We start from the raw sequence: 121896 nt of genomic DNA, 5'->3' as shown, positions 1-121896 counted from the left end.
ATGACCTGAGCCGAAGGCAGAGGCTTTAACCCACTGAGCCACTCAGGCGCCCTAACACATCTTTCAATAGCGGGTATCAGCAACCAAGATATCCAGACAATGTAATGTTATTCAGCACTAAAAAGAAATGAGCTCTCAAGCCATAAGAAGACATGGAGGGACCTTAAATGCATATTACTAAGTTAAAGAGCAAATGAGAAAAGGCTACATACTGTATGATTCCAGCTATATGATATTCTAGAAAAGGCAAAACTATGGAGACACTCAAAAAGACAAGCAGCTATCAGGGATTTGGGGAGGGAGAGATGAATAGGTAGAGCACAGATGATATTTAGAGGAGTAAATCTACTCTGTATGATACTATGATCATTAATACACATCATTGTATTTGTCCAACCCACAGAAGGTACAATGAGTGAGCCCGAATGTAGACTATAGATTTGGAACGATAATGGTATGTCCACACATCGGTTATAGCAAATGTACTGTTCTAGTGTGGGATGTTGATAGAGGGGGATGTTGGAGGTGGGACAGGAGGTATATGGGAACTCTGTATTTTCTGTTCAGTTTTGCTCTAAATCTAAAACTTGCTATAAAAATATTTTAAAAGTTTTAGGAGGGCAATTCATAATTAGATTTACATTCCTTAGAGATCACTCAGGCTACGGAGACCCATGTGAATGGAGATAGAGAACAAGAATGGGTATAGAAAACAGTTAGCTGCAGTTGTCCAGGTGAAAGATGGTGCTAGCTGAGTCTAGGGTGGTGTGGGAAGAGAAAGAAAATATGTTGGCCCTAGGGAGAGAAATAAGATTCAAGTATGTGTCCCTGGATAAATGAATGGACTGCTTCCCCTTAGTTTCCTCATATATTAAGAGAGAGAAAAGAGGTGTAGGGGTTGACCAGGGGTCTTCATGATTTGGGGAGAACCTAACACTGAACCATATCTAAGGCAAACACAGAATTAACTGAGTGCTTGAGACAAATATCTTTTCATTTGTAATGGCAGCCCTGTATTAGACAAGAGCAACATCAGTTGGATTATGGTTGTTATGAAAGAACTTTTAAAAAAAAAATTTTCCTGGGCACTCTTTAGATACAGTGATCCACTACTTTAGTCATAATTCCAATTACAGTGAATATTCATTGGTAAATATTTTCATATTTATTGGTAAATAACAGATATTTGTAGAAACCAATAAATAGTGTTATTTTGAGTTGGATTTTTCTTTTGTTTATATTTGCAATTTTGAGTCTTATTTAGTAATCTCTATGTAACTTTGACAAAGTGTTATAAACTTTGACAAAGTTTTATAAACTTTGGGTAGATATTACTCATTTATAATGTTCATAATATGCTATACACTATAATGCTCTTAACGTTCATAATACACTAACAATCCTATTCATTGCCACTATCTCACTCCTGTTGCTATTTTTAACTGAGTGAACAGAAATAAAATTTGAGAAAGATTTGAAACACAGAAATAGTGTCTCCTAAGGTCTTGGTTCCCTTATCCCATTTCCTAATCCCCAGACAAGCTCTTCTAAAAATATTAAAGCCTATAAAGATGCATGGCTGAAAAACTGCTTGATAATTAGAGCTAAAAGCTCACTGGTCAGCCAAGCCTTGACAAAAAGCATGTTTGAATTTAATAAAAGTACATTTGCATAATTAATACACTATAATAAGACAATGTGTAAATTTAGGATATTTTGTTACAGATGATTAGTATGTGCCTACTGAGAAAAAACTCATTACTTGAGAAACAATATTTTCCATTACTAAAGAGAAATCTGCTTTCTGTAAATGAGAAAATTATTTGAGGCCAAACATAACTATAATAAACATAAATGTATGTATTATTTTAATACTTTATGTTTTATGAAGAATTAAATATTTAATTATTATAATTTTTTAAAAGGTATTATGGCTAAAAAAATGGGCAAATAACTATGTGAAATACCTCCTGGCTATCCCATGATATACATGCCTAATTCCAATGTTATTTTCATTCTCAATATTTCAGCAAGGCTATATGTAGTTCTCATAAGCCATTAATGTAAATGCTATTAAAGAATAATCAGATCTGCTCAAATTAGGTTGTTATCATTTACCAAGGTGATAGGTTCTGACTTCAGAAAGGTTGCTGACCATATATGACCACTAAGGACTAATGTTTGACTTATAAATTCTAATTTCATCTTTGGCACACTGAGGAAAGAGATTAACAATTTTATCCACATCAAGATGCTTGTTTTGAAGAATTGATTCCATCTCTTTGAATAGGTCTTTCTCCAGTTTCTTCATGTTGTCCAACAAGATTTTGGCTTTTTCCTGAACAATTAAAAATAAAAATAAATAAACACATACACATACACGTACAAGTCTAGCCAAATTCCAGCTCACCTCTACAGACAAGATTTGTTCATCCTGTGTTCTGCTTCTAGTTTGGTTCCCCTCCTCTTATTCTTCAGATATAGAAGGAATGAAATTCTTTGGGAAAAATCATTGTTCTAGATTGAGTTAACGGATTAACCCCAATTTACTAGATATTTTAAATTGAAAATAGATAGAAAAGATAAGAATAGTTGTGTAGGATTAGTCTATAAGCAAGAAACCTAAAAGACAAATAATAGGACAATTGAAATTATGAAATTGTGTATGGAGAAGGTTGCTAAAAATTGAGGCTAAGATTTTTATGAAGTTGGAGCTTCTATATTTAAAATCAATATTATCAGATTAAACAAAGGAAAAAGAGCAGCAATATTCAACGGAAAGAACAACTAAAAGAAAAGACATTTTATTGATGATTCCTCCCTGTGATTTCTCTGTTTCAAGAAGGAGGGTAGGGGAACAGTCATGACTTTTACAGAATAAAGCAATTTTTAAGTTATTGATGAATTATCATAACCAGTTATAGAATAGGTATTGAAAGGAAAAGTATGTAAGAAGAAAGTTATTAGAAAATAAGGATAATTTTAAAAATCTGAACAATTATGGGGCAGAACTCCACAAGACAAAGATTCTTAACCTTAATGTGGACTTTAAAATAAAATTGTATTGACTTTTTCTGAAGAAACACTACATTACATAACAGTGGGAAAAATGTATTTTGTCTACAAATGGCATTGGAATTATTAGTCAGCTCTTGGAAAACAAAGACTAGGATCCCTACTTCATAATATACACAAAAATAAATTTCACCAAATTAAAGAACTAAATATTTTTTTTCAAACACACATATATATACTGGAAGAAAATACAGAAGTTATATTTATTTTGAAGTGAGACTGGCCTTTTCAAGCATAAAATCAAGATGCCTTAAAGGAAAAGACTAACAAATGTAATTGACTAACCATAAAACAATAAACGGAGATGAAAAATTTGCAATATAACAAAGACTCAAAATTCACATATTTTTGCCTCTTTGAGGCAAAAGACAAAAACAACCAAGAAACCATTGAAAAGTAGGCTAAGGAAAAGAAGCAGCATTTAAGTCATTTAAGAGGAAATACTAATGGCCAATAAACATATGAGAAGATTTCTAACCTCATTAATAATCAAGAAATGTAAATTAAGGGGCACCTGGGTAGCTCAGCTGGTTATATGGCTGCCTTCAGCTCAGGTCAAGATCTCACTTAGGGTGCTTCTCCCTCTTTCCTCATCCCTCCCCACCACTCATGCTCATGATCTCACACTCGCTCTCTCTCAAAATCTTTTAAAAAATGTAAATTAAAAGTCAGTAGCATTAACTCTCTCTAAGACATAAAAGTAGATTAGAGCCAGAGAAAGACAAATAACATAAGATTTCACTTAGATGTGGAATCTAAAAACCAAAGCAAATGAATAAACAAACAAAAAGCAAAAATAGACTCATAAATACAGAGCAAACAGATTGATGGTTGCCAGAGGAGAGGGGAGTGAGGGGGAGCAAAATGGGTGAAGAGGAGAGGGAGATACAGATGTCCAGTTATGGAATGAATAAGTCATAATGCATAAAAGGCACATAAGGAATATAGTTAATGGTATTGTAATAACATATGGTGATAGACGGCAGCTACACTTGGGGTGAGCATAGTATAATGTACAAAATTGTCCAATCACTATACTGTACACCTGAAACTAATGTTAACATTGTGTGTCAACTATACTTAAATTAAAAAAAAATAGACTAGAACCCAGCTCTTTGACACTTCTTCCCTTAAATTCTATTCTTTCCACTGCTTTCTGTTGTCAATCTAACATTTAATGCCTATTAAAGCCTAAAATAGTAACAACAGGTTTTAAATTTTAATTTCAGTATTGCTCAGAAAACTGTCAATCAGCAATTTAATGAAATAAAAATTTAATAATAAGTCTACAAAACCAGCCTTCCAGACGCAGTATTAAGGGGGAAAGGAAGCTGACAACTCTTGAGAACTATAGTAAGCAATTAGTGCAGTGTGGAGTCTGCTGAGGGAAGTACAAGGGAAAATCCCCCCAGAGCCGACAGTCTTGAAACACATCACTGAAGAACTTGAGCAAGAAGAGCCAAAGGGCTCATCATTCTTCACAGGGCTGTGCTGAGTCTGGAGGGTAAGCCAAGCCCACACAGTGTATGGCACCATGGCCAGTGGACTGTGCTCTCATCAGCACATGTGATGGGCTTCTAAGACAAACTGCTTGCCTCTCACTCCATGCCACCAGGCTACAAAAAGTGTTTATGCTCTAAGTTTTTGTTTTTCATTTAAAGATTTATTTGAAGGAGGGGAGGGGCAGAGGAAGAAGAAGAAAGACTCTTTAGCAGACCCCTTGCTGAGCATGGGGTCCACACATGGCCGATGCTGGGCTCCATGTCGGGCTCAATCTAATGACCCTGAGATCACGACCTGAGCTGAAACCAAGAGTCAGATGCTGAACTGACTGTGTCACCCAGGCATCCCCAGAGTCAAAGTTTTAAGTGAAAGCAAAGTAGCCCAAAATAAATTAAGAATAGTGTCAAGAATTCACAGCAAATAGCAGGTCTGGACAAAACTCTTTGCTTTTAAGTGTAAGCAAAGCAGGTGGGGGAATGGCAACTGTGCCAACAAACTACAGACAAAAGTAAGTAAATAATTACCTGAAGGACAATTAATTTAATTAATATTACATAGAAAGAATGTATATGTATATACATATATGTATATATAATATATATGTATATATATTGTGTATGTATATACTTTGTATATACATATAGAGTATATGTATATACTTTGATGAATTAAAAGAAATTATAGGCGATAGAAATCAGGAGCTGGTATAAACAGGCAAGAAAAGATAGAAGATGGCCAATCTTTTCCTTCACTGAAGGAAATGACTTGATGGTTCTGTAAAAAAAAAAACAAAACTTTGGGTAGCCCTTCTATTTCCTTCTAGTCTATCTTTTAATCTCTGGGGTAGAGAGGGAAGAGGGCAAGAGGGCTGAAGAAGTATGGATATTATAAAATTGTCAATCTATATGTGTATCTATCTGTCCCCCCAAAAATATATCTGCTTATTTCTAGAGATGAGATTTTAGAGGATATGTTAATCTTCTATAACGTTTACATTTAAAAATCACAAGCATTTATCACTTTTTTAAAACTCCAATTCATTATTTTAAGTCTAAGAGGTGTTAAGCACCTTCCATTAAAATTAATAGAAGTCGCTTAACCAACTGAGCCACCCAGGCACCCACCCCTCTAAGGCTGGGTGCCTGGGTGGCTCAGTTGGTTAAGTGACTGCCTTTGGCTCAGATCATAATCCTGGAGTCCCAGGATCGAGTCTCACATCAGGCAGAGCCTGCTTCTCCCTCTGACACCCCCTCATGCTCGCTCTCTCTCTCTCTCAAATAAATCAATAAAATCTTTTAAAAAATTAATCTAAGGCTCTATATGATTAGGAACATTATGTAAGAGACCGTGTTAACTGCCCTCCAGTAGCTTTGTCATTTTGGTGTGAGATATAAACGAAATAAGCTGCTTAAACTACCTAAGTCTCAGATTCCTTATCAGTAAAATGGATATAATAATAGTAGCTACTCACAAAGAATGTGAAGATTAAATAAAATATTCTGCATAATGGTACCATGATGCTGGTGGATAGTAAGTGCTCAGTAAATGTGAGGTACTGTTACTACATTTAATACATTAACTTTCCCTAAAAGATTCACAGTGCATTCTTTTTTTTTTTTTTTAAAGATTTTATTTATTTATTTGACAGAGAGAGATCACAAGTAGACAGAGAGGCAGGCAGAGAGAGAGGGGAAAGCAGGCTCCCTGCCAAGCAGAGAGCCCGATGCAGGACTCGATCCCAGGACCCTGAGATCATGACCTGAGCCAAAGGCAGCGGCTTAACCCACTGAGCCACCCAGGTGCCCTCACAGTGCATTCTTAACCACTATTTTTAAACTTCGGTTACAGCTCCATAATCTAAACATCTAAACGATTTTTAAACCTATTTTTAGATGAAGGAAGGAAAGAAAGCCAAAATTCTAAAGTTCAAAATGTGGATTGAATCATACTTGAAACTATTCTTAATGACAAAACAGAATATAATTTAATCATACCTCTTTTTTATCTATTACTTCCAATGCCTGTTGATGTTTTTGGTAGAGTGGGTGTCTTCTGTCAGGCTTAAACTGAAAACGTGGCTTCTTTTTAACTGGATCTTCATGTCCAAATGTTGGTGAACTCGTATCCAAGAGTTGTGGAATATTTGGTACAAATATGAAAGGCTTAAAAATGGATCTAGAAGAAAAAGTCTTCATTAAATTGGCTTGTGGGGATATAAAAATATTTAGCATCATTCTAAATCTTTTAAGATTCCCTCTAGTTTCTATTAATTTCTTACATATTAGTTGTTCCTGTCATACTAGTTATACCCATGTCTGTCTGTCTTGGTACACTGGGCTCTTCTTTGGGGGTGGGGAGCACACTTTTTTTAGCCCTGTATTCCCACGAACCTAACAAAGGGGCTGGCACAGAAACAGTCCCAAGTGAAATTATAGTTCATCATTTTCTACTGCAAACTCCACAGCTGAAGGGTAAGAACAATCCTCAGTGTTACAGACTGAGGATTAGGATTTGGAAAGAAAAAGAGCAGCAGTATTAATAAGATATTCATGAGTCTCATCGATCTTGAAAATGTCTTTACTAACACAAAAGACCATAATACCATGAGATAGTGACTATAAGATCATTTCTAAATGTAGTGCACATTAAGTTCTATGAGAGACACTAATGACTAAAGATAGTCTGTACAAATCCTATTTGAGATATAACTTCAACTACTGATGGTTTAAATTTTATATGCATGTATTTTCTAGATATGAGTAGATAAGTAACCACCTAACTCTGGCACAACTACATCATTTAATCTTTTTACTGTTATTAATCATCTAATATTGTAATATTGAATCTGCAAAAGAAAACCATCTACTTTACTTTTCTTGACAATTTTAAATATATGTGGGGGAAGAGAGTAGGGATAACTGCATACAAGAATCCGTTAACATATTATAATATTGTACTATAAAAATGAAAATAGCTATGGCAGTTATGTACATGTGGAAATGGAAGACTACATCCTGAACAGAAAATGCATACAAAAATTATTGTCATATTTGTGTAAGAAAAATTTAGCCTGGCAAAATCACCAAAGACTAGTGACTACCCTACTCCCTGACCCCTTGCTGGTTTATAATATTTTATGACTTTACCTCTCAGGATCAGGAGTCCCTGTAAAGAAGTGAATGCAAGGAAGGCTGGAGTCTTGAGGTAAAATAGAAACCATGCTTGCAGTGGTCAGGAATTCTCCCTCCATATTAATGCCACTTGGTTTATCTCGGAGAATGTCCATCATTGTTTCAAAAGTTATATTTCCTAGGGAAATCATTTATAAAAATCATCAAATACAAATGAATTTGTAGACTGATATACTATAAATATGAACTGCTTTCTCTATTGATAGTATATAACATGAGATAATGATCTAGGTATAAATTAGATATTGACTACAAACAAACCTTGTATCATAACTATTAGATTAGTCTTATTCTGCTGTTGTAAGGAAGATTTTTCAGAAAAATATAAAATACAAAGTCTCAAAACCACTTATCAGGTAAAATCGTAACTTCCTAAGGAGGAATAAAAAATGCAAAATACGCTCAGTCTTGTCCTTGATAAAAAATTTTTAAGGTGTATTTAGTTAGCAATGCAGTATCAGTAACTACTATCTGAGCCTATCCATTCTGTGAACCAAATATTAAGAGAATATTGTGCTTGGTTTCCAAAATTATACAAGATGTTCTTTATAAAATAACCTACTACTTTTCCTTTAATAATTTCTGTACCTGACATTAATAACACGTGAATTGTAACCAGAGTGGGAATGAAGGAGACAAAACATATTATTGGTTAATGGAATCTTTATGAACATAATTCTGCTGGGCTACTTAAAAAACTTAAAGGCCATTGTGTGTAATGAAAATAGATGGTATTATATTTTGTTTTCTGTTTTCATATGTGAAGTTTGATATTTTAAGTTTATTTTAGAAAAATAGAAAGATATCTATTTTATCTCTTCAGCAAACACAACATGACCATTGTTATAGAGAGTCTCAGAATTCCTTATTTGCAAGGCATTTCCACCAAAAAGTTTAAAAATCATGCCTTCAGACAGCTCTGTTCCTTGCTGTACGTTTCTGTAGTCAAAGATGTGGCTCAGGATATAACTACCTCATGACAAGATGAATAATCTTATCCCTACACAATGAGTCCTCCAAAAGTAGCCCAAATACCTTCTTTTAACATGTCATAATTCTCTTCCCAAAAATTTGACTCTCAATTCCTCATGAATCAAATTAAAACTCCTTCAAATCAAAACTTTCCATTAAGCTTAATTGAAATAAGCTTTTTCTTTCCTATAAGCATTCCTGATCTTTTGTATATTTTGGTCCTATCTCTGCCATTAGATTATAAATTCTCTAAAGACAAGAAGGGATTATTTTCTCTTTAGTTCTCATTCATTCAACACATACTAACTGACCATCTACTAAATGCCACACACTGTCCCAGGAAATAGAGACAGAGACAGGCAGATACCTACGTACTTTGGCATAGATATGTAGCTCTATGAATGTAAAGTAGTGAAAGTCCCCTGGTCCAATTTCAGTTAGGGTGACCACAGTTAATTCAAAAAAGGATCTTTCCTGAAGAGTTTCAGAATAGGTTTAAAAGCCTTCCTCTGATAAATACAAGAAATTTTCATTATCAAAAGAAAATGGCACTAGAAAATAGCCTTTTAAAGCAGCACATTTAAAATGAGAATCAAAATTTCTTGGTAAATAGTAGAGGAAAGGACTGATTGGGTCTTTAAAATGAAAATAATATTTCAAAAATAAATTTACATAAGCTTATTGTTAACAAAATTTAGGTTAGAATTTTGATATGCCAATTCTTAAAACAATGAATAAATCCAATATAATTTTTCCAACAAGAGTGGTAAGAGAATGTAACTTTAATGCAACATGATCATAAAAATAATTTTTTACAATTACTTATTTGAGAAAGTGAGAGCATGAGAGGTGGGGCAGTGGGAAAGGGAGAAGCAGACTCCTCACTGAGCAGGAAGTCTGACTCGGGACTTGATCCCAGGACCTTGAAAGCATGAACTGAGACAAAGGCAGATGGTTAACCGAACGAACCACCCCCCTCCCGCCCGCCCAAAACATACTAATTTAAGACGGTGTCTGATGAAGCTAGTTTGTGGATGTCAGTTGGTCACTTTCTACTGTCTGCTTTCTCTTTGTTTTCAGTCACTTAGTCTTATTCCTTGGCATGTCTGACAATTTTTTATTGAATGTTGGACACCATCGATGAAAGTTTGTAGAAACTATTCATGATGTTTTCCTCAACAGAGGATTTAATTTTCTTCTGGCAAATAGAATATAAGTAGATTCTCTATTGATCCAGTTGAGACTGGTCCATTCCCTACTGTAGCTTTTCTGGGGTCTTGACTGAAAGCCTGGGGTGTTCCCCAGGCCTCTTCCTGCTTGGCTGTTAGATCTAAGTTTTGTCCCTAAGGCCGTGTGAGATTCCCAAATCTCTACTTAGCTTTTTAGGCTCTTAGAAACTACTTCTGTCTTGATTCCTCAATGTCTCATCCTACATCCGTGCTGCTGAGAAGTCAAAAATTGCTTTAAGGAGAAATTGTGACATAGAAGGTCTTCTCAAAGTGTAGCTAATCTTTTCTCAATCTCTTGGATCTAGGCTCTCATGTCTTAACAGTTTTGGGTCCTCACCTATACCTTCAAACGGTGGCTTTTATTCCTCCGGCTTTTATAGTTATTTTTGGGGGGAGGTTAGTTGATAACCAGAAGAAGAAATCCAGCTCAGTGGCTTTTAACCACTCCACTACTGAGTCTCCCATCAGTCCCTTTTTACCCTCAAGCAGTATCAGTTTTTCAGTAATAGTAATGAACATGATAGACTGTTGATAGATACTGTAAAATGTACAGTTTAAAAAAACATAAAACATATAGTTCCTGCCATCAGATATTTTCAGGTACTTTATATTGGCAATGTTTGATTATTGCATTAAAATTAATTCTAAAGAAACAACTTTCATTTAACACAGTTGGTTGACCACAGGTATGTTTCCTCTCTCCGAATACCCTACTACAATGAAGTAAAGGAATAAGAAAATGAAATAACTCAAAAAGACAAAGCATAAAAAGCAAAAATTTCCTCCCCCCCATAATTATATATGGGAATAATGAAAAGAAAAAGGCTTACAGCAAGTTTGTACTCAAAATGTGATGCTATGACATTTCAAATTAAAATAAAATTAACTTATAAAATAATCTAATGCTACACCCTCAATCATATATGTTACCAAGTGTTTCATGTTAATAGCAAATTTTCCATTTCTCCTTAGGATAGTTATGACTTCAAATTCAAGAAAGATAATTTATAGATAACTTATTATAAGAACAAATCTTTCATTTTGAGAAAATGCAGGAAGAAAAAAACAGAGTATATCTGAAAACAGCCCTTAACATTAAAACTAAACAATAAAGCAAAAGCCTACCATCCACACCTGTCTATCAGACACATAGCTTCTGCACCTAGTGAGATTTTAAAATGATTCAAATCTAAATTCGTGTAAGTGGCAAGTTTTAATGAAAACAGTGTCAGAACCATAACACTGCAATAATACAGGTATTATGAAAATGTTTTCTGTATTCAAAACCTACAATTCTCAAAATGAAGGGAGGATTTACATGATCACTTGAGAAGGATAGCTGTAAGTAATCCACTAGCAAGCATTGAATAAGTACTGAGACTGCAGTAGCAGGGTTCAGTAAAATGAATGCAAAACACAGGGTGCAATTTCACCGCAATTTAAACTAGTTATTTAAAATACATGAGTGAATATAGATACAATTTGGATATACATGCAGCACAGTTAATAGCTATCAGGTAGCTGGGAAGGAGAAAAAGGTAGGCTCTTCCATCTAGAAAAATCGTAGGAAAAATTAACTATAATGTACTACTAGACAATTTTCTATGAAAGTATTGGAAAGACATTTATTCTTTTGGCAAAGCACAGAAAGCTGGATGAACTGTACTTTATATTTGGGGAGGAAAAAGAAGTTTCATGTCAGATGCAACTCTTGCTATAATCATGTATGCATTTTAAATCTATATATAATCCTGCTATTTTGTAGTTAAACATAACAGAATTAATTTTAATGATGCAGTGGCTAATTAATCTATAATTACCTCTATTTTTTCTTTCTTTTGTCCGATTACCCTGAACCCTAGGATTCTTGATATTTTCCTCTCGACCTTAATTACATGTTGTTATTCTTCATTTTTTAAGGAATACTTCATAATTTATGTCCTGAGCCTCTAAGTTTATTGCCAGAAAAAAGAACACAACAGCAATCTTTGTTAAATTATCTGGAAGTTACAATTTAATTTAATTCAACTAACAATCCTTTGTTAATTAAAAAATACATATTAAACACATGCAAGACACTGAACTAGGTACTGAGAGAAATATAAGCTCAAGTAAGAGAGTCCTTTTTTTTCAGTTTCATAGAGGAGATAAATGAAGAGCACAGTTTCCTCGTTTGTGAAATGAAGATAATACCTACTTCACATAGTTTCTTAGAGAAGATAATGCAATCACTTAGCACAATGTCCAGCCCCTGATAGCTTTTAATAAATGGGAATAGGTACTGGTGCAACTACTACACAGTCTCTACTTTCACAATAAGCCTAAAGTTCCTTAGAATAACACATTTTAGCATTTTCTACATATCCACCCACATGGGGAAAAAAAGGCAGTTTAAATAACCTATTTATAAAATGACTAACATTAAGAAATCTTATTTTAAAAAAAACCTTTCAAATGATAAGACATTCTTCTGGAAAGCAAAATATAAAATACTAAATATTTAGAAAACAATGACATTAAGGCATTCTAAAACCATTGTCACAAACTTTTTTCTGTCATACCAAATAACTAACAGATTGCTAATGTGTTTAATGAATACCTAAGAAGCAAATATCAATCATTGCTTTGTCTTCCAATAGTTTCTTTCTGATTGGTTTACAGAGCCATTACAACTCTCAGGTGAAGGAGCTTAGTCACATATTTTGAAATATTAATGGAATGACCCATTTAGTAGTTAACTGCCACCCAATAATCTAAATAGAAGGTACTTTTCTGGAGCTATCTGGAAGCAAAGGGACAAAGATTCACTAAAAGTTTTTTTAACAGTTAGTAGTAACCAAATATAAAAATGGGAAAAGATATATTAATAAACGGGCAATTTAAAAATTACAACTTTTGGGGACACTTGGGTGGTTCAGTTAAGCATCTGCCTTTGGCTTAGGTCATGATCGCAGGGTCCTGGGATGGAGTCCCACATGGGGCTCCCTGCTCAGTGGGGAGCCTGCTTCTCCCTCTGCCTGGGCTCCCTCTGCTTGCATGCTCACTCTCTCTAATAAATAAGTAAGTAAGTAAATAAATAAATAAAATTTTAAAAAACAAAAATTACAATTTTTCAACAAACATAAGAATATAAGGGTACATAAGAATATGTCTAATCTCACTAATAAGAGATTCTATTTTAAAATAACATGCCATTTCTGCTACAAAATTCTTCTTTTTTTTTTTTAGATTTTATTTATTTATTTGACAGAGATCACAAGTAGGGAGAGAGGCAGGCGGTGGGGGGGTGGGGGGGAGCAGGCTCACCGCTGAGCAGAGAGCCAGATGCAGGGCTCGATCCCAGGACCCTGAGACCATGACCTGAGCCAAAGGCAGAGGCTTTAACCCAATGAGCCACCCAGGCGCCCCTCTGCTACAAAATTTTATCAAGGTTGAACAAAAACAATACCCTATATTGATAAATATATTAAAATGGCACTCAAATATTGCTGATGGCAATTTAAATTGATGCAACTTTTCTGGTGGTCATTTTGGCAGTGTGTTTCAAAAGCCTTAAAACACACGTATATGCTTTGAACCTACATCCTACTTCTAGAAACATATTCTAAGAAAATAGTCAAGGATGGGAACATAAATAAGCTATAAGCATATAATTTTCAATAATGAAAAACTAAAAACCTAAATAATGAGAAATTTGTTAACTAAATTAATTAATCCTTACTATATGATGATTAAAATATAACCACATGGAAATAAGATATCAAAATAATAGAAAACTGTGCAACTGTTAAAAATATGACAAAACTGGGGCACCTGGGTGGCTCAGTGGGTTAAGCTTCTGCCTTTGGCTCAGGTCATGATCTCAGGATCCTGAGATCCAGCCCCATACGGGCTCTCTGCTCAGCAGGGAGCCTGCTTCTCCCCTCTCTCTGCCTGCCTCTCTGCCTACTTGTGATCTCTTTCTCTCTGTCAAATAAATAAATAAAATCTTTTTTTAAAAAATGACAAAATTGGGAATATATCAAAATAGAATTATCTACATTGTGTATTGCTAACTAAAGAAAAGTTGGGGTGCCTGGGTGGCTCAGGGGTTAAGCCTCTGCCTTCAGCTCAGGTCATGATCTCAGGGACCTGGGATCGAGCCCCACATCGGGCTCTCTGCTCAGCAGGGAGCCTGCTTCCCCGCTTTCTCTCTGCCTACTGTGATCTCTCTCTGTCGAATAAATAAATAAAATCTTTAAAAAAAAAAGTTATATGCAGAACAATGTGTATGGCATACTACCATTTCTGTAAAAAAAAGAAAAAATTACATATGCATATTTGTTTCATTAAGCATATATTATGTCTAGAAGAATATATAAGGGATTGCCTATGGAAAAAAGAAATTAGGGAGAGGATCCTATCTAAGAATAAGATATGCATACACCCTGTGTACCTGTGGACTCTGAATCATGTGAATATATTTCTATAAATACAATAATGTCAAAGAATATTAAGGGACATAGGAAGGAGCTCTGCTTTCTAATTAAGCCAAATAAGCTCCTATCAGACCAACCCTCCCTTAAATAACTATAAACTTGGGACAAAATACAGACTACCTGAAGCAGTGAAAAAAAGCAGGAAAATTCTGGAAGAAGACATTTGGAAGATGGGATGAAGCGCAGGATAAATTCACTGTTTTTGTTTTGGCTTTAGCCCAAGGGAAGGCCTCAGTCAATGCTGTGCAATATTGTGCAAGTTTTTACAGAAAACTTGGGCTTTCTGGCCTGAAGAACTAGTAGAAGTCAACCACCTCTACTAGAAAGTGAAGGAGGACTCTCATAAAAGACAGAGTTAGAGAGAAAACCCCCCAAATTCTGTGCAAAAACAAAACAAAACAAAACAAAACCCTGACCAAATTTCCATCTGTTTTGTGAATCAGCATGTGTGGCCGACTGCAAGCAGCACAGGGAAAGATAAAAGAACTGAGCTGAAATTTGAGCTGCCCACCAGAAGAGTTTGCAGGTTGAGTACAAACAGTGAAATTGTCTAAGCAGACAGCTATCAAGAGTTATTCCTTTTTAAGTGAGTTGTGGTGGCTTGTGGCTTTCAAGGAACTAGTTCATTTCCTCAAAGTTTGTGGGATTATCCTCCTAATGCTGGTGGGGTAGATAATGATATTTCTTTACCTGACATATAACTTGTGTTGTCTTCCTCTTTTTCTTTGTCAAACTGTCTAGGGTGTATCAATTTTATTGATCTTTTCGAAGAACCAGGTTTTAGTTTGATCAATTTTCTCCATTGTTTTATTTTCAATGTTATTGATTTCTGCTTTTATCTTCATTATTTCCATCCTTTTCCTTGATTGGGATTTTTGTTTGTTTTTGGATGGCTTGTTTTGTTTTGTTTCGTTTCTGGAGGTGAAAGTTTAGGTTTATAGTGTTGAGACCTTTCTTATTATCAACTATAATCATTAAGTGCTATAAATTTCCCTATAAGCACTACATTTGCTTCATCCCACAAATTTTGGTATATTCATTTTCACTTCATTCCCCTCAAAATATTTTTATTTTCCCCCTCTATATCTTTTCTAATTTCCCTCAAGACTTTTTTGACCCGTGAATTTAAAACGTGTTATGTAGTCAAATAAATAAGTAAAAACAAAACAAAACAAAAACGTGTTATGTAATTTCCAAGTATTTGGGGACTTTCCAGATATCCTTCTATAATTGATTTCAAATTTAATTTCATTATCACCAGAGAGGCCACACTTTGTTATATTTCTTTTAAATTGGGTAAGATTTATGACCCAGGATATGGACAACCTTGGTATATATTTGATGTGCACTTGAAAAGAATGTATATTACACTGTTGTTGGGTGGAATATCCTATAAATAATGCATTAGATCCAGTGGTTGATGGTACTGTTTAGTTTTTTTATATCCTTGCAGATTTCCTGTCCAGTAGTTCTGATAACTGAAAGAGAAGTATTGAAGTCTCCAGTTATAATTGTGAAATTGTCTATTTCTCTTTTCAGTTCTATCAGTTCTGGCTTCATATATTTGGAAGCTTTGTTGTTAGATGCATATATATTTAACAGGGAGACATAATAATCCCATTAATATGATCTATTTTGATTATGTAGTATCCCTCTTTCTCCCTGGTAATTTATCTTGCTCTCAAGTCTAGTTCATCCAATATTTATATAGCCAATCCAGCTGTCTTTTAATGAGTATTTAAAAGATACATCTTCTCCCATCCTTTAACTTTACATTTCAAGTTAGTTACTGATATATAGCAATAGCTGAGTCTAGTTTTGTTTTGTTTTATTTTTATTATATTATTTGTTTTTGTTTATCCTTCAGGTTTTTTGTTCCTCTATTTCCCCTTTCTCACCTTATTTTTGAATATTTTCTTTGTATTCTATTTTATCTGTTAACTTTTTTCTATATCTTATCATGTGGCTTCTTAAAAAGTTGTCCTAGGATTACAATATACATACTTAACTTTTCCAATTACTAGAATTAATATTTTAAAACTTCAAGGAGGATGTAGAAATCTTACCACCATATAGGTCCCTATGTACTCCCCTCTTTATACTGAGGCTATTCTTTGTATTATAGGAAATATATTGTTGTCTTGTAACTGTCAGACATATTTTTAAAGTCTTAAGAGGAGAAACATAGTATTATATTTACCCAGATATTTCTCATTTCTGCAGGTCTTTCTTCATTCTTAAAGTTCCATGTTTCACTGTGATATCATTTCCTTTATATCTGAAAAGCTTCCTTTAAAATTTCTTTTAGAGCAGGCTATTGGCAACAAAGTCTCTTAGTTTTCCTATATATCAGGATATTTTTATTTCTCCTTCATTCCTGAAGAATATTTTGGCTGAATATAAAATTCTGGGTTGACTTTCCTTTTAGAATTTTAAAAAATGTTGTTTCACTGCCTTTAGGCATCCAGGGTTTATAATGATAAACTCCCAGAAATCATTTTTTACCTGTATGTAATTTGTTTTCCTTTAGCTGCTTTCAGATTCTTTTGTCTTTGGTTTTTAGTGCTTTGTGCATTAAGACATGGATGAGTTTATCTTGTTTGAGATTTTCAAATTCTCCTGAATCTTTTTTTTTTTTAAAGATTTTATTTATTTGACAGACAGAAATCATATAGGCAGAGAGGCAAGTATAAGAGAGAAAGAGGGGGAAGCAGGCTCCTCGCTGAGCAGAGCCCATGTGGGGCTCGATCCCAGGACCCTGGGATCATGACCTGAGCCGAAGGCAGAGGCTTTAACCCACTGAGCCACCCAGGCGCCCCAAATTCTCCTGAATCTTTAAGTCTTTTGTCATTTTGACAAGGTTTCAGTCATTATTCAAAAATTTTTCTGCATCATACTATTCTCTCCTTCTGAGACTCTAATGACATGAATTTTAGACATCTGGGTACTATTCCACAGTCCCTAAGACCCTGTTCTTTTTGTTTGCTTGCTTCAAATTCTGTTGTTCAGATTAGATAATTTCTTTTTTTTTTTTTTAAGATTTTATTTATTTATGTCAGAGAGAGTGAGCAGAGACAGACAGAGTGGCAGGCAGAGGCAGAGGGAGAAGCAGGCTCCCTGCCGAGTAAGGAGCCCGATGTGGGACTCGATCCCAGGATGCTGGGATCATGACCTGAGCCGAAGGCAGCTGCTTAACCAACTGAGCCACCCAGGTGTCCCAGATTAGATCATTTCTACTGATCTATCTTCATGTCCACTCTTTCTTCTGTCATCTCCATTCTGCTATTGAGCCTACTGAGTTAATTTTTTACTTTGGTATTGTGTTTTCCAATGATAAAATTTCCATTGAACTATAGATTCTAATTAAAAGGCAGAACTTATTAGAATGTTTTAGACCAAACTATATGGTTTTTGTAAGAAATGCACTGATAGTCTGAATACTGATAGCTTGAAAGCAAATGATAAGTAAGTATATGTCATGTAAATAGTAAGCAGAAGACTGGGCTAAAATTGACTTCAAGAAAATGATCATTACCATGAGAAATAATGTTTCATAAAAGTAAAAGGACCAATTTACCAGGAAGACATAACAATTATAAATGTGTATGTACTTAACAATAGAGCTTCAAAATACAAAGCAAAAACACACACTTCCATAAACATAATTGGAGATTTTCACACTCCTCTCTCATTCATATATACAACAATTTAAAAAAATCAGTAAAGGCAGAATGATCACAATATCCAGAAGGATCACTTCCCTTACAAATGGTACCAAGCTAGCCCTAGAGTAAAAGCTACTCTAGAGCTATCCTGGCAGGCCTAAGAGAGATGACACTGTTCTGCAGGTTACCTAACTAATGTAAGTCCAACACTCTTTAAAGGAATAAAACAAAATCCAGCATGCTACAAATAAAATCTACAATGTCTACTATCCAATCAAAAATACCAGACACACAAACAATCAGGAAAATTTGAGCCCCAAACCAGAAGAAAATCAGAATAACAGAAACAGATCCAGAAATTGCAGAGATAATGGAGTTAGCAGACAATGAGGCTAAAACAGTTATTATAAAACAGGTATGTGCTGAATATGTTCACTGAAGAAAAACATGAAAGTTAATGAATACAGAAGTGGGAAATATACACAAAAGGTACCAAATGGAACATATAGAGATAAAAAACATAATATCTGAAAATGATAGTATCACTAGATGAGATTAACAGATTAGATAATGTAGAAGAAAAGATCAGTGAACTTGAGGACATAACAATAGAAACTATCCATAGTAAATGTAGAAACTACATCCTTTTATCTCAATGTCCACATAACTTAAATGTTTTCAATGGCAATTACATGCAGATTCATTATAGCAGATTTCTCATTTGGATAGGAAATTTGAGTAAAATCTGAGTATCTGTCATATCAAATATTCACACAGTGACTATAGAGACACAGGTATGCTGAGATCCTATGTGATTTACTGGTTCAACCAGGTTTGTTTCTCAGCACAGCACAGGTAGCCCCAGCTGAGCATACCAAATACATTTAACTCTGAGTTCAATCTCTCACCAGAGACTGTGCTGACCCATAGCCTGAGACAACAGACAGCTCAATTTCAGGCTGGGATTCTTGGAATGGAGCAGAATGGCATTTTTCAGATTCATAATCTTGGTAAGTAGTCCAGTTCCTGCTCCCCAAACAGGTCTCCACCTAGACACCTATATTCTCATGGATGTTAGAACTATCCTTTGACACTTATATTTGGTCCAGAACCCTTTCTTTGATACAGATGGAAGGACTGTGTGAGAAAGAGACACCTCAAATCTTGCTAATACTATGGGTTCTCTCTTCATTTTGGGTAGTTTGTAATTTCCTTTTCTTATGTTCAAACCTAACTATATATATCCTTAATGTTTAAGTATTTTATTCAATATCTCTAAAATTGAGGAGAAGAGGTAATTCTTACATCTGCTCATGTTGTCTTCTCAACTAGTTCTAGATATAACTTTTTTAGTAAGAAAATAACCAATAAGAGTATTATCAAAAGACAAATTAAAGAAACCTGTCTCCATGTTCCAATAATTTCTGAGAAGAAAAACAATCCCAATTTTATTTAAGCATATTAGTAAAAACTGAAAAAATGGGTCTGAGGATGTGAATCTAAACTTATCCTTCAAAAAGAATTATTACCCTCTCAGAATTATATAGCACTTCACTCATCTCAAGAAAAAAAGCTTGTATTAGTTTACAAAATTTCAGTTTAATAAAAATATCTTCACTAAGAATAATTCCTTCAAAACCAGATTTTATCATCCCCACATTATACCCAGGCAAAATACAATTTTTCTTTTTTTTTTTTTTTTAAAGATTTTATTTATTTATTTGACACAGAGAGAGAGCACAAGTAGGCAGAGAGGCAGGCAGAGAGAGAGGAGGAAGCAGGCTCCCTGCGGAGCAGAGAGCCCAATGTGGGGCTCGATCCCAGAACCCTGAGATCATGACCCGAGCCGAAGGCAGCGGCTTAATCCACTGAGCCACCCAGGTGCCCCAAAATACAATTTTTCATTCTGATATTATTTCAATGATAAAATTACCTTTGTGTTTATTCAGAAGCTTGTAGCCTTCACAGTATCTGCCTGGTGAAATCATCATCTTGGCTGTGTCAAGATACGAGTATGCTGCAGCAAAATCAAACTCCTTTTTACCATCCCACCAACCTTTCCGCTTAGCATAGTTTCTCATGTCTGGATGCTCCCGATCAATTTTGGTTGTTACAGAAAGCTGATTAGAAATATTACGAATGCCCTCTATTTTCAAAGAAAAAGAGAAGAAGGGAAAAGAAAAATCACGTTTAACATGTTGTATTTATCTGTACATTATGATTCTTAATCACTATTTAAATGTGAATATAGACTTCTAAATTTTGTATCATGTGCATCTCATCTATTACATACTCAAAAAGATAAATAGGGGTGTTTGGGTGGCTTGTCAGGTAAGTGTCTGACTTTTGACTTCAACTCAGGTCATGATATCAGAATCATGAGACTGAGACCTGCATCAGGCTTTGCACTGGGTGTGGAACCTACTTAAAATTTTCTCTCTCCCTCTGTTCCTTCCACCCACCTCTGCCCAACTTGCACTCTTTCTCTCTCTCTCCACCCCCCAAGAAAAGATAAATGGATTCTTTTTTTGTAAGAAGTAATACAGAGCTCCGGTGTACCCATTACACAGTTTCCCCCAATGGTAACATCTTGTATAATAGCACAGCTAAACTACTGGTATCAACATGTCAAGATCAGAACATTTCCCGCTCCACAAAGATCACCCATGTTGCCCTCCTATGACCACACCCCCTTTATGTGCCCCCACTAAACCCTCATTAACCCCATGCAACCACTAGCCCGCTATCCATTTCTATTACTGTCATTTCAAGAATATTATACAAATGAAATCATATAGCATATAACCTTTTCTCTTTTTTCACTTGATATCATTCTCTAAAGATTCACCCAGGTTATTACATATATTAATAGTTCATTCCTTTTTATTGCTGAGATTATTCCATGGTATGTACCGGATTGTTTAACCATTCACAAGTTAAAGGACATTTGAGTTGTTTCTAGCTTTTGGCTGTCATGGAGAAAGCTGCTATAAATATTTGGGTACAGGGGCGCCTGGGTGGCTCAGTGGATTAAGCCGCTGCCTTCGGCTCAGGTCGTGATCTCAGGGTCCTGGGATCGAGCCCCGCATCGGGCTCTCTGCTCCGCAGGGAGCCTGCTTCCTCCTCTCTCTCTGCCTGCCTCTCTGCCTACTTGTGATCTCTCTCTCTCTGTCAAATAAATAAATAAAATCTTTTAAAAAAAAATATTTGGGTACAGGTTTTTGTGTGCATGTAAGTTCCTGGGATAAATGCACAAGATTGCAATTGCTGGGGGACACGGTAGTTTTGTATTTCGTTTTTTAAAAAAGCTGCCAAACTATTTTCCAGAGTAGATATACATTCTTACCAGCAATGATTAAATGATCCTTCTCCACCTTCTCACCAGTGTTGAGTAGTTCATCTAAAAATTTCAACTCTTCTGGTATAAGTACAGAGACACCTCATTGTGGCTTTAGTTTGCATTTCCCTAATAGTTAATGATATTGAACATTTCATATGCTTTTTTGACATCTCTATATTCTCTTAGGTGAAATGTCTCTTCTTGTCTTTTGTCCATTTTGCTAGTTGGATTGTCTTTTTACCATTGAGATTTGAGATTTTTAAATATATTTTAGATATTAGTCTTTTGTAGAAATTACTTTTCAAAAATTAGTCATATATAAGTTTAGAACAGAAATATAAGACTCCCCAAAATATCATGGCAGTAAGTTATAACAAAATTGTCAACTAAAATACAAAGCAGAAGAGAGAATGAAAAACTAGTTCTAAAGAGACCATAGTGAATGAAATAGATCATGAAAAATGAAAATTGATAATGTTTTAAAATCAGTTTAGAATAAAGTCTGCTAAGTAGAAATCAATTAAATTACTCTAACAAAGTCATACTTGGGATAGTCTCACTACAAAAAGCAGAATAACGTCATGAGAGAGTCAGACACGGAAGAAGAGTTTTCCATCTATAGATAATTTGCTAAAATTTAATGTAGTTCTTAGGCTCATATAGTAATTGGAAGAGAAACCAGTTGGCAAAATTAATCTATAACTGGATAATCACACTCAATGCGGGTGTTCATTTTGAATATCTAGGTAGGGCTATCTTTCTCAACAGAATACATTATTCATTTCTCTCTTGCATTTAGCACACTTAATAAAATAAAGAGTGCTAGTGGTACAATCAGGCCAATTAGAAAATAAGAAAATAAATAGTCTAAATTCAATTTTATGTATTAAGCAAAATAAAAACACACACAATATAAAATAAAATGTCATCAAAAGAACTGGCAATGATTGATTTTGAAAAATAACATCTACATCCTCCAAAACTCAAGGCTAACTTCATGAAGACTTTCTGAATTTCTCCAGCCCACAGTGACTTTTCCTTTCTCTAAATGTTCACAGCATCTATGTGCCTGAGTCATTCAGACACCATTTAATATTTCACATGTGCAAATTATCTCCCCTGCAAAACTAGGAGATCCAGGAGGCAAGTCCATAAAAGTACATGATCATGCTTGAGTATAAGGCTGTACTCTAATGAAAGAATATTGAACTGAGAGTCAGGATGATTTAAATTTAAATTTAAAGATTTAAATTCTTTCAATTGCTGCCTCAAGTAAAGCACTTCACATCTCCAGATTTCCTTACTTGAAAAATAAAAGGAATATATGGTCACAAAGAGACCATAAAAAAATGCAAAGCATCCTAAAACAATCAAATTGTGTTATTTCACTCAATGTTTACACTTTACTATTGTATCAACATATTCTTTCCAGCCACTAGCTGACAAACTCCAATCCCCACAAGCACTCCCCTTTCCTCACCTCCATATCCAGATGCAATAAAAATTTTGAGTTCAGGCCAAAGTTAAAAGAGGAAGAAACGGCAAGGGGTTATCAAGAACTGGGAAAGTACTATAACAGTCAAGAGAGGCAGCACAGAAAATATATACAGGTTACATAAAATTATTATCATAATATGAAAAATAGAGAACACCACCTTTTTCTCTTTTTCAGAAAAGCTCTTTGTAGCGCTTTCACTGTTAACATTCTTTCAAATTTTTTCATTTCCCCTGCAGATCCACCCTTCATTGCACTGGATTATAAATCTTGAGAAACAATTAAATACAATGTCTGTAGTTAAGGGGGTTATTTTATTAATTATAAGATTTTTTTTTTTAAATCATGAAAAGTTGTCCATACCTTGTACTTTTTCTGCAGCCCAGTACTTTCCTGCAGTCTCCAGAATCCAGGCTTCCTTCCTATCAGCTATCAGGAAACTATTGTGATAGCTAAATACCATCCTACCCTCTGAACAATTTCCACCCTGGCCGTATTTTTCTAATAGATCAACAATGACATTGAGGGCTTTTTCAGCTGTATCAGCTCTTTCAAGGCCAAGTCTAAAGTAAAAATATAAAAGTTTTCAGATTAAAAGAAATTTCCATCATTTCCCTTAAATAATTTCATGCACATGAGAGTTTTTGTTTATATTCAAAGCAAAAGTTCTTTCAAGTTAATGGATAAACTGAAACCCAACTTCTAAGCCATCCTTCTAAAGTCAGTTTGGAATCATGAAAACAGTGTTTGGAATCATGAAAACAGTCTTTGGAATCAGATCAATGTTCAAATTCCAACTTGGTAATTTATTGGCAAGTTGCTGTATCTCAGTATCTCATCTATAAAATGAGGATAATATTTAGCCCATGAGGTTACTGTGAGAATTAATTAAGGTCTGATAAAATGTTAGGTACTATTTTACATAATTCACATAAAAGAATCATAATTTTCAAGTCCTTCCCTTCTCCCAATTAATGATCTTTGAATCTACAAATTACATGCCTATATAAACATACTTTGGAGATATTGCAGGTTCAGTTTCAGACCACTGGAATTAAATGAGTATTGCAAAAAGTGAGTCGAATGAATTTTTTGATGCTCCAGTGCATATAAAAGTTATGTTTACACTATACTATAGTCTATTAAGTGTGTAACAGCATTATGTCCAAAAGGCAATTACATACCTTAATTCAAAAATAAATTGAAAAAGACTTCATTGCTAAAAAATGCCAACCGTCACCTGAGCTTTCAACAAGTTATAATCACTAATCACAGATCACTATAACAAATAAAATAATAATAAAAGCTTTGAAATATTGTGAGAATTACCAAAATGTGACAGAGACGCAAAATGAGCAAGTGCTGTTAGAAAAATGGTGCCAATAGACTTGCCTAACATAACATTGCCACAAACCTTCAATTTGTAAACACTGCAGTATCTGTGAAGTGTAATAACGCAAAGCATAACAAGATGAGGTAAGTCTGTACTCTGAAGAATTTTAACACAAACTATAAAGTATCAATGTCCAAAATATGGGAAAAAGAGGAAACTAAAATTTGTAAGAGTTTTAGACAAGTTCCGTACTGAAAAAGTGTAATTAAAAAATAACCTGACAAGGTCCATGCCCAGTAGCGCCTCTTCATCACAAACTTCTTCTCTTCCCCATACAGCTTCATTTCCAATGCAAACTCCATGCTCATTGGCTCCCATTTCTGCCCCCCATAACCAAGATGGGCGACTAAGGACAACAGCATATGTTTCAGGAACTTGATCAATTTCTATGTAAGTACACTGTAAAGAAAGTCATAGCAACAAGCATAAAACCAAAAAAGAAAAAGTTATCAAGTTCAGAATCTTAAAAATAAATCAGAAGATATGCCCACTATGAAATAAAGTATAACTAACTTAAAATTTTCAATAATAAAGTTACTACCCTTAAAATATATTCAGAATTGACCCTAAAGCTTTTATTCATTCAAATATTTATTAAGCATCTACTACAAAGTAATCTGCTAAGAGATATATCAGTTATAAAGATGAATCAGGTATAGATCTTGCTTTCGAGAAACTAAGACTTGTACACTAACTAAAATACAACAAAATGTAAAGTATAAGGGCTGTTAAGAAAAGTAAAAATGACACATTAATGTAAGCTCAGAAGAGAGATGGTTTCTAGGTATAAATCTTGAAACATTTTGTAGAGGAAGATATATTCAGTTGAAGCTTAAAGGGATTGGATCTCAATCTCAACGTCCAGTATTTCTTAATTAGTGACATAGGTCCCATATGGTAGCCCTTATATATGAAAGAATTCCTATAGAAGCCTATGTAATATGTAGAAGTCACCCATCTGGTGTGTCCACCATGGTGAAAAGAATAAGAACCACTGGTTTACAGAATATGAGAAATTTAAACATAAAGAGAGAAAGTAGAAATGGATCCAAGATAATAAATAGTTTCAGCAAAAGAAAAAAAAGGTCTGTATACAGAAAACATCTAATATTTAATATATTTTAGTATTCAAAGTATCAATAAAATGAAATCTAAAAAATGCATAACTTAGCAATAAAAGCATAATGAGAAACTTTTAAGTTCCTTGTTGAATGGATTTTTAATAAAAATTTTCAAAGGATCCTTTAATTAATGTGTATACTACCAAATGACTGCATAAAATGCATGTTAGTAATGTTATTGCAGGGCCCATAAGACTGGAATGACTTTCCCTATTCTACACCAATCAGAATACCTTCTGTCCATCAAGCTCCAGCTGAAACCCCAGCACCTGATGATCTGATCTCTATCAAGGATAGAGATCCTTGATCTCTAGTCTGAATGAACTGCTCCTTCTCCACTGTTGTCACAACTTGTTGCTCTTACTTACATTAGTATTTAAATCACCCTACCTTATAATGGGGTTAGTTATATATACATCCCATTCCTCTACTAGACTCTAAGCTCCTGGAAGACAGAACTAGTTTTGACAGAAGGCTTTAAATCCCTGCTCTATTTGACAAGCTTGAGTATGATACACATTCAAATGTTTGATCAAAGAATTAACAACTATTTTTATTGTTATTTAAGCTTCCTCCAAATCATTGAAATAAAAGACCAGAAATCTAGTTCTGACTGAAATTATTTTTCAAATTTAAATCCTTACATTTTTAACTTCCATAGTCCCTGCCAAATACCTAGCTAATGATTTTTTTAAGCTGGTTATGATATTTTTAAAGAAAACAATTGTCAAAAAAACATGTACTTCACCTACCTGAAGATGTTCTCTCAGGTTATCATGAACTGCAGCAGGAAAATAAACCACCTCCTGTACTTCATCGCACAATCTATCTGAATTTTTTCCAAAAATAATCCTGTTACCAACAGTTGCTGGAGGTAATGCCACAAAAGTATCACAGGAACAAGGTTCCATCTTTTTTTAAAAAAACTAAAAAAAAATAGAAGATTCAAAATAAAAGGAGAAAAACATTTTTAGTATATAAAAAGCAAAGAATTTAACTTGATAACCAAGGGATGTTACTGCCATACCTAATACAGGATGTTCATTAAAGTTTTAAACTTAATACTGAACTACAAAAATCAGTAAGAAAACGACATGAGAATGAATCTTGTACTACAAGAATCAGTAAGAAAATAGCAATCACCAGTACTTTCTTCTAGTCTCTAGATCAAATTTATCCTCTAAGATCTTCCTTCAGGAGAGGGGATCTTTCACTATTTCCATATTTGAGAACCCCTGAACTTAACTCTACTGAAGACCATATCTATGTACACATACAAGTTTCCATATTTGTGCACATATGTGTCTCCTTTTGGACAGTAAGATCCTTGAGGGCTAGGAATATGTTTTATTAATCTTTGTATTCTCATCACCTGAACTTATGAAAAGACCCAGTATTTCCTCAGACAAGAAGAATACACAGATTATAACACTGAGAAGACTAGAATTTTAAAATAGTCTCTGAAACAAATACAAAAACATGTCAATAAAATTCCAAATTGTTGATATTTCCAGGAAGAAGTTCATATACATAACTCTGTAAATCCTAATTGTAGAATTTAGTATCAAGATTGTGTCTTCAGGAGTGCCTGGGTGGCTCATTAAAGCCTCTGCTTTTGGCTCAGGTCATGGTCTCAGGGTCCTGGGACCCAGCCCTGTATGGGGCTCTTTGCTCAGCAGGGAGCCTGCTTCCCTCTCTCTCTGCCTGCCTCTCTGCCAACTTGTGATCTCTGTCTGTCAAATAAATAAAATCTTTTTTAAAAAAAAAGATTGTCTTCATTTTTAATTTGGAAAATCTTAAATCTTCAATTTTCGTAGAATGTATTTGTTTCCAGAATGGATAGATTTAGAGTTTCCTGCTTTCCTTTATTTTATAATGCCCAAACTTTAAAATGGCTTTACACAAACAGATGCTTGCAATTTAAAAACAAAATGTAAATCTAACAAATGTTTCATTCAAAAAACAAAATGAGTCAAGTAAGAAACACCTTTAGCCTGAAACTCCTAGGATTTTTCTCTTTTCCTCCGTTATAGATGGTTCCTCAGTTATAGGCTAGCTGCTGTTTTCTGTGTGAATTTCAGCCTTTATATCCTGGATCGCCTTCTCTTTGTGTTCCAAAGCTATTTCTACCACTGTATAACCTCGGCGGGCTATTTACTCTCTATCGAAGCCCTCTGCTTCACCAGTATGTATCTCAGGAGGCTGTTACTAGAATGTAATAAGACAGTGTGTAAAACTTCTTTTGCGTAGTGCCTGAAACATATCAGACACGCAAAAGAAAGTTGTTAGTTATTACTGGACAGAAGAGTAAATTTCTCACAAAAGGTTTATTCTTGCTATCACACCCACTGCCTCCCTGAGGACTGGGTTGGTGGATCCCCTAGAGCCATAGTAGCCACGTCCACTAAAAACCCTGGGGCTTCAAGGGCTGTCAAGCTGCACTAGATGATCGGTGCTAACTGGGTTCAGACGAGAGGCTAAGGAAGCACGCCACCACCTAGCCCATTTAGAAGGGCAAGGTTTGAGAGCCCTTACGAACTCCAAGTACGCGTTCATCATTCAGCAAATGTTCACGAACATCTTTCTGCGCCAGACACCGTACAGCTGGTGACAAAATATAATTCTCGCTCTTGTGGAGCTGGCATTCTATTTTATATGCTTTAGTTCACCAACCGTTTTCCGAAACATCACATCGTTTGATCCCTACGAACGTACTACAGTTTGGGCAAGAAATACTGTTTTCAGAGTAAGTCGGTACGGAAAACTTCATGTAACTAGAGTCAGAGACCACAGAATAAAGGGCTCGAACTTCAAACACCCTTCCCACCCAGCATGCACTCCACACACCAGCTGCGGGCGCTCGGCCCGCGGCCCGCAGCCCGCTCACCTCAGACCCCGGGCCCCTCCCGCAGCCCCACAGTCCGCCCGCGCAGCCCCCAGTCCCGCCCACGCAGCCCCCAGTCCCGCCCACGCAGCCCCCCAGTCCCGCCCACGCAGCCCCCCAGTCCCGCCCACGCAGCCCCTAGCGGTTCCCACTTCCCACCTCCGCTACGCAAGCACCTCCCCACTCATGCCCCTCCCCCGGCCTAGGACCTACCCTCAATGAAAGGGGGAAGGGCGTGCTGCGGTAGGCGGAGGCGCTAGTCGCCGGAAGCTGTCACCTTTGACCGCGGAAGTTCCCGCTGCCCGTGGAGGCGCAGTTCCGGTTAGGCGGCAGTGTTTGTTTACGTTGCTCACGGGTCCGGTAGCTACCTTTTCCCACGTTAAGCTTTAAGATGGGGAAATCTTTCGCCAATTTCATGTGCAAGAAGGACTTTCATCCCGCCTCCAAGTCCAATATCAAAAAAGTAAGTAAGGGAAGCCGGGGAGGGTTCTGGCCCTTGGCGTCTGGGTTCCCAGGGGCTTCTGGAGTTGAAAGAGGTGGCGCCTCTGGGATTCCTAGGATAGTCGCCTTCCCGAGGCCTAAAGCCCTGCTCTTCTCGCACCTTGTTCTCTGCTGAGAAACTGGCTGACAAAGCTGGCTCTCAGTGCCTGTGTTACATCAGCCGGGAGACGGGCAGCCTTCGTCTGTCGGCTTGTCAGCTATAATGTAGATCTGTAAGATACGAAGAAGTCTGATCACAGGATTCCTCGTTACTTTCTGAGCTGATTCTGGTTTTGTCTTTTCGGATCCCAGGGATCGTGGCTTCTGAGCTCTGCCATCCTGTCCAAAGGTGATTCCCTGTTTAAGATAAATCTTTTTTTAAAGACTTTATTTATTTGAGAGAGCGAGCGCGAGAGAGAAGGAGCAGAGGGGGAGAGGCTGAAGGAGAGGGAGAAGCAGACTCCCCGCTGAGCAGGGAGCCCGATGGGGGACTCGATCTCAGGACTCCGGGAGCAGGACCCCAGGGCAGAAGCCTAACGATTGAGCTACCCTGGCGCCCCATATTTAAGATAAATCTTACAAGGGGAATAAAGTCGTTTCTTGCTTCCTCTTTTTATCCCACCCGATAATGTAGCCTCTGTCAGATGACCTCTTTGAAGTTTGGCTCTTTATTTAACTTAATATTTTTTAATTGAAGTATACACAATGTTACATTGGATTCAGATGCACAACGACGTTTGACTTTATGTATATATTTGCTTATGTTTTTTTAAAAGTAATCTCTACACCCATCGTGGGGCTTGAACTCACAACCCCCGAGATTAGGAGTCACATGCTCTGCGACTGAGCTAGCTAGGCGCCCCCGTTTTGGCTTTTTAAATAGTCAGTTACAGGTCAGCTGGGTGCAGTACAGAAAAACCCTGCTGAATAGTATGGCAGTGGAAAGCAAAAGTGGTGAAGTAGGAAAAGTCTGACCTTGGAATCAGACCTGTATTCTAGTTATTTCGGCACGCTTTAGTCCTGAGACCTTACACAGATATTTAATATCCCTTATCCTCAGTCTCCTAACCTGTGAATTTAAAGTGACCAGTAACGGGGAGCCTAGGTGGCTCAGTAGTTAAGCGTCTGCCTTCCTTTTGGGTCATGATCCCAGGGTGATGGAATCGAGCCCTGCCTCGGGCTTCCTGCTTAGGGCGGGTAAGCCTCCTCCTCCTTCTCCTGCTTCCCCTGCTTTCGTTCACTCTCTTGCTTTCTCTCTCCCACTGCAAATAAATAAAATAAAATCTTTAAATAAATAAATAAAATGACCAGTATCAGTTACCTTGACTTGAGAAATTGTTTTGAGGATTAAATAAGATGTATGTAAAGATTTTGAAACAAAGTACCTAGCACTGGGCCCACCTCATTAGAAGGGTTGCTCAATAAAATGTTAATTGTCCCTACACACAAACTTATCTGTAACCTGCTTCTAAAGTACATGTGTTACCCAGAGCTTCATCCTTGGCCTATGCCATACTTAATATGCTTTTCCAGACAATCATATCCAATTTCATGGTTATAACTACTCCCTCTTTACTCCAGACTCAAATCTACATTGTAAATTTTCTCCCCCAAGCTCAAGGTACCTCAAGACAACTATACTAGACAGTGTCATCTTGGTATATTACAGGCATCTCAAACTCAATATATCTGAAATGGATATATCATTTATCCTAAATCTGCTCTTGTTTTTATACTTCCTATTTCATATTAGTAAGAAATAGAGGTAGGAACACAATCCTTCATCCTGACACCAAAGCCAGAAATTCAAGATTCCATATCTAGGTAGCTAATAAGTTGTTTGTCTTACCTTCCAAATATCTGTTGAATTCATTTCTCCTCATTGTCACTACTGCCTGTTTCTTAGCTTAGACCCTCATCATCTTCCGCCTAAACTGTTAAATTTCCTAACGGATTTTTTTTTTTGTTCCAGTCTTGACCCCATTCTCTATGTAGCCATCAGAATAATATTTTTTTTAATTTGACAGTTTTATTGAGCTATAATTCGCATACCATATAATCATCCACTTAAAGTGTACTATCCAGCGGTTTTCAGTATATTCTCAGACTTGTGCAGTCATCACCACAATTTTAGAACATTTTCATCACCTCCCAAAAAACCTGTTATCTGTTAGTAGTCTCTCTCCATTTGTCCTTAACCTCCCCTGCTCCCCCTTTCTAGGTAACCATGAACTCGCTTTCTGTTTCTGTAGGTTTGCCTATTCTAGATGTTTCCTATAAATGGAATCGTGCAATATGTGGATTTTTTTTAAAATTTTTTTTAATTTATTTATTTGACAGACAGAGATCACAAGTAGGCGGAGAGGCAGGCAGAGAGAGAGCAGAGCAGAGAGCCCGATGCGGGGCTGGATCCCAGGACCCTGAGACCATGACCCGAGCCGAAGGCAGAGGCTTTAACCCACTGAGCCACCCAGGCACCCCCAATATGTGGACTTTTATGAATCATTTCTTTTTCTTAGTATAATGTTTTAAAAGCTCATCCATGTTGTAGAATGTATTGGTATTGTATTCCTTTTTATTGCTGGATAATTCCATTGTATGGATATAGCACATTTTATTTATCCATTCATCAGTTGATGAATATTTGGGTTGTTTCCATAGAGTGGTCTTTTTTACTTTTTAAGATTTTATTTATTTATTTATTTATTTGACAAGCAGGGGGAGTGGGAGAGGGAGAAGCAGGTTTCCTGTTGAGCAGGGAACGTGATGTAGGGCTCAGTCCCAGGACCTTGGGATCATGACCTGAACTGCAGGCAGACACTTAACGACTGAGCCACCCAGGCACCCCTGAGTGGTCTTTTTAAAGCACAAATCTTATCTCTTTTGGCTCCTTGTTAAAATACTACAGGATTAAGACTTAGTTTTCTGACTTGAGTTTATTTTTCCTTTTTCATTCCCTATTGCTATCCTTCCTCAGATTTTATACTCCAGCAATACCAAACTACTTAATACCTATTTTACATGTTTGGGATTTTGTCTGAGTTGTTCCCTCTACTGGTAATATCTTACCTGTTTTTTCCTTGGCAGAATTTTGATCCTCTTCAAAACCGTGCTTAACATGTATGAAGTTACTTATATATGGGGTTATTTGTTGAAGCAGAGTTTATAATGGCAGAAGATTGGAAATTACTTAAATGCCCATCAGTACAGCAGGAGACTGGTTAAATAAATGATGGGATAACTCCATAGTAGAATGATATTCAGTGCCTCCTGCCTGCAACACCAGGAAAGCTTTTATTTACTGATCTCGAATAATTTTATTTATATATGCATTAGAACATCTTTGGAAAGATATGTAAAAAATGATAACCTTGGGACACCTGGGTGGCTCAGTCATAAGCATCTGCCTTCGGCTCAGGTCATGACCTGGGATCAAGCCCCGAATTGGGTTCCCTATTCAGCCGGAAACCTGCTTCTCTCTCTCTCACTCCTCCTACTTGTGTTCCCTCTCTTGCTGTGTCTCTCTCTGTCAAATAAATAAAATCTTTAAAAAAAAAAAGAAAGAAAGAAAAATGATAACTTTGGCTACCTGCAAACGTAGTTACTTAATTTAAAAATAAACCTCTAGGGGCGCTTGGATGGCTCAGTGGGTTGGGCTACTGCCTTTGGCTCAGGTCATGGTCTCAGGGTCCTGGGATTGAGCCCCCTGTTGGGCTCTGTGCTCAGCAGGGAGCCTGCTTCCCCCTCTGTCTCTGCCTGCCTCTCTGCCTACTTGTGTTCTCTCTATCAAATAATTTTTAAAAAATTAACCTCTAGGGATGCCTGGGTGGCTTAGTTGGTTGAGTGTCTGACTCTTGGTTTCAGCTCAGGCCATGATTTCAGGGTGGTGAGATGGAACTTCTTGTCAGGCTCCATGCCCAGTGGGGAGTCTGCCTCAGAGTCTCTCATCCCCCACTCTTGTGAGCGTACTCTCTTCCTCTCTAAAATAAATAAGTAAATCTTTAAAAAAAACTTAACTTGTAAAAAACAAGACATGCCATAAAGTATTCCATTATACCAGACTTCCTCCTGTCCTCTAATCACTGTCATGTTCTATTTCTCTTATGCATATTTCTCTTATCCTGATATCAAACTTTATTATTATTTACACAATTTATTCTTCTTATTATGAAATAGCTTGAACATACAGAAAAGCTATATGATTTTTTGTTACCAGATTCTGAGCATTTTGAGAGCAAAAGTGTGTTTTATTTTTATTCCAGTCCATGGTACTCGGTATGTATTGAGACTAGTAAAATAACTTTGTAAAGCCTAGAGCTTTAAATAAATGGTATTCTGCTAGAAATAGTACGTTATTCATTTGAACGTTACTATTTTTTTTTTTAATTTTTATTTATTTGACAGACAGAGATCACAAGCAGGCAGAGAGAGAGGGGGAAGCAGGCTCTCTTCTGAGCAGAGTCCCGATGCGGGGCTCGATCCCAGGACCCTGAGATCATGACCTGAGCTGAAGGCAGAGGCTTTAACCCACTGAGCCACCCAGGTGCCCCTGAACGTTACTATTAATGTGTTACTCTCCTAGGCAGTGACACCCTGCATATCTTTGTTGCAGCTGTTTTCACTTTGAGCTATGGTGAAAATTCCAGATGTGCTTTTTACTGTTTATCCCAAGTGTAGGGGTTTTTTGTACTGTAACATTACGTTGGTAAGTATGAAGTCAGTGGAAGAAACTTTCAGGAAACTTACACCAAAAGAAATTTCTGGTATATGCTGTCCCTGAAGAATTCTTTTTCATTTCTGTTTTTGCTTTTATTTCCATATGAATTCCTTCTTGTCCACATCTCAAACAGTGTCCCCTTAGAACCTTTCTATTTCATCACTACTAAAATACTGGTAACTACCCCTGTTTTGCTTCTAAAATCAAGCAATGGCAGTCTTGTCCCACCCTCCTTGCCACACCTATCTGCCCCCACAGTTAATAATTATAGTTTTATCAGTGTAAGTATTTGTCCTCCAATTTACCTTCTTAAAACTTAGCATATTTGAGAAAAAGTTTTGACTTGCTGTTTACCTTGAATTGTTATGAGATACTGTGTCCTTCTCTTCACTCTAAAAGCAGTGGGAAGGCATTGATACCTTTTTACCCAAGAATTAACCTGATTAAGTATCTTCCCCTAAGTTGTGTGGGCTTTTTACCTCCACCGCTTTTATGATTTTGAGGATTTCACATAGGGACACATTCATCTTGTGTTTTGGTGCCTTTGAGCAACTCCAAGACATTTGATGCATCTCTGTGTTATCTCTGTTTCCTCTTTTGTCTCTTCCCTTTTTTCTACAACTGCCTTTCAATTTCTTTTCTTTTTTTTCTTTTCCTTATCCTCCATTTCTCCTCTGTGTCTGTGTTACCCTTTGGCATTTGTGGGCATTAGTTATTCCTAGTGGTTGTGCCATAGACGTTTTCAAGACTAGACATGTTCCATATAGAGAAATGGTCATTCTCTTTTCTGAGATAAGACTGAGTGCAACAGGTGCTCAAAGTGGTTCTTAAGTTTGATATTTTTGCCTGAAAGTTTAACTATTTTGAATATCTAGATTTAAGGACCTGTATCAAGGCACAAATCAGACTTTTTAGCTGTTATTTTGTGGTGATGTCATTGTGGCCAAAATGGGTTATGTTGTAAGCTATATATGTTAGCATTTTATATTTTATTATAAAGAAAAGCAAACTTTTATTTAACTTAAGTTTTTTACTTCATTAATTTAGGTATGGATGGCAGAACAGAAAATATCATATGATAAGAAGAAACAAGAAGAATTAATGCAACAGTATCTTAAAGAACAAGAATCATATGATAATAGGTGAGAAATTCCACTATGCTAGTGTTTTTTTGTTTTTTTGTTTTTTTGTTTTTAAGATTTTATTTATTTATTTGACAGAGAGAGATCACAAGTAGACAGAGAGGCAGGCAGAGAGAGAGGGAAGCAGGCTCGTTGCTGAGCAGAGAGCCCGATGCGGGACTTGATCCCAGGACCCTGAGATCATGACCTGAGCCGAAGGCAGCGGCCCAACCCACCGAGCCACCCAGGCGCCCCTATGCTAGTGTTTTTATTTTTGTGTGTGTGGTTGGCTTTTTTTTTAATTCAGTTAATTTACATATAATGTATTACTGGTTTCAGAGGTAGAGTTCATTGATTTATCAGTCTTATATAATATCCAGTTATTACATCATGTGTTACACAGTTGCTTGCCTTCCCTCCAGCAACCCTCAGTTTGTTTCCAATGATTAAGAGTTTCTTATGGTTTGTCTCCCTCTCTGATTTCATCTTGTTTTATTTTTTCCTCTCTTCCCAATGATCGTCTGTTTTGTTTATTAAATTCCACATATCAATGAGATCATATGATAATTATTCTCTGATTAACTTATTTTGCTTCTATGCTAGTGTTTTTAGAATAATCAATTGCATGAGAATGATCACTTATTAAATCATATATTAAATTAGCTTTTTTGAATTCAATGCCCCAGTGATAGGATTCTATTTCCTCTGTACCCTCTTTACTCTTATATCTGTACATTGCCACTTTTTCCAACCATATCCATAATTCACATAAAATATATGTTAAGGGGCACCTGGGTGGCTCAGTGGGTTGGACCTCCGCCTTCGGCTCAGGTCGTGGTCTCAGGGTCCTGAGATAGAGCCCCGCATTGGGCTCTCTGCTCAGTGGGGAGCCTGCTTCCCCCTCTCTCTGCCTGCCTCTCTGCCTACTTGTGATCTCTCTCTGTCAAATAAATAAACAAAATCTTTAAAAAAAATACGTTAATGTGATTGCATATACAGTTTATAAGCAAATCCCAACTTAGGTAAGGCTTGGAAGAACAATGAAAGTCTATACTGGAACTACTGAGACTGCTTACAGAGATATTTCTTTAGCATACACTGAAAAGAAGGGATGCACAGAGCACCTTCAAGAAGTAAAATGAAATGTGTCTACTTGACCTACATCTCATTGCTCTGCTAAAGGCAGGATCATCTAGAGTCCTTTATTGGTTTACTCCAGCATAGTACCATATCCAACACATAAAGGGTTGTCATTTTATGGTTGGGTTTTTTTTTTTTTTTAAGATTTTATTTATTTGTTTATTTATTTATTTGACAGAGCAAGTGAGAGAGAGAACACAAGCAGGGGGAGTGGGAGAGGGAGAAACAGGCTTCCTGCCAAGCAGGGAGCCTGCTGTAGAGCTCAATCCCAGGGATACTTGACCCGAGCCAAAGGCAGATACTTAACGACTGAGCCACCCAGGCGCCCCTCATTTTATGTTTATATTACCAAGTCTAACTCACGCTGGTTGCTCTTGGTTAATCAAGCAAGTGAATAGTGCTGCTATAGTTATATAGACCATACTTTCTTCAGCTCATTTCTGTTCTTCATCAAAATATGGAATGTAAGTACTACTAAACTGTTACTGAATATTCTCTTTAAAATATAGCATATCAGGGGGTGCCTGGGTGGCTCAGTGGGTTAAGCATCTGCCTTCGGCTCAGGTCTTGATCTCAGGGTCCTGGGATCGAGCCCTGCATCAGGTTCCCTGCTCCATGGGAAGCCTGTTCTTCCTCTCCCACGCCCCCTGCTTGTGTTCCCTCTCTCACTGTGTCACTCTCTGTCAAATAAATAAAATCTTTAAAATAAATAAAATATATCAAGAGAGAAATTATAGAAATAAAACTTTAAGTTTCAATTAAGTACTTTCCTCACTAGTTCTATGTAATCTGGTTAGCTTAATTATTGAGTACCTACTTTCATGCAAGACAATAAATAGCAGTGGGCCTCTTTGTTATAGGGGCCTATAAAAATGTAATACGTGGTTCATCTCAGTTGTATTGTTTGTTTGTTTTAATTAAGTGGGCTGCATGCCTAACATGAGACTTTTAACTCGAGCCCCCGAGATCAAGAGTCACACGTTCTACCAACCCTGTTTATTCTTTATCTTAAAAAAAAAGAGTTACTTTATTCTCTTTGTAATTTAATATTTGAAGCTATACAAACACCCTGTTTTTCCTTGAACTTTTGTTCACTAATTTAGCATTCACTGGTAGATACTGCCTGCATTAGTTATTCCTGTGGTGTTCGAATCTATTCCTCTCATTCCCTCTACATTTTAAAATTTGAATTCCTAATTATCATATGGTTTCACTTATTTGTGGAGCATAACAAATAACATGGAGGACATGGGGAGATGGAGAGAAGGGAGTTGAGGGAAAGTGGAAGGGGAAGTGAACCATGAGAGACTCTGGACTCTGAAAAACAACCTAAGGGTTTCATAGGGGCAGGGGGGTGGGAGGTTGGGGGAACCAGGTCGTGGGTAATAGGGAGGGCACGTATTGCATGGAGCACTGGGTGTGGTGCAAAGACAATGAATACTGTTACGCTGAAAAGAAATTTAAAAAATTTAATTCCTGTGGAAAGAAGAATTTTCCCTTTCCGTTGTGTAGTTATTTATTTAATTATTTATTTTTATCAGTATGGACTCAGGGATATTTAGTTAATGGGTTATAAACCAATACTATTGTTACTTACTTTGCGCTCAGATTGTTTCAGTTTTGGCCTTTGACTGCTCTGCCAGCTTTGCTCCTATATCCAACCCCTGGTAACCACTATTTTACTTTCTGTCTCTATGGGTTTGCCTGTTATAGGTGCCTCTTATAAGCAGAATAAAAATATTCGTCTTTGCGTCTAACTTATTTCACTTAGCACAGTGTGTTCAAGATTCATCTGTATTATAGCATGTGTCAGATCTTTTTTCTTTTTGTGGCTAAATAGTATTCCATTGTGTATATATATATATACCATATTTTGTTGATGCTTCTGCCTTTGGGCTGTTGTAAGTAATGCTTCTGTCAACATTGGCATGCAAATATCTATCTGTTCAAGTCCGTGTTTTCGGTTCTTTTAGGTATATACTTAGGAATAGATTTGCTGGATCACACAGTAATTCTGTGTTTAGCTTTTAAAGAACCACCAAACTCTTCCATAGTAGCCGCACCGTTTTACATTCCTACCAGTCATGCAGAAGGGTTCCATTTTCTCCATGTTCTGGCCAACATTTATTATTTTCCTTTTTTTTTTCATAATAGCCATCCTAATTAGTGTGAGGTGGTAGCTCATTGTTTTAATTTATATTTCTCTAGTAACTAGTGATATTGAGCTTTTCATGTGCTTGATTTTAACTTCTAAAATGGTGTCAATATATAATCTGTTAAAAGTGTATTTTGGCTCTAAGTATATATATTTACAGAGTTTTGGAGCCATCACCATAATCTAATGTCAGAACATGTTGTACCCGTTAGCTGTTACTTCCCATTCCCACACCCTGTCTTTCTACCTGTCAACCCTAAGCAGCCACTACTTTACTTTCTGTCTCTGTAGATTCAGGTATTCTGAACTTGGCATATAAATGGGATCATACATATAAATGGTCTTTTGTGACTGGCTTCTTTCACTTGGTGTAATGTTTTTGAAGTTCATCTTTTTGTAGCATGTATCAGTAGTTCATTCCTTTTTATTGCAAAATAATATTCCATTGTATGGATTTAGATCCTGTCGTCCATTTCTCTCTCTCTCTTTTTTTTTAACAGTTCTTTATAAATTCCAATGGAAATAAGAGAAGAATGATAATTATGTAATAGACCCTTTGTGATTACCTTTCTCAAATATAAGAGGAGATTCTATTCACTTTTTAGCTTTCATCTTTATAATCAGTACTTACTTGGATCTTATGAAGTAAAACTTTAACTCAGCCATTCAATTTATTGCAGAGCTTTTTTTTTTTCTTTTTTTAAATCACGGCATATCTCTCTAAACAGAACCTAAACTGGGACCTTCAGTGTTAGAACTACAAAGAAGATGATTTCTGAGGTGCAGCAGACATTGATTTCATCACAGTAATTAACCTGTTGTAGAATATCTTAAACTATTCTCTCCTCTTTGGCCTCATCAAAGAATTTGATTCTCCTATTGCTTTGACTCTTATTACAAGTATTAATTGGATTTGACTTTCTGAAGAAATTCCAGAGAGACTCATTTTTCCAAAACTAATCCTTCACAATTAAGAAAAAATGTTGGCACTATTTAACTTAATTCCAAATTTGTGCTGGCATATAGGATTTCAAAGCTGTCATTATTTCCATAGCATTTCAAAGTTTAAGAAAAGCATGTGAGAGGGACCGTGGCATTTTTCCCTTTTTCTGTTGGAAGGGCGAAGATCTCTCAGGTAATGAGAAAGTCTCAGAAATTAAAACCAGTTACTAAAGAGGCAGCACTGTTTGAATTTCCATTCATGTACTTCAGATGTTATCTAATTAGTGAAGTAAAATTTTGGAACTTTATCTCTGACAAAAATAGTTTCTGTTAATTTCCTTAGGGTTTTGAGAGATGGGGAATGTTTATTCTGTAACTTTTTCCTCCTGTGTAAAATTGTTAACTTACTTGTTTCACTTAGGTTGCTTATGGGAGATGAGCGTGTAAAGAATGGCCTTAATTTCATGTATGAGGCCCCACCAGGAGCTAAAAAAGGTACTTTCCTCACTTCCTTTTCCTTAGTCTTTGATGTGTTTACAACTAAAGATTGAGAACTGTTATGACTGACTTTTTAAAAAAATTGTTCTTCATCTTTTCGGGGCTCCTGGATGGCTCAGTTGGTTAAGGGTCCAACTCTTGATTTGGGCTCAGGTCATGATCTCAGGGTCATGAGATTAAGCCCCACTTGGGGCTCTGTGCTTAGCACAGAGTCTGCTTGGGATTCACTTTCCCTCTCCCTGCTTCCATTCTCTCTAAATTGTGTATAAATAATCTTCAAATAAATACATACATACCTAAAAGTTGTTCTTCATCTTTGAAAGTTGCTATTATTCTGTAAATATAATTTTAAAATATTGAAATCAGGGGCTCCTGGGTGACTCAGTGGGTTAAGCCTCTGCCTTCGGCTCAGATCATGATCTCAGGGTCCTGGGATCAAGCCCCATGTTAGGCTCTGTGCTCAGTGGGGAGCCTGCTTCCCCCTCTTCTGCCTGCCTCTCTGCCTACTTGTGATCTCTCTTCTGTCAAATAAATAAAATCTTTAAAGAAATAAAAATAAAATACTGAAATCAGTATAATAGAATAAATATTAGAAATAATTGTCTAATCTAGTAATATTTTGTGACTTGACTTTTTTTTAATGACTTGAACTTTGAGGAGGAAAAACTGTCAGCATCAGTAGAAGTGCACTTATTTTATAAATTTGTGTATACATCTTTAGTCCTGCTTAATATACATATAGATAGCATAATAATCTGTCAATGAAAAATAAAAAAGTTTAAAAACTAGGAATTCGGGACACCTGGATGGCTCAGTCATTGTCTGCCTCTGGCTCAGGTCATGATCCCCAGGTCCTGGGATCAAGCTCCACAATAGGCTCCTTGCTCAGCGGGAAGCCTGCTTCTCCCTTTCCCCCTCCTCCTGCTTGTGTTCCTCTCCTGCTATTTCTCTCTCTGTCAAATAAATTAAAAAAAAAAAAAAAAGCAAACAAAAACCTAGGAATTAGCATGCTTATTACATACTATCTTCTTCAATATTGTATTTATCCTTTTTTTTAAAAAAGATTTTATTTATTTATTTGACAGAGATCTCAAGTAGGCAGAGAGAGAGAGTAGGAAGGAGGCTCCCTGCTGAGCAGAGAGCCCAATGCGGGGCTCAATCCCAAGACCCTTGGCTCACGACTGAGCTGAAGGCAGAGGCTTTAACCCACTGAGCCATCCAGATGCCTCAATATTGTATTTATCCTTTAGAGATTTGAATTTTATCTTGTGAAAGAAGAAAAAAAGTCAAACCAGTAATTTCTTACAAGTTATAATTAAATACCATGACATCATAATATAGTATATGATAGCTGACTTTAGTGTTGAAGTTTTTAACTTGAGCTCCTTTTTTTTTCTCCCATATCTTTGATATGCAATCAAGAAAACAAAGAGGTAAAGTACCATTTTCTGTGTTTGGATTTACTTGGCAATAGATTGTAATTTTATGGAAAAATTGAAAGACTTCTTAATGAATGTTTTTAGAAAGAAGAAACAGAAGGAGAGACCGAATACAAATTTGAATGGCAGAAAGGAGCCCCCCGGGAAAAGTAAGAGCCAGTTTCTTTTAAGATGAAATACATATCACTAACTTTATCTAATATCCCATCTTATATTGTCTTTTCCTTCACTAGTATAGACAACTAATGCTAAAGGTATTTTACATGGTTTTATACAACTAATTTACTTGATTATAGACTTTAATTTTATATAGTTTTCCATTTTTTAAATCACTAATCATTAAACTGGACAATTAAAAAGTAAGTGGTGTTTGGAAATGCTAAATAGATTTCATAGTCTGTGTGTTTATTGAAATTACACATTTTATAATGTATTTAGAACTATAAAACTATTTTCAGAATAACTGCCATTTATTAAATTGTTCTTAATACTATGTACATATTCTCTACTTAATAGATATGCCAAAGATGACATGAACATCAGAGATCAGCCCTTTGGTATTCAGGCAAGTGAGCCATATTTTACTTTGTAAGAATAATTTTTATTTAATAAATACTTCTTTATACTGTTGTCCAAAAGGTATGTAAGCTAAAAAGGGCTCTGTGGTGTTGATTTGTACCAGATAGTAAAAGGACTAGGGGAGAAAACATTAAATGTCGTAGACTGATAAAATGCTTGTGCTTTCTCTCTCTCTCTGTCAAATAAAATCCTTAAAAAAAAAAAGAAGAGAGGGAATTTAAGATTAAGCCATGACATAATTCTTCTTTGGTATTTAACCATTCTTTCTGGATGACATTGTTTTATTGCCACTAAGTAACAGTCAAAACGCAATATGATTCACCTTAGCTTTTAGGCAGAATTTTAAAAGATTTTAGTATTTATGTTAAATTACCAAATATATTGATGGAGTCTTTCACTGGAAATCTTTTAAAAATGACAGTAATTTAACTTAGACTCTACCAAGAAGTAGGGATTTGAACATTTGTTAGATTCTAACTATCTTACTAACTAAAATAACGTTCACTATTTCTCAGGTTCGAAACGTGAGGTGCATTAAATGTCACAAATGGGGTCATGTCAACACAGATCGAGAATGTCCTCTGTTTGGTCTTTCTGGAATCAATGCAAGTTCAGTTCCCACTGATGGCTCAGGTAAGCACTAGACATGAATTATGTTTGTTTTAGAATTTGTATCAAGGACAAACAAGGAAAGATAACATTTTTCTTAATCTCTCTGGGTATTATTTTCCTTTGTTGGTTTTTTTTTTTTTTTTGGACTAAGTCATGTACCCAAAATATGATAAGTGGGAAACTCTGATAATATATTTTGAACTTGAAATGTTGTCTGTTAGAATTTAATTTTTCTAGCCCAGGGCCCTATAAACTTGATTTTAAAGGTAAGAGATATACTAAGCATAGTTCATTAAGTTAGTAACCTAAAAATAGAAGGAAGAAATGGTTATTTCTCATATTCATGTCCTCCAGAATTGTAAATGTAGGCTGACTAGAAGACTCAGCAATTACGTCATTTTAGTTCAGAGATAAAATCAAAACTGAGTTTAAAAAGATGTTAAATACTTTAAAATTGAGTTTTTCTTGATAGTTATTTACCTTCTTGCATATTATTGACAACTTAAAAAATTGGTCTAATCTGGTTTGGCTCGTTTGAGTTCTCAGATATTGAAGCTGAGAAGTTTTAAATTTATCAGTGCCTTATTAGTATATTATTGAAACAATCACACCAATCCAACTTTAAGTCATAATTTAAAATAACCTGCTTAACTCTGTAATCTGAAATTATTTCACTTTTATGAGCTTCAACTCATCTTAAAATAAGGATGATAGTATAACTCAAGAGGTTTTTCAGCGTTATTTAAGAAGCTGTAGAACCTTTCCTAAAACGCCATCTTACATGAAACCCCAGTATACAGACCAGGTATTAAGGCAGAGCTGCTCTACTGAAGTACATGCTCTGGGCGTGAAGGCCTGTCCCCTCACTTCACCAGCCCTCTGATGCACTTTTTTGGACTCCAGTCTTTCACTACCACCTCTGAGCACAAGGTTCACTGTCAATCAGCATAAGACCTTCAGCTTCTATTCTCTTACAAGAGATCCTGCTCCCTTCCAGCAAGCCAGGGGCAGGCTTTAAGATTCAGGATACCAGTGCCTGTATTAAAAGTTTAGGAATTTGATCCATTGTCAAGTTTGACAGTGGGGTTTTTTTTTCATTTTTGTGTTTTTATTATTTTTTTTTTTAAGTAGTCTCCACGCCCATTGTGGAGCCCAGTGCAGGGCTTGAGTTCACAACCCTGAGATCAAGATCTGAGCTGAGACCAAGAGTTGGAGACTCAACTGATTGATCCACTGAGGAGCCGCTTGACACTGTTTCTTTTATGGTGTTATGCATATTAGAACGGGTAGAGAAGTACACAGAATATTACAATAGATTTTTTTTAAATCCTTACTGCTCTAAAGAAGGTTTAGAAATCACATTTTACCTAGAGGGAAACTATTTGCTCAGTGGTGAGAGAATGTTGGTCTGTACCTGGCAATCTCTGGCAAAAGAAAATCGTACTGATTCCATAGTGCAGGTACTCTTAAAACCCAGATACTGCTGTTCCCTCCTCCCCTACCCCCACTCAGCTGGTGAAAGAAGAGAGAGAGGTCCCAAAAGAAGTAAAGCCCCAAAGAACATGGGGGTAAACTAGGTCATACGTGAAGAACCTGTTGGCTCAAATATTTCTGACCACTAATTTTAGTAGTCATAGGAATCTGATGTTGTCTCTGAAAGGTATATATGTTTTCTGGAAGGGGTTGCATCTTTCTCATTTTTCCTTCACTACAGCCTTATGGTGCCCTTACAACTCTGTGGCTCCTGTATTGGCTAGGGGCAGACACAGTGGCAATGGCTGTCTTTGTCCCCAGCTTCATCTCACTTTGATCCGACTTCTGAGAGAATGAGTAGGATAGGCTCCAGACTAGTAATCAATAGACCTGCTTTGTCTTGATTCTGTATTAGAAGTCTGTAACAGCAACCAGAAGATCTTGTGCTGTTAACCTATTTTTAAGAGTATTGGAAATGGTGAGGGGCGCCTGGGTGGCTTAATCAGTTAAGTGTCGGCTTTCTGCTCAGGTCATGATCCTGGGCGCCTGGGATTGAGCCCCACATCTGGCTCTGCCTGCTCACTGGGGAGCCTGCTTCTCCCTCTCCATCTGTCCCTCCCCCTGCTTATGCTCTCTCTCTGTCTCTCTCACATACAAAATCTTCAAAAAAAAAAAAAAAGTATTAGAAATGGTGACTTCAGGTCACCATAATAAACAGCAAAACTGTTTATTAGCTCTTTCCACTGTCCATTTACATTCATAAACTTTAATCATTTTATACAAAGTTTTTGGAGCCTACTTACATTGGGGTTATACTGTAGTACTGTTCTTTAGTCAAATAAACTTGTTCAAAATAAAGTGAACCAAATAGAAAAAAGCTGTATTTTTTGGCTTCTAGTAAGTCTTAATGTATTTGTAACCAAGCTTGAGATGTCTACAAATTGGTGACTATTTCTCTGTATCTAAATGAATTGAGCAGTGGGGTGGTAAAGGATAAAATAAATATTAACTTTATTGAAATACTATAGTCGATATCACTAATATATAAAATGTTTTTTCTAGTCAACATGAAAAAGGCGAACCTATAAACGCAAAAAAGCAAGACATAAATGTAGGTAGCTCAGAAAAGGAGAGCTCCAAATGGCCATTAAACCTATGAGGACATTTTCAGCAGCATTAATAACCAAAGAAATAGGGGTGCCTGGGTAGCTTAGTTGGTTAAGCATCTGCCTTCAGCTCAGGTCATGATCTCAAGGGTCCTGGAATTGACTCCCATGTCAGCCTTCCTGCTTCTCCTTCTCCTTCTGCTGCTCCTCCTGCTTGTGCTCTCTCTTTCTCTGTCAAATAACCAAAGAAATGAAAACAGACAATACACTATCTTCTCTCCTACCAAATTTGGCAGAGATTTAAATGAAGATACATCCAGTGTTGAAGCAAGTGTGGTAAAATTAACATTTTAATCCACTGTTGATAAATTGGAATAGCCTTTTTAAAGAGTCATTTGATGATATGTATCAAAAGCCTTAAAAACGCTCATATCCTGCAGTGCCTGTTGGGTCAGTCGTTAAGCATCTGCCTTCGGCTCAGGTCATGATCCCAGGGTTCTGGGATCGAGTACTGCATTGGGCTCCCTGCTTCTCCCTCTCCCACCACCCTGCTTGTGTTCCCTCGCTTGCTGTCTCTCTCTCTCTCTCTCTCTCTTGCTCTCATGGTCTCTCTGTCAAATAAATAAAATCTTTTAAAAAAATTCATATCAAGCAGAGAGAGTCAAGTATCATATGGTTTCACTTATTTGTGGAGCATAACAAAGAACATGGAGGACATGGGGTGATGGAGAAGAGAAGGGAGTTGAGGGAAATTGGAAGGGGAGATGAACCATGAGAGACTATGGACTCTGAAAAACAACCTGAGGGTTTTGAAGGGGTGGGGGTGGGAGGTTGGGGAACCAGGTGGTGGGTAATAGGGAGGGCATGTATTGCATGGAGCACTGGGTGTGGTGCAAAAACAATGAAAATACTGTTACACTGAACAGAAATTTTTTAAAAAGTGAAAAAAAAATTCATATCCTTTTACCTAGAAATACAGCTTCCAGGAATTTATAAGAAAGTGATAAAGGGGAGCTCCTGGGTTGCTCAGTTCATTAAGAATTCGAGTTGTGATTTTGGCTCAGGTCATGATCTCAGGATTGTGAGGTTGAGCCTTGCCAGCACTGGGCTCTACGCTCAGCAGGGAGTCTGCTCTCTCTCTTCGCCCCACCCCCGCCCCTTCCCCATTCCTGGCTTGCATGCGCATGCTCTCTTTTAAAATTTTTTTTTTCTTTTTTTTTTTTTGTTAAATACTGTTTCCCAAGCTCTTATTGAATCATAGTCCTGAGAGGAGTCTGAGACTCTCACCCCTGAAAGATGATCATGATCTGAAAATTTGGGAAAACAGGTTTAGGCAAAAATGATGTCATAGAATATCCTGTGTGGTATGGTATGTGTTGTTTTTGGAAATGGGATAGTACAGTGGAGAAGAAAAGATGGTAATGTGATGAAAATCCTTATTTTGATTTTAAGGGAAATGTTCATTTCAGCATCATTTCTAAGTTTTCACTCTTATAAACTAAATATCCAGCACTAGGGGAATGCAAAATAAACTGTCGATATATTCAGCGAATTAAGGAATACTAATTAAATCTACATTATGAGTTTGATAATATAAAACTATATGCGTATACATTAGGACTAGAAGGAAACATTGAAGAATGAAAATAATGATTTGGTGAAATTACAAGTGACTTACTTTTATGTTAAAATGTGTGATTAAAATTGGGAAGAAACTTAAAATTAAGGCTTTACAGACATTGAATATTTTATGATATCCTTCAGAAGGCTCATGTTTTCCTTTATACTCCTATATTAAATTTATTTCCAGAATAGTTGGAGCAGCTAAATAAAGCAAAGAGATACTGGTGTTTTGTAAATGATATATTCATGATGAGAAGTAACTAGTAGTCTGAGTTAATTCTTTGCCTTACTCTTTATAGAAGAAGGCATTAGGAAAATTTCCATTTCCGTTTTCCCTTTAAAACTGACAAATGTGTGAGAACAAATACTGGTAAAGACACAGGATATTTTTTAATTTCTAAAATCCTTTATCTTACTCATCTGAGACTATTTCAAAGCACTGAACTCTATGATAAAATTATGGTAAAAATAGATCAATAACTTTCACCATCTGTGATACTGCAGAGGATGATGAAAGTTACTGATCTATTTCTGATGCACTGTCAAGGTTGAGAACCATCATCTTCAGCTATATGTAAGAACAATTGATATGATAGGAAGATTTCCTAATGATATGGATGTTACTGAAAACATTTGGTCAGGTAAAAAGATCATCATAAAACAAAGTAGCTACATGGATTCTATTCGTGTTTCTCTTACTATCTTTAGGTAGACATATAGACACATACTTGTAGAAAAATGACAGGAAATAGACCGATATATGAACATTGGTTGTACATTTGTAATTTTTAAGTGAATATCATTTTAGAAAAATTAAAAGTTGTATATATAGAAGTAAGTCATTTAAAATTTTATTGCTCAGTTAATATGTTTGAAGTTTGACCTGAATTTACCAGAGCCACTTAACTAACATTAGGAGAAACTCTTAAAGGTTTCTCAAAAACAAAATGAAAAACTCTACTGTATCAAATAGGAAAGCAAGTAATAATGATGTTGTATTCTGAATTGAATGCAATGAGAAATAAACTGGCCAATTTCCTAATCCACTTGCTGATTCAAGCTAAAAAATCTTTTCATTTTAAAAAATCACCTATTGAATAATGTCTCACCAGTGAATAGAGATTATTTTTGCAATAATGCAATTTCAGTGGATGTGGTTATCATGGGATAATCACACCCCTGGGGTACAGCCTTGTGCCTGTAATCTCCCAGGAGTGTAATTATTTCATGATAACCGCACCCCCTGGTGTTGCATTATTTCTATTATGAAATTCTTAGTTTAGTATATGAAGTAACTTACTTTGATCACTGGAAACTGCAAGGTGCTGTTAGAATGTTCCAGCTGTGAGGTTTACAGAGACCAGCTATAAGATTTACTTCTCCTTTACAAAGTTAAATTAGGCAATCAAAATGCTTCTTTTGGCTAAGCTGGTTTAGAATATCTTTCTACCGATAAGATCATCTTAACTTTATAAGTTTTCATGTATTCTAAATACATCAGAATTACCCATAAAACTTTAAAGCTTCTTTTTTTTTTTTTTTTTTTTATTTATTTATTTGACAGAGAGAGAGATCACAAGTAGGCAGAGAGGCAGGCAGAGAGAGAGGAGGAAGCAGGCTCCCTGTGGAGCAGAGAGCCCGATGTGGGGCTCGATCCCAGGACCCTGAGATCATGACCCGAGCCGAAGGCAGTGGCTTAATCCACTGAGCCACCCAGGCACCCCTGAATTTTTATAAAATATTTTTATATTACAGTACAATTAAATGGCCTGCCCACCTCTTAACCATACTCTTTGGCCCTTATTCTTATCATTAACTCGTGCCGTCTGTCTCACATTTATAGTGTAAACTGAAATTAAGCATTTTTTTAAAATCCACAGTGGGGGATTTTAAGGTAAGGGTATTTTAAGATTTATTTTATTTATTTGAGACAGAGAGAGTATGAGAGGGGAGAGGTCAGAGGGAGAAGCAGGTTCCCCATGGAGCAGGAAGCCAGATGTGGGACTCGATCCCAGGACTCCAGGATCATGACCTGAGCCAAAGGTCAGTTGCTTAACCAACTGAGCCACCCAGGCACCCTGTTTTTTGCTTTCTTAATAGATTTAATAGTTACATGTGTGCCTCCTGTTTAATCTTTTTGTTTTGTTTTTTGTGCTTTCTTTTAATAGACATTGTTCTTATAAAGTTGTTTTAGGCTTGGAGCAAAATGGAGAGGAAAGTACAGAAATTTCCCATAGCACCCTGCCCCCACAAATGTATGGCCTCTCCTGTTATCACCATCCTCTACAAGAGTGGTATATACCCAACATGGGGCTCGAGTTTAGAACCCAGTGATCAAGACTTGGCGTGCTCCTCTGCACTGAGTCAGCCAGGCGCCCCACATTTATTAGGACTGATAGCCTACACTGACACATTATTATCTCCCAGAATCCATAGTTTGCATTAGGACTTGCTCAGCATTGTGCATTCTGTAGGTTTGAACAAAGGTATAATGTCATGTTTCCACCATTATGGTATCATACAGAGTAGTGTCACTGTCCTAGAAATTGCACTCTGCCTCTTCATCCCTCATTTCCTTCAAGTCTCTGACATCCCTCATTTCCACTAACTTTATACTGTCTCCGTAGTTTTAACCTTTTCCTAAAGATCATGTAGTTGGAACCTTAAAGTATGTAGCCTTTTCAGATTGGCTTCTTTCACTTAGTAATATGTACTGAAGTTCCTCCTCATGACTTCACAGCTCATTTCTTTTTAGTGCTAAATAATACTTCATTATCTGGATGTACCACAGTTTATTGATCTAATAGACATCTTGGTTGCTTCTGAGTTTTGGCAGTTATGAATAAGGCTGCTATAAACATCCATGTGCAGGTTTTTGTGTGGTCATAAGTTTTCAGCTCGTTTGGGTAAACAACAAGGAGCATGATTGCTGGATAGTGTGGTAAGAGTATGTTGAGACAGGAACACAGGCAGGGGGAGTGGGAGAAGGAGAAGCAGACTCCTCAACAAGGAGCCCGATGCAGAGCTCGATCTCAGGACTCCAGGATCATGACCTGAGCCAAAGGCAGAGGCTTAACAACTGAGCCACTCAGGCACCCAAAAGTATGTTTAGTTCTATAAGAAACCACCAAACTGTCATCTAAAGTAGCCACACCATTTTCCATCAGCAATGAATGAAAGTTGTTGTTACCTACATCCTCACCAGCATTTAACATTGTCAATGTTAGGAATTTTGGCCATTTTAATAGGTGTGCAGTAGTATCTTGTTTCACTTTGCATTTCCCTGATGACATATGATGCATCACATTTTTTTCATATGCTTATTTGCCATCTATGTATCTCCTTGGTGAGGTGTTTGTTAAGGCCTTTGGCCCATTTTTAAAATTAGGTTGTTTTTAGTGCTGAGTTTTAAGAGTTCTTTGTATTTTAGGTAATAGTCTTTTTCCAGATGTGTCTCCTGCACATTTTTCCTAGTCTATTGCCTGTCTTCATTTTCTTGATCAGCTGTTTTTTTAGCAGCTTTTTGGGGTTAAAATTTACATACCGTATAATTCATATCTTAAAATATACAATTCAGTGGTCTGAATTCATGTACTTACAAGAGTTGTACATCCATCACCATAATTTAGAATATTTTCATTACCCCATAGGGAAACCTCTCAGCCCTTCACCTTCTAGCTTTTCTTCTCCCCAAGCCCTGGGCAGACACTAATCTACTTTCTACTTTTTTTTTTTTTTTTGTAAATTGCCTATTCTAGACATTTCATATAAATGAAATCATACAATATGTAGTAAAGAAGGTAGATTTAGTATCATTTTCTTTGCCTTTAAATTTCACACTTACACAATTAAAATTGCCTTTCTTCTATCTACCATCCCAAACCCTTAACCAACTGAGCCACCCAGGTGTCCCATCCCAAACCCTTAATGTCCAGTGTCCTTTTCCCGTGGAGTCTAGGCATGTCACCTTCCTTGCACATCAGTTTTGCACAGAGTATTGTTAACTAGGGAAGGTCAACTAAGCCAGAGTTTTTATTAGGGCTTATTTACATAGTCTGGATTAACTTATTGGTTATATAGCTGAACTCCTCTCTAGTTTCTCTCCCTTCTCCAGATGTCAGGCTAATGTCATGCGGCTCAAAGCCCTGACGTTCTACATGGTTGGTCTTTCTGGTGTGGCCAGCCATGTCCTAACTCATCTCCTTAACATAACCTATTTAGGCATTTACCATGAGTCACCTCATTAATATAAGCTATAAGGTCCCATCATGAATAACAGACACTCCAGTCAGTCAAGAAATTTCAAAGTTCTATAAGATACCTCAGAAATAATCTTACCAAAGAGGTAAAAGATCTGTACTCTGAAAGCTATAGAACACTTATGAAAGAAATTGAAGGTGACACAAAGAAATGGAAAGACATTCCATGCTCATGGATTAAAAGAACAAATATGTTAATATGTCTGTACTACCCAAAGCAGTCTACACATTTAATGTAATCCCTATGAAAATACCACCAGCATTTTTCACAGAGCTAGAGCAAACAATCCTAAAATTTGTATGGATCCAGAAAAGACCCCAAATAGCCATATCAGTCTTGAAAAAGAAAAGCAAAGCTGGAGGCATCACAATTCCGTACTTCAAACTATATTACAAAGCTGTAGTGGTCAAGACAGTATGGTACTGGCACAAAAACAGACCCATAGATTAGTGGAACACAGCAGAAAACCCAGAAATGGACCCACAACTATATCAACTAATCTTTGACAAAGCAGGAAAGAATATCTAGTGGAAAAAAAGACAGTCTCTTCAACACATGGCTTTGGGAAAACTGGACAGCTACATACAAAAGAATTGAACTGGACCACTTTCTTACATCATACACAAAAATAAATTCGAAATGGATGAAGACCTAAACGTGGAGAGGAAAACATGCAAATCCTAGAGGAGAACACAGGCAGCAACCTTTTTGACCTGGCCATAGCAACATCTTACTAGACATATCTCTGGAGGCATGGGAAACAAAAGCATACATGAAATTTTGGGACTTCATTGAGGTAAAAACTTCTGCACAGTGAAGGAAACAATCAATAAAATTAAAATGCAACCTGGGGCACCCGGGTGGCTCAGTCAGTGAAGTGTCCGACTCTTGGTTTCAGCTCAGGTCATGATCTCAGGGTCATGATACTGAGCCCGATGTCAGGCTCTGTGCTCAGCGTGGAGTTTGCTTGTCCTTCTCCTTCCCCTTCTGCCACCCCCTTACTTGCATTTGTGCACACACGCAGGCACACACCCTCAAAAAAAAAAAAAAAAAAGTCAAGGATTTAGAGCCTCCCATCCAGTAGCTGGGGACAAAGTCCAGCCAAGGTTTTTTATTACTTAGCAGTTGTATTTTCATTTAGTTCACAATATTTTAAAGTTTCTCTTGAGGGGCGCCTGGGTGGCTCAGTCATTAAGTGTCTGCCTTCAGCTCAGGTCATGATCCCGGGGTCCTGGGATCAAGCCCCACATTGGACTCCCTGCTCAGCCGGAAGCCTGCTTCTCCCTCTCCCACTCCCCTGCTTATATTCCCTCTCTCGCGGTCTCTGTCTCTGTGTCAAATAAATAAATAAAATATTTTAAAAAGTAAAATAGAATTTCCCCTGAGACTTCCTTAAGCCATATGTTGTTTGATCTCCAAATACATTGGGGTTTTCTGACTTTCTGTTATTGATTTCTAGTTTAATTCTAAGAGGTCTAAGAGGATTGTTTGTATGACTTCTATTCTTTTACATTTGTTAAGTTATGTTATATAGCCCAGAATGAGGTCTGTCTTGTTTAATGTTCCCTGTGAGCTTGAGAAGAATGTGTATTCTGCTGTTGTTGGGTAAGGTATTCTACAGATGTCAACTGGATCCATTTGAAGGATAGGTGCTGTTCAATTCAGCTATATCCTGATTTTTTTGTCCACTGGATCTGTCCACTTCTGATAGAGGGGCATTGAAATCTCCAACTATAATAGTGGATTTGTCTATTTCTAAAAACGTTTCATACACATACATACACACATACATTTTAAAGATTTTATTTTTTATGTATTTGACAGAAAGTGAGCAAGCAGAAGCAGGGAGAGTGGCACAGGGAGAGGGAGAAGAAGGCTCTCTGCTGAGCAGGGAGCCTGATTCAGGGCTCAGTCCCAGAGTCCGGGATCATGACCAGAGCTGAAGGCAGACGGTCAACTGACTGAGCCACCCAGGCTCCCCTGTGTCTTTATATTTAAAGTAGGTTTGTTGGGATGCCTGACTGGCTCAGTCAGTAGAGCGTGTGACTCTTTCTCAGGACTGTCAGTTCAAACACCACACTGAGCATAGAAAACTATTTTTTTTTCTTTTTTAAGATTTTATTTATTTAACAGACAGAGATCACAAGTAGGCAGAGAGAGGGGGGAAGCAGGCTCCCCTCCGAGCAGAGAGCCTGATGCAGGGTCTCAATTCCAGGACCCTGGGATTATGACCTGAGCTGAACGCAGAGGCTTCAACCCACTGAGCCACCCAGGTGCCCTTAGAAAACTACTTTAAAAAATACACACCCACACACACACACACAGAAACATGGGTGTGTTGTAGACAACATATAGTTGGGTCTTACATATATAATATTATATTTCTCACTGACATAATTGGATTAAGATCTATTTTATTTATAATTATTTTCTATTTGTTGCCTTTGTTCCTTCTTTTATTTTTTTGTTCTGCTCTTTTTTTTTTAAGATTTTATTTATTTACCTGAGAGAGAGAGAGAGACAGCATGAAAGGGGAGAGGGTTAGAGGGAGAAGCAGACTCCCCGCTGAGCAGGGAGTCCGGCACGGGTCTCATTCCTAGGACTCCAGGATCATGACCTGAGCCGAAGGCAGTCACTTGACCAACTGAGCCACCCAGGCACCCTGTTTTGCTCTTTTTCTGCTTTCTTTGGCTTGATAATTCTATATGATTCTGTTTTCTTTCCTTTCAACATATCAGTTGTGCTTTTTTTTTTTTTAAATTTTATTTATTTATTTATTTATTTGAGAAAAGGAGAGAGAGAGAGCAGGAGCAGGGGGAGAAGGAGAAGCAGGCTCCCCACCGAGCCAGGATCCCAGTGCAGTGTTTGATCCAGGACCTGAGCTGAAGGCAGGCACTTAACTGACTGAACTACCCAGGAGCCCTTGTACTTATTTTATTTTAGCGGTTGCTCTAGAATTTGCAGTATGCATTTACAACTAATTTAAGTTGACTTTCAGATAGCGCTGTACCACTTTGCAGGTGGTACCAGTACTTCGTAACAGAGTAAACCAGCTCCTGTTATATAATACAATTCCTTTTTTCTGTCCCTTTTAACATTGCTGTCATACGTTAATTTATAAGCTATAATCTCCTAATATATTATTGCTATTATCATTTCAAACAACGTATTATATCAGTTAAAAATAAGAAAAAATAGGGGTACCTGGGTGGCTCAGTCATTAAACATCTGTCTTTACCTCGGGTCATGATTCCAGGGTCCTGGAATCAAGCCCCGCATCAGGCTCCCTGCTTGGCGGGAAGCCTGCTTCTTCCTCTCCCGCTTTCCCTGCTTGTGTTCCCTCTCTCACTGTGTCTTTCTCTGTCAAATGAATAAATAAAATGTTTTTTAAAAAAAATAAGAAAAATATATTTTATCTTTTATTTTCAAATGCTCTTTCTTTATGTAGATCCTGATTTCTGATCTGTGTCCTTTTCCTTCTCTCTGAAGAACAGCTTTAATCTTTCTTGCAAGGCAGGTCTGCTGGTGACAAATTCCTCAATTTTTGTTTGGTTAAGAAACTTTATTTCTCCTTCACTTTTGAAGGACAGTTGCACTGGTTACAGAATTCAGTGTTGGTAGGTATATCTTTCAACACTAAATACTTCACTCTCCTGTTCCTTGCATGATTTTTTTAAGAGAAGCATGATGTAATTTTTTATCTTTGTTCCTTTCTAGGTAAGTTTTCCCCCTCTGGCATCTTTCAAGACTTTGTCTTTGATTTTCTACAGTTTGAGTATGCTATAGGTGTAGATTTTTTCGTATTCATTATGCTTGGTGATCTCTGAGCTTCCTGAATCTGTGGTTTGTTGTCTGTCTTAGTCTCTTAGTCTTGGGAACTCTCATCCAGGTCAGGTATTTCTTCTTTTATCTCTCTTTTCTCTCTTCTCCTTCTGGTATTCCTGTTGTGTATATGTTTTATATTTTGTAATTGTCCCACAGTTTTTGAGCATTCTGGTTTTCTTTTCTTTTTTTTCCTTTTTTTCCCTTTGCTTTCAGTTTGAGAAGTTCCTATTGACATATCTTAAAGCTCACTGATTCTTTCCTCAGGCATGTCCAGTCTGCTGATGAACTCATCAGGGGCATTGTTCATTTCTGTTAATGTTTTTTATTTCTAGCATTTCCTTTAGATTATTTCTTAGGAGTTTCTATCTCTGCTTATTATATTACCCATCTATTTTTCCATGTTGTCTATTAGAGCCTTTAGCATATTAGTCTTATTTTAAATTCCCAATTGGATAAGTCCAGAATTTCCATCATAGCTAAGTCTGATTCTGATGCTTGCCTCGTCTTTTAGCATACTTGTAACTTTTTTGTTGAAAGCTGGACATGATGTAGTATCACGTAGATGAAACTGAGGTAAATAGGTCTTTAGTGTGAGGTCTTATGTTTATCTGGCTAGAAGCTAGGTTGTATTTACAATTTGTTGTAGATGTAGATGTCAGGGTCTTAAATTTCCTCTGGTGTCTTTGTTTTTGTTTCCCCCGTTATCTTTTGGTTTCCCTACAGACTGCTTCTATATAAGAGCCTGAGCCTTGCTTCAGTTGTAATCTCCTCTACAGGTATCCTTTACAGGAGCACTATTGATATGGTGATAATGTATAGGGGGAGGGGAATCATTCTATAACCCTATGACTAAGCCTCATTCTTTGCCTTTTTAAGGTTTATTTTTATTTATTTATTTAAGTAATTGCTACACCCACCATGGGGCTCAAACTCATGACCCAAGATCGAGGTCTCCTCCGAGGCAGCCACGCACTCCTGAGTTTCACTCTTTTTTTTTTTTTTTTAGATTTTATTTGTTTATTTGATAGACAGAGATCACAAGTAGGCAGAGAGGCAGGCAGAGAGAGTGGGGGAAGCAGGCTCCCTGCCTAGCAGAGAGCCCGATGCGGGGCTCAATCCCAGGACCCTGAGACCATGACCTGAGCTGAAGGCAGAGGCTTTAACCCACCTGAGCCACCCAGGTGCCCCCTGAGTCTTACTCTTTTAGTGAGCCTATGCTCCTGGGCTATAACCTTCACAGGTGCTTCTCAGGCTTTTTTCCCTACTTCACAGCTTCTTTTTTTTCCATGTAGGTTAGGCTTTGGTAAAATAGTCTCCCTTGAGAATAAGCATATGTTCAGGATAACAAAATACTCTGGACATATTTCAAAATGGTTACTTTTCCGTTCATACCATTGGAAGGTAAGTACAAGGGGACTATATTCACAGTGAGAACCTGGTGAGGCTCCTGGAATTAAAACTCATTAAAGTGTTTTTAGTTCTCAGGCTAGTCCATGCTCAGTCCAACAATAGTATATTATTCTTTTAAGGATTCTAGTAGTTGCAGACTCCACTGGTGGTTTCTGATCCTGTTGAACTGTGATTCTCTGTATTGCCTGTCTCTCCTGTTTTGGAAGCAGTGTTTTACCCTGTGGCCTCAATTCTCTAATACCTCTAAGAAGATTTGTTGATTTTCAGTTTTTTTCAGCTCTTTGTTGTTGTAAGGATGGGAGGACTTTCAAGCTCTTCATATATTATACCAAAGTCTAAACGTTGTTAAAGCAGCATAATAGTGAATAAACATTGAGCCCAGATTTGTTAACATTAGTTTCATATTGTACTAATTATTTGACTTTTGTTTTTTTAGGCTTCAGTTGCTATATATTTAAAGTTCTGCCATTGTTTTTAACTTAGTTATAATTTTAAAAATATTTAGAACTGCATATAATATGGCAAATTTCACATTCTTAATGAAAGTAAATTTCAAATTCAAAAGAGTGCCACTGAATGGTTTGACAAATACAAAATTTCTTTTTCTATATAATTTCCAAGTCTCAGAACCATTCATACCGCAAATGGCTAAAATGATGTTAGGTAGGTATGTTTCACAGGTCTCTCTGAGTTCTGTCTACTCCATGGTTTTTAGTGTGTTTCATTCAATATGAAAATGAATAAATAGCTTAAATTGAGGAACATATTATTATATGTAACATATTACACTTATTACAGAAATTTGCCTATGAATGCTCTGTTCCTTACCTAATTTTCCCTAACTCTTGATTTAATTTCCTTGAAGAATGTTACACTAAACCATAGCACTAATAGAAGTTTTCTGCAACAGAGCTTCCATATGCTGCTCTTCGTCTTTTCATCAGCCTTTTTAAAAAAAGATTGGTTGATTGATTTTTTAAAGATTTTATTTATTTATTTGACAGAGAGGGAGAGAGACAGCAAGAGAGGGAATTCAAGCAGGGGGAGTGGAAGAGAGAGAAGCAGGCTTCCCGCTGAGCAGGGAGCCCATTGCAGGGCTTGATCCCAGGACCCTGGGATCATGACCTGAGCAGAAAGCAGACGCTTAACGACTGAGCCACCCAGGTGCCCCTTATTCATTTATTTGAGAGAGAGCGAGAGAGAGAGAGAGAGAGCATGAGCATGCACACAGGAAAGAGCAGGTAGGAGGGGCAGAGGTTAAGAGAGTAACCCAGGCCAACTCCACATTGAGCCCAATGTGGGGCTCAGTCCAATGACCCTGAGATCACCACCTGAGCCAAAACCAAGAGTTAGACATCCAGCTGACTGCACCACCCAGGTGCCCCTTCATCAACTTCTTATGTTGAAAACATCTTGCCACCTGAGAATGTGTTTGGGAAATTTCACAAAATAATTGATCATAAGCTTTGTCAGAAAGATACCTAGGAGGCATGCTAGAGGGACTTTCTGTAGAAAGAAAGATGATAAACTCAGTTGCCCATCTAGCAGATCTCCCTGAATCTGTTACAGAGTTACCTTATGCAACTCCTTGAAGAAGTTGAGTCCTACCAGCATAGCTACTAAGATAGACCTACATCTTCTGCCTTCTGCTTGTTTAATTCTCCAACCTAATTCTACTGCAGAAAAAATGTTTGTGTTACCAGAATCTTATTAAAGCTAAGCTTCTGGGAATACCTGGCTGGCTCAGTTAGTAGAACATGGCAATTCTCAGGGTCATGAGTTCAAGCCCACACTGGGTATGGAGCCTACTTAAAAAAAAAAAAAAGAGCTAAACTCCTAAAGTAGGCAGATATTAAAAACTAATAAATAAAGGATTGACATCAAAATAAAGAAGTGAAGTTAGGCACCATTTCTCTCCTTTATGTAGTTGATCAGTCAGGAACCAATTTTTTTTTTTTTTTTTAATGCAGGTGGAACCTAATTAGCTGAAAAGAAATACTGACTTATTGAAGAGATAATTCAGTAAAACTTTTAAGTCATGGTGCTTCAAAAGTCAAAAGGGTGCTTTTTTTTTTTTTTTTTTTTTTTAAAGATTTTATTTGACAGAGCAAGAGAAAGTAGTAGAGGGAGAAAGAGAAGTAGGCTCCCCACTGAGCAGGGAGGGAGCCCAATGTGGGACTCCATCCCAGGACCCTGATATCATGACCTGAGCCAAAGGCAGATGCTTAACCATCTGAGCCATGCAGGTGCCCAGTGCTCTTGACTAATACTTTAAATTTTGGCTATTTTAAGTGATTACCAATGGTTAAGCATTTCTTACTACTTATAAGTACTAATTGTAATTCAGTGCTTAAATTTGTTGTTACTGTGACTAGGTCTTGAAAGTCCATTGACATTAACAAATTAATTGTAATCCTGTTCTATCAGTAAATGACTGCTGTGTAAAGGCATATGTGGGGCAGTGGGGGCTGTGCTTTCCATAATCTCCAAAGTGTATTAAGATTCTCAGATCAAAGTCATAACTCTCTTTTACATGATTCTTCCTATTAACATCATTCTATCTACTCAAGGTCTGCCATCTTCAAGTAAAGGAAGTTAACTAGTGATTACCTGGAAAAGGAAAATGAATGAAATGTAGTCCACCTAGTAAATGTTAATTCTGCTACGCAAATCAAACTTAATGAAGTTAACAACCTTCATCATGTTCCACTCACTTAGAATGTCCTACTTTTTACCTTTTCCTAATTCGTATGAGAGTTTGAAAACCAAACTCAGTTTCTTGTTCTTTCCTGTAAAGTCTAAGCTTTTCTGAATTAGGGACTGTATCTTGCTTACCTTTGTATCCCAGTGCCTTGTACAGTTTACATAATTGTTTATCATCTTTTCTGAATGTAACTCATAACACAGATTTACAATATTTTACCTGTTATTTGATATGAACTGGTGTTCCCCAAAAGATTATAAGCTTGAAGGCAAAAACTGAGTTCTCCATTCTCTATTGCTAAGAGGCCTATTGAAATAAAATAATCTCTCATTAATACATACTGATTTTTAAAATCACTTTCTGGAGCAGCTGGATGGCTGGGTCATTAAGCATCTGCCTTCGGCTCAGGTCATGATCCCAGGGCTCCGGGATCAAGCCCCACGTTGGGCTCCCTGCTCAGCGGGAAGCCTGCTTTCCCTCTCCCACTCCCCCTGCTTGTGTTCCTGCTCTCGGTGTCTCTGTCTCTGTCAAATAAATAAAATCTTTACAAAAAAAAATAATAAATCACTTTCTGTATTATATAGTAGGGATGCATTAGTTGAAATTTCCTGTGGCAGGCTCTCTCTATAGTTAGAGATGTAATATAGAAATGTAGTGAGAGTCTATAATAACATGGTCATTGAGTATTTACTCTTGACTGGTTTAAAATACCATGTATAACTTTTTTTTAAATATTTTATTTATTTATTTGAGAGAGAGACAGTGAGAGAGAGCATGAGAGGGGAAAAGGTCAGAGGGAGCAGACTCCACATGGAGCAGGTAGCCTGATGCGGGACTAGATCCCAGGACTCTGGGATCATGACCTGAGCTGAAGGCAGTGGCTTAACCAACTGAGCCACCCAGGCGCCCCTCTTGTATAACTTTCTTTAAAATGCACTGCTTCTTGGGGCGCCAGGGTGGCTCAGTCATTAAGCATCTGCCTTCAGCTCAGGTCATGATCCCAGAGTCCTGGGATCAAGCCCCGCTTCGGGCTCCCTGCTCAGCAGGGAGCCTGCTTCTCCCTATCCCACTCCCTGTGCTTGTAGTCCTTCTCTCGCTGTGTTTCTCTCTGTCAAATAAATAAATAAAATCTTATAAGAATAAATAAATAATAAAATGCTCTGCTTCTTAAGTGTAGAGTTTGAGTCTGACAGTTCTATGTAACAAATGTCTCTGACAAGAGCACAGTATTGCCAAAGCCTAGAAAATACCCTTCTGTCCCTTGCCAGTCAGCCTCCTCCACCCACAACTGCTCTTCTAATTTTTAATCTCATATGTTACTTTCACCTGTTCATGAACTTCATATAAATGGAATCAGATGTATTTTTTGTGTCTAATTTCTTTGACTCAACATAATGTTTTTGAGGTTCATGGATAAATAATTCTCAAGAGCTCTCATTCTTAGGAACATTCATAGTCTTAAAATTTAATTAAAACATGGTGATAACTTCTTTTTTTTTTTTTTTAAGATTTTTATTTATTTATTTGACAGAGAGAGATCACAAGTAGGCAGAGAGGCAGGCAGAGAGAGAGAGAGAGGAGGAAGCAGGCTCCCCGCTGAGCAGAGAGCCCGATGTGGGACTCGATCCCAGGACCCTGAGATCATGACCTGAGCTGAAGGCAGAGGCTTAACCCACTGAGCCACCCAGGCGCCCATGGTGCTAACTTCTAATACTTCATGTTCATCATAGCACAAATTAGTTTTCTTAGTCTTCTATGGACTATGAATTCACTTTATTATCACTGGAGGTATCATCACTAAAATATTTTCATGTAACTTAAGTTGAAGATATAATCAAATGTAAGTCATATTTTTAACTATTCTGTTAAGGAAAGATTTTTTTTTAATAAATAGTGTTCTTTACTGGCATATAATAAGAGAGGTTTTATTTTTCCTTGTTTTTGTGTATTTTCTAGACACACAGACTAAAATGAAATGTTTAATTTTTCTTTTACATTGTATGTTTTAATATAGATCAAATTAGCTATCTTCAGTATGAACTTGGGATAAGGGCAATAAGAAACCCTATTGTTTCCAGCCTCCACTAAGCTGAACTGGCAGTGTGTCAGGAAAATTCCCAGTATGGAGCAGTTTTACTGCAATTCAGTACAATTGGTTCTTGCATAACCTTTAGAAAATCATACATAAAACATTCTCATCTATATAAATAAAAATCACCCACACACTTTATTAATAGCTTTGTTCACTTTTTCCCTGGGACTTGTGCTGCATGTTCCTACTGTGTCCCCTTTTTCAGCCTTTTTTTAAGATAACTTTCTATAAGCTTTCTTAAAAGCCAAAGGGTTAGGTAATACTAGAAATCATATATAAAATTCTTGATAATTCCCACTAGCCCAGATCTCCCTCTCAATCGTGTACTATAACTAGTGTCTCTGTTTGTCCTTTGTACATTTAGTAACAGGGAGTGGCTTTTTTACTAGACAGTTTAATTTTAGGAAAGAAAGAAGGTTGTAATTTCATGGAAATAAGAATCATAATATATTTTATTCGTGATAATGTTTGGGATTTATTTTAAAACACATATTTTTAAGGTTTACCACTGTCACTATGACTACGTGATAACAGCAAACATAGTGGGTTGAAGTCTCAGACTTTTTCCTTAGTCTAGTTCATTAGCCGGAAATATGTTTGTTTCAAGTGTCATTTTTCTAAATCTAAATTTAAGAAGATTTTCTGTGTATTCCTCCAAAGTATATGGTATAAAGTGCCAGAATAATTTAATAAGCATCTAGATCTTACTACCAGCTTATGGAAATACAGTGACTAGAAGAAAATTAAATGACTTCACTGTCCAGAATATGGGAAATTTATAGGACAAATGACCCCATTCTCTCAGCAAATGAAAGCAGGTAGGGGGTGGGGGTGGCTTTCTATTATATTAAATTTCTATTAGATTAAAACAGACTTAAGGTATATGTCACTTCACACCTCATTTTCGTATATGTGCTGCCGAAGCGAGCACTGTGTCACTTACACCTCAGTTTAAAAAGAGAGAGATTTCAGAGATACATGAACTAGATGCTGTGTGTGGACCTTGTTTGGATCCTAATCTGGACAGACCCAACTGTGAAAATACTCCTGAGACAACCTGAATGTTAACTGGGTATCAGATGATATTTTCAAAATGTCAGTATGGACAGGTGTAGCAAAGGTGTTGTTAGGGTTTTGTTTTTAAGAAATACTCCCTGTTTATTAGTGATTAAATACCAAAGTGATACCTAAGATTTTATCTCTATGAAATAAAATCTAGGTTTATCAAATCTCTGTCAGTAACTCTGTCAAAAAAGAAAGAAAGGATGGGCACCTGGGTGACTGAAGCCTCTGCCTTCAGCTCAGGTCATGATCCTGGGGTCCTGGGATCAAGTCCCGCATTGGGCTCCCTGCTCACCAGAGAATCTGTTTTTCCCTTTCTCTCTCCCTCGCCTCTCCCCCTGCTATGCTTGCTTCTCTCTCTCAAATAAATAAATAAAATCTTAAAAAAAAAAGGTGTTAGAAGTGATAAGAATGACAAAACACTGATAATTGTTGAAGCTCTGTAAGGAGTACATAGGATTTATTACATTATTCTCGCTAGGTTTGAAGATTTTCACTGTATAAAGTTAAAATCCACAATGAGAAGGAAAATATTAATCATTACTTTATTTTTTTAAGATTTTATTTATAAATTTTAGAGAATGAAGTGAGCAGGGGGGAGTGCAGAGGGGGAGGAAGGGAGAGGGAGAGAGAACCTGGAGCAGACTCCATGCTCAGCACAGAGCCTGACACAGGGCTCTATCTCACAACCCCGAGATCAAGACCTGAGCCGAAATCAACAGACACTTATTCCTGACTGAGCCACCTTGGCACCCCACCACTTCATTTATTTATTTATTTTTAATATTTACTGTAGAGAGAGCACCAGCATGAGGCACAGAGGGAGAGGAAATCCCAAGCTGACTCTGCGCTGAGCCTGAGTCCAACACAGGAAGTTGACTGCACTGAGGTCACCACCCAGGTGGAAGCCAAGAGTCCGGAGCTCAACTGACTGTGCCACCCAGGTCCCCATCACCACATTAATAGCAAACAAAACTATATTCACTTTAGGAATAGCAGACACTTTCAGCAAACAGTAACATCCCATAAATTAATGTGTTAAATTTAGGGGAAGGAGTAAAAGGCATTTGTAATACTACCTTACCTAACGCACAGTTCAGGGCCCTCCCTTCTCCCGCCGAATACCATGAAACTGTAGAATGTTTCGTTTGAAAGGAAGATGCATCTGTCCTTGGGAAGAGTAGACGGATCTAGTGCTAGCAGTGAAACCCAAAGCATTTAGCTCTCTCCTGTGCCGTTTATGGGAGTCACTTGGGACTGATGTCTAATTGTGAAGTCAGTGATGTGGCCTTTCTCATAGCCAGAACTTTTGACTGTCTATATTATTCTCTGATAAAACATCTGTTTTTCTATGGAATATTTTTTACCTTCCATTACTTTTGCTTAGTTCTATAAAAAGGAATGCTCTAAATGAATAGATTAGGCCTTTTATAAACATGATTTTCTATAACAATTCACCTTCTGGGATTTTTTTACCTGAGACACTGACTTCAAGGTATTTTTCTAGTAGAAAATAGTCTAGGTCTAATTGGGACATGGATCTGAATACCAAAGTCACAATCAGTATCACAGCAGGTTTGCAGAATCAGTGAATGTTGAAACAGTTTCGTCAGTGGATCTGCTTTTCTAAGTTCCCGCATTGGTTTTCATGCTCTAGAGGTTTAACCTAGCCTGACTGAAGTACTGTAGAAAAGAGCCTTCACAAATTGACATTTTAAAACAAAAGCCCTTTTCCTGAATTCTCAAGAATTCTTCAACCATAGCAAATCTAAGAGCAAACCAAACATTCCTGAGTCCCAAATCCAGTTGTAATTTAAATTATTAAGGCACTATACATGAAAGTAGTCATTTTGCATATTGAGTATATTTGTAAAATCTGTTTTTTCAACATATCTATGTAATCTGTTATATCAACTAAATTTTGAGTTCTCAGAGAGCTGGAGTCATTTCTGTCAGTTTAACTCTTCATAGCCACTGTCACAACAGGAAAGGATAAAGGTATCTTGCTAAATATATCTTATTTAAACCTGACTTGTCACATCTTTTAAACCTGGAACTTTTGATGGTAGAAGGTTTAAGTATAAGAATATATGAAAGGGGGGGTGAGGGTATGGGTAACTGGGTGAGGGACATTAAGGAAGGCACTTGATGTAATGAGTACAGGGTATTATATAAAACTGATGAATTACTGACCTCTACCTCTGAAACTAATAATACATTATATGTTAATTAATTGAATTTAAATAAAAATATTTAAAAATAAATAAAATAAAATATGTCAGCTAAAGAAAAAACAAAATATGTTGCCAGCATTAAGGAAAAGGCTGTATTGGGAAATAGTTTAAATATAAGAGCGTATAAGCTATCTACTCCTCTAGATTAATGTTTCCCACAGTGATTTCTCCTTCTAGTTTGCTCCATTGAACATAGTTAGACAAAAAAAAAAAATCATATTGTATTATTGAAAAATATATATGAGGGGCACCTGGGTGGCTCACTCATTAAGCAGTTGCCTTCGGCTCAGGTCATGATCCCCAGGTCCTGGAATCAAGCCCGCATCCGCCTCCCTGCTCAGTGGGAAGCCTGCTTCTCTTCCCTGCTTGTGTTCCCTTTCTTGCTGTGTCTCTCTCTGTCAAATAAATAAAATCTTGGGGCGCCTGGGTGGCTCAGTTAAGTTTTTTAAAAACTTCTTGTTAAGGGGCACCTGGGTGACTCAGTGGGTTAAAGCCTCTGCCTTCGGCTCAGGTCATGATCCCAGGGTCCTGGGATTGAGTCCCATGTCAGGCTCCCTGTTCAGCGGGGAGCCTGCTTCCCCTCCCCTCTCTGCCTGCCTCTCTGCCTACTTGTGATCTCTGTCTGTCTGTTTTAAAGATTTAAAAAAAAAAACAAAAAAAACTTCTTGTTAAAATTACACATCTTTTGATAAGTTAGTAACCTCTCATCATAATGGCCAAGCTCTTTGGCCCTTTACTGGAGTAGTTTTTAACCTAAGTTTTAGCATGATTGCTTGCTGAATTCATTTGACATCAAAAAAAAGTTGTTAACCAGGAAATGTAGCTTTGACAGTTCAGAAAGCACATTTTCTACTTTATAAAATTATGTTCCTACTTTCAGTTGTTCTTGATAATATGAATAGAATGAATGGTAAAGCCTATAGATCCTAATAAAAGATACTAACATACACCTGATCTTTTCCAGCCAAATTTTTTAGCCAGAGATGCTACTGACAAGTGAACAGATTTGAATTTTATTGTCTTTTGTTTTCCATGGTAACATGTAGGTGAACGTGCAAATAACTAGTAAAAAACCAATAAAGCAGTGAAAAGAAAAATAGATAAGTATTTACTAAAAAACTAGAGAATCGGGGTGCCTGGGTGGCTCAGTCATTAAGCATCTGCCTTCGGCTCAAGTCTTGATCCCAGGTGGGATCAAGCAGGCAGCCTGCTTCCCTTCCTCTCTCTCTGCCTGCTTCTCTGCCTACTTGTGATCTGTGTCTGTCAAATAAATAAAATCTTAAAAAAACAACAACAACTAGAGAATCTGTGGGGCACCTGGGTGGCTCAGTGGGTTGAGCCTCTGCCTTCGGCTCAGGTCATAGTCTCAGGGTCCTGGGATCAAGCCTGTCATGAGGCTCCCTACTTATCAGGGAGCCTGCTTCACCCTCTCTCTCTACTTACTTGTGATCTCTTTCTCTGTCAGATGGATAAATAAAATCTTAAAAAAAAAAAAAAACAACTAGAGAATCTGGTTTTTGAAGTTTTTCTATCCCCCACCCCCCCTTATGAATTCCTTGTTGGCAGGAACCGCCTTATTCTTCCTTATATTCCGGATAGATTACCCAGGGTATCTCATTTAAGACAGTATAAATAATTTAGGCTAGAAACTTTACATAGCTTCGTGAAATGTTGTCCTTAATGTGCTACCAGCAGGGAAAACAAAATGAAATTGAAATAATTTGAAAGAAAGAGGAGAGGGTCTCTCCTTCCATATGGTAAACATAGTGTTTGTGGGGAAATCACAGACATTTTTAAAACCATTTTTTAATTGTATCTATCTTTGGTCCATATTATTTATCTTTAGTATATATATGTGATCAAAAAGAAGTTTGTTTTCCAATTTGGGATTTTGTGAAAATGGAAACAGCAGTTTGTGAAAAATATAACACATACAGACACACACCTGTAGCCAGCCTAAAATTGTTTGTCACCAATCCCAAACTGATAACTAGACATTTCATACTCTGAGTGTATATATGGGAGATTAACAAAAGTGCTTAATAGTGACCTATAGTGTGCATGTTGTGTGCATGCATGCATACGTGTTTGGTTGTGTGTGTGTTCTGTGGATAATTAGCAGCCACATGGCAATGTGTTCAGTGTTGGTGTTTGATAAATAAGGAATTTTGAATTGGAAACTAGAATAATAAATTGCTCAGGTATCTTTAAAAGTATCTTTTTAAAATTGAATTCTTGCTGCGAGAATAACTATTAAAGTTTAATTGCATTTTTTTATCATTTTTCTTTGATTTTATAGTAAAAACTGCCAAGCAGATAACATCTAAATGTAGCTTTTTCAATGTGACAAAGTTACATAAGAAGAGAATCCCCTAGCACGTAAAGAAAAATGCAATTATTTTCTATTCTGAATCTTCAGACTGCTGTTTTAGAAAATCATATCTGATTATTTGCTCAGCAGAAGATTATTGAGTTGATTTAGCTGTGATTTTACTTAACAAAGCTTCAACTGCATTCCTACTGTGGAGTCCAAAAAAGGTAGAGAGATCTAAATGATACATTCAAACTGCGATTTTTGTGAACAGGGCCATCGATGCACCCCTCAGAGCTAATAGCGGAGATGAGAAACAGTGGGTTTGCACTGAAACGAAATGTACTGGGGAGAAACTTGACCGCAAATGATCCATCACAGGTAATGATCTTTTTATCGGTAAGCTGAAAATGTCTATAAATCTAAATGTGATTGCTTGTGAATTGCTACTTAATGTTTTCCAATATGCATATATCCATAGGAAAGCAAGATAGAGCAAAGAAAATGCCTAAAATGTATTTTGATTTTGATTCTTTATTATTTTAACCTAAATGAGAAATTGTTTTTAAACCTATATTTTAATAAATGAAACTGCTCCAGGTTTATGTGGATAAAATCTCTACGAACTGGTGATGAGGTGTTGTGTGTGTTTTTTTTTTTTTACCCTCTCTGCTAACTTAAATTAAATAGAACCAATGAGAAGTTGTGTGTGGAAGAAAACTCCTAAAAATTATAGAAAATATTTTAAATTTATTAAACTGTACGTAGATCCAGAAAAATGGTTGCTAGGTTGTAGATATCCTAACCGCAAATTATTTTATTTAATGAAGAAACTGGAGCCCAGAGAAGTGATTGCCTTTGTGGCTCATGTGGTTGTTTAGAGACAGAACTGACACTAAAACTCAGACTCCCATTGGCATAAACTTGTGGTACTCTGAAAAGAGGCACATTACTTTCCAAACACTGCTAGGGACTACTCATATAACCTATATAATCATGTATCTGTACTGTTGATACATTGGTATATACTTGATAATGTACTGTTGAATTTATAAAGGCTAAAATTGTGGATGTTTTGACTTTCTTATAAAGTTCATGATCAGGAACGCCTGGGAGGCTTAGTCAGTTAAGAGTCTCCCTCAAGGGGCGCCTGGGTGGCTCAGTGGATTAAGCCGCTGCCTTCGGCTCAGGTCATGATCTCAGGGTCCTGGGATCGAGCCCCGCATCGGGCTCTCTGCTCCGTGGGGAGCCTGCTTCCTCCTCTCTCTCTGCCTGCCTCTCTGCCTACTTGGGATCTCTCTCTGTCAAATAAATAAATAAAATCTTTAAAAAAAAAAAAAAAAGAGTCTCCCTCAACTTAGGTCATGAACTCAGGGTCTTGGAATCCAGCACCCATCAGGCTCCCTGCTCAGTGGGGAACCTGCTTCTCCCTCTCCCTCTGCCACTCGCCTTGCTTGTGCTCGCCCTCTCTCTGTCAAATAAATAAATAAAATCTTTAAAAATAATAATAAATAAATAGTAAATAAAGTTCATGATCTTCTTGGTTTTAACATTTCACTAAGTTAAAAATAAAGTATTTAAATGCTTAAGTGTTTAAATTCAAACTCAAGAGATGGAGAGTAGGAGCAATGCTATAAATCTGTGTTTTACCTGTTTTCTCTCTTCCTCTTCCTGATAAAGTTTGTTAATGCTGACAAAGCAGTTATCTTCACCTCTTAGTGTACTATGATCCTCCTTGGCAGGCAGACTACAAAAAATTTTTAGTCCCCCACCACCTACTTCCCAATCCAGGATGTCATACTCATCTATAGTATGTCCCTGACACAAAATTTTTATTTATAAATGTTTTCTTTCCCATCTGATAACGAATTTGTTTTGCAGTCTAGCAATTTATTGATGTCTTTGTTGATTCAGGAATATGTTGCAAGTGAAGGTGAAGAAGATCCAGAAGTCGAATTTTTAAAGTCACTGACAACCAAACAAAAACAGAAACTTCTCAGGTAATTAAAAAGTGTATATTTAATGGATTCAACTATTTTTTCCTGTATTTATCTTAGTATCATATTTAACTTTGATCCTAAGAGCTTACGAAGCTACTTTAAACCATGCATCACATCTACTGATTTGCTCTTCAGCTATAGTAATACAATTTTGTCTTTCTTTCAATAATATGAAAATGAGTATAAAATTATATACTCAGATTATGGCACAAAATCATTGTACTTTCTAGAACATTTAGTTTGGAAATAGCTGTATTTGTAGGTGTTACTTTTCATAATAGATTTTTTATATATCTTTGCACACAGTTTGTTCCCATAAAACACTGTGAGCCATATGTTATTCTTTTTGTAAGATTTTATGAGGAATGCTGAAAAATGTAAATTTAACGTAAATATGAAATTAAACAGACTACCTCTGGATTAAAGAATCCAAGAAATGTTTGCTGAGTCCAATAGAGGGAGCTCATGATGTTTCAGCTTGGGGATTTTGAGAATGGCTGGACAGAACCTTCAGTGAAGACGTTTTTATTTCAGAGTAACTCAAACACATAAACAAGTTACTCTTCTCGGAATGTGAAATACTCTTTAGAAATTCAGAATGCCTTAATAAAATTGTCTTAATTTTTTTTTTAAGATTTTATTTATTTATTTGACAGAGACACAGCGAGAGAGGGAACACAGACAGGGGGAATGGGAGAGGGAAAAGCAGGCTTCCCGCTGAGCCCAGAGCCCAATGTAGGGCTCAATCCCAGGACCCTAGGATCATGACCTGAGCTGAAGGCAGACGCTTAACAACTGAGCTACCCAGGTGCCCCTAAAATTGTCTTAATTTAATTAATTTTTAAATCTAAACAGTTGTTGAAAACTAGTATGTGATTATATAACAAAAGAATACAAAAAACTTGAAAGTGTATTCTTTTTTAGAATTTCTGGAGAATATGGCCTTCAATTTTGATAATATAATATTGATTAGTATTTCCCTACTTTAAAATAGCACATATCATGGGGCGCCTGAGTGGCTCAGTAGTTAAGTGTCTGCCTTCGTCTCAGGTCATGATCTCAGAGTCCCGGGATCTAGCCCTACGTCGGGCTCCCTGCTCTATGGGAAACCTGCTTTTCCCTCTTGCTCTCCCACTGCTTGTGTTCCCTCTCTCGCTGTCTCTCTGCCAAATAAATAAATAAAACCTTAAAAAAAAAGATGAAAGAATTCATCATCAGTGTTCTCCAAATCTTTTAGTCTCTCTCTGTCAAAATAAATAAAATCTTAAAAAATAATATTTCACTAAGCATGATACGCTCTAGTTCCATCCACGTCGTCGCAAATGGCAAGATTTCATTTCTTTTGATGGCTGCATAGTATTCCATTGTGTATATATACCACATCTTCTTTATCCATTCATCTGTTGATGGACATCTAGGTTCTTTCCATAGTCTGGCTATTGTAGACATTGCTGCTATAAACATTCGGGTACACGTGCCCCTTCGGATCACTATGTTTGTATCCTTAGGGTAAATACCCAGTAGTGCAATTGCTGGGTCATAGGGTAGTTCTATTTTCAACATTTTGAGGAACCTCCATGTTGTTTTCCAGAGTGGTTGCACCAACCATAAATGACTCTTAATCTCACAAAACAAACTGGGGGTTCCTGGGGGGAGGTGGGATTGGGAGAGGGGGAGTGGGCTATGGACATTGGGGAGGGGAGGCGAACCATAAGAGACTATGGACTCTGAAAAACAACCTGAGGGTTTTGAAGGGTCAGGGGTGGGAGGTTGGGGCAACCTGAGGGTTTTGAAGGGTCAAGGGTGGGAGGTTGGGGGAACAGGTGGTGGGTAATGGGGAGGGCACGTTTTGCATGGAGCACTGGGTGTTGTGCAAAAAGAATGAATACTGTTACGCTGAAAAAATAAATAAAATGGAAAAAAAAAAGTCTATTTAAAAATCCATATAAACGGAATCATATAATGTAAAAAATAATAATAATAATAATAATATTAATAATAAATACGGATCATTAATTTTCATTTGATTATAGCTACATATTTGAGTTTACATTAGCATGTAACTAATGTTATAAAGCTTCCTTGAGGTCAGGATGACTTTGTTTAGAGTGCTATATAATTTCAAATTCTGATTCAGTAAGAATTTTTTTTAATAGTCATTACTATTGGAGAAAGTATAGTGAAAGAATTGGCTTAATGTATTTAATTTTATGTGTGACTTGAATAATTTAAAAGAAAATTGTCATTTAATAAAGAATCCATTTATATTTGAATACCATTTTCAGTAGTGTCAAGGAAAATATATTGCCTATTTAAAACTTTATTTTTGTCAACAAAGGACTATTTTTACATAGTATGTTACTATTTTTCCAATAACAGGAAATTGGACCGGCTTGAGAAGAAAAAAAAGAAAAAGAAAAAAGATAGAAAAAAGAAAAAGCTTCAGAAGAGCAGAAGTAAACACAAAAAACATAAAAATAGGTCCCCCTCCTCCTCTTCGTCCTCCTCCTCCCCCTCCTCTTCCTCCTCCAGTGAGACTTCAGAAAGCAGCAGTGAGAGTGACAACAAAGAAAAGAAAATACAAAAGAAGAAAAGAAAGAAAAATAAGTGTTCAGGGAATAACAACAGTGATTGTGAAGAGAAGGACAAGTCTAAGAAGAGAAAACTTCATGAAGAACTTTCTAGCAGTCACCATAACAAAGAAAAGGCCAAGGAAAAGCCTAGGTTTTTAAAACAAGAAAGTTCTAGGGAGCATAGCAAATGGAGCCATTCTGATTCTGACAAAAAGTCCAGAAGCCATAACCGGAGCCCAGAGAGGAGAGGATCTGAAAGAAATGAGAGGAGCAGCAGGAGCCAGAGCAGGGATGAGAGGGGTAGGAGAAGCAGAAGCAGAAGTCACGGTAGTTACAAGCAAAGAGAAATAAGAAAACGGTCACAGCGAAGTCCCAGTGAAGAGCGGAATGGAAGGGACACCAGGAGCCATGGCACAGATGTATACAGAGGAGAAAGAGCACACAGAGAGAGCCCAGGAGATAAGCATACTAGGGTGACACAAAGAGAACGAAGCAGAAGTAGAGAGAATAAAGAGAGACTGTATGTGACAATTACCTGGGAATAAAAATGATCTCCACTCCCTTACTGAATACCTGTGGCAAGGGCTAAATTATATACTGTTGTCTTTCTAATAAAAAAGCTCTGTTGTAATTTTCCATTCCAGAAAACTGTCATATCAGATACAAAAACGACGTGAGTCCTATAAGAATGAACTTTGCAAAATATATGTAAGTAATCTCTTTTGGGGCTGTAAAAATATTTTCTGTTGATAAATGTTTCTTGTGCCCTAGGTTAAAAACCCCATATAAATAACTCTGTGACATTTTGTTTTGAACATCATTAAAAGAATGAATGATAGTACACTGAATGGGTATAATTTAATTTTTGTTGTTTTTTTCTGTTCAAATGTATTACTTTTAAAATTCTAATTTACTTGAAGCAAAGCTTAATCATTGTTGAAATTCTCTAGTATGAATTCAGTAGTAGATTTGATCACTGTTTCCTTAAGACGTTTAAATTCCCTTCAGGTGTTTTGTTCCATTTATGTTTGGAGGGCGTATTAGTTTTCTGTGCTGCCAATTACTTCAGACTTCAAACAACACAGATGTACAGTTCTGGAGATCAGAAATCTGAAATGGATCTCACTGGGTTAAAATCAAAATGTCAGCAGGTTTGGTTCCTCCTGGAAGCTCTGGGAAAAAATCCATTTGCTTGCTTATTTCTAGCTTCTGGAGTCTGCCTGCATTCCTTGGCTCCTGGACCCTTCTTCCATCTTCAGAACTTGTTAGGGTAAAGTTAAGTCCTCACATCTTATCACTCTGACATTTTGATATTCTGCATCTCTCTTGCACTAATTTTGAGGACCCTTGTGATTAGATTGGGCCACCAGAGAAACTCCCTATGTTAAACTGATTGGCAATCCTAATTCTATTTACAACCTTAATTCCCCTTTGCCACGTAACCTAACATATTCACAGTTCCAAGGATGAGGACGTGTACTTCTTTTGAGGGACATTATTCTGCCTACCACCGGTGGCCTTTCTGCTACTAGCATACAGCTATTAAGGATTTTACTTCTAAAGATTAAGCATTTATATAATGTCATGAATGAACTATTATAAGCTATTAAATATATTTCATGAGTATAGGTATATAAGACATATTTAAACTTAGCTGCAAGTTTTTCTTTGTGCTTCAAAGAATATGGTAAAGGAAAGTTACAGAAAAAAGATTTCTTGGTACAAATTATAAGTAACATGCAATTCTAAAAAAAAATCTAAAACATCATGGACTAAGTATTTCTATTATTAAGGTTCCACATTTGAAAAAAACATCTGTTATTTAGTACAATGCAAATATTGGTTAGTTTGGATAATTGTGAGGGTTGTCAGTCATAATTTCATAAATTCATAATTTCATAAAATGTAAAATGTATGTTTGAAAGTTAAATCGCTTTATGTAGTCTGATATATATGTCTTTGTCATGTAAATATATACACACAAATGTCTGGTTTAGAAGAAACGAAAGGCATAAGCAACCCTTTGATTATTTAGATTTGTAAGAGAGTTTGAAGTAGGGGGGGAACTTGAATTCCATCTACAGTATTCTGTAATAACTCACCGTGCACCTCAAAGATCCCTTTCCTTCATTTAAAAAAAAAGCATGCATTTGAAATGGATAAAGACTGCTAATTTACACCTTGAGTTCATTAGTGTTGCACTGATTATTTTCTATCTTACGCCTTTTTAGACTTTATAATTTTTATAATGTCAAAACCTATGAAATACTTAACTGTCTCAAAGGGTTTCTAAACCAATACAGTGTTCATGAAGAGAAATGTTGAAATACATCCTGTAATTAAAAGTGAATTAAAGAAATACATTGTCATTTCTTACACTTTTTTCATTTGACTTTCACAAAAGTGTGATCCACTTTAACTTTCTAAGTGGCCATAAAAAATGGCCATGAGAATTTTTTTTTTATAAATCTCTGGTTTAATTATCCTTCATTGTTAAGACTGAGAAACTATCAAGTACGCCCAATAACCCTAATACTCTTACCCATCTAACGGTGAGAAAAATTCCTGTATCGTTATGGAAGATATTGATTTGCTGTTTGGCTTTCAGCTTGGGTCACCGAAGGGTGCTGGACAGCCCCCCAGGGGCTAGCATTCCAATTTTGCAAACATAAGGAATTGAAAGTGGTTTTAAAAAAAAAGGTTATACATCTGATTCTACTTTTGCTTTTGAAACACAAGGTAAAAACCAGAGATAAACACCATAATAAAAAGGACACCTTGTTGTATGTATGGAGACTCCCCTAAGTACTGAAAGTCAAAGCATCTTCCAAGTTTAATGAATCTATGATTGAAGAACCCAACAAGTCTGCAACAGTGACATATATTCGAAAACCACAAGCAAAGTCTGGTTATATTTGTCATTCTTCTTAGCCTTACTAGAGGAATTCTTATAAAGAAATCTGGGTATGCCTTTTTTATTTGTCCATGGGCCTGAGACTGCACTGGCCCACCCAGGAGCAGGTTCTGGGGCACTCTCCTCTCCTTTCCCTGGCCTAACATTTAACATAATTTAACACTAGCAAATTAATTCCTGTAGGAGGTGCTGTCGATTTACAAATGCCCAGGAAAGATCAAGTTACTAGGTTAGGACTTGTTTATTTATCTGAATGTCTATGGGGTTGGTTAGTCTCAATTTCACTTAATAAATGTGCCCAAATAGGCAGAGGGGGCCGCAGCATAGTGGCAGGTCTGCTTACCTTGAATGGTGAAGTGGGAATCTTGTCTGGAGTTACACGGTTTTAAGCTGAAGAAAGCTTTTTATCTGAAAGGCTTGGAGAGACTTTTCTTGCTGTTCTTCCATGAGACTGCTTGCGGATAGTGAATCACATCAGGCCATGCTGCTGGGAGCCGGCATTTCCCAGTTTTAACTACCGAACATTTCATGTGCTTCACATTGAAGCTCGAAGATTTCCGAATCCACCTGCGCCATCTCACTCTCCTCCCTACCTAAGGCCCATCGGGCCAGGTCAATGGGCAAAGCCGCTGGGGGTGCAGTTCCTCGAGGCCGCATCCTCCACCGCCTGTGCTTAATACCAGGAAGAAAGATGCATTGTAGCTTCAGTAGCTCAAGGATCTTCAGGAATTTTTTTTCAGGTTTTCTTTCAGAAAACCTTGGTAGTTACCACTTCTTAAAAAGAAAGGCAGGCAATCGCTGCAGGCCTTGGGAAACATTTCTGGGACCAGAAAGAAGATACGCTCTTTAAAACAAACAAACTTGTGGGAAACAAGACCTAGGGAACCCTAAGATCTGGGAAGTGCAATGGCAACTGCGAGTTCTGCCCAGGCTCCTAAAAACCGGTTCCTGCTGATAGAAAAGGAAGCAGATACTCCCCATCACCTCCCGCCTTTCTCCTCCCTTCACGCGGCACTTGGCATCCCTAAGACAGCAGTAATAACGAACAGCGAGGTGCGGGATGAAAGTCAAGAACCTCTTGTAAGGGAAAGAAACCCACGCTCCGGCCCAACGTGCCCGTAAGCCACCTGCCCCCCAACTCTCAGACCCGGAGAACCTCGGCCCGTTCCTTAGGCTCCAAGGCCTTCCCGAGGGGATGGAGAAATGGAGGTCTGGGGCCTCGGGTGCTGACCAGAGGGGGCTTCCAAGGACCTCTCCCTAAAGCTAAAGGAAGCAGGAAGGGGTTTGGAGTAGGGTGACGGAGTGAGTCCAGGGCTGGGGTTGCCCCTGCCCAGCCCCAGAGGCGACGTCACCCAGCAAACTGCGGCGTTCTCCTTCTAGACCTGTGTCTGGCCACCTTCTGATCGCACCTCAAACCCAAATGGAAAAGCTGAGAATTAGGGGGCGCGTCCCCTTCCTGGAAGATGCGCCTCCCGTGCCGAGAGGCCGCGGGACTCCCCACCCACCAAGAGTAACGGGAAGGGGTCCGGGTTAGCAAGCAGCACCGGTCCCCGCCCCCCGCCGCACGCCGGCCGCCCGGGAGGAATTCCCGGGTCACTGCGTCAGGCTGCGGGCCAAGCGGGCTGCGCCCTGGGGGCCTGCCGCCCGGGCAGCCGCGCGCCCTCGCCCGCCGGCTCCCGCCTAACCTCGCCCAGCCTCGGGCGCGTTTCTCCTGCGAAGGTCGGAGGGTGCACTCGCCTTCGGTGGTTAGGGAGGCGAGCGAATTTCTCTCGTTGCTCGGCTCCACAGGTGAAGAGGGCGCTTTAGGACGCTGCTGCTAATCTCTCGCTTGGGGCAAAATGGGAATGTCAACTCCAGCCTGCAGTCTGCCAGCAGAAAACGGACTGGGGGAGACAACCTATCACTTTGCTTCTCTTTTACACACTAACCACCCAGAAATGGTTAGGTTTTCGTAAAACAATGCAAAATTCCTGATAGGAATTTCCAAAGGAAGACAGTGCAGGGATCTTAGAAAATCTAAAAACTTAGGGTTTTTCTTCCCCTGGTCTCAGAGAACAGGCCCTGGAGGACTGTGTCCCCATGGACATTCTGAAATCTTCCCCTTAACTAGAGTTGCAAACACACTGTATGTATTTATATCAATAACATATAGGGTAGGCATGTCTGTATGTATTTACCTCATACATATTTCTATAAACTCCAGCGTCTAGAAAGGGTGGGGGGTAAATAACACGGAACGGTTAAAATTATGGAGAAGGGATAATAACTGATTACTAATTTGAAAGTAAATAAACAGGTGACTTTTTCAGATCAAATTCCTCCTTGGATCGTTACAATAAATATCTCTGAAGGAAGCTCTCTATTTATGTTGTCATTGATTAATTCTTCACTACCTCATTTGATTTCGATTTAGAACGATTTGATTCTAATTTAATTAGCATGTAATTTGGATGTACATAATTACTGTAATTATGACATTCAGGTAAGGCAGCTTTAGGCTGAAAGGCAATTTCAAATTTTCTAGCAACCTACTTTGTACTGGGAAATGGACAAGGACTTTGCGCCCTGCTATCCAAGTAGTAATTAGCACATCTTTGAAATAGGCAGTGCGGCGGGGTTTGTATTAAAACAGCAAATACAAACCCAGCCGAGCTACTCGCTGCAAAGGTGGCTGCGAATTCCCGGAAACGCACCGCTTCTCCCCCGCTGGAGATCGGGGAGCCCGGCGCCGTGGCGTCTCAGCCGACTCTCGCTGTTGCGGGCGACCGCGCTTTTGCCGCCCTGGGCGCGGGATTTGGAGGTGTAGCTTTTAAGATCAAAATACAATAAAGGCGCGGGGGGGGGGGGCTAGAAAGGAGGGGGAAAGCCACCGCACGACGTCTGAAGATGAGGGGTGGGGTAGTGGACTGGGAAGAGGAGGGAAAGGGGCGGCGGGGGGAGGGCGATGCACAGCCTGGAGAGAAAATTGGTCAACGCCTCCAACTGTTATCCGATTTTAGATTTGGGTTTTAAAGGGGGAGGGGAGAAGGCGGGGACACAAGGGGTCAGTTTCCGCCAGTGGGGAGTGCGGACCCTTCAGGAGGGCCTGGGACGAGTGGTTTCGGGGTTTCTGGCCGCCTTCGGGGACCCTGCGCGCCCCTGCAGGTCCCGGCCTGCTCGGCAGCCCCCAGCTAACCGACTCGGTTGGGACGGCTGCCTGGAGGGCGGCGGCAAGGCAAAGGAGACCTCGGCCATCCGCGGTCCGGCTGGTGAAAGCTGCGGGGTCCCTCGCTAACCTCCACTTCAAAGGGGAGTCTAGGGACGTGGGACGGTCTCGTGGCCTGCTTTAATCAGCTTGGATCCGGTCGGTCTCTCCCAGTTCGCGCGGGCGATCGGGAGCCCTCAGATCCCGAGTCCTTGGGCGAAGAGCGCGGGGGCCTGTGCCCACGGCGGCGCCCCCGTCCTGGAGTCCAGGTCGCGGCCGACAGAGCCCAGCGTGCTCAACTCCGAGTTGGAAGACCCTGAAGTTACCTTGAAAGGTGTGTTAAATGAGACGATTCTAAGAGTTGGGCCGAGAGAGGAGTTATTTTTTGTTTGGATTTTCAGTTAGCACGCTCCCAAAACGACCTCCTTCCTGGAAACAGTAATACCGGCCATTGCTAAGTAGGGCCCCCTCAATGGCGGGGCTCGGCCCCCTCGCCTGGTACACAAACACTCGCTTTTCTCCGCTCGCTTCGCTGGGCTGGGCTGCTCGGCGTTCCGCCGGTCTCCCGGCGCTAATAGCGACAAGCCCGGCGGACGGCGCGGCCTTCCCGGCCAGGAGCTCTAGATGGCGCCAGCGAGCCGCACTCGCCGAGCTCCTCTTAAGGGAATCAAGAGCGACTGTCAAACATAAAAGCAAATCAGAGTTTTCAGTTTTTTTAATGTGTTAAGAATGTTATTCCTTAAGAAAATTTGTAGCTAAATTATTCTCACTTAAAATAAACACTTAGTATACCAATTACACAAATGGGCGGGATTTATGTGAGATTTACTTCATCTGCATTTTTGTAGTGGGAGAGAGCCTTGGTGAATACAGATAATAGATGCAAATAAGATTAGAGTTAAAATAAATAAAGTTTCCATCTGAATAACAAGAAATTCAATTTTACACGACTTAGAACTATTTGACGGAATGTCCAGACACGCGGTTCAGGTGCACAATCTAATCTCGTCAAAATAACGTTGCTGTCTCTCCTTGAGGAAAGAAAAATCTTTCTCTATTTTTCCTCTTTCTCTCTTTCTTCATCAGGTAGGCTCCAGTTCATTCCACCGGGAGAGGGGGTAGACCCCAAAAGGTAACCGCGCGGGGAGGGTGTGCTTGGGGGCTGGGTGGGCGCAGGTCTGAGGAAAAGCTCTTCGCGCCTCTACTGCGCAGGAAGCCGTAGAACAGGAAATGCTGGGAGAAACCGGCTGAAACGAAATCGCGTTTCCCCTCAGACGGGCCGCGCGGAACTCGGAGACCCGGGCCGTGCCCCCAACACCCAGGCCACGGTTCCCGCCCCACCCCGGCCTGCAGGCCGCGCCGGGGGTCTGCGCCCGGACCCCTGCCTCGGCCGCCCGCTCCTCCCGGGCCCCGGAACCCGATCATCCCAGGCGACCGGAGCCCCGAGGTGGCCCTGGGGAGACGCGGCCCCACCTCCGGTGCAGACCGCGCAGATCTCGCGGCTCGCGGGCCCTCCCCCTCCCAAGCACGCTGTGTCCAATTTGCTCGGCCTCCGCCGGTCGCCACAGCTCAGGTCAAGGCTTCCCCGCGCCCCCAGGGGCCCCTGGCGCGGAGGGTGGGAAGGAGGGGGGGCTGGAATCTGTTTTCGCCTGCCGGTTTGGGCCCGGGGGCAGGAGCCCCGCTTCCTTCGGGTGCAGACTCCTCGAGCTCCGGTCTCCCGGCTGGATGCTCGGGCCGGGCCGCCGCCCGCGGTTCCCGGGAGCCGCGGTGATGGACGTCCGCTGACCCGCGGGGCAGAGGCAGCGCGCAGAGGCCTTGATCACTGGGCTGCGGAGGGAGCCGCGCGGCGAGAGGGACCTGCACAGCCAGGCCCTTTGATCTGCCTTTATTATCCACGAGAAACAAAGCTGCCTGGGACAGACGCCCAGGCGCCCTCATGCCTCAGGAAACCTCAGCACACTCTCACCTCCGTGCCGCCGACCCGCGGCCCCCAAATGCGCCGGACACCCTCTCTCGGCCTCCAGCGCCACGGCCCAAAGCCCCAGAGCGAAAGCACCCCGGCCGGCTTCTCCAGGAGACCCGGCCCGACCCGGGCGGCGCGTGGGGGGCTAGGGTGGGAGGTCCTGGATATGAACTGTTGGAGCGGGGAGAGGAAATGGTCAAAGAGAAGAAAAACTCGAGGAAGAAGAGCGGGGTAATCGAGGCTATTGGGGACCGCGAGAACGAGGAGAGGGAAGAAGACACCGAACCTCACGCTGCAAATGCCCCTCTGGGGACCTTAGCTCCGTGTTTTATCGCTACTTTGCTACTTGGCTTTTCAGAGCAGAGTTTTCGAGAAAATATTTTGTTGGTAGCTAATAACAATAATTTATTTTTTCATCCCTAAAAATCAAACCTCCATTCAAGTCCCCAAGATGTACAGTAATTAAAAAAAAAATTCCACTGGGGCTGACTTTGCTTGTGTTTCCTATTGTGTGGGGAGCCTTTCAGAAATATTTTTATTCTGTAAATATGTACTTTATTTTCTAAATTAACATTTTCGAATTGCGAAATTATCTCATTTACCAATTTTCTTTTTCGTCTCTCCCTCACGTCTCCCTCTCTTTTAAACTGGGGCTGTTAAGTTGGTGGTCAGAAGACAAAGAGAGTGAAAATAATTTTCATTTCAATAATTGCCTTCTGGTCAATTTAACTGTGCCTTATTTTGAAAGAGACTGTCTAAATGAGATTCCTGTCCCAAATGTGTTCCCAGGCCTGATCCCAGCCTTTAATTATTCCTGAGTTTTTTTTCTTCAGAATAAGACGCCGCACTGAGTAATCACAAAGAAGTCAGAGAGCATCCTTGAACCTTTTCAGAAGCAGCGCCACTGATATTCAAATAACCTGCGAGGGCCATTTGACGGCGCGGGGACCTAGGCATTTCCAATTCACTATTTGCATAGATCAGCCGTCTTTGAAAAGGAAAGGAGCAGTTGTCTTCCATAACATTAAAAAGCCTAGTTATCAAATCAAGTGCTTAGTTTGGGGGCTTTTAAAACGTTTACATTTTATCTCAGGTTGCCCTTTACCGTTTGACATGCAAATTTGGTGCAGTTAATTTAGACAATTAAAAAGATCTTCAAGGGAGCTTTGTCACGGAGAATATTTGGAGTTTTCCCCGTGGACCAGCTGAGATAAAGTTGGCCAGAACAAATGATGTCTAGGAGATTAATTAGATATTTGATAAGACATGAATCCCTAATAAGGGAATACAAGGCACAGGGGGCTGCTGTGTGCTCTAAGTCAAAATTAATAACATTTAACAAGATTTTCATTTAGGCATGAAATGTCTTTTCCGGGGTATTGACTCTAGCGATTTATTCCCCTGAGTCGCCTCCCAACGTAGAGGGCCTTGGGAGCTAAAAGACTTCTTTTAAAAAGCTTTTTTCCTTTCACAGATTGTTTTTAAATCGCTTTTTAAAAACAAACAAACCCACTGGAGTTTTGTCCAACCCCTCCGGGAGGTGTAGGCACCTCCCCAGTTAAAGCTGCCAAGGATCTTTGCTTTATTTTAGGGGCTCCAGAGTTTTAAAATGTCAACTTTTGAGAGCTCTCATTAAGTAATACAACTACACGTTCTTATAACCCAATTTAATTTATGCTATTGATATACAAATAAATAATTTTGACTTCTCAAAAACGTATATGTATTATGGCTTTTATAACTCACATAAACCTTACATTACCTAAAACTAACATTAAAGGAATTGTTTCCCAAAAAAAGTCGACCCACGTAAAGGTTATTGACAGGGGAACAGGATTAAAAAAAAAAAAAAAAGGAAGTGTATTGTTCAGAGTCCTTTAATAATACCAAAATGAAAATATGTCAAGATTTTCTTCATACAGATAAACGCATTTAATTTCTTTAGATGACCTTAACTTACGTGTTTGAGTGAAATGATAACTCAACATATTAAATATCTTTTACATATATACTGACTTTCACAAAGTGCATCAGAAAATTAAAAAAAAAAACCTCCCTGAATTTCAGGAATTCACCAAAAAAAACCCTCTATTCGAATGAACATTTACAAGAAAATAAAAAAGAACACAATTTTTTGAACCCTATTTATACAGATGTTATGAAATACAGAGAAACTGTCACTAGACTTCCAGTTTAATTTCTCACCTTAAGCCTTTTTTGATGCTTCCTTTTTAGGAAAAAAAAAAGTCTCATTGTAAGTAGATATCAAGCAGGACTTGGAGCATTTTATATATAATATAATCCACACAAAGGGTCTGTTTTTATAGGTCCCGTTTGTTTTCAAATGTTCTGACAGTCCTTTGCAGAGTGGCTTGTTTTTTGAGAAAAGGAAAGAGAAGGGTTAGTGGAGGGGGGTGGGCGGTGGGGGAGGAGGGAGCGTTTCTGTGTATTGCTCTTCGCTCGAGAAGTTTGTGCGAGAGTTGTGTGTGTGTACGCGCACAAGCGCGCGCTAATGTGAGTACTTCTGGTTGTAGGTCTGCGGTGTGTGTGTCTGTGTATGTGTGCAGTTTTTTAAAGTGTTGTTTGTGTCGGAGGAAGGTTTGCTTTTGTTCCTGGATCACGCGTTCGATTCTCGTCTGGGCCGGCCGGGACAGCAGAGGGTAGCTCCTGGCGTGGCCGGCGAGCAGCGGCCGAGGAGCCGGGTGCAGCTACGCTTCGTGGTGGCCCGGGGGGGCGTCCTTAGAGCCCCCGCCCGTCCGTGCCCCGCTCGCTGGCCCTCCGAACCTCTCGCTCGCTCTCGGTGTCTCTACTCGCTCTCTCGCACTTCTCGCCTGGCCTCTAAGAGTCGTTGGGGCCCGACGCGGCTTCCTTGCCTCCCGCCGAGGCCGCCGCCGCCGCCGCCGCCGCCGCCGCCGCCGCCGCCGCCGCCCGGGCGGCACTGACGCCGGAGTCGTGTAGGATGAGGTCGGGGGACTCGGAGCGGGGCGTCTCCAGGTTGCTGGCGTCCGTGTCACTGTCGCTGCCCTTTTTGCCCCCGCCACCCCCGTTGTGCGTCTTAATGTGTTTGCTCAGGTGGTCGCTGCGCATGAAGCGCTTGTTGCACACCGGACAGGCGAAGCGCTTCTCGCCGGTGTGAGTCCGCAGGTGCCGCTGCAGCTCGTCCGAGCGCGTGAAGCGCTTGCCACAGAAGAGCCAGTTGCACACGAAGGGCCGCTCGCCCGTGTGCCAGCGCAGGTGCGCCTTCAGGTGCGACGTCTTGCCGTACACCTTGCCGCAGCCCGGGATGTGGCAGCTGTGCAGGCCCTTGCGCCTCAGGCTCGCTCCGGCCGGGCCCAGCCGCTCCGCCTCCTGGCAGTTGGGGCAGTCGCAGGTGGCGCGGCCAGAATAGCGGCGGGCGGAGCGCGCCGAGCTCCCCCCGGCGGCGGCGGCCGCGGCGCCGGAGATCATGGCGCTGGCCGCCGCGGCCGCCACGGCGGCGCTGGAGTCCGAGTAGGAGGGCAGCACCGGCTTGAAGCCGTCCTGAGCCAGCAGGTGCTGGCTGGTGGAGAGCAAGTGCGAGGCGGCGGCGGCCGAGGAGCCGAGGCCCGTGGAGCTGAAGGCCGAGTGCGTGAGCGAGCTGAAGTCGGGGTTGTAGGTGCCGAGCTGCGAGTGCAGCGAGGCCTGGGGGGCGCCCGAGTGCAGCGAGCTCTGGAGCCCCCCAGCGGGGTTCTGCACCTCCAGCCACGAGCCCGGGCTGCTGTGCACGTCCCACCACGACGACGCCGCGCCGTTGGTCACCTCGCCCGCCGCCAGCGTCGAGTGGAAGCCCGACTTGTACCACGACTCGTACGGGTGCGCCATGCCCACGCGCGGGTACAGGCCGTCGGCCGCCGTCGTGTGCACCTTGGAGATGAAGGCTGACTGGCCACCCGCCTCCTGCGGGGACACTCCGGCCGCCGCCGCCGCGGCAGCCGCCGAGTTGGAGAAGAGGCCGCCGTAGTCGCTGCTGAAAGCGGACGACGTGGGGGACGTGGAGGCCAGGCAGAAGGCGCTGTTGGCTGCGCCCGAGCCGCCCGCCAGGCCGCCAGAGCCGCGGCCACCGGTGGCCACGGCGAAGCCCGAGAGGCTGGAGCCGAGGTTGCAGCTGGACGAGGAGCGCTTCCAGGGGTGGAAGCCGCCCTTGGCGAAGGCGCTCGACTCCGGCAGCGTCGTCAGCGGGCTCGTGTTGCCGATCTTGTTGCAGGTCGCCGCCAGCATGGCCAACGGGGTCGTTCCAAAGCGCGGCTCTTCCTAGAGTGGGTGGGGTGAGGGAGCAAGGAGAAGGAGGGCAGGAAGAAGTGGGAGGAAGACACAAAGTGCACCCGTGAGCAGCCTCGTTTCCCCCGCGGCTGGTCCCGGGGGGTCGTGGCTCCCAGGCTCGCGCCTCCTCCCCGCGCGCTCGCCAAGGATGCGCCGCGCCCCGCGCGGGGCTCAGGCGATCCCAAGGGCGAGGGCCCTGGCGCTGGAAAGTTGTTCCTCGGTGGGGCTAGAAATCAAAGATGTCTCAGTCCTCCCTGTCTCCGCCGCTGCAACCCCTACCCAGGGCCGGACTTGGGTAGCTCGCCTCCCGCTCGCTCCTCTCACTGAGGCCCCCAAATCGCCCTTCGGAGTAAAGCACGAAAGTAAACACGACAACAAACATCGGGTGAGGGCGGAGGCTGCCGAAACAGCGGCTCGGGGCGGGGGAAACTTGGGACACTGCTTCCAAGGGTGGCTACGACTTGACTCTTTTTTTTTTTAATAGAAAACGTTGTTTTTAATGTTTACAGCCCCCCCCCCCCAAATCCTCGATTATGAAAACAAGAATCCGAGAAGGGACCCAGCTATGGATTTCAAGTCACAAGCGAACTGGGGAGCCACAGAAGTGTAAATGTTTGTTAACGTGACTACATGGACTGCAAAACGATTAAGGCTGTTTTCTGGAAACACCACTGTCGCGTAATTGCAACAATCCCCGGAGCAAGGGGGGATGGGGTATAAATCACCAGGGGAAGAAAAGAAACCTCTAGGTTTTCTTTAAAGCCACCTTAAAAAAAGCCTTATTAACAAATCATTTTCTTACAAAGAAATCTCCTAGGTTTCAATAACTTGGAAAGAATCAGCCCCAGAAATGTGGAAAGTGCTAAAAGGCGCTGAAGCTGCTGTCCGGCAGCAACAGTTTCTCCGGAGCCGCGGACGCGGAGAAGCCATAACGAAAATTTACTGCAGTTAAAACAAGCAAATGTCTTGCCGCACTTCCGACTTACCCCGAGTATAGACGTGGCCATAGCAGGTCCCTGGGCTGCGCGGCGGGGCCGGGAGCGGGGCTGAGCCTGACGGCTGCTCGGGAAAGCTGCTCGGATCCCGTGCAGCTCCCGCGTCCCCGCGCTCGCGCCGAGCGGACTCCGGGCTCCCGCCGGCTAAACTCAGCCTAAGTGCGAGGAGCACCCGCTTTGAAGTGCCGCTGGCTGCGCCTCTCGCCCAATGAGGGCGCAGGCGGAGCAGACGGGAGCTGCCCCGCAGCCAATCAGACGCGCCGAGGGGCCCAAGCCAGGGCTCCCGGCGCGTGCCAGTCAAGGCGGCTAGCGAGGTGTTGGGGGGGTGGGGGTAGGGGAGGCGCGGGCTAGAGACTGAAGAAATTACAGTGCAATTAAAAATTTACACACACGCACAGAGCCAGGTTTAAGTAGCGCTGAGACCAAGCCACAAGCCCCCGGAACCACCCCGAGATGATGCAAGTTAGAATTGACAGTCCTAGTCCACTCCCCACTTGTGGGAAAGAAGGCAAGGGGGTTGGGGGGAGCGCCGAGGCGGAGACCGCACTAGCAAGGCCTAAGTAAAGACGGAAATGTCAACGCTCACTTTGTGTGTCTAGGCTCTCGCCTGCGGAGCACAACTTCAGCTGGGATCCGTCATTCTCGCTCGCAATTTTATCATTGTCGTTTGTCTTTTACCCAGTTCCTTCTCCCACTGGATTCGGTTTTACCCACTCCAGGGTCACATTGAGGAGAGGGCGCGAAAGGACAGCTCCTCTGAGAGGAGAGAGATAGGCCTCTCCGTCCAGGTCTACACCCACAGACAGACTTGTTGGGAAGGCCTGGAGCCTGCGCATCGCGCCATTTCCCCCAGAGGTCTAAGTGACTTCCTAATTGTCGCTCTGGCCTCTGACCCGGGGGGTTATACAAGTGCCACTCACACCAGAAGCTTCTAGTGGTAATTGAGGGCACCCTTTGTACCGTTTCGCCAGCGCCTAGATACCAGGTTAACCCAGTTGTCAAATACGACTAAACAGTGGGAAGTGCTGATTATCTGCTGGGTTTCGCAGGGGGCTGGCGTGGGGGTGGGAGGCATCAACCCATACAGCACGCTGCACGAAGCCGCTTATTTTCACATTGTAACAACTTTGGAAACACAGACCGGCGCGAGCTGCGTCCGCCCCCACCGCCACCCCCGCTGAAACTGCAGCTCTCTCTGCTGTTTGTTTAACCCGGCGAAGATTTGCACGTCACGTTTCAGCCTGGAGTCGAGTTTTCTTGCCCCAGCTTCAACCCACTCCCACTCCAGACCTCCTGGGCCTCGGGGCTCTTCTGCACCGCAAAGGCACCGTGTTGAGAGGTGGGCTTTCCCCTTTGCAGCCCTTTAAAACAGCTCACGCTGGCACCTTTCGTGGACGTGCTCCAGGAGCCTCTCTTGGGGACCTCCATTCGCGAGTGAGAGGGACAAGGCCACACGTGGGCGCCTCCACATTTTGCAGGCTGAAAGCATCCTGAAGTCCTCTCCGGAGCTTGTCGGTGTAAAAAGAGGAGTCCTCAGGCAGAGGACTGCGCGTGCTGGAGTCCCTTAGCAATCGCTAAGCTGTTTGCTTTTCTTTCTGGGTCTTGCTTTCTCTTTCCTCTTCAGGGCAGTTGGAGCTGCTTTTGAAAGAGGAATATCAGCGTCCTCGGACAGACCTGGGTACTGGTTTTAATGTACCACATTCCCCTCCAAACCCACATCCTGCTTTTTAAAAGACATTGTAACCACGAACCCCAAAGGCTTGGGTGCAAAACAGGAGCTATTGCCGAGAGGAGCAAGTAAGAAGGAGTGAACTGTGTGCTCCCAGTGTTTTCTCTCCTCTTTGCAATACCTCTTGGTCACTTTGGCTCCTCTCTCGGCCCTAAGATGGAGCCGACGTGCATCCTGGTGCACTCGGTGGGTGGGAGGGCTGTATGGATTGCTTTCTTTGCTTTTCGTTATAATACCTTTGCTCCGAATGCCCCCCCCCCCCACACTTTGGTTTAAGGTGGCGAAAGCACCGAGGAAATCGTGAGAGAGAAAGAAGAGAGTGAGAAGACCCGCGGCTATCCTGAAGCTCTGTGCCCTGGGGGACTGGTGGAAATCAGGGGGTGGGGTGGAGAAGGTGTCAAAAGCTTCGGGGCACTTGGGGTGGAGGTTAAGGGGGAATCCAGGCAGCCTGGAAGAGCCAGAAAGCCCGGCAGGGGGACGCGGGAGCCGTTCCCAACAGGTGACTTCTGCCCTGGAAGGGGAGACTGGTGTTCGGCTTCCCGTAGAGTCTCCGCGTCGATTTACTAATAGAGGGATTGTTAAGTGGCAGCGAGGCGTTTCCGACTCACCCACTGCAGCCCCGGCAGGAGAAGCGCGGAGGTTTCCCCTTACCACCTCCTCCCCCACCTCCAACACACCCCCTCCTTAAGGAAACCTGACAACGTAATAAATAAGACAATCCGAAAAGCCACTTAGCACTAGTGACATTTTCAAGTCAACCATTTAAAACAGCTCACGCTGGCACCTCGGGCTCGGGGAGCCCTGGTTGTCTTCCTCTTCTCCTTCTCCTCCTTTGCTCCCCTCCCCCCTCCTGCCGTTTTCAATGTGGTTCCAGCTGTCTGACTCTTTACGTGGGCACTCGGATATTCCTTTAGATACACGCGTCGGGATCACAATAAAAGTTAAGGAAATCTTCCAAACGAACATAGGCCGACACCCCGGCCACTTCAACTCTAAGGTGGGGCCCCAAGGAAATCTTCCCAAAGAAGTCCAGTTTTTTTTTTTTTTTTTCGTGTGACAGATTTTTTTTTTTCATCCTCTAAAAAATCTAGTTTTTAAACAAAGATCAATGTGTTATGCTAAAGTGTTGAGCTGACTGTTAAAACATTTGGGGAAATAATGACAATGTAACAAAGGCCTGGTTTGGAGTGAATCATCACCCTTTTAAAAGTTAAAGCAATTTTCGGGAGAATAGCTTTCAGCAAACGCTTTACATTATTCAAAACGGCCAAATAATGCTCTATTATAGCGCCTGAATGCTGCCAGTCAGCCCCTAAGTGCAATTTGTGCAAAGGCCCCGGTGCCTTATCTCCACTTCTTTATAAAGAGGTGAATATAAAACAATTTCTTCCAAACCCAGACAGAGAGCACGAAAATTGCTTCCCTTTCTGCAATCAGGGCAATTTAACTGGAGTGCAATTAGCACTATTAAATGTCGATTCTGCATAAACAAATCTGACTGAGCAGCGAAAGTGGGGTGAGAACCTCATATACACTGAAACTGATTTTTTAAAATTATGTATCCGGGTCCTTTACAATTGATCCGTGACGTTTTCATCTTGGAATATATTTACATCGCAAATACACTATGGTTAAATCAACATAATTTTTTTTTTTTGCAAAAAAAATTCAATAGGAATCCTAATAAAGAAGAATAGGGTAATTAAAAGGAAGAGTTCACTTCCTTTGAACAAATATTGTTTCTCCCATCTTGCCTCTCCGGAGAGCTTTGATCTGAGCAACTGCTCAAGTTGCTGCGTTTAGAAGGCGAAGCCGGGGAAACAATTCCGTCATTAGCGCTGATCCGAAGGACTGGAGCTTCTACACCACAGGAAAAAAAAATGCTTCTCCCCGATGCACAGGAAGCAGGGTGGGGACGGGGAGAACCATCTATCTTCTGAATAATTCGAAATATTAGGTGGCTGCCCAGTCTCCCCGGGGCTTCAGCCACTCTCAGAGTTAGCAACGGATACACAGCACTAGGGTGGGGTGAGGTCGACTTGGGGAGACTTGAGGATGTGGGCGGGAGGGGAGGCGTTGGGGGAGGAGGAACGAAGAAGCTTCTCGCATGGGCCCTCCTGGTTGCTGCCTAAGCCACGACCACCAGGACCGGGATGCCCGGGGGCGGGAACCGGGGAGAGGGAAGCGTGAGGAGCCCGTAAAAAGCATTTATCTGACCTGTCCTCCTCCCACCTGCCTTTATTTACTTATTTGGTAAGCCACAGCTCTCCCCTTTTGAATCATTTGCTCAGTTAATTATGCTTTTCATTTGCATGATCTACACAAGAACAGTGATTATCAGGTCCGCCCGGTGTGGGGATTGGGGAGATACATTAATAACTTGGGTTAAAAAAAAAAAAAAAGCTGCCCCTGTGTACCATAGTCGCCTGCCATGAACAAGGGCGAAGGAAGCGGGGACAGACGCCAGCGCCTGTTGAGTGCTATGAATCCTTTCCACAGTTGGAGCTTGCCAGTTGTGGGTGCAAATGAAATGCAGCTTTTGATTAGAAGGGAATCTTTTATAGTTAACACATATTTATATTTTAAAAAGCTCCAGCCTTCACATCAAATGAATGGAGAAAATTAATTGAAAATTGAGGAACTCTCCCACAATTTCTGCTGAGCTTTCATTTAATACTTGTTCTATAACGCCCTAATTCCAGCCCAACCCTTGCATATAAAAGAGCCTGGAAGGATCTTTTCTTTACCTCAGAAGTGAGGCTGCTATTTAGAGGTGGCAGAAGATGCAAATCCTTCTTGCCTGGAAGGTCTACTGGAGATAGTGAAAACCCTGGTCTCTTAAGTACACTCCTAACATTTGCTTCACAACCAGTTTTCTGCTATTAGCTGTATCTGGGCCTTATATTTTAAGTGTGCCTTGATCTGTTTATCTGAGCCAAAAATGCATTAACAATTAAAGGAAAGACTCTGGTGTGTCAAAGGAAGGAAGGTGACTGTAGACTGTGTGATGATTTTAATGACTGCAATTATTGGAAGATTATTCAACAAGCATCATAGATTTGTTTACTGCATTACTCGGAAACTATGGGGGGCCTATTGGGCCTGGAGTTTCACCTTCCTCCCTCCATCACCAACTACCATAAAGGGGTCTTAGACCTAAGCAAATGTGTCATTCTGTGTTGGCTTTCTTCTTTTTTAGAGCATTTTTACCAAAATAAGACACAATTGTTGTCTCAGCCAACTTAAAGGGAACCATCTCTGGAACATTAAAGTATCTTTTGAGTTAATATATTTTAAAAAGAAGAAGAAGAAGAAGAAGAAGAAGAAGAAGAAGAAGAAGAAGAAGAAGCCGCCACCAAAGGCCAGAGGATTCTGGTCATCGTTCAGCTCCTCCCAGCTAGGGTCCTAGTTTCCTCAGTTTGACTCTTTCATGAGGAGCTTTTGAGGATACTTCCAACACAACCTCCTCCATTCAGGGCTTGGAGGAGACACTACCACCACAAGATGTTAAGCCAGAGTTTAGGCATATCTCCAGGACTCCATATTGGAAAAAGTTTGGCTTCTTCTTCCTGCCTTTCAACTTGCCCCCCCCCCCCATATTATTTGCTATCACCACCCCTGGTGTTACCATGTTAGAAAGAAGCAAATCAAAAGAAAAGGGATGACTAAGAGATACCTATTTGCCGCTAAAGAAGTTTTTACTATACAGATATAAAGGATGAAAATAAGGAAGGTTTCGTGTCTGATATAAACAATAAACAAGGGCGCCTGGGTGCCTCAGTTGGTTAAGCAACTGCCTACGGCTCAGGTCATGATCCTGGAATCCTGGGATTGAGTCTCACATCTGGCTCTCGGCTCAGCAGTGAGTCTGCTTCTCCCTCTGACCTCTCCCCTCTCCCATGCTGTCTCTCAAATAAATACATAAAATCTTTTTTAAAAAACCCAATAAACAATACATCATTGCCTTGGCTTTGCTCATTAAAGAATTAGTAATTTGTTAAAGGGAAAAAGAGAGAGAGAGAGAGAGAATTACCAATTTGGAAGTGGGCTTTGAAAAGAAAAGGGGGGAAAAAAGAACAGTAAATATCTCCAGTAAGCCCCCCTCCTCCCTCCCCTGAAGCGTGGAGACTCTAGTGGTCTGGCCACTGTGGTCCTCCTCCTGGGTCTGTAATCATCCAGTCTCAAGATGAAGGTGGACTTTGGCTGGAATGGAAACCTTCCCTGTTCAAACAGGAACCTGCAGAACTCTGCAAGTGGCAATTAGGAGCCTATTACAAGCCATTAGATTGATCAATGTACCTTAAACAATGTGAATGATTTATATGGCTGATTTACAGGAGGGAAGAAAAGGGAAAGGCTGGGACTGCAGCTTCTTTACATAGGTTGCACTGTTCTGGAGAAGACCCGGGTTCAGCCTCTGTTCATCGCTGCTTGGAACCACCAGAGCGATTTATTTAGAAAACTTTTCAAGCACAGACACAGGCTCGCCTGGCTTGTCCGGTGGGTGGCGAGATGCACATTCTTTGCCCCTTTCTCTACTTTCTAAGGAACGGCTTAGAAAGACCTAGGCCAGGAGGAGCAGCCAAGGGTCACAGCGAAGCCACTCCCCCTAACGGAGGACAACCGCCCGGAGCTGTCCCAGCTGCCTTCCTTCCCCGGGTCTGTCCCCGGAGAGGGGGAGGATGACTTACATACTTGTTTAACGCAGTGTTGGAGAGCTGTTTGGCCTCCTAATTATGGCAGGAACACAGAACCATTAGCCCTTGAAGTTTCAGGCGCGACTCGGGGAGGAGCGGCGACCCAGCTCCCCGCGTGCGCGTGACGCGGGGGTGGAGGGGTGTGGTAGGAGGGGACTCCGCGGAACAGCACTCCTAGCTAGGGCTGACTATTTTGGCTAATGTGAAGACAAAATTACAACAGAGTTGAAGCGATCAAAGCTGGCCCCCGCCACCCCTCCTTCCGCCCTCCTTCCCGGCCCTAAGTCTGTTTGTAGTTGTCTCTGCTGCAGACGCTCGTCGGTCTTCTCACGACAAGGAAATTCCTGCCAGTTTTTCCAGAGCCTGCAAGGAGAGGACAGAAGCACTTCGCACTTCCCAGAGGAGAATTCCCTTTGTCTTATCTTCCCCTCCCCCAGTCCGCTTGGGCTCCGCGGTGACGGAGACAGCGCTCGGAAAGACCCCGGGCGCCTAGTGAGGCGGGGGGTGGGGGTGCGTTTGTAACCGAACCCCAAGCCCAACTCTACCCTTGCTGCTCCTTCCACTTCCTCCTTCCTCTTTTTTCTCTTTCGCAACCTTCTCTCCTCCTTTCCCTTCCCTCCTTCTAGTCTAGATCCTCTTACCGTTCAAGTCTTCTCCCGGGTTCCCGCTCCCAGAGTTTGGGCCGGCACTGTATATTCTGTGTATTTCCCAGCCTTAGTGGTTTGGCGGGAAAGGGCTTCGTCCTGGCTTGTTCACGGATGTCTGGAACAAATCCTTGTGTGCGTACCTAAATGTGGGATGGGAAGCATAATGGGTTGATAATGGGGGCACAGAGGGAAGAGGGAAAAAACTGAGAAACCACTTGATTTGGGAGGGTTGCCGCCTGTGTCTTTTGCAGCCGGTATGGGATGGGAACCCAGGCTTGGGAAACTCTTCTAGATGGATCACGATTTCACATACTCACACGTACCACTATCAACTGTTCTCACCTTCCCTTTATTACTCTCTATCTTGCTCTCCAGAGTTCTGCTCTGAGTTAGTTCCTTTCAATCCCCTGCTTCCTAGGATTTCTCAGGGCCCTCCCGCACAGTGAGTGGCGCAGGAAGAAGCTGGTTCTAAGATTCCCACCAAGAACCCCGGAATCCCTGTACTGTGATATCCCGGCGATCAGGCCCGTCCCGGGTCCACAAGTCCATGGTTTCTGGTGTCCTGCCACTCTAGAGTCCAACCCTGAGCGGCTGGCCTCTCCTATCACACCCCGGATGGATGTCACACCCACCCCCAAGGCAAGACCAGACTGTCACCTCCACCCTGACTCGCTTCTATGAGTACACATAGGGGAAGAGGGAGGCTCCGCACACATTAGACACGTGCGCCTCCCCCTGCCCTTCCTCCCGCTGCCGCCCGCAGAATGCACACTGATGACACAGACACACTTACTCGGGCACGCGCCAGCGGCGTCCATCGTCCTTCCCAGCAAGGCAGCAGCCGGCGAGACGGCCTTGAGGCAGGTGACACCGCCGCGGGGAGGCGGGCTCCGCGCTCCAGATGCCTACCTGGGCGCGGAGACGTTCAGGTCCCCCAAAGCCCGCTGCGGGCCTCCAGGGCCTGGTGGCCAGCGGCCTGGAGGCGGCTGGGCCTCACCTCAGCCTCCTGCGGAGCTCCGCGTGCAGGCTTCAGCTCTGCGCGGAGCTCCGCACCTCCGCCTCCGCAGGCCCCTGGAGCGCCCCTCTTCCAGAAGCCTGCTACCTCCCATAGGCTCGGCTACATCTGGGATGCATTGCCCCCTAATTGTCAACCCCATTATTGTGATCAAGTGAACATCGCTAATCTCTACATTTATTGTTTAGGTAAATAGAGGCTGCGTTTAATCAATACGCAGGGCCCCAGCCCTCGCAGCGCCAAGTAACTTAAGTCAACGGTGAAGATTTCAGTGTGTGCGTAATTACAGAGCACGCGGAATAGTCACTCCAGCCTAGTCCCACAGCTCCCCTCGGACCCCGGGAAGCTGGAGGAGGGAACGTGAGGAATCTCCACCCTCTAAGGGAGCGAGGGACGGCTCCCTCCGGGGAGGAAAGGGATTTTGTGGCAGTGACGCAGCGCTCCCAGCCCGAGGGGCCTGCAGCTGGACTGGGGACCGCTCTCACTTCCGAGCCGCCAAATCCCGCGCTCGGCGCCCTCTCCCTGCGGGCTTTTGGATCCCTGCACTGGAGATCTGCCGCAGTGAAGGGGGTGGTTCCCCATCCCTCCGGTCCCCACTGGGCGGGAAGGCTGAGGGCGGTGCCCAGGAGGCGGGTCGCCGGGTGCTCCAGTCGCCGCGGCCTCCACCCGCAGTCTTGCTTCCACCCCCACCCTCCCATCCCCACTACTCCCTTCCCAGCCGGAACTCCAATCCCAAGCCTGGGCGCGCAGGAGCGGGTTATTTGTGTTTCTTCTTAAATAGCTATTGTTTCTTAATTAAGAGAACAAGTAGCCCAGCGCATTCGAGAGGATCTGGGATTCCTAACAGGGCATGGTCAGGCCTGGGGAGGTTGGCCCTGCAGAGGGGTGGTGTCCGCCCCTTCCAGCAGCTTGCCTGCGGGAGTGGCCTTACAGTGAGGGCCTCAGGGCCACGGCGGGGAGAGGGTTAGTTGGAACTCTTCCTGGTGCCTGCTGAAAGAGCCAAGCCCTCCTGACGCTCTGGATTGGGACCCAGGAGGTTAACCCTACTGCAGTCTGAGGCACTAGCACTTTTTCCGTGGGTGTTTGGTCGCTGGCCTTTTCTGTTTCTCCTGGTGCCTCTTTCTGCCGCTCCATTCCCGGGAATGTTGGTTGTAAACAACCGGTAACTCCGGTTGTAATCAGATACCCGTCTTTCGTGGAGCGGGCCCGCTTTATTTAAATAAACTGGATTCCAAAGTCAACTCATCATTTGCAAGTTTAGGGTGTCTGCGCAACTACTGAGCTAAATTACAGCTGGAGCTTCAATGAAGGCCGACAGTATTGGATGGCAGCTGGCTGGTTTTAATTTTTGGAATTGAACAGTTCTCTTATAAGGTATCTCTCTGTTTTCTCTTTCCCTTAAAAGTTAAATAGCATTTAGAACAAGAGGAAAATTAAACACAAATGTCAGTGCAATCCTGAAATCCCTTTTCTTTCTGTTACTTCTTCCTGAGCCTCCCCTCTCAGGGCCCCAAGCTTCCACCCAAGCCTGTGACTCTCCTCATCAACCATTCAGGTCTTTCCCTGCCCTGCTGCACATCAGCATTGCCAGTTAGTCCAGAGGACAGATAACTATGATTTCAGACTCTTTTTTTTTTAAATATTTTATTTATTTGACAGAGAGAAATCACAACTAGGCAGAGAAGCAGACAGAGAGAGAGGAGGAAGCAGGCTCCCTGAGGAGCAGAGAGCCCGATGTGGGGCTCGATCCCAGGACCCTGAGATCATGACCTGAGCCGAAGGCAGAGGCTTTAACCCACTGAGCCACCCAGGCGCCCCGATTTCAGACTCTTGATTGAGAATATCAACTTAACTTCTTCTGGGCTGTTGTTGTTTTTAAGCTAGGACAGAGAGAGGAGAAGCAAGGAGGCTGCTAGCCAGGACTGCCGGGCCCTTTGGGACTTTCAGGAGCTCCATGTAAGCCCATCTCTAAAGGCTGTGTTCTTGGGCAGACCAGAAGAGGACCCTTCTCTGTTTCCTCCTCTGTAAACTGAAACTAAGAATTAAGACTTGGAAGGATTGCTACAAAAGTTAAATAAAACCCTATAGGACGATCCTGGCAATAGGCTCAAAACTTAAGAGTTGAGCTTTAAAAAAGTTCTTGCCTCCTGTTTTCCACTGAAATCACAGTCCCACCTAAAGCTTAACTGTGGAACTAAAGCCAAAGCCAATAGCTACCATTCGACAGAATTTTCGCTTCTGTGTGGAAAGCACAGGGCCTAGTAGAGAATCAGGTTGGGTAAAGATGAACGTAGGAACAGCTAGCAGTTGCCTGTTTGGGAAAATGTAAGGTTAGCTGCTCCAGTCCACAGCCCATTCCATGGGCCTGGCTTCCACAGGTCTGCACCTGGGAAAGAGGAGGGCTTGTTTCTTCTGGAGATGGCTAACATTTATTGAGCACTTACTATATGCCAGGCACTCTGCCAAATGCTTTTTGTTTAATCTGCATGATAAATCTTATCAGGTGAGTATTATTGCTATCTCTCTTTTTAAACTTTTATTATGGAAAAATCTCAAATATGTATTTAAAGGTAGAGAGAATATGAGCCCTTCTATGTTCATCAGCCAGCATCATAACTGGCAGCTCCTAGATAAGCTTGTTTAATCTCTACCCCTTCCATTTCTTCCTCTTTCATTTTAATGCAGATCTCAGACATATCATTTGTTTGTAAATATCCCGGTATGTTTTAGAATTTCAAAAGACTCAAAAAAAAAAAAAACCCCTAAACAACCAAAACCCCAAACCATAATACCTTATTATAATCATACCTAAACACATTTGAAATAATTCCTTAATATTATCAAACACCCAATCAGTGTTCTGAGTCTCCCTAGTTGTCTCATAAATGAGTTTTTACAATTGCTCTTTTTCCTTTCAAATATGATCTAAGCACTAGCCACACATTTAGTCTCTCAAGTCTCTTCTAATCTATAGGTCCTTCTCCCTCTATTTCTTTCCTTGAAGTTTATTTATTGAAGTAACACGATGTTTTTCCTGATATCCTTTTTATAAACGAAGACACAGGATCAGAGAGGTTAAAGGAATTTAGTAAAAGGTAAAAGGAATTCAGTCCTAGTTATGTCTGACTCCAGAGTCCAAGCCCTTAATGGCTTTATTATATTCCCTTTAAATCAAGTGATGAAAAGTAAGACACAGGAAAACACAATCACCCATAAAAGATTTCAGAACATGCATGACTCTCCTAAGTAACCAGTTCCTTTACCAAGTGCCCACAGAAAACCATTCACTTAAAACCCAGGCAGGGTTTGAAATGTGGGAAAAGAAACTGAAAACAGGATAACTCAATATTCTCCTCATGTTTTGAATCTAACTAAATAATTCTTGTATGCAAATATATCTATAACAGGGTGAAAGGACTTTTATTTCCAACAATATTTAGCAAAGCAAAAACATTTCTTGAATCTACCAGTTTCCTTTTCCTCTATTCTTCTCCCTTAGTTTCCTTGTATTTCCCCCTTTTTTTTGGCCCTCGATAGCTAGGTAAGGCGAAAATATCTCTTTTAAGTAGTTATTTTAAAATACTAGTCAAATTAACAATTTGGTAGTTTGATATGTGATATCTGGCTTTTGTTACAGTAGTTTTGAAACCACAGTTACCCTAGCAACTGAATACATTTTTTTCTTTTAAAAAATTTTAGCTGTCGAGGAGGGAAAAAAAAAAAAGAAAACTTCTTGCCAGAATTTTCCCATAATAGCTTCCATTAACTGCAGTGACTTCTATTGGAGAGGCCAGCACTGCTGTCTCCTGCTGTCACCAGTCATTCACTGATCTAGCAGATGTTCTGTGTGATAAGGCCAATTTGAGCTTTATAAAACATTTATTTTTTCACCTCCAAGGAGCAAATACCAGTAAGGATGGGATTCAGCGTGTATCACTGGATACCATACAAGGGCCTCAACCTGCCAGTGGAGTTTCTAGGTAAGAAGAAATACTAAAACAAACCTAAAGACTTCATTTATTATTTTTTTTTAAAGAGGGGGGATGGTTAAATGCATTAGATCAGTCCCTAGAGACTTGGCAAGAGGAAAAGAGCAAGCGGAAGAGCCAATAGCCAATGGAATCTTTCTGGAAAACACCTGGTGGATGTGTGCCCAAAGAGGGCAATGATGCTAGTTAGTGAGGTGAGGGAATAAGAGAGGGAGTGATGCACATTGCCTTGAGTTTTATAGATTCAACAAACTGTGTGTTAGCATTTCAAGGAGGTGACGTAAAGAAGAATCAGCAAGGGGGAAACGTGTGTATTAGGGCTTTTGGAGCAAGTAGACTTTGAGCATTTGTGAGAATCTTCACTTGCTTCTGAGTAAAATTCCTCTCACAGTCATGTTCCTAATATACATAGCCTTAGATTACTCTTTTTTTTCCCAACAGAACAAAACCAACAACTGATTTTATAGAATTACAAATATTCAAAATCCTTTCTCTTGAGTAGCAGGAAGTTTGGTTTCAAGACCTAGGGCTGGGTGTGAGTAAATCAAAGGAAGTGAGAAGTGCTGGGTAGTTCTGTTCTTGTTGGTAAGATGTCTCCTTTCCAGACTCTCCTGTGGGATTGTTTACTTTGTGATTCTGCAGATGACCAAAAAAAAAAAAAAAAAGAAGAAGAAGAAGAAGAAGAAGAAAGAATTCAGGTTCAGTCAGGAAGTCCTCTCTGCAATAGAAGGGCTCAACAAAATGAAGTTTCCATCTTCAAGTTTACTTTAGATAGCCCTACCAAGATAAAATATTTTGACTTGAGGAATTACATTTTTAGCCAGGATGAGAACTAAAAAGAGAGAGGAAGAGAATGTCAATTCCATTTGCGGAAAATGTAATTTCTCTACAGTAAACTCATCCTGAACAACAACAACAACATTTTTGCAAATATATGCATATTCCTCTCTAAGTCAAAATAGAAGGGGGAAAAAAAAAGAGCAGAACCAGCAATGTCCCAGTTAGGGCTTTTTCTCAACTGCTTGAACAATTTAAGAAATGTACGGCTTTTTTTTCCCCAGCTTTTTTTGAGATATAATTGACATAGAACATGGTGTAAGTTGAAGATGTACAACATGTTGGTTTGATGCACATATATATGGGGAAGTGATTACCACAGTGAAGTAAGTTAACACATCTGTCACCTCACACGATGGCCATTTTTGTTGTGGAGGTGGTGAGAACGTTTAAGATCTACTTTTTTAGCAACTTCCAAATACACAACACAGTATTGTTCACTGTCGTCACCGTAGTGGACATCCTCAGATCCCTGGAACTTACTCATGTCATGACCGGAAGTCTGTACCTTTCCACCAACATCTCCCTGTGTCACCCCCAGCCAGCCAGTCAGTACAGTGGGGATGGATGACTTGTCTCTGTTCCACCCTATTTGAAGCCTTAGCTGAAAAGACTCAAGACTGAACTGGTATCTCCAGGGTGAGTCTTCATTCACAGGTCTGGCACTTGATGCTGGCCCTCAGCCAGGATATCCACATGGGGTCCCTTCTGGTGGTTTCTTTGCATGGGCTAGTTTGGACTTCCTCACGACATGCACGTGAATTCCTGGAGTGAGTGTCCCAGGGGAGGAAGACTAAATGCATGGCTTTTTTTTTTTTTTTTTTTTTTTTTTTTTGGTGATCATTCTGCAGTGCTCTGTGGGTTGGGGCAGTCACAAATGTTGGCCCAGTTTTGAGGGGAAAGGACATAAACTCTACATCTCCAAGGGAGAAATGTTTAGGTCACGATGTAGAGAGAGCACTTAGGATCCCAGCGATACCGTTTCAGCCCCTTTTGGAAAATACTGTCTGCAACAGTATATGTATATCCATATAAAGGGAGCTTCCTAACAGAGTGCAGAGAATTAACATCTGAATGCTACTTTTTACTGCCTGTGGCAGTTGAAAATTAAAGTTTTTTCCTCAAAAGACTGAGATATAAAGCAGGATTTTACTTACTCCCTATGATTTCTTTATTAGGAGTTATTTTTCACTAGTTTCTTGGAAGTGTACAATTTGCAGTGTGTTAGCATTTTGCTCTCACATGCACAGTTACTAAACACACTACAATTCTTTAAACTTCTCATTGGCAGATAAACGACATCATGCCCAGAAATTTCTGTACCTATGGGAGTTTCCACTTTGGCTCAAAACACTACCCTGAGGATATTGATCCAATAACTCCATTACTCTCATCCCTTTAAAATAAAACTTGACAGACTGTTTTAATAGAGGACTATAGATAACAGAAAAAATAATGCTCAGTCTCTCGGTTGTGCCTTCTTTTTTATTAGCTTCTATTTGATTATGCAATGCAGAGGTTTAGACTCTTAGAAATCAGCCTACATTTTTTAAAGAATCTTTAAAATTTTTCTTTGTTACTGCAGGTCTTTTTTTGTTTTTTAATATGAAAAGAGACAGAGGAGATGTCCTAATGTTTGGTTAACAAATTAAAAACCTATGTTTAAATGCTTTAATATCCTGGTCCTATTTCACTGTGTCATCAGGGGTTGATTTACCAGCTGTAAAATTACATAAGAAATCTTTTAAATGTAGAACTGTTGACAATATTTGAACTTCTGTACATATACTGTGATCTTCTGATAATGACTACATCAATTGTGACAGCTCACTGTAGCTCACCCAGACTAGCTCTGAAATCAGGGATGTATTTACAGAGATCTGAGACGGGTCAGGAGGCTGGGCTGACAATCTGTCATTTTAAAAAATCAAGTTGAGGGGTGCCTGGGTTGCTCAGTGGATTAAGCCTCTGCTTTTGGCTCAGGTTGTGATCCCAGTGTCCTGGGATTGAGTCCCTCATTGGGCTCCCTGCTCAGCAGGGAACCTGCTTCCCCCCCACTCTCTCTCTGCCTGCCTCTCTGCCTACTTGTAATTTGTGTCTTTCAAATAAATAAATAAAATCTTTAAAAAAAAAATTAGGTTGAGGGGCGCCTGGGTGGCTCAGTTGGTTGAAGCCTCTGCCTTCGGCTCGGGTCATGATCCCAGGGTCCTGGGATTGAGCCCCGCATCGGGCTCTCTGCTTGGCGGGGGGCCTGCTTCCTCCTCTCTCTCTGCCTGCTTCTCTGCCTACTTGTGATCTCTCTCTCTCAAATAAATAAATAAAATCTTAAAAAAAAAATTAGGTTGAATGTAACACACTTCAATTAATAGTTATATTAGGGCACCTGGGTGGCTCAGTTGTTAAGTGTCTGCCTTCGACTCAGGTCATGATCCCAGGGTCCTGGGATCGAGCCCTGCATCAGGCTCCCTGCTCGGCAGGATGCCTGTTTCTCCCCCTCGCACTCCCCCTGCTTGTGTTCCCTCTTTCACTTGTCTCTCTCTGTCAAACAAATAAATGAAATCTTTTTTAAAAAGTAGTTATATTAGATGAAGAGGCATTAGCTCAGAGCTAACTCATTTTTCTAGGCACCTAACTCCACCATAATGGAGAAATAGAGAAAGAAGTACACAGGAATGTGAATAAGTTAGGATTCATTTGACTACTTGTGTCAAAACAATGAGAAGCCAAGATAAATGTATCGGCTTGAAGTTGAGAAAATAGAAGTTTACTTCTAAACTGATATGGTGACTCCATGATCATTAGGGATCTGTTCCTCTCTTGATGTCTCAACTACTTGACTTAGTACACAGCCTTATAGATCAAGAGGCTTAAGTTCCAGCTACTGATTCTACATTTTAGTCAGCAAAAAATGAGGAAGGGCAAAGAAAACATATTCCGTCCCTTCAAGAACACTTCCTGGGAGCGAAACTCAATGCTTCAGTTAACATCTCCTATAGTAGAATTTATTCACATAGCCACATCCAGGCACAAGGAAGGCTGAGAAACAGTTTTTATTCCTCATGGCCATATTCTAGGAAAAGGGAGAAATGAGACACGGAGGGCAAGTAGTATCCCCTTCCACAAAATTAGTGCTTTGGGAGGGAGAGATGATCTGGAAACCAAGAACCTGCTTTGCTAAGTTTGCTAAGTTTGCTAAGTTTATACACATTTGTATACACTATCTAAGTGAACAATCAAGAATTATATCTAAATGAGACAAAGTATTATGTGAAAGTGAAAATGGCATTGTGGTTATGTTAAAAAATAATGCTCTTTTTAAAGATTTATATTAAGTAAGAAGAGATGAAATAACATGCTCTCTGGGATTTGTTTAACTTTTTTTGGTTTATTTATTTTTTTAGTAATCTCTACACCCAACGTGGGGCTCAAACTTGCAACCCCGAGATCAGGAGTCCTGTGCTCCTCCAACTGACCCAGCCAGGTGCCCCTCTCTGGGGTTTGCTTAGAACAGTTCTGCAAAGGAAAAAATTGGCGGGGTGGGAGAAGATGATGGTAACATGGTCAAAATATCAGTAAATTTAAATTTGGGGTTACAGGTATTTGGGATTTTTCATCCCATTGTGTTTTAGTACGTTTGAAACATTTCACAGTAGAAAATTTTTTGTAGGGGTTCCTGGGTGGCTCAGTGGGTTAAAGCCTCTGCCTTTGGCTCAGGTCTTGATCTCAGGGTCCTGGAATCGAGCCCCGCATCGGGCTCTCTGCTCAGCAGGGAGCCTGCTTTCCCCTCTTTCTCTGCTTGCCTCTGCCTACTTGTGATTTCTGTGTCTGTCAAATAAATAAATAAAATCTTAAAAAAAATTTTTTTGTAAATACCCAGGATCGAAATTTCTAGATTCTAAATGACAATGAGTTCCTCATAGCCTTGGCCAAATTGCTGAATGGTTCTGAGTCTCAGCTTCTTCATATGTAAAATGCAGATAATAATACTTGTCCTAACCCGTTAACAGCCAGCACTGAAGGTCAAATGTAAAAATGCCTGTAAAAGTGTTTCAGAACCTATAATGAATATGGTATCAGTTATTGTTAATGATATGCTTGCTGTCATTTTTGTTATCATTATTAATGTGAGGGCAGAGGCCATGTCTCATTATTCACTGATGTATCTCCAGTGACTAGTAAAATGCCTGACACATAATAGATAGGAAATAAATGTTGGATGAGTAGGAACAAAAGTTAAGAAAAAAAATATGTATCTGAAATTGACAGGAATAGGAGACTGGAGAAATAATCCAATAATCTCATATGACAGATGAGGAAACAGAGGCCCAGAACAATGAAATGACTGGCTTTTTTTTTTTTTAATTTTAAGATTTTATTTATTTATTTGGCAGACAGAGATCAGAAGTAGGCAGAGAGGCAGGCAGAGAGAGGAGGAAGCAGTCTCCCCGCCGAGCAGGGAGCCTGATGCGGGGCCCGATCCCAGGACCCCAGGATCATGACCTGAGCCAAAAGGCAGAGACATTAACCCACTGAGCCACCCAGGTACCCCGAAATGACTGGCTTAAAGTGACACAGGGTAGCAGAGTTTTAGTACAGTGGAAGAGGCAAAGGCATAGTCTGCCTTAGAATCACAAGACCCTGAGAGGATTTTATTCCCTTTTTAGCTACCTTGAGAAAGAGTGCCATAATATAATCGTATTATTTCTTGTCATAGTCCCAAGGAACAGAAGGAACAGTGCATTCTCTAGCAGTACTCAGATTTTGTTATATTAACTACTGTTTCTGAACAGGAGGCTAAATAGTGGGAACTCAAAAATCCTTTTGTAATGCAGACCTCTTAGTTTTTTTTTTTTTTAGAGAATTTTTTAAAAAAAGATTTTTACCTATTTATTTGACAGAGAGTGAAAGAGAGCACAAGCAGGGGGAGAAGCAGAAGGAGAGGAAGAAGCAGTCTCCCTATGCGGGATTCCATGTGGGGCTCCATGTGGGGCTCGATCACAGGACTCTGGGATCACAACCTGAGCCGAAGGCACACTCTTAGCCATCTGGGCCACCAGGTGCCCCAAATGTGTTGGTTCTAATAATGGCCCCATTATAAGAATTGGTCTTGTAGATGGAACAACTATTTACAATCTTTTCTTTAAAAGTTCTCATAATACTATTACATAATCTTTGTGGTCAAGGGCTAGGAATTCGGTCCAGATCTTCCCCGGGAAATTCTCCACTTGAGTATGCATCTGAACTGATCATTTCACCAATGTCCTGACACAGCAGGGCTGCGGTAGGACCACATTTCAGATGAACGCTCTATTTTAATGTGTTGGATATGGATGCTCAACACTCCCCAAGAGAATAACAGCAGACAGCAATCATCAAGTACCCAGATTCCAATAATAGAAATGATCAGACGTTTGCTTATTTTGGCACATAATAAATATGTATTTTTGCGCATGAGTGTATGGCTTGGTTAGGTAGTTCTGCTGATGTGAGCTGGGCTTTGTGAATCTCGTCTGGGTTCCCTTGAATCTGTGATCAGCTGGCAGGTCGGCCAGGAGCTGATTAGACTGGGATGGCCGTGGGTGAGACGACTTGCCCCCTGCACTCCTGTCCTCTGGCAGGCTAACCCAGGCTGGCTATCACGTGGAGGCAGGGTTTCAAACAAGCAAACAGAAGCATGGAAGGCTACCTGAGTTCTCATCTCAGAAATGACACATTCGCTTCTGCTGAATTGTACTGGTTAGGCAAGCAACAAGGCCAGTAGAGATTAGAAGTAGGGAAAATCGATTCCACCTCGAGATGGGAGAAGCTGCAAAGTCACATCATCAAGAGGCATGGATACTGGAAAGAGAAGAATTGAGGCCATTTTTGGTATCAGTCTACCCCAATAAGGATGGGATTGTGCTAGGGATACCTTAGTGAGGTTTTTCCTTGGAGTGCTCCCAACTAACCAGACGCACAGCTTTCAAAGTGCTTTGCCTCATGAGTTAGGGATGGAGAAAACTTGATGGGAATAGTGGAGAAAATCTTGAAGTCGGGCAGTCTGGAAACAGGTATAAGACTTTTTTTTAATTAATTTATTTATTTAAAGATTTTATTTATTTATTTGACAGAGATCACAAGCAGGCAGAGAGGCAGGCAGGGAGAGAGAGGGAAGCAGGCTCCCTGCTGAGCAGAGAGCCCTATGTGGGGCTCTATCCCAGGACCCTGGGATCATGACCTGAGCCGAAGGCAGAGGCTTAACTCACTGAGCCACCCAGGCACCCCCAGGTATAAGACTTTAGAAGGTTACAAGGGTGATTGGGTGGCTCAGTCGGTTAAGTGTCTGCCTTCAGCTCAGGTCATGATCCCAGAAGCTTGGGACTGAGCCCTGCATCAGGCTCCCTGCTCAGCAGGAAACCTGCTTCTCCCTCTCCCTCTGCTGCTCCCCCTGCTTGTGCTCACTCTCTCTTTCCTTGTCAAGAGATGAATAAAATCTCTTTAAAAAAAAAGACTTTAGAAAGTTACAAAATAAGTCTAGATGCTACTTTTCTATGCTTTCCAAAGCTTGTCTATGGCTAATGACAACATGGATTTCTATGTTCTAGGCATTACGCTCTTCACATATAGCAGCTCATTTAATCCTTTCAGCCACCATATGAGGTATCATCATTCCTTCTTTCTTTATTTTTATTTTTATTTATTTACTTTTAAAATATTTTATTTATTTATTTGACAGAGAGAGATCACAAGTAGGCAGAGAGGCAGGCAGAGAGAGGAAGGGAAGCAGGCTCCCTGCTGAGCAGAGAGCCCTATGTGGGGCTCAATCCCAGGATCCTGAGATCATGACCTGAGCTGAAGGCAGAGGCTTAACCCACTAAACCACCCAGGTGCTCCTATTTTTATTTTTTTAAATTTAATTTTATTTTTCCAGTATTCCAAGATTCATTATTTATGCACCACACCCAGTGCTATATGCAATACGTGCCCTCCTTAATACCCATCACCAGGATTACCCATCGCCCCATCCTCCTCCCCTCCAAAACCCTCAGTTTGTTTCTCAGAGTCCACAGTCTCTCATGGTTCATCTCCTCCTCTGATTTTCCCCAATTCACTAATTCACTTTTCTTTTACTTTTCCTAATGTCCTCCATGCTATTCCTTATGCTCCACAAGTAAGTGAAACCATATGATAATTGACTTTCCCTGCTTGATTTTATTTCACTCACCATAAGCTCCTCCAGTTCCATTCATATTGATCCAGAAGGTGTGTATTCATCCTTTCTGATGGCTGAGTAATATTCCATTGTATATATAGACCATATCTTCTTTATGCATTCATCGTTGAAGGGCATCCTGGCTTTTTCCACAGTTTGGCCATTGTTGCCATTGCTGCTATTTACATTAGGGTACAGATGGCCCTTCTTTTCACTACATCTGTATTTTGGGGGTAAATACCCAGTAGTGCCATTGCTGGGTCATAGGGTAGCTCTATTTTTAATTTCCTAAGGAATCTCCACACTGTTTTCCATAGTGGCTGCACCAACTTGCATTCCCACCAACACTGTAAGAAGGTTCCCCTTTCTCCACATCCTCTCTGACACTTGTTCCTTGTCTTGTTATTTTTGGCCATTCTAACTGCTGTAAGGTGGTATCTCAATGTTTTGTTTTTTTTTAAGATTTTATTTATTTGACAGACAGAGATCACAAGTAGGCAGAGAGGCAGGCAGAGAGAGGAAGGGAAGCAGGCTCCCTGCTGAGCAGAGAGCCCGATGTGGGGCTTGATCCCAGGACCTCAAGGACCATGATGAGAGCTAAAGGCAGAGGCTTTAACCCACTGAGCCACCCAGGTGCCCCTCTCAATGTGGTTTTGATTTGAATTTCCCTGATGACTAATGATGATGAACATTTTTTCACGTGTCTGTTAGCCATTTCTATATTTTTTTTTTGGAGAAGTGTCTGTTCATGTCTTCTGCCCATTTTTTGATGTGATTATCTGTTTTTGGGGTGTTGAGTTTGAGGAGTTCTTTATAGATCTTGTATATCAGCCCTTTGTCTGTAGTGTCAGTTGCGGGTATCTTCTCCCATTCTGTGGATTGCCTCTTTGTTTTTTTGACTGTTTCCTTTGCTGTGCAGAAGCTTTTTATCTTGATGAAGTCCCAAAAGTTCGTTTTCACTTTTGCTTCCTTTGCCTTTGGAGACATCTCTTGAAAGAAGTTGCTGTGGCTGATGTCAAAGAGGTTACTGCCTATGTTCTCCTCTAGGATTTTGATAGATTCCTGCCTCACGTTGAGGTCTTTTATCCTTTTTGAGTTTATCTTTGTGTATGGTGAAAAAGAAAAACAAAGCTGGGGGCATCACGTTGCCTGGCTTCAAGCTTTACTACAAAGCTGTGATCATCAAGACAGCATGGTACTGGCACAAAAACAGACACATAGACCAGTGGAACATAGTAGAGAGCCCAGGTAGGGACCCTCAACTCTATGGTCAAATAATGTTCAACAAAGCAGGAAAAAATATCCAGTGGAAAAAAGACAGTCTATTCAATAAATGGTGCTGGGAAAATTGGACAGCTATGTATAGAAGAATGAACTCAACTCTTCACTTATAACATTTCTTCTTTATGGATAAGGTGATGGAGGCTTGGGGAGGTTAGAGAGTGAGCAGCCTGACCGAGGTCTCTCAGCCCTAAGTGAGGGAGTGTGGTTTCAAACCCTGTCCACTCTGACTTCAAGGCCAGTGGGAGATAGTAAACACTTTGCTGCTATTTAGTCTCCTAAATGGCAGGTGCTCTCTCTACCCTGCAAACAGCCTTGCACATCCATTTGGAGGTACAGAAAAAAACCTGTCAATCTCAACTTAAATAAGTAATAGAATTTTCAGAATTGCAGTTATTATGGTAAAGCAGGTTGGTGTCAAATCAGAAAGCAGGAGTCAACAAACTTGTTCTATCAAGGTCCAGAGAGTAAATGTTTTAGGCTTGTGGGTCATATGGTCCCTGTTAGAATTCTCAAGTCTGCTTTTGTAGCACAAAAGCAGCCAGAGACAATGTGTAAATGAATGAGTGGCTGTGTGCCAACAAAATTTTATTTACAAAAATAGGTGGCTAGCCAGATTTGTCATACAGAATTTGAAACCAAGCCAGGACTTAGCAAAAACGTACTTTGTTCCAAAGGACAGTTTGACATGTTCTCCAAATCCTCTCAAACATAATAATAATAATCATGCACATTAAAATAATTCATATATGCTACTAATAACAGATATTTTTACAAATAAGGCAAAATCATGACTGTCACACAAATATTAAAAAGTACATGTCAAAGCTTTTATTTAATTCATTAATTAATGAGGGAAACAGTAAGAGGTTAAAACCCTTTCAAAAAAGAATCCAAAGAACCCACACATAGGACAGCATTCAGGAATGCTAAAATTAATTTACTAGTAGATGAAAAACTGATCAATATTTACAAGGACTAAAAAATAATGTTTGGAATCATGTCTCCTACAGGGTCATGGCCAATTGTGTCTTCACCAGACACAATTTACTTATAGGAATATAAGAATATTTATAGGAATATAAGAATATCCATCACCCAAGAAAGTAGAATTTATAATGTAAATAATAATAAGTAATATTATATAATAATAAATATATAATATAATAATTAAAAAACTATACAACATGTGAAAAATCAGGAGAATTATAAGGAGAAAACCAATCAATAGAAATGGGACAAAACTGACACAGATGATAGAATTTGGGAGGCTAAGATACTGAAATAGTTATCACAACTGTATTACGCATGTTCCAAAATCTAGTAGTAGCTTTCAGTAGAGGAGTGCTTCTCCCCAGGCAACCCTGGGCAATGTCTGGAGATAGTTTGGTTGTCACAATTTGGCAGCAGTGGTGACCCTGGCATTTAGTGGGCAGCAGTCAAGGCTGCTCCTCACCATTGTACAGTGCCCAGGACAGCCCCCACAATGAAGAATACCCAGCCCCAAATGTCAGTAGTGCTGAGGTTGAGAGACCCTGAACTAGAGGAAAGATTGAATATATTAAGTAGAGACATGGGAGATCTGAGGAATATACAAGTTGAATTTGTAAGGATGAAAACAATGACAGAGATGAAGAACACACTGGATAGGATTAATAATAGATTGGATATTGCGGAAAAAAATAAGAGTGAACTTGAAGACATGACAGTATAAACTATCCACAGTGAGCTCGGACAAAAACAAGTCTGGGGGAACAAAAGGAACAGGGGATCAGTGAGCTGTGGGACTACTTCAAGTGGCCTAATATATGTATCATTGGAGTCCTGACAGAAAGAGAGGTGGGAGTGACAGAAAAAAAAAATCCTTGAAATAACAAGAACCCCAAATTTTTCCAAATTTGTTAAAAACTTGATCTAAGAAGTTCAACAAACCCCAAGGTCAAGAAATATGAAGAAACACCTAGGCAAAACCATGATCTAATTGGTTAAAATAGGTTATAAAGAGAAAATACTGAAAGCAGCAACTGAAGAGGAAAAAAAAAAAGACATGACATGTCCAGAGGAACAAAGATAATGATGACAGAATATTTCTCGACAGAAACAACATAAACAATAAAAAGAAAAGCAATATCTTTAAAGTACTGAAACAAAAATACTGTCATAGATATCCTACACTGGAATACCTTTTAAAAATGAAGGAAAAATGAAGACTTTTCAGACATTGAAAAGATGAAAGTGGGGCGCGTGGGTGGCTCAGTCGTTAGGCGTCTGCCTTGGGCTCGGGTCATGATCCCAGGGTCCTGGGATGGAGCCCTGCATCAGGCTCCCTGCTCAGCGGGAAGCCTGCTTCTCCTTCTCCCACTCCCCCTGCTTGTGTTCCCTCTCTCACTGTCTCTCTGCCAAAAAAATAAATAAAACCTTAAAAAAAAAAAGATGAAAGAATTTATCACCAGTGTTCTCCAAATCTTTTAGGCAGAAATATGAAAGTACCAAAGAAAATCAAGAGCATTGGAAATGGTAACAATGTAGGTAAATGTGTTGGATTCTCTATTATTTCAATCTTTTAAAAAGATAATTGACTGTTTAAACAACCACAAAATAATGTAATGTGGGGTTTGCAACCTATGTTGAAGTGAAATGCATGACGGTGATAGGACACAGTGCTGTTTTACTTGGAAGGGAGATGAAGGCGGGGTTGTCTAAGAATTCTTTTCTGTGACTGAGTGAATGGTTTGTTAAACTTAGTGGAAGTGTTGGAAAACTTGTCTGGCCTGGAGGCTGAGTCAAGCTCCCCCATTTGATACGTATAGTATTTCTTTCCTAAAGAAAAGAAGGGGGAAGCCTGGTAGAGACTGTTTTGTGCAGGCTACCAATATGGATTTCTTCAGCAGTCATGTAGGTCACTGTTTGACTCTCCTTTTGAACATCTTATCTCCTGGGCCCACAGGCCATCAGTACAGTAGGCTTAGTAGGTCAGCCTGTCCTAGAGTAGATTGAGAATGGGGAACAGGCATTCAGGAAGGTTCTTCTTTGGGTTACAAGTCAAGGAACAGACCAGCAAGCTGCCCTTCTTAAAACCAGGAGGACGTGACTACTAGGATACTCAGACGGTGAAGCCCAACCTGGCTTAGTGGTGCTGCAGCCCTAAGTGAAGCTAATGGGCAGATCGCCCCCCGCTATACAAGGCCTGGGTGTATTTCCCAAAGTCTTTTTATTTGTTCCTAGTATGAGAACCCACAAGTAAGTGGTAAATCTCTTTATAATCACAGGGAGGCAAAAGTATTTGTAAGTATAAGACCAAGGCCAGAAATGAGGAATGTGACCTCATTTACCAGTCCTTGGGATTCACTTTATGCCAACATTGTATGAAGCAACTGATTTACCTAATGTTTTCATAGATCTGACCAATGATCAAGACATTGTGTAGATATAGAACTTGAAAGTATTTCTGTCTTCAAAAGTGAGGCTGCAGCACTTGGTCTTAAAGACGTCAAGCCTAGAAATTGTAAAAATTGGATTTTTAGGATAAAATATAACTGAAAGACAAACTAATTATGGTGTGGAGCTTCATGAGCTATAAAATCCCACAGAAAGCTCTCTGGTTCCTAGTGCTTCTGTGCTGTGTTCTAATACATGATTTTGCTTCTAATGCTGTTGGGAATGTTAGAAATCAACTGAATTGTTTATACAAACTCACAAATGCAAATTGATTTCTCACTCTATACAATCCTCTGGGAATTAGTAATGTTTTGACCAAAAATGATGATCCCCTTAAAAGTAAACCCATAGTTTTTATTTGAAGAGACAAGCTGATAACAGTCTTAATTCGAGCACAGCGAAAATCTTTTTAATGAACATGGGGGAGCTGGATATATTATGTCAACAACCTGTTTGTTATCAACCTTCCAAATAAGTGAGAAAGTCCTAGGTAGTAAATTAAGATTAACATCAATTACATGTCTTTTGTGCGGCATGTTTTTATCTAAGATATTTGGGCTCCAGCACTTCATCTGGATTTTACGGAGATTGCATAGTTGACAGATACGGTTAATGGATAACTACTGTGCTAATCTGCATGGTTATTGTATGAATGAGCTTTTTGCTAGTTTGTGTTGCAATAAGAAACATGCAAATATCTTAATGGCTTACAACAACAAAGGTTTGTTTCTTACTCACGGCAAGGGTTAGGTGCGGCTCTCTCCGCTCAATGTGTGCTCATTTCAGGACGCAGGTTGAACAGGATGAAGGAGCAACAGCTATTGCGGACACTCGTGATTATGGCAGAGTATAAAGAGTATGATGGCTGGACCATGCAATGGCTCTCAAGCTTCTGTTTAGATGCTACCTGTCAACTGTGTCTCGTATGTCATCACCTGAAACAAGTCACATGGGTAAGCCTAATGTTAATAAGTGAGGAAATATGTGCCTCCACTAGGAAGGGACTGCAAGTCACATGGAAATGTGTAGGATAGATCATTCTCTTTCAGGAAGTGTGACAAATAATTAAAAAGAACCATGCAGGAGCACTGGGTGTGGTGCAAAAACAATGAACACTGTTATGCTGAAAAGAAATAAAAAAAAAAATAGTTACTGGGAAAAAAAAAAAAAGAACCATGCAGGGGCGCCTGGGTGGCTCAGTGGGTTAAAGCCTCTGCCTTCGGCCCAGGTCATGATCCCAGAGTCCTGGGATCAAGCCCCGCATCAGGCTCTCTGCTCAGAGGGAAGCCTGCTTCCTCTTCTCTCTCTCTCTCTGCCTGCCTCTCTGCCTACTTGTCATCTCTGTCTGTAAAATAAATAAATAAATAAATAAACTTAAAAAAAAAAGAACCATGCAATCTTCCAGTTATTAAATGGGGTGCATCTGATGAAGAAATAATTCGACAGATGGTGCTGTTCTGATCCTTCAAATAAGACCAACCTGATTATTTATGTAGTATCCTTGTAAATTTAATCACTACACTTCCAATTTAAGAATCATGAAAACTTCTAGTGAAATATGAACTATTGCTACTCAGTGCATTTGTGCTTTGGGTAGAACGATGGAACAGAAATCTTTCCTTAACAGGACCTATCACTAACTAGTTATGCCCAAGATCATGGCAACTCTGTTAGTAGTAGTGCTCCAAAGAATTTCTTCCCAAATACATTCTTTTGAAAATGTATAGCAGACAACGCCATTCACAGTTCCTATCACTGTTTATACCTGCCCTTTAAACTTTGTCCCCTACTCAAAATCTTTTCTTTTCTTTTTCTTTTGAAGATTTTATTTATTTCACAGACAGAGATCACAAGGCAGGGAATGATCTTTGAAGAGCTCTGCTACCATACAGATTTTGTTAAGTTTTCATTGTGACTCAAGGCTTTTGATATGATGTTTGATTTTATTTACTTATTATTATGTTTTTATTTATATTTTTCTGAAAGAGATTGAGCTTCACCACAATTCAATGATCTTTGTTTTTGTCTGTTGCTGGATTCTACCTTGTTTTTCAGTTTCCATTATGATATGGTGGTCTTCCTGATATTACTGTTACATTTTATTGGTGCATGTGAGAATTGACCGCCTCTCCATCCCACCGCCCTCCCACTGCCAGTAGAGAAAAAATTATCTGTCATTATTATTGGACCAGATGGGTCATTAAGGAAATGCTGGGTAATGAGCAGACCTGATAGAGAAGGTAAAGGTGAGTTATTCTTTGAGAGTTGAACTTGCCTGTCATATTTGCCAGGCACATGAACGGAGACTTCGAGGTTTCCAAAGGATAAAAACCAGCAACTGCGTGGATGATCCAACATAGGTATAAACTTTGAAGTTGAAGATCAGAAATTCTGCTCACCCCTGGCAGGATGCTGGTATAAGATGGAACACATGCTATGGGGACTCAGATAAATGGAATTTGTTAAAGAAGCAATTGCTCCCTAAAAGCTTTCACAATTTACCCACAAAGGGTTTCAGCACTCCCAAAAGGGATTGAGAAGAAGGTTCTTGGGTAAAGCCCCATCTTTATCACGTGAAAGAGTTGACTAGCTGGTCAAATTATAAACCAGAGAGGGAACTCTCTCCCTTCTGTGTCTAGGGGATTAGGAAAGGTCAGACAAGGTGGCTGATGGCACTGACTAGGGCACTGGGCTCACATCCTGCAACAAGAACCAGCAGGTGGTTTGGGGAAGAGATGGAGAATTCCATCAGTTCTGATCATGGTGCCTGCCCAGATATGCTCAGGCCAGCAATATGAGCAGTTTCATCAAGTATCTAACTCAGAATGGGCAGGGGTACAGCATGGATATGGGGACTGTGTTGGTCAAAGCCAATCTGGGATTGAAAGCTAGTTGCTTAGATAAGAAATTTGTGCTCTGTACAGTATAAAAAGGGAGAGGAAATTTCATGCCCCTCTCTCCAGGGAGGAAGAGTTGACACTCTAGTTAGACTTCAAGAAACTTGTTAGTTTACAATCACCTATAGGCAGGGTCACCGTGATTAAAAACATGCCTTCTCCTGTCCTCCTTCTTTTAATATGGTGAGCTGATATGGACCCCTACTCAAAACACCCAGATATTTTGTTACTTTCTCCTGACTCATGTAGTAGAAGGAATGAAATGAACTGAGGTCTGCCTCCTTGGGGAAGCCTGGGTTATCTCTCTGTGTCCTTTTCCATAGATGTTTTAGTTCCTGGATTAAGTCTTGCATGGTCCAGGTGAGACTAACTATATTCGTAAGCAGTTTAAAAAGTCTCTCTTGTACCTTGGAAATTTCTAAAAACACGATACATCAACCTGAACCTGTTCCTAACTTGGCATCATTCTAATGGTTGGAGAGAATTCACCCTCCCAGGGGCAACATCAAAGAAAAAAGAAACAGGATTTTCAGGGCTATGAAAGGTGCTCAGTGGTGCGCAGATTCCAGGTATACAAATGGTAGGCTTTCATTTGTTTTAAATGTTTGTTTGGGATCATGATGGGATAAGTAATATACCGGGCAGAGGACTTACCATAAACACATTAGAAAAATTCATGCTTTACAGGTGTTTTACATATAGGACTTTTTTTTTAGACTGGGGTAAAAATGGATTTTTTTTCTTTTTTAAAGATTTTATTTATTTATTTGACAGAGATCACAAGCAGGCAGAGAGGCAGGCAGAGAGAGAGAGAGAGAGGAGGAAGCAGGCTTTCTGTTGAGCAGAGAGCCTGATGCAGGCTCGATCCCAGGACCCCGAGATCATGACCTGAACCAAAGGCAGAGGCTTTAACCCACTGAGCCACCCAAGCACCCCGAAAATGGATGTTGCATAGCCCTTTTTATCCTAGCAGGCCTTCTATTTTGGAGAATAATGAAAATATATTCTTCCCTATTTCTGCTATCCTGAAAGATTGTATCCAGGAGGCATGTGACTCCAGAAGGTTCGTTTGATGATGGGTGAATACTGCAGATTAATTTGGCTAAATTTCTGGTAGCTGTACCCAACTATCTAGTCCCATTTGAAGTGATGAATAGTATAGTAGTTTGATGCGGGCCTTCTGCTGTCTATTTTGTGACAGACGTGTAAATCATGATAATGTTCACAGACTTCCCATACATCGCTCCCACAAAGACCAGGTCTGTGTTGGCCAGATGATGATTCATAAGTTGTAATGGAAACAAAAAGGATAGGAAAGTTAACAGTACAACATGGAACTCACTTTCAATCACTGTCAGTGGTGGGATGCGGTAAGGACAGGGCAAGTGTCATGATGGGGAGTGATCCATGATAGGGATGAAGTGATCCACAATAGCGATGATGGATCCATGCTAGGGGATCACTGGATGTACTTCCATCAGGAATCTCTCACCTTGTGCCAAGATCCATGAGCCAAGATGGGGTAACCTGAGAATTCAGCTGTTTACTAGAAACTGTTCTGGTCATTTGATGGTCTGCTGGGAACAGGAAGAGAGAAAGGTAACACTGAATTGAGAACATTCCTGGTATGTCAAAGGAAGACCATGAACTAGCATTTGCCACTTTTGGATTCCTTATGTCTGATTTATGACACAATTTAGATCCAAAAATTCTCAAAAAATAAGTTATGAGTACGCTTACTTCAGGTGAACATCTTTGTTCATATTTGATCAGAACTTAATGAATCATTTTTAGTTTAAGTATAAATATAAATATATTTAAATACATATATAAACTATATAGTTTAAATATAAATATGAATATATTTAAACATTCAGTATTATTGTAGCATCATTACACTCAAGGTTCAGAAGTGAAAATTTCTTTTCCTGGGTTTTCTTGCCTTGAGGGATGGTTGGAGCGCAATATTATGTAGATGAGCCAATGACTGACTCTATCAACACTTACAACTCCACAAAATTACAAATATATAGTACTTGGAAAGTAGGCACAAATGTGAACAAAATAATGACTCCTGTTGGAAAAGAGATTAAGGTCTACATACCGAAATATCCTGATGAAATGTTGGAAATGCTGGAAAAGAGATTAAGGTCTACATACCAAAATATCCTGACGAAATGTCAAAAATATAACGCTCAACACTGAGACGTTTGCAAGTTAAATTTTTTTCCGTACTGTCATCATCATGAACAATATAAAGGTAGCTTTCAAATATTGGTTTGCCCTCAGCCTAATTCCATTAATTTTTTTTGAGTTTTAACAGTTACTTCCATTCACCATTTTAAAATCCATGTTATTAATATTAAAGAGTGTTTCAATTCTCATAATACTCTCCTTCATAAAGACACTTGCCATACATTTTTATTCTTTTTAAAAAGAAAATTCATAAAGCATTCGAAAAGGAAAATCAAAGAAAAAATCATAAAGTTCATTCTTCTGAAGTGTACAATTCGATGGTTTTTAGTATATTCATAAGATTGTTCAGTGGTCACCACTATACAATTACAGAACATTTTTATCATTCCAAAAAAGAAACCCTGAACCCATGTGCAGTAACCCCCATTCTCCCATGCCTCCAGTCCATGGCAACCGCTGATCTACTTTCTGTCTGTATGGATTTGCCTCTTGTGGACATTTCATATAAATTGAACCATACGGTATGTAGCCTTTTACATCTGACTTCTTTCACATCGTATGATGTTTTCAGGGGCCGTGCATATTTTAGCATGAATCAGTACTCCATTCCTTTTTATGGCTAAATAATACTCCTGTATGAATATACTATTTTTGTTTATCCCATTCATCAGTTGGTGGACATTGGATAGTTTCCAGTTTTTGACTATTTTAGGAATTGCCAAAGTATTTTCCAAAGTGGCTGTGTTATTTCTCCATATCCTTGCCAACATTTGTTATTGTCTTTTTCATTACAGTCATCCTAGTGGGTGCAAATTGGTATCTCGTTTGTATTTCCCTAATGACTAATGGTGTTGAGTAAGCATGCGCTTAATGGCCATTTGTACACCTTCTTTTCTTTCTTTCTTTTTTTAATATACCTTCTTTGGAGAAATGTCTATTCAAGTTCTTTGCCCATTTTTAAATTTTTTTTTTTAAATTGTTGAACTGTAAGAGTTCTTTACATATTCTGGATGCTAGACCCTTATAGATATATGATTTGCAAATGCTTTCTCCTATTCTGTGTACTGTCTTCACTTTCTTGATAGTAGTATCCTTTGAAATTAAAAACACCAGTTTTTAATTTTTTTCTGCCAAAAGTTTTATTGTTTCCCTTTGGTCTAGGGCTTGGGAGAGGGCTGCAGGTAGTTACAAACCTGTCTAGTGGCTTCAGAAAGAGACTCAGGTACAAGCCTTGGCACCGGGGGAGTTCAGAAGAACTCCACTGGGCTCTGGAGGCTCCTAGTGGTGCTTGAGGGTGAGCCTTTCCAAGAGGCTGGGCAGATGAGTCAAGCGGTTGCCCATCTTCTTGATGGGTTTCAACTCCTCATTCAGGAAGTGGCTCTCCAGGAATTGAAGAGCTGGGAGTCGGCGCAGGCAGAACCCAGGCATGCAGCCCAAGAGAGCCGTGGTCAGGCTCCTCTCCGGGACCGTAGAGGCTTCCAGGGCTGCACCCAGGCTCTTCTTGGCGTGTCCTGGGAGGGGACGTGGCTATGGGCGGGTCCCCTGGTCGCGATGCATCCGAGCCTTTGCTCTTCTCAACAACTGGGGAAGCAGGGGCCGCTGTGCTCCAGAGCCGCATCCTCATGGGGTCAAAATGGAAGCCCAAGGAGAGGTAGCTGTAGGAGGCCCGCGGATGCCTGTCGACCAGGGGGTTGACGGCAGCATTCACCTCGGTGGAATAAACCTGGGAGCTGCTGGTTGGTCAGCAATAAGGAGGTAAGCCCCCGAAACGGAGGTGGCTGGCCCTGGAGGCAGCAGATGGTAGAGTAGGGAAAACTCTTTTCTGAAGGGAAAAGGGCTTGGAGGGTGGTCGCAGGCTGGAAGAACGGGCGTCTCCTGGGTCTGTTACACCCAAACACTTTTTTCCCCCTAAGATTTTATTTGTGAGAGAGAAAGTGAGCACTCGAGAGAGCATAAGCCAGGGGAGAGACAGAGGAACAAGCAGATTCCCCACTGACGGGGAGCCTGAAGCTGGGCTCCATCCCAGGGCCCTGACACAATGCCCAAAGTGGAAGGCAGACGCTTAACTGACCGAGGCACCCAGGTACCCCACATCCAAGCAGTCTTAAAGCAAGACACAGATCCTCAGTACTGCCAGGTGCACTGCCCAGTTTTTAATTTTGATGAAATCTAAATTATGTAATTTTTACTTTGGTTGCTTGTATCATCATATCTAAGAAACCATTACCTAATCCAAGGTCATGAAGATTTAATCCTATGTTGGTTTTTTTAAAGAGTTTTACAGTTTCAATTCTTGCATTTGTGTCTTTAATCCATTGTTTTTAAAGATTTTATTTATTTATTTGAAAGACAGCGTAAGTGAGCAAGCATTAACAGCAGGGGGCAGGGGGAGGGAAGGACAGAGGAAGAGGGAGAAGGGGTCTCCCCACTGAGCAGGGAACAGGATACGGGGCTTAATCCCAGGCCCCCCGGGGATTATGACCTGAGCCAAAGGAAGAGCTTAACCAACTGAGGCATCCAGGAGCCCAGTCTTTGATCCACTTCTAATTAATATTTGGTACTGTGTTCGATAGGAGTCCAACTTCATTCCTTTGCATATGGATATCTATTCCATTTTCTTTACTTTCATGGTTTTTGTTTTGTTTTGTTTTGTTTGTTGAGAGAGAAAGCAAGCAGGGCAGAGGGAGAGAGAGAATCTTAAGCAGTCTCCGCTCCCAGCATAGTGCCGTTGTGGGGCTGGATCTCATGACCTAAGCTGAAATCAAGAGTCCCAGACAACTGACTGAGCCATCCCGGTACTCCTCTATTCCTTTTTGTAGGCAGTTTTGCTTCTATTAAAAAACCATGGAAAGTGTCGGTAGAAAAACTGATGTAATTGTAATGAAATACAGTATTAACAATAAAATGAGAACTCAATTTCTGATTTCCAGGTTCTTGTCCAAGTTACACTGGTTTTCATTTAAGAGAAGCTACTAAATCTCTTTTGCTTAACTTAGAAATAATTTGAGCATCATAGATTTGTATAAATCTCTGAAATACCAACTTGTCTCCAGGTTTTGGTAGTTTCTTACAGGGCATTTTCGAAGAGCAAACTACTTAAGATGACTTTGAGTTCCTCTGTCGGTAATTGGTATTCTGAACATGAAGCAAACATAGTTTTTAACCAATAGCGAACTGTATATTTTGTATGTTTTACTTTAGCATTACTTGCTCTGCACATATTTGGAGCAATGATTGGACAGCCAATATTTTCAGCTATATCCTCTTATTTCATGGCATTTTCTTGACTTGGCTTTGGTCAATTGTCGCTATTAAATTTGAATCCTGTTCAATCACCTATAATGCTCCCTTGCCTGTTTGTAACCAGAAGTATGGAGCTATTTTATTCAGAAGTAATCAGTGAAATGACAAAAATACCCAAAGAGTAAAATTTGGCCTTATCTACCTCATTTTTGAAATTAGTGCAATTTACAAGTTCGCATTCCCCATCAGGGCAATATTGGCTGCCTTTGAAAATGTTATAGGAAGGGAATAAAAGGACATACAGCAATGCACCTATGTTCCTCAAAGACATCCAGACCTAAGGTTATTCTCCAACCTGGCTGCTGTGGGCCGGGCATTCTAACGAGCAGATGCTGTAAGCAAGAATGAGAATTATTAATGCACCAGAGCACTGTCACCAAGAGACCACAAAATGTATTTTAAAAATTCTTTTACATACATACAGATTCTGTTCTGGCACTGTGTGCTCTAAAAGCTGCAGATACATTTTAGAAAACACTGATGAAGCCATTACAGTTCTGTCCATTTGTTCATAGTATATGTCATTATTCAAGAAATTTAAGAACCATAATGACGGAAAATCACACAGAAAGAAAAGTAAAGGAACATGGACTCTGTCAGAAACAAGGGCTACATTTTTATTCAAGAGGTCCCTAATGATGGAAAATCACAGTGAAAGGCAGAGGCGAAACCAGGATTCCATAAAGGACCTGACACACACCAGTAGTACAAGTAGGAGAACAGTCATAGCAGACGCGTAAAAATAAAGAAAAACAAAATTAACGAGAGACAAGCTGTACTGGGGCTGACGCACAAAACAGCAACAAATCACAGTGAATTCTGAAGATTAATTTCAAAGAATCTTCTGAAATAAGCAAGGAGACAGACAGCATCAATATTAATGAAGCTGAAATGGAACTCCAAAAGAGCCCCAGCATAAAATGGCACATGAATGTTTTGTTTTTAAATGGATTGTAGATTGGATCACAGGACCATCAGGAAAATGAAGGGACATTCACGAGAACATCATAACAGGGCCAGCTGTGTGATAAGCAATTACAACATCAGTGCTAAAATCTCCAATGTAAAAGAAAAACATCAGTGTTGAAATAAAAGAAAATGTCAACAGTCTGCAGATGAGGTAAAAGGAAGTGAAGAATAGATTTTATTGAGACTCAATAGCCTGCACTGTGTCAATATCGAATGTCTTTGATAAAACAGACAATAGGCATTCGAAGAAAGATCAAAATTTGATGCCATCTTGTATTGCAATTTCCCTCCAGATTGTCAGCTAACGCAGCACCAGCCAGCATCAGCCCAATGCTTCCACGGCTAGAACTACTTACTGGTTGTAAACTAGATACTCTGGGAAGCTGTGTAACTTTGACAGGTGCCTAGAATTCTGCGAAGGGCTCTCTCATGCCTCCCTATAAATCAGATTTTACAATGAACATTTTAAGTGTGTTCATAGTGTAGGCTACTTAGAGGAATTTTCGATCCCAAATTTTTATAAAATGGGGGATTTTTTATTAAAAGGCAAATTATCATATCCCCGTTGGTTTTATGGAGTGCTGACTTCCAGATGGTCCGCTTGGCATTTCCATTGCTATGTGGTACCACAGAGGGAGAAAATAACACCCACATCAAGCTTTTTTTCTCTTCCTATAGTTCTACAACATTTATGATTGCAGGTTGTTGAGCTGTTTAAACCATTAGCTGAGCCAAAGCCTGTTTGCAGAGGAAGGAGGAGTATCGAGAGGTCCATTTCCCATCCACAATTAGAAAAGCAAGTCATGTGTGGCACAAAACAGCCTCTGTGTGGTTGAGTTCCTCACCACTCTCCCCCCAGATGGTGGTAGGAAGTTACCGACATTTCTGGAGAACTCAAACAAAAGGGAACATTTTACGAGTGCTTTCTGCCCTACCATAAGGAAATTATATTAGTAGGGTAGTGATTTAATAATATCTCCAGAGATTCCTCAGTCCTCTTTCCTTCAAGAGCTGGCACTTAATCCCTCTCTCCTTGATAGGGGGATGGAATTAGTGACAAATGAAATATGATGGGAATGATGGGGCATGATGTTGGAGACTAGGTCATAAGAGGCATTGAGGTCTCCTTCTTGCTGTCCCCTGAATAACTCACTTGGGAAAGCAGAGGCATCTCATGAGGTAATCTCAAGAGGCAGTCGCTCAATCCGATGGAGAGGCCCTGTTGTTGGTGGAAGAACGGAGACACAGCTAAAAGGAGTAATAGAGGCCTTTTGTCAAGAACCACGTGAATGAACCATCCTCTTGTCCCAGTCAGCCTTCAGAGGGTTGTAGCCAAATACAACCTTATGAGAGTCCCTGAGCCAGAATCCCTCAGCTAAACTTAAATCCTCACCCACAGAAACTGTGAGATAATAAATGTTCGCTGTATAAGATACTAAGTTTGGGGTGATTTTACTATATAGCTGTAGCTAATACAAGCCCCTGCCATTCATTTTTGGTATGTGCCGGGCTCTGTGCAAAACTTCTTGTAAGAGAATGAGCTTCTCTAAAGAGGACGAAGATCTCTAATTGCAATGCGCATATGAATCAGCCTGTCAAAAATGCTATATTCTGTGGCTTATCTCCTGAAAAGGGGCCTATGAATCTGTATTTTAACCAGCTTCCCAAGTAATTCTGACGCAGTTGGCTTGAGCACACTATTTGAGAAATATTGCTTCAAACCTGTACCCATTTCCTTCAGAAAATGCACGTCTTTTAAATAAGACCCTCTGGGCATGTTGTTCCAGTTAAATAAGTAAGTAAGTAAATAAATAAATAAATAGCATTATCATTTTTAAAATGCTACCCAAAGACTGTATTGGAACTTCTGGAAAGAGGAGATAGTGTATCCTGATGAAGAGATATTCTTAGAGACTAAGAATTCCCCAAACCAGATCATTAAAACAATGTCTTCTTTGCTTTGGTGAACATAATGGGTAGAATACCTATACTCCCCAGGGAATTTTGGAGTTGCATTTTGGATAAATCTATAGGTAAAAATCTCAGGTTCATTTGGTCACAAGTTTACCGAATTTTTTTTTTTTAAGATTTTATTTATTTATTTGACAGACAGAGATCACAAGTAGGCAGAGAGGCAGGCAGAGAGAGACAGGGGGAAGCAGGCTCCCTGCTGAGCAGAGAGCCCAATGCGGGGCTCAATCCCAGGACCCTGAGATCATGACCTGAGCAGAAGGGAGAGGCTTAACCCACTGAACCACCCAGGTGCCCCAAGTTTATCCAATTTTTAGGAGGTGAAAACAGGGTTATTTCAGAGGAGCAGATAGTTGCCACATGGTAGATCTGAGGGTCCCCAAAGGCCTTTCCCCAGATAGAAATCTCCTTTACTTTCACAGGATAGGTAAAATTCATTCTCTAATCTCAGCCATCTCTTTTAAAATGTAAGTACATAAAAAAAAAATGTAAATACTTTGGGTCAGGTAACATTCTTAAACATTTGTTCCTCAAAGAGAGTGAATGCATCAAATCTTTTTTTTTTTCCTGTTAGTTTTAGAAAGGTGTGGGGGAGTGAAGAAAAGGGCTCTTTCATGGGAACTATGATACCAGCAGTTATAAGGAGTGCCTTTATTGCTTTTTTTTTTTTTTAAGATTTTTTTATTTGACAGAGAGTACAAGCAGGGGGAGCTGCAGAGGGAGAGGGAGAGGGAGAAGCAGGCTCACCACTGAGCAGGGAGCCCGACATAGACATACAAGGGTCTCCATCCCATGACCCCGGGATCATGACCTGAGCCAAAGGCAGACACTTAACTGACTGAGCTACCCACGCACCCCTATTATATGTATTTTTAAAGAGGAAAAAGTACTTCCAATTATAGTTGGAAGATGACATCAAATGTATGATATATTTTGATTTCTGAGATATTAAAATGTGAAAAAATATGCATCTTCGATGAAATAAGAGTAATTTTATGGCCAAGAACAGTGGTTATCAACCACTTATTACTGGTAGGGAAGAGTCTGGATAATGAAACTATTTCTCATTTCTGTGTTTTAAAATGCTAAAAATTATGATAGAAAGTAATATTGAAGTTTTAAACTACTAATGAAATTATTAGTTTGTGCTTAAAATCATAACACAAAAGTGATTCTTAACACTTCTTACTTTGTTTTTTTTTTTTTAAGGTTTTGTTTATAAGCAATCTCTATTTGGGGCTGGAACTTACAACCCCAAAGTCAAGAGTTGTTGCATGTTCTATCAACTGAGCCAGCCACATGCCCGCCTCTTCCTTTTTATGATCCTACAACCTAACTAGCAATCACTGAGTGATCACAATGCTTATATATGTACATATATAAGTATTTAAGTATTTAAGCAAATTCCCTAAGAATTTTTTTTCTTAAAGGTGAACTTTTCATTTACTCATTCATGGTCTCTGACACTACTGGGCCCTTCAATGGTGCTAGCAAGGTTTTGGCAAAGACTTGCGGTGGGTTATTGTGGACGAAGGGGAGAAAACAGAGTAATTTTCTAGCCTGAAGATACATTTATCATTAATAAGAAGTCTAGAATATGATTCTATCTTTCTTCACTGGGCCCCCATCTACTAAACTTTCCTATTCTCCTTCCTTACTACTCTACTTCTCCTTCCTAGAGAAAGCAGACACCATTAGA

General features: G+C 40.2%; 3 protein-coding genes across 6 annotated transcripts; 1 reads left to right on the top strand and 2 right to left on the bottom strand.

Annotated features, from left to right (window-relative positions):
* Positions 1-1097: 1097 nt before the first annotated feature.
* Positions 1098-28616, bottom strand: SCRN3 (secernin 3). Of its 3 annotated transcripts, none has more exons than XM_046019661.1 (8): positions 28560-28616; positions 26215-26388; positions 24559-24740; positions 23312-23511; positions 20047-20259; positions 7725-7887; positions 6573-6753; positions 1098-2338 (listed from the first exon to the last, which is right to left on the bottom strand). In XM_046019661.1, the coding sequence occupies exons 2-8, from the start codon at positions 26371-26373 to the stop codon at positions 2168-2170; spliced, it is 1269 nt and encodes a 422-aa protein (XP_045875617.1). In that variant the 5' UTR covers positions 26374-26388; positions 28560-28616; the 3' UTR covers positions 1098-2167. The 3 variants fall into 3 exon arrangements, with proteins under 3 accessions (XP_045875617.1, XP_045875618.1, XP_045875616.1); XM_046019662.1 differs by lacking the exon at positions 28560-28616 and adding an exon at positions 28506-28521; XM_046019660.1 differs by lacking the exon at positions 28560-28616 and adding an exon at positions 27450-28291.
* A 42-nt stretch (positions 28617-28658) lies between these two features.
* On the top strand, positions 28659-73063 carry CIR1 (corepressor interacting with RBPJ, CIR1). Of its 2 annotated transcripts, none has more exons than XM_046019791.1 (10): positions 28659-28809; positions 34591-34685; positions 39323-39396; positions 40822-40832; positions 40923-40987; positions 41355-41403; positions 41933-42050; positions 66404-66510; positions 68044-68129; positions 70509-73063. In XM_046019791.1, exons 1-10 carry the CDS (start codon positions 28738-28740, stop codon positions 71245-71247), a joined length of 1416 nt encoding a protein of 471 aa, XP_045875747.1. In that variant the 5' UTR covers positions 28659-28737; the 3' UTR covers positions 71248-73063. The 2 variants fall into 2 exon arrangements, with proteins under 2 accessions (XP_045875747.1, XP_045875748.1); XM_046019792.1 differs by having other exon boundaries at positions 28665-28813.
* Positions 73064-81601: 8538 nt separating this feature from the next.
* Positions 81602-84163, bottom strand: SP9 (Sp9 transcription factor). Its single transcript, XM_046019579.1, has 2 exons — positions 84028-84163; positions 81602-83032 (listed from the first exon to the last, which is right to left on the bottom strand). The coding sequence occupies exons 1-2, from the start codon at positions 84046-84048 to the stop codon at positions 81602-81604; spliced, it is 1452 nt and encodes a 483-aa protein (XP_045875535.1). The 5' UTR covers positions 84049-84163.
* Between the last annotated feature and the right edge of the window lie 37733 nt (positions 84164-121896).

Source organism: Meles meles, chromosome 9 (assembly GCF_922984935.1).
Source record: "Meles meles chromosome 9, mMelMel3.1 paternal haplotype, whole genome shotgun sequence".
Taxonomy (NCBI): domain Eukaryota; kingdom Metazoa; phylum Chordata; class Mammalia; order Carnivora; family Mustelidae; genus Meles; species Meles meles.
Note: the sequence above shows the minus strand (reverse complement) of the source record. Positions and strands in the feature narration are given on the sequence as shown.

Bases quoted from the DNA above. Each gene is read 5' to 3' on its own strand.
- SCRN3 (XM_046019661.1), bottom strand. From the start codon at position 26,373: ATGGAACCTTGTTCCTGTGATACTTTTGTGGCATTACCTCCAGCAACT. The intron at 23,512-24,558 runs GTTATTTTTTAA...TTTTTACTTTAG, and splicing joins CTGGGCATGGACCTTGTCAG to ACTTGGCCTTGAAAGAGCTG. The intron at 20,260-23,311 runs GTATGGACAACT...CTTTGAAAATAG, and splicing joins GGCTGCAGAAAAAGTACAAG to AGGGCATTCGTAATATTTCT.
- CIR1 (XM_046019791.1), top strand. From the start codon at position 28,738: ATGGGGAAATCTTTCGCCAATTTCATGTGCAAGAAGGACTTTCATCCC. The intron at 28,810-34,590 runs GTAAGTAAGGGA...TCATTAATTTAG, and splicing joins CCAAGTCCAATATCAAAAAA to GTATGGATGGCAGAACAGAA. The intron at 66,511-68,043 runs GTAATGATCTTT...TTGTTGATTCAG, and splicing joins CCGCAAATGATCCATCACAG to GAATATGTTGCAAGTGAAGG.
- SP9 (XM_046019579.1), bottom strand. From the start codon at position 84,048: ATGGCCACGTCTATACTCGGG. The intron at 83,033-84,027 runs GTAAGTCGGAAG...CACCCACTCTAG, and splicing joins TGGCCACGTCTATACTCGGG to GAAGAGCCGCGCTTTGGAAC.